The sequence below is a fragment of the Cyprinus carpio genome, chromosome A5 (assembly GCF_018340385.1).
Source record: "Cyprinus carpio isolate SPL01 chromosome A5, ASM1834038v1, whole genome shotgun sequence".
In the NCBI taxonomy this organism is placed as follows: Eukaryota; Metazoa; Chordata; class Actinopteri; order Cypriniformes; family Cyprinidae; genus Cyprinus; species Cyprinus carpio.
Window position 1 is genome coordinate 20,200,277 of NC_056576.1, and position 144,179 is coordinate 20,344,455.

The 144,179-nt window shown below is 36.7% G+C and overlaps 4 protein-coding genes across 12 annotated transcripts; 2 read left to right on the forward strand and 2 right to left on the reverse strand.

Annotated features, from left to right (window-relative positions):
• Positions 1–32,249: 32,249 nt before the first annotated feature.
• Positions 32,250–94,931, reverse strand: LOC109083801 (rho guanine nucleotide exchange factor 28-like). 4 transcript variants are annotated; one of them, XM_042756356.1, is made up of 35 exons: positions 94,742–94,931; positions 86,044–86,090; positions 73,871–74,021; positions 71,978–72,457; positions 69,179–69,362; positions 68,841–69,030; positions 67,616–67,667; positions 66,552–66,598; positions 66,259–66,325; positions 60,633–60,721; positions 59,297–59,586; positions 58,093–58,285; positions 57,824–57,938; positions 55,175–55,261; positions 54,556–54,598; positions 54,066–54,167; positions 53,425–53,548; positions 52,587–52,722; positions 52,291–52,346; positions 51,983–52,043; positions 51,704–51,836; positions 51,116–51,234; positions 50,834–50,974; positions 50,498–50,748; positions 49,654–49,779; positions 49,435–49,552; positions 49,086–49,337; positions 48,857–48,933; positions 47,489–47,667; positions 47,268–47,359; positions 46,637–46,810; positions 45,753–45,991; positions 41,916–41,963; positions 39,580–40,095; positions 32,250–32,728 (listed from the first exon to the last, which is right to left on the reverse strand). In XM_042756356.1, the coding sequence occupies exons 2-35, from the start codon at positions 86,074–86,076 to the stop codon at positions 32,318–32,320; spliced, it is 5,376 nt and encodes a 1,791-aa protein (XP_042612290.1). In that variant the 5' UTR covers positions 86,077–86,090; positions 94,742–94,931; the 3' UTR covers positions 32,250–32,317. The 4 variants fall into 4 exon arrangements, with proteins under 4 accessions (XP_042612290.1, XP_042612291.1, XP_042612292.1 ...); XM_042756357.1 differs by lacking the exon at positions 55,175–55,261; XM_042756358.1 differs by lacking the exon at positions 54,066–54,167.
• A 10,697-nt stretch (positions 94,932–105,628) lies between these two features.
• On the forward strand, positions 105,629–109,566 carry LOC109084814 (ankyrin repeat family A protein 2-like). 4 transcript variants are annotated; one of them, XM_042756362.1, is made up of 9 exons: positions 105,629–105,727; positions 106,510–106,776; positions 106,888–107,046; positions 107,140–107,205; positions 107,795–107,892; positions 108,172–108,297; positions 108,589–108,655; positions 108,765–108,845; positions 109,011–109,566. In XM_042756362.1, the coding sequence occupies exons 2-9, from the start codon at positions 106,524–106,526 to the stop codon at positions 109,091–109,093; spliced, it is 933 nt and encodes a 310-aa protein (XP_042612296.1). In that variant the 5' UTR covers positions 105,629–105,727; positions 106,510–106,523; the 3' UTR covers positions 109,094–109,566. The 4 variants fall into 4 exon arrangements, with proteins under 4 accessions (XP_042612296.1, XP_018955020.1, XP_018955023.1 ...); XM_019099475.2 differs by having other exon boundaries at positions 105,642–105,727; positions 106,401–106,776; XM_019099478.2 differs by having other exon boundaries at positions 105,643–105,727; positions 106,401–106,776; positions 109,003–109,566.
• A 214-nt stretch (positions 109,567–109,780) lies between these two features.
• btf3 (basic transcription factor 3) lies at positions 109,781–118,340 on the reverse strand. 3 transcript variants are annotated; one of them, XM_042756363.1, is made up of 6 exons: positions 118,322–118,340; positions 113,422–113,490; positions 113,188–113,301; positions 112,879–113,080; positions 111,146–111,202; positions 109,781–110,145 (listed from the first exon to the last, which is right to left on the reverse strand). In XM_042756363.1, the coding sequence occupies exons 1-6, from the start codon at positions 118,322–118,324 to the stop codon at positions 110,099–110,101; spliced, it is 492 nt and encodes a 163-aa protein (XP_042612297.1). In that variant the 5' UTR covers positions 118,325–118,340; the 3' UTR covers positions 109,781–110,098. The 3 variants fall into 3 exon arrangements, with proteins under 3 accessions (XP_042612297.1, XP_018955049.1, XP_018955057.1); XM_019099504.2 differs by lacking the exon at positions 118,322–118,340 and adding an exon at positions 114,271–114,420; XM_019099512.2 differs by lacking the exon at positions 118,322–118,340 and adding an exon at positions 114,208–114,343.
• Positions 118,341–118,608: 268 nt separating this feature from the next.
• LOC109084803 (forkhead box protein D1-like) lies at positions 118,609–120,641 on the forward strand. The gene has a single exon (XM_019099461.2). The coding sequence runs from the start codon at positions 118,860–118,862 to the stop codon at positions 119,901–119,903; it is 1,044 nt and encodes a 347-aa protein (XP_018955006.2). The 5' UTR covers positions 118,609–118,859; the 3' UTR covers positions 119,904–120,641.
• The last annotated feature ends 23,538 nt before the right edge of the window (positions 120,642–144,179 follow it).

A 144,179-nucleotide genomic window follows, 5' to 3' on the forward strand; every position in this document is an offset into this window, starting at 1 on the left:
TTAAATTGTCATTTGATTTATTGCCATAGATCCATCATTGCGTTAACATGTGTATGCGGAGATACTACATGTGTTATTCCAAATAATCGAATGGTGCGAGGAGTCTTACCGCTAGGTGACCTCACAAAAAATGACTGTGGAAAATACCATCCATCCAGAGGGTGCCTCTTGTTTTGTTCCAACACACACATATTCAGAACCACCCACCACAAGTTGGGTGTCAGAACAAACAGGGAAAAAGTAATGGCAATGAATTACAGTAAGAACATGAGAGTGAAAAACAGAGTTCAGGAGAGAGAAGAGTAATGGCAATGAATTACAGTAAGAACATGAGAGTGAAAAACAGAGTTCAGGAGAGAGAAGACAAAGTAATGGCAATGAATTACAGTAAGAACATGAGAGTGAAAAACAGAGTTCAGTTGATAGAATGATTTTCTTTCTTCTGTGGAAACACAAAAGAAGGTAAAAAAGAATAACCAAAACCAACATTCTTCAAAATCTTCTTTTGTTTACTACAGAAAGAAACAAACTCATACAGGTTTGAAACTTGAGAGTAAGTAAATGATGACACAATTTTCATTTTTGGGTTAACTATCAGTTTAATGGTTCAATTGGGTGCTCTTAATTTCTGGTGTGATTAGAGTTGTATCTTTGCAGTGGTTAAAACGATAAACAGCTGCATGCTTTTCTTGAAACGTGTTTAATTATTAATTGATAATTAAAAGATTCTGCAGTTTATCACAAAGTGCTTACTCTCCACTAGTGATCATTGATGGCTGTTCCTGTGAAAACCTTAAGGCTGGAATACACTACACAATTTTTGCCCCGATTTACAGTCTGGAGAAGTTGACGCTAGTTGCTGAAAGTCAGAGCCAGGCTGCAGATTTCAGTCAACAGATTTCATAGAAAATCGCATTGTGTATGATGGTCACAGACTCAGATTGTTTAGCTTCAGGAGATCAAACATATTTGATATTTTCAGCCAGTTTTAGAACACACATTATTTTCATTTGTCAAGCATCTCCTAGCATCAAGGCACATGTTTCTGTGTGAATTTGTTGTGATCGGAACAACTTGACATTCTGGTAGTTTATTATCCTCAGTCATTTAGTGTATGATGGCCAGTTTTTCCTCTGTGATTATTACAAAGTCAGTAAGTGTATGATGCCTAGCGTTTTAAAATATGTTCAGATTTTAAAAGTTGTTTAGTGTATTCAGGTCTTTACAAATTCTGATACCATTTTAAACAGTTTAGTTTGATTAGGCAACTAAGCCAATAAAGCCACATATAAAGCCTACAACTAAGCAAGCATGAAAGTTCTGTCTTCGCACCCTCATGTTGTTCCATACCTGTATGACAACTCTGACAATTTAAGTCTAGGGTGTCCAAAACAACATTTGACCCTTTTGACTTTCTTATATGAAAAAAAAAAAAAATCATTTTCTTTGTATCGCAGCTTTGTTATTAGCCAAGTTATTGTTTAATTGCATGAACTTTCAATGTCACTGAAATGCCTTTAAGCAATATAATATTATTTAAGCTACATAATTTTATTTATTATGTTATGTTTTCCCTCTGAGGGTACCATAAACCATAAATTACCCTCTCCAGAGACGGCAAAGAAGAATCGTATTACCGAGCAGCAGATTGGCTCATAAAAATGTAATCTCCATGGCGAGCAACACAAACACACAGACATTTTAAAGCTTTCTGTATGCTGCTTGATAACATCAAGGTTTTTCTTGCTGAGGTGACAAAAAAGCAGATGTCGAGGGCGTAAGTCGTACTACTAACTGATATGTGGGATGTATAAACCATATGTCAGTTGCTAAGCATACAAAATTTTATGAAGTGGAAGTAGTGTTTCTGATCACTTTTTGTGAATCTCTTCTTAAATGTTATAAATATATGTCTCCACTACTGGTTCAGAATTTAGCACATTTGTCATTTGAAAGGTGTTGAGGGATTAATGCCATTATGTTTTGGCCTGTTATCATGCACAGTCTGCGGTGAGAGAAGAAAATCTAACACATGGCACATGGCCCCAAATAACCATGCTGTAGCCATAGTGAGAGTTCAAACAAAAGCCTGAGTGGTATATTCTGCTCTGACCATAGCAATACATCACTGACCCACAGGATAGGGTTAATTTAGTCATGGGGATACGCCCCGGCTTTTTTACAGGGGAGTGAGAACGTCATAACTGTTCTTTGGAGATTTGTTTTTGTGTGCATGTGAGACATGTGTGTAATGATAGAGGCTGCATAGCATGAAGCGGCCTGTCATCAAAAACATGAATGTGTCATTATACATGTGGGTCTAAGAGTAAAGACAAACAAACATATGTATTATCTTATATTAGAGGGAGATTTCACACAAAAATGACAGTTTTAAGAATTAAACTGGAAGGACTGGTTTTGTCCATACAATGAAAGTCAGTGGACCTCTTTGACTTTGTGTTTTTTGACCTTGAGACATTTTTCAAATGATCTCTTGTGTTATGCAGAAGAAAGTCATACAGGTTTGGAATGACATGAGGATGGGTAAATGCAGAATTTTTGAGGAAAAAATTGTAGTCATTTTGTGGTGAGCTATCCCTTTAAGTGCCTGCTACATTTTCAAATGGACATGTGAAATTCAAAGTCTCAGTGCAGATTAATTTTTATTCTAGCCAGATTTAGCCTGGAAAATATGGTGGGTATGCGAGAAGTGTGTCGATGAGTGTTTCTGTCAAACCCTTTCCAAAAATCAGAGCCCTGAAGCTACATTTGTGTTTCTGTGCCAGCAAGACAAAACATATTGTAAGGAGTATAAGAAGATTTGTTGTATATTGATATTTCAGATGCTTTGAAAACATATGTAGCACTGCAGCAACAAATTCTGAAAATTAGATCCCATAACGACACTCACCAGAACAGGAGTCCATTATTAAAGTTGTTGGAGCATGTGAATGTCTTTTGCAGCTGCTGTATCCTCCGCAGCTATTATATGAGCTACTGAGTCACCTCTTCACAACCCCAGTGTTTAAAACTTTATGGAAAGAGTATCCAGATGTGCAGCTCACAATCAATATCAGCGCTCTAAATTGCCTCAAGTGATTCACAGATTATGTGTGTTTTGGAGAGTATGTTTACTCACATGTTTAGGTTGGTTGCTGGAGACGGTTTTAGACTTAAGCAAATGAGAGTGTGTAAAAGTGGGTGGATTATTTTAATGGATAGAGTTAACACCCTTTCATGATTTAAAGAGCCAAAGAAAAACAGCTCATAGACTCAAATTATGTTTGCGTTCTTGGAAAGAACAAGCTCACAGGAAAATAACTGAAATGCACAGCCACATACACAAACTTTTGTGCACATATGCACTAATATGACATTTTTCTTTATTATAATTATTATTTTATTTATTTATCAAACATGTCATAATTTTTTCCCAGTATTGCAAATATTTTTCCATTTTTAGATTTAATGATAGTCATTCTCTCAATATTTTGAACAGAATATTCATTCCGTCAGTCCTTCTTACAATTTTCTTGCTGGCTCCTAATAGTATCTTTTTAGATACTTATCTTTCACTTTCAAATGAGCTGCTATGTTACCCAAATAGACTGTAGAAAAAGAGCAGTCAATTCCATCACCAAAAATTATTATGTATTACTTATTATCTCCTGCCAATATTACAAAAGTTCTATAACATTTACTAACATATAGTTCAATCTTGCAGCAAAATGTAAGACATTTGAAGAATATGTGAGATATTTGACACAAATTTCATAGAGCCTGGGACAAAATTTTTATAGGTGGTCCTTCTCTCCCCTGAGGCCAATAAGTATGTCATATCATATAAACTTTTATATGGTATATAGTAGTACCATACTTTTATATGGTATATAGTATATTGTAGATGCACATAATTAATGTGCATCTCGTCAGTAAAGCCGGTTCTCTAATCAGCTGATACTACACGGAGTCGTTGTTAACTTACAAGCTGCGCAAATCCACGTTCATTATCAGCATGGATTTGCACAGCTTGTCAGTTAACAACGGCTCTGTGTAGTAACAGATGCTCTTTGTGAAATCAAGCACCTGATGGAATTTACCGCTGATTAGAGAACTGGCTTTACTGACGAGATGCGCATTAATTATCGGCCGATATTTATCGTGCACCCCTAGTATATAGGAGCTTAGTGGGTCCTGCTCAGGTTCCCAGTTGTACCCCCCCACCCCCACCCCCACTGACAACAGCTCTGTACACAGGTAGAGTAGAGCACATGTGCACACACTTACACACATTAAGAAGTGGATGACTGTTATGAATAGGCTGCTTTGCAAGGTGTTTGTGAAACCGATAACTGTTTAAACAGACCAGTTAGCTGCTTAAGGACAAAAAATGCTGTCTCAACTAAATATGTTGAACTATTATTGAACAGTTTTTCTTGTAAAAGGGCTCATGTTTAATAATTAATCCACAACAGATGTGAAACATATAAAACCACAAGGGCACATGCAGTGTGTGCATATGCATTTACCATGTGTGTTAATGAGGTGAAAAACAGCTTCAAAGCAGATCAGTGAACTCACACACACTGACCTATTGCAGCACACACACACACAAACACTTACCATAGACTTCTGTTGTTGTTTTTTAGGTAACACTTTACAATAAGGTTCGATTTATTAACAATTGTTGAACTAACTTTAACTATATTTCTACATGCACACTCTTTGAGTTGTGTAATGCAACATCCATGAACAAGCAAGAATGATCACTGAACAATAGTAAATTAATTATACTATTAATGAATGCTGTGGAAAAATTGTTACCATTGTTACTCAATGTCTTATCTAATGTTAACAAATTTAGCCTTATTAAAAGTGTTATTGTTTGTATTATTTATTAGTTATTTATTTTTGTTGTTATTTATTATTTATTTTGTTGTTTATTTTAGATTTATTCGTTTTTTCCAGGAAATCCCCAAATGTCTCCATTAACTAACATCTGGTGACAAATCTGACACTAAAGTATGACTAAGAAAAGTCAACAACAACACACACATGCTCATAAACACAAACAATGAAACTGTGTTCAGCTTATGCTAGAGGATGTGACTGTGAAGCAAGGAAAGCAAATATAGTTTTATGGTTATGGCACTTCTCATAATACATGTAGATTTGCAGTTAGTATCGAAGATTGTCTTTTCGTTTGGGTTTTCTTAAAGGCACATATTGCTATTCTATTCAAGCATCTCTGAGAGAGGAACAGATTGAAAAAGAGAGAGAAAGAGAGATGGCACTCTCTTATTTCCTTGAGCACTGTCACCTGGCCAGGTGTAATCCATCATGCTGTGAGGGGTCGCAAACACACACACACACACACACACACACACACACACACACACACACACACACACACACACACACACACACACACACCCATAAAGGCTCTGGTAACCTCATCTAACCCTGTGTGGCCTTGATTAAAATGGGACCAAGTTGAAATAAACAATATTTTAAATAAACATGACACCTGCAGGACTTCATGATTGCTTGAGGTGATTATTTGAAGAGAGTGAGGTCGGGGGGATTTTAATAGATGAGTGGTCATGAAAACAACATCAGGCTGTTGTTGAAGTTGTTATGAAGACGCTAGTTAGAGCTCACTGCTGGAAATTTTGACAGGTTTCCAGTTTAAAATCACAGAGAGAGAAAGAAGTAGTGAGAGAGGAAACACACTAAAGCTCAGTGGGGAATGTTAATTAGTCTAGATTGCAGAGTTATGACTATGATTGATGAATATTTAATTAGCTTTGATTACATTCAACTATTATTACAAATTCAGTTTGTTTCGACATTCCAAAGGGAACCGAAAGGTTCTGTTAAGCCCAGAAACAACAGCAAAGAGTGTGGAGCCAATAAACCATAAATCACTTAAAAATGAAACAAAATACAGCATTAAACATTTCTAACCATTTAACACAGGTAACGCTTTACAGTAAGGTTCTATACATTAACTACAGCTAATGCTAACATAAACTAACAATGAACGATATACTTCACAACATTTATTAATCTTGATTAAAGTTAATTTCTACATATATTAAAAGTTTTAGCATTTCATGTTAAAAATTAGCAGCATTCATATAAAAATTCGGTTAAAACAGTAATATTAAGAAATATTACAATTTAAATTTTCTAGAGCTTGGAGCAGGAGGAGCCCAGCAGGTAGGTGTGTGTGTGTGTGTGTGTGTGTGTGTGTAATAGTAATTTTTAGTGTTTTTAGCAGGAGGAGCCCAGCAGGTATGGCTTTTGTGAGCGCTATCTTTATTTTTCAAATTTTGACAGTGACTAACAAATCCATGACAGGCTGTAATAATAGAGGAATGACTTCAGCAAATATGCTTTATATTAAATGAAACTGCCATCAACTTGTTCTGACTGGCTTTAAACCAAAAAAAAATGCTGAAGATCAAGCTAGACATAAAAGATTTACAAGACAGCTGACAGCTCATGAATGAAAGAAAGGTGTTGATCTCAGTGGAATCCTCTTACCTATGGACTAGGAATTATGATTCAAACTAATCCTCTATGCTGCTGTCATGTCATGATATTTTTTGTGTTCTGGCTCAGTGTGAAAAGAATGTGTTTTCAATAAGCCGTCAAACAATCATTATATCTGTCTCATAGAGGTTAGTCCAAAATGCATAGAAAAATGAATAGTCTTCCAAAGGCATCTTCTGTACTTGTATGCCTTATGATACTAGAAATATGAAATATTTTTTGAGACTCTGTAATCTTTTCCATTTTTCTGTTATCTATCACAAGTTTTTAATCACGAGAAGACATTGTGTGTGACAGCAGAAATGCTGTAAGTGTGAAAGCAGTACACAAGCCTGCTGTTGCCATTATATGCTGCTTTGCTTACATACTGCTTACACAGTGCACTTAGTGTACCACCTCAAGATAACGAGAGAAACGTAAAGGATGTGCCTCTACAGTATACTGCCTGCATTCTTTCCTCTTGAGTGCAGAATACATTCGAGATAAAAGTTACTGTGCTATTTCCCAAAACCCATTACAGTGTGATGCCTTGTGCTGTGCTGTTCATTTAAGCAGTTTTTATGACTGTTGGTGGGAAATCAAATTTACAAGGTTAGGTAAACAAACACACAGAGGCAAGCTCATCTCAGTCCTTTTAATGAAGGAGAATGTCTGAATCCCTGTGAAGAGGAGCTTTTCTAGTTCAGGTATCATGTGTTGCTATAGCAACTTGAAACCTGGCAACACAAAATTGCTCTGCTCATGAAGCGCTTGACATTGAACAACAGATGACAAAATGTGCCTGAAATCACACTAAGGTAATATGTGCTTAATGTAAGTGGAGATGAACTGAGCACATAGATGATGAGAATGCTAGCCTAAGCATGAAATCATATCATAGCACATGCTGTGCTGAATAAAAGAGCATCATTAGGATCGATCAAACGGGGGTGATTTGCAAAGACAAAATCTTAGCTATCCTATACAAATTAGTAAACGAGACAGTGTTTCAGAGGACTGTTATCAACACATGCGCATATGATCTGTTAACCATTGCATTAGTAATTTTGGGAGGAAAGAAAAATTTTAAAAATAAAAACTGTGCGCACAGGGGTTCATTAATATTTCATATGGAGCCTGTGTGCATTTAGATCTTTGTGGAATAATACATCACACATTCTGTGTCTCGTTTCCCTGAGCTCAACTCCCACACATGCACCATATTGTTAAAACTTTGTTTAAAACAGTGCATTCGTGTGTGGGTGGTTTGAAATAAGGCCTGTCTCATTTGAATATACAGCAGCGTCTGTGCTCATAGAGTGGGGACCTTTTGTCTCTTTAACATTCAGCAGCATGGGTATTGGAGACAAACAGTATAAACCAGAGACCAAAGATATGAAACCATGGCAACAGCAGCTGGGGCAGTCTGACCAGTGTGTTTCACAAAATGTCATTAATGAAGAGATTCTACAGAATTCAGATGTACAAAAGCAATTCAGTTAAGTGGTCAAATAATTGTGAGAAGAAAAACAAATAGTAACACTTTTCAATAGCTATTTTCAGTTGGCTAATGCATTAGGTATCATGAACTTACAATAGACAATACTTAAAGCATTTATTTAGTTAATGATAACTTTTACATTCTATATATTTCAACATCATTAACATTATGTAAATTACACTATTACTAGTGAGTTTTAAAAAGTGGTCTAGACCACCAATAATTAATTCCATTGAGGGAATTACCTGGATTTTCTTTATCTTCTAAATCTTTGCCATACTTATGCTTTGTCTTCTGGCTGTACAGGGAATGATTCTAATGTAAAACGGGATAATATGTGTGTTTCATTGACTAAATTTCACTCTTTGCACCACCAAATTACATGTGAGGATTCTCTGAAAAGTTTAGTGAAACACATTGACAAAATATAATTAAAACACAAACTGTTATGAGTCTTCATCTCATGTGAGTATAAACCATTCAGATGCCTCATCACAAAAACATATTATTTCTAAAAGTTTAAAACTACAGTAGATTAGCACCAAACTACTGAATGCACCTTTAATGAATTATGAATTGACATAATTAAAATGATCACAATGGATTAAAAATTAATATAACTAAATAAATTAATTGACATAATTAAAATGAATGCATTGCAGTTCATACTCAGAATTTTGCATTTAACCCATCCGAATGCACACACAACAGAATCACATGATAATGGGCAGCTTGAAGTTATGCCTTGCTCAAGGGCACCAAATTGAACTGTAGAGTCCGACTCTCTAACCATTAGGCCACGACTTCCCACAAATTGAACCTTATTGTAAAACGTTACCCAAAAATTAATTTTATTTTTTATATATGTTTTTGTTTTTTTTTTTTTTTTTTTTTTTATTGTTTTTTTTGACTTGAAAGTGAACTTAGATAAATATGATGTTTGAGATATGATAACATTTTCCAGTTAAAAGAATGACAAACTTTAAAAATGGTTTTGTGTTCCCATGATGCAAGTGAAGATATGGCAGCAAAGAAAATCAATTGATGTCAGTTAGTGTTGATCTCTGATAAAAAGTAAAAAATAAGCACGGTTTCTTTTAAGTGTGGTGACAGGTCTTCTCATCCTGTCAGTAAATGGTTGTATAAATTATCATTATCAGAGCTGTCAAAACTAAAATAGTGTGAATAGCATCCCGCATAAGGCTTGGCATTCCTTAAAGTCAGGTTTCCTTTTATCTAATACTTGTCTGTTAACGGCTTCATAGCATGCATACTTTTAATGTTACAAACAAGGATAGCTCTTGAATGATTTAGTTACAGCTTGCTTGTAAATTCCAGTCCTGATAGCCTAAAGGGCAAATACTTCATCTGTTAGCTAACTTCCGGCAAGCCAGCACCAGCAGGTAATACAAGGACAAGGACAATAATGTGTTTTCTTTTGTGCTCTGTGCTTTGTTGTTGTGATTTCAGTGTAAGATACAAGCCTACACACAATTCCACAAAACCTCTATATTGTCTGCTCATTGCATTCTCTTTAAGGTGAATGAGAAAAACAAGAAAGGCCAGAAGCTCTGAAGTGCAGACATTTTCAACACCTCTGGCTTCTAATCTTCAGCGCTGGCCGGTAGATCTGTATAAAGCTCCTGATTCAGAGCAGGTCATTACTTATAGGAAACTCTAGAATGTTTTTACTGCACCACAAGGGCACTGTAGAAGAGCCCAAGACATTAAAGTTGTTGGGATTAGAGTGTGTGTCTGTGTTTTATGAGGCCATTTTGGATCTTATTAGAGCCTCGGTCTTGTGTTTCTTCCCATGAGAACAAAGTCTTTCCCTTAAACACTTATATGTTGCTGTGTAAACTGTGGTACTGTCAGTATAGATGAATGCTGAGCGTTCCCCTGCACTCTTTATTAAAACATGTTAGTGCCTTGAATTAGAGCTCACTGAACTCTCTGGAACTTTTGCTAATAATCTGGCTATCAGGATGCACACACAGGATGTTTCTTGACATTTACAGCTAACTTGGCTTCTCACCTTTCCTTTTATTGACTAAACCAGGTGTACATATCAAACCTGTGTGTGTGTGTGTGTGTGTGTGTGTGTGTGTGTGTGTGTGTGTGTGTGTGTGTGTTGGAGCTGTTGAAAAGGGTGGAGATCAAGAGCAGACAGAATGTGTGTTTGTTAATTAATGCACTATTATCTTGACCTTAAACCTCTTCTCGTTCAGTGTACCTGCTAATTAGGCTTTGTACAAGAACACAGATTAAAACACACAACACACTAATAGGAAGGCACACCTCCTGCCCAGGAACACAAGTGTAGGGGTGTGTGTGTGTGTGTGTGTGTGTGTGTGTGTGTGTGTGTGTGTGTGTGTGTGTGTGTGTGTGTGTGTGTGTGTGTGTATGTGTGGTGTGTGTGTGTGTGTGTGTGTGTGTGTGTGTGTGTGTGTGTGTGTGTGTAAGAGAGAGCTTAGATTGCTTTGGGCTAAACCAAAAATTCTTGTTCTACTGATTTAAGATTTGTGAAACCAAGTATGTATATTAAACTCTATTTTCTATTTTCTTGTAATAAAAATGAAATAAAAACTCATCGTTATTTGCTAATCCTTATATAATAAATATAAAATATTTTAGAATAACTTTAGTAATTAATACATCATATAAAACATTATCTGATGCAAACAAGCAAAAGTGTTACAGAAAACAATTTATGTAAAAACTGATTATTCCTAATTTGTTGTTGTTCTGTTATCAACACACATATATACAGAGGTGACTCGACTTAATTTGTGGCTATTACTCCTGTAATAATATCAGCAATGACAGATATGTGTAAGGTAGTGTTTGGCCTGTCAGTCTTTTTATTAATAATAGAAAATGTGCTGACAGGATGATCTCTGCAGTAACCAGTGCATTTGCAGGTGGTTTAATAAAGGCCAAGGCAGTGATTGACCTCAAACAGTATCACGTTTAGATCTTTAAACAGATTGAAATCATATAAAATACTCAATTTTTATTAATTTGTGTAGTTGTGTGCATCAAGCTCACAATAGTCCGAAGGGGGGGGGGGGGTGACATTGATTGTAGACATGATTTTTGCTTATTCGGTCTTGTTAGGTGTATATAAAGAATGTTCAGTGTTGAGAGGAAGTGAGTAGTGGTTTGTTTTCTGTAAACTTGAGGTTTCTTTATTTTTTAGAAGGGAAAATTGGCTTTACTTATCAGATTTGTCCCTCACTGATCTCATCAGAAGGTGTTTATTACGGGAAGAGTAATCTTTGCTTCCGTGTGACCTTTCACTGGAGTTTGTAATGCACTGCAGAGGTGCCAGCTTAAAAATAAATGACGGAGCAAAACTGGAGCGAATATATGTATGGATATGAATATGTATAGATATTCATACACACATACACATATGATGACAGAAATCATATAAGCAAAAAAAAAAAAAAAAAAAAAAAAAAAAAAAACTGGCACAGGTATTCACTTACCAGAATGGCAAGATCTTAAAATAGGACAAAACAAAAAATGGTGATAAGGTTCACACTAAGACACACATACATATGTAGCTGCTAAAAGTCAAGGTTGACAGAGAAACAGAAAGCTATCTGATTTTATGCTGATATGTCCTGTCTCTCGATACGGTTCTTCTGAAATGTGTGTAAAAGTGAGCATGTGGAGAGGTGCGATAACATTTAAATGAAAAGCAGAAACAGGCCCTGTGAATAAAACAGATTTATCTTGAAATCAGAGCCTCATATACCCCAGCTGACTCATCCTCTGAAAATGTTTCTCTGTCTCACATCACTCGTCCACACTCAAGCGCAAACAAACAAACACATTCACACTCATACACTCAAGAAGAATACTAAATGTCCTCAAATTCATGTAAAAATGATTCGACTTTGCAAAGACTTTGCAAACTGAGTTTCATAATACCTATATGTACCATGAAGAGACAAGACAGTGATACATTGTATTTAGGTGTGAGATGGATAGCAGCTGTGGCTATGTGATCTCATAAAGAGTGAATTTATGTTTTTGTTTTTTATGTGAATCTAATGTAAACACTTAACTGCTCATCTCATAAAACATTAAAATATATAGGCTCTTCAAAATAATACTTTCAATGAATGTTGATACATTATAAGCAATCAGGCAGATTTGCTTGCCAGTTGGTAAAAACAAAGACAGTCCCACTGCTTTTTGTATTCTCCCCACATTTGACTGCAGGCGAAACTTCCATTGAGAATCATCAAACAAAACCCCCAAATATGCAGCTTCATGTGATGCGGATGAGAATGCTGTTTGAAATAAGCTCAAACACAAAAGAGGAAGTAAGGAAACCTCAGAGGATAAGAGAGAGAGAGACAACACCCTCCCTGACTAATGGAACAGTCACTGGAGCATGAAGGTAAAGGAACAGCGCATATTGTATAAGACTGATAGAATTATCCTGCCACAACAAAACACAATGAAATGGAGATGGTCATGAAAATATACAAATGGGGGGATGAGACAGACAGATGTTAAAAATAAGAAAAGGTCAGGTTTTTCCCTGAGTGAGAATGAGACCGAGAGAATAAAAGCGGAGTGGAGTGTTATCACATGATGTTTCTCAGGGTCATGGTGGGCCTATATATCACTAATATTTCCTTCTACTACAAGAACATGAAATAAAAATATTGAATGCCTGATGCCTTTCACCTTTGACATCACAGTTTGTAATAGTTTCTATTGAAGGGTTTCAAAATCTAATTTTAATCTAGAAATAAACCAATGTTACAATTTCTGAGAAAAAAAGAAAAAGAAAAATTGGTAACACTTTAGTTTATGTACCATTCATATTATAGCATATTGGCTGTTAATTAGTGCTTACAAAGCCTTATTCTGCATGACCATATTTTAAATCCATTAATCCTACTCCATACCCCCAGACAAAAAACCTCACTGTGTGTATTTTAACTATACATGATCTTTTGAAAGAAATAAATACATTTATTCACCAAGAACACATTAGATTTATCAAGTGACAGACTGATCATAAGACATTTTGAATGTTACACAAGATTTCTTTTCTAAATGAATATTATGATGTTGCTAATAAAGGCTTTAAGGATGTTCTTGTGGTGCCATCATGCATTGTCATGATTTAATTTCCGTGCAGCGTCAGAGATTAGTCAGGTCTTTTACAGCTTGTTTTCAAAAAGTCATGAGCAAAGCCAAATCCTGTATTTCTGGTGGTTACTGAACCAGCATGCCACTTTTTATGAATCTCTTTGTGCTTTAAAAATTTCAACCCACTGAAATTGAAAACATAATTTTAATTGCTGCCTTAAATTTTCAAGTAAAATCACATTTTTATGTCCTGCAGTGAAAGTTCATTGCAGTTTTATGACCGTTTTGAATTTAATTGCCAATTAATAAAATTAAGTTGAAACTGAAAACTCCTGACAAGTTAAATCCTGCAAGCCTCAGACACTTGCAGAGTCTGTTAGAGCTAAAAGTCATTATTTATTAATTTTACATTTGAAATGTGTGTGTGTGTGTGTGTGTGTGTGTGTGTGTGTGTGTGTGTTTGTTTTTTTTTTTTTTTTTTTTTTTTTTTTTTTTGTGTGTTTTTATTTTCTCGAAAAAAAAACAAGTTTTTGTATGTGAAAATATTTCATAACAGCATGAATTGTCAGAAACTAACGTAGTGTCATGCTATCGGCTGATGTAAGTTGTTGTTCTTGCTGTTGAAAGAAGCCACAGCAGGAAGAGCTGCCAAACACACAGGGCAAATATTGCGTTCTAATTATAACGAACCCCATTGTCTGGCTGGGGTTTAGCTACACTAATCTCAGTTGTACATTTGCCATTGTAATCGACAAACACCAGTGTGTCCACCTAAATCCAACCTTCAGAGTCCTCACTTTGTGCTGGGACTCATAACTGTCCCCATCCCATTTGTGTGTGTATGTAGGTGAGTGATTGACAGTCCTCTGACTAAACGGCCCTGTGCCCCTCTGTGCTCCCCGAGGGCTGAGATTCGCTCATTAAGCGTTTTTTTTTTGAAGGGTTGCAGTTGTTTTATTGTCTGTGGTGTGTGGCCCATGGTGTCTGGAGATTTATAGAGTCATTAAAGGACCCTCAGCTCCCCCCGCTACCTGAGAGAGAAATGGAGGAGACAGAGAGAAACGGGATGTCAATGACAAGAAGTTTTAGAAAGGAAGTTAGAGAAACCTTAAAAAGGAACAAGTCAGTGTTCAAATGTATAGTTCATTTTCAAGTGCATATGATACATCAAGCTGACAGAGTACTGAACTCAAAACACCCTCGGAAAACAACACATGAGCACTCCTTCATTAGTGCTGTTGTGTGTGAGTGTGTGCAGTGGTGTAGGTGACCATCAGGCCCCTTCTTATTGCAGAGGACACTTTATCCTTCTCTCGTCTTTACTTCATGACAGCAAAGATCCGAATAGACAGGTGTGATGCTGCATGCAGTAACTGATGGACAAAGGAACATCATTATAGTGAGAGGGGAGGAGAGGTGATCAGAAATGCAAACCCGTCATGCTCTTTTCACCCATGAGCCATACTGATGAAAAGCTAAGGAAGTACAAGAGACAGAGAATAGTCGTTCTCACAATGCTACACTGGGTTTCGGCTGTCACCACTTAGTCAAATTGTTTTCACGTTCATTAGCCCATGGAATTACACCTGTGCTGGTTTACGGATCATTAACATCTAAGAGAGTCTGCAATAAAGGAAAAATCTTATAACATTTTTACAAGGTAAAAAGTATTTTCTAAAAACAATTTTAAAAGGAGTCAAGTTATATGACATTGATTTGGCGAGCAAAGTTTAAAAAAAAAAAAAAAATAAGTGGTAAAAATTTGTGAAAATTTATTTATTCAGGAATTAATAATGAAGGATCATGCCAAACTGTTTGTTTTTCTTTTCTTTTTTTCTTTTTTTTTTGGAGCTGATAGCCTTGTGATACGTGTATGTATTTAGTAGATACTTTTATCCAAAGCGAACTGCAAAAGAGGAACAATTCATCAAAGAGCCAACAATATTTGTAATACACAATGCCATGTTTATTAGACTACTATATTTGAAAGCAAGCAACAGGAGACGACACACACAGGATTTTTCTATTTATTTAATATTATAAGAAGTGTTTGTGTGTGTAAGTGCATTGGTTTTATGTGGTTAAAGGGGGGTCTAATGCTTTTCATGCATTCTGAGTTATTTACACTGTTAAAGAGTTGGATTCTCATGCTAATCATGGCCAAAGGTTAAAAAAACGATTTGGAAATATGACAGAGTATTTCTGTGCCAAATACTTTCCTTCTGGGTTCGAATGCTATGATGTATTGTGTGAGTTTAAATACATTTAAATACATTATAGTAGTAAATAAGTATTGTCTTTACCACCCAGCTAATATTTGTAAAATGTTGAGAGATTCAATAAAAGATTCAATAAAAAAGATTCAATAAAAAAGATGAAAAAGAAAAAAAGATTGCTAGTGGCTTCACTTGCAGAAGTGCAGTCTTACAGTGCATGTTTGTGTCTGCAGCTCCACCCACGGCACACCTCCAGGAGCTCAGCTGTTTTGTGACACAAGCTTAAAGCTGTATATTTCTTTTATAAATCTGATAAAACTAAATACTCTTCAGAAATGTGAAGGATGCAATACTACTCTATAGGTACTTAAGATTAACATGAGATTGGCAGAAACTGTGTGCTTTTTGAAAGATGTGATTGTCTCAGCAGTTCAGGTGGAGTTTGGCAACTCATTCCACCAGAGAGGAACAGAGAGGGTGAAGGTTTTGGAGAGTGACTTTTGCCCCATTGTGAAGGAACAACAACGCATCATTTATTCCATGACTTGAGCTGGCGAGAGGGAGTGTAAACTTCTAGGAGTGAATTGAAGAATGGGGAGGATCTTTCTCAGTGGCAGACCTAAAAAACCAGCATCAAAACCACAAATCTGATTCTGGCCACAACTAGGAGCCAGTGTAGTGAGATCAGAAGGGGTGTGACATGGGTTCTCTTTGGATGATTGAAGAGCAGACTTGCTGGCGCATTCTGGATCATCTGCAAAGGTTTAGTCGAGCTGGTTGGAAGGCCCACAAGTAGAGCATTGCAATAGTCCAGTCTTTAAATTACATGTAGCATGGTTGTGGTTCAGCCAACCTGAGTTTTTGAGTTCTGACTCGTTGTTCCTTCCCCTTCTGTCCATCTCTCCTTCCATTTCATTTCCTGTCAGGGTCAGATGCATCACCCTTTTAATTTTAGCAATGTATTTTTCAATAAACAAAAAGATTGAGGAAACAAATCATTGTCATTGACCTAACAAATATTACAAGGTTAGCAAAAATCAAGCATGGAATTGCAAACACAAAATGATTTAATTCTTAAACTGAAATACAAATATATTACATATACATATTAATAAATAGTATATAAAACAATATTAATAATACTAATATTATATATATATATATATATATATGCTACTAATATTATTTAAAAACTATCATTAAAAGGTTATTTATAATACTATTAAAGGGCTCATAAGATGTTGCTAAAAAGAACATTATTTTGTGCATTAGGTGTAATGAAATATGTTTATGCAGTTTAATTTAAAAAAAAACACACATTATTTTCCACATACTGTACATTATTGTTTCTCCTCTATGCCCCGCCTTCTGAAACGCGTCGATTTTCACAAGGCTCATCTCTCTGAAAAGCAAGGTGTGCTGTGATTGGCCGGCTATCCAGCACGTTTCGATTGGTCGAATGCCTCAAGTGTGTGACGGAAATGTTACGCCTCTTAGCATATTGTGATGCCTTGTCCGGCCGGAGCAACGAGACATAAACATAAAACCCATTATAAACGTGATATAAACATTATTTCTAGTGGTGTCGTCTTTTGGAAGGCAAAAACAAAGTAGTTTCACTTTCTCAACGAAATAGCGTCACACACCACGGCCTTGAGTGAGCGGAGGCTGGAGGCCTAGAGTGAGCCATGGCCGGCTTGAGTGAGCCAAGGCGGGCAGCTTGAGAATGGTGCGTTAGGCAGATTCTACAAAGGAGCGTACCTTGGTCTTGCAGGAACCACATGTGACGATCCTGGGCTGGACTCCACTTCATCCACGGTGAAAGCCGCTTCAGTGATCCACAGTGCAAAGTTGTTGTATTGCCTCAGCGACCAGCATTGATCAGTCCCAAGCATGACGAAGTGGATATCATCCTCTTTTGAAAGGCCAAACAAAGTAGTTTCGCTTTCACGACAAAACACACAGCATCTATACGACATGGCGGCGGCAACAACAATACTACAACAAGAATAAAAGGTATGCCTTCTTTCTTTGCGTGAACGTCTGGGCGGAGTTATGCAAATCTTCCCACATACTGACGTAGATATGTGGGGGCGTGTTAGAACGAGCCGTTTCAGGGGAGCATGGACGAGTTTCAACTTTCATAAAGAATATCTCTTTGGATTTGAGACTTTAGTCTTTGCAACTTCACAGATCTTCTTTGTTCACCAAGAGCTTGTAACACTCCAAAGAGAAAGGAAAATTTGAAATTGCATCATATGACCCCCTTAAGGTCCTACATAGCACTTTCAAAGAATGGTTCTTTATAAAACCTTATTAAAAAAGGGTTCTGCTATTGTTACAAGCTGAATAACCCTTTTATGTTATGGTTTAGTGCCATTTTTCTTAAGAGTGTACACATGGTTTATCATGATGTAAAATCAACAGCATTCATTGTCAGCATTTCCTACTAGAATTTTAATGATCAGTGACACCAGACGTATTTCCAAAGCATTCGGCACCATGCTGGTGGAAAACTCCCATAGTAGCCAAATGTGTAGTGGACCCTCAAGAACAAGGATAAAAAATGTCTGTACATAGCAGATAAAAGTGTGTGAGTGTTTTCCAAAGTTTCGCTCTTAAACTTTTTGTTTTGCAAGGAATGACTCATGCAATAAAGAAATGTTATTGAGCTTCCAACACCTCTGAGCTCTTTCCACAGTAAAACATGTGCACATACACGACAGATGGCAGACACTTGACAAAGACTTCTGTTTTGTGGCCACTTGCTTTAATTAATACTTGCACTAGACTCTATGGGTGTTGGCATTAGGGTTCAGAATGTGACGCTCAGTACCACTGCTTCAGACTATGAGCAACAAGAAGAGCAGGTATGAAAATAGACAAATGCACCAGACAATGGTTAACAAAGTGTCATTTCACATTTTTTATTTTATTTGTCCTCTGAAGGAGGTTGTTCATAATCTTCTCTGTTTCCAAAGATGAAAAACATCAAATTCATTTTTCTGTCCTCCCTCATTTTGTTCCTTAAACCGCTGTGATATTTCCATGTTAAAAATGGCCTTCAGCAGACCTGCAGACATGAATTCACTGACGTGACACAGCTCCTGACATGTGTGAGAAGTCCTGTCCTGTACTCCCTAGAGCCCACCAACAAAGTCTATTAAAAACTTTGTTCTAATAAAAAAAACATAGTTCTAATAAAAAATCTGTGAAAGCTATGACTGCATGCGTGACAAGTCAATTAATGTTTGGCTTGGGTGAGACTGAGTTATTAAAGGAATAGTTCATCCAAAAATTTAAATTTACTCACCCTCAGGCCATCCAAGATGTAGATGAGTTTGTTTCTTCATCAGAACAGAACTAGAGAGGTTTAGCATTAAATCATTTGCTCCTATATTACTATTCCTTCAATAAAAATATACTATTGTGACTAATGTGATGCTTATTACGTAACTTCAAACTTTCAGGTCTTTGTTTATTTAAAGTTTGCACTACTTACATTGACCAAATGTATTTGAATCAATGTGGCTGATGTCACTGTGTGAGTTAAAATATATAACGTATATAGTATAAACCTATTTTCTGATGCTTTTAGATGCATAAAGGTAGTTGTGAATGTTGTAATATTTATGTGGCTTTAAATTAAGCAGGGCACACTTTAAGCAGGGTGACATTAAAATATGATATTTATACATTTGAGGACAGGCCTTCATTTATGTAAAGCTTACAATACTTACATGTTGACCAGATGCTGTATTTGGATCACTGTGTTTATTTTCAGTTGATGTTGCACCAGTTCCGTCTATCATTCTTCCAGCTTTGTACGTTCTGGCTGTTTGTGATCACTCTGTGTAACTCCTCAGGGATGTATTAGAAGTAACTCACTTATCTCAGCAGTTTACCCAAATGTATAACTTCAGAATGCTAGCGGGGAAGCCCGAAGCTACACTTCTTTGTACTTTCTTTCTCTATATTGCATTAAAACATTGCTTAGGGAGAGATATGGCAAGAACCATGTATAACATTCAAAGCACCTCTCCATGTCTCGCTCTCTTTTATGTTCTAAATATATATGAATATAAATATACCAGCTTGTGTGCATGCATAATTTGTATATAATAATTTGTATAATTGATATCATTTTATAAAATAGCATATAGTAATATATAATGATTAGATAGATAGATAGATAGATAGATAGATAGATCTTGAGTGCATATGTTTGTAATGAAAAAAAAAAATCACACTCACCTACCTTTGTGTGTGGGAGAAAAAGATAAATGAGAAAAAGATGGAGTTCAGTAGATTTTGCTGTACTGGCTACTGACTTGACAATACAAATGTACCATCTCTAGCCCTGCCAATAACTCATGCTGAACATGAAAATAAGAGAAAGAGAAATGGATGTATAATATATTGATCTGCATGGCTGATTAATGGTACATCATGGGTTTTTCATTAGTCAAGGTTTGATGTGAATTAATGTGAATTATGTTACATGTCCTTCATGCATTGATTTGGTATTAATCTATTAGCCTTAGAACACAGATCATGTAATACAAACTGTGAGTGTGTATGTGTGCACTTGTATGTGCTCTTTTGTCATTTTAAAATTTAAATTTATGCCAAGACTTACTGCTTGCGAATCATTTCACTTTCCATTAAGAAGACTCCAGATTTGCTGTGCTCAGCATGATTTTGAAACAAGCCTGGCCTGCATATCTGTTCATGTTGAATTAGCTATCTAAAGTACACTAAACCACGTTGTGGTGGTTTGTCCAGGACTGTACCAGCCTTGACCAGCAGTGGGCTTGAATTTAGAGCACTGGAATAGTGTTTGAGTTGGCATGGGAAACACCAGAACTTATCCAATTTTAACAGATTCTGTTACGCCCTCATAACCACCAAAGGAGGAACAAAGGGTCTGTATTTGTTTTTGTTTTTTGCCCAGATTTTGCAGAGTGAAGGGCTATTCACAAAATGTTGGCACAAAAACATGCATAAGATTTAAAAAGTGAAAAAAGGGATCTCTAAAGTCTCACACTGAAAAGATTAGCCTTTTTTCATTTTACAAATGCCAAGACAATTGAGAATAGTCTTATTGTGAAAGAATTGTTTTCAGAGTATATTAAAATGTCTATGCTTCAAAATTATGCACCAACACACATACACTACATATTTTGCATATCAAAACACATCTAAGTGAATATTTAAGCAAAATCACAAAAACAAAAGTGCCACTGTTCCAAATAGCAAATGATATTTAGATGTTCATTGGTTGTTGCACAACAAGCAAAAGTTCAATACAAAAGACTATTTAGATACAATAGTTTTGTGTGTTACTTTGTTTGGAACCGTTTGGTGGTTGGTGGAGTAAAACAAATTAAAAGCAGAATCAAATACCTCCAAGCAACACACAGTAGTGATGAATAAATCAGTATTTCAGACTAAATCAGTTGACTGAATGATTTTCAGTAATGGCTCAGTAATTCAGTAATTTTGTTCCTAAAAGTATTATTTTAGTGAATGAATTAATACCTCACTCAAAATAACTTTTTTAATTCCTGAATGAATCAGTGGTTTAGAATATTTTAAATGAATGATTTAAAGACTCCCTTATAAAGATTTTCAGTTGTTGCCACCTACTGGTGTAACATTGTAGCCTGCAGAAAGAGTCACTGAAAGATAACTGTACCCACCAATAATGCACAGCCATCTGGAACAAACTCAGACAAGTGGAACGATTTAAATAGTCCTGTATATAAACACTCACTGTAACGATGTTCAGCCAATCAGACTGGAGGTTCGGAATTGTTGTACAAAATGGAATTATCCCAGTCAGACTGTGTTTTCTCATGCACTGCTGTACAAATAACACTGAACATTTGATTACTATTAAGATCTGTTTAAATGTATATAAAATTTCAAGTCACTGTCTGCAACAATTACCATGTCATCATTAAGTATTCTCATCATCTGGAGAATTTATTAACCACCAGCTGCTGATCCTGGATTACACGCTGCTGTGATGTGGTGTGTGGGTAAGCTGGGGAGCTGTAATGTTTTATTACAGCTGCAATCTTTGTGGATCGCTGAGTTCATGAGAGATATTAAGCATTTGCTTGAAGGTCACACACAGTGGGGCGTTAATGACTGACACTTAGTTTAAAAGCTGCTAGTCCTTCTGATTCATGATTATAATAACAGAATGTGTATATCTAAATACACTCAAATGTGATGAGTTCGTTTAGCTAAATTATACATAAGTTGCACTGTTTTGGTCTAGCTGTGGTCATCCTCTGATGAGCTATGAGGAATTAATGGTTCAAGAATTAAAACTGGCTACTTTTATGCAACAGAGATATTAAATGTTTCCTCTTTGTTAATGCTTAATGGTCTTTTGTGTTTTTTTCTGCTCTTCAGTTGCACACACTTGCAGATACACATCTGTCATAATGTCCACAATCCAATATAATCATAATAAATAAAATTAGTATTATACATATAGTATCATATTTATGTATAGTGTCATATGCAGGTTCTTACCAGGGAAAAAATAAAGTATAAATCATTCATACATTTTGAACAAATATTGTCTCATGCTTACCAAGACTGCAGTGATTTAATCAGAAATACCTGAATGGTTGTAAACTATATATTTGTGAAGACAAAAACTAAATCTATTTGTTTGTTTGCCATTGTATTACACTATATAAGCATGCTAGAGAGATTCAGACATACCTGGGAATATAAAAAGTTTCTTTTTTTTTTTTTTTTTTCTTTTTTTTGAAAAGTGTTTGAAATAACATTTCAAGGTTGAGCCACAAGAACACTTGTGTATACACTGCAGAGCAAGGACACGGTGGTAAAGTATGAAATGTGGCATCATTACTACTTTGGATGTTGGAGGATATTTTTATGAGGACACAGAGCCAAGAGGGGTGCAGGTCCTAATGAAGACAGATGGAGGTGTGTACTTTCTAATAAGCTGGGATGGGTTCTGATGACAGCCCAATCAGGACAGCTATTAGCTGCTGCCCTTGTGACTGCCTGAATAAAATAAGAACCTTTCATTATAAGACAAAGCACAAGTCACATGCACATTCTTTCTAGATACTCGTTCACAATAGACGTGATATAGGATGGGTGTCAACATGCAGACACACACAGTGGGGTAATTTCAGGGAACAAAGCCGCCTCCAGAAGATCACCGCTGAGGGAGCAGGTGGGTCGACGGGGATGGTAATAACTGTAGTCAGCTGAACTGCAGAATGAACCTTCTTCTATCATGCAGACTTCATAATACTGCCCTGCTGCTCCATGTACACACACACACACACACCGACATTATTAAAACATCCTTTCAGCTAGGCTCCCTCTAACACACATAAACACATTTATCTCTGACACAGCCTGACTTTGTGAAGGACCCACCACCCACACAGGCACACACACTCTCAACTCCACACTTTACTGAGACTTTACTGAGGTTACACTGCTCCTGTAGATTAACACATACACACACAAACACACTATCATACAGAGGCAATATAATACTCTGTGCTTTTATCTCCCTTGGAAACAGCTGAGTCAGTCTGGCTGTAGTGAGCCATTGAAAAGTGTCATTAGTGACACACACACACACACACACACACACACATAAAGTGATGGCAGGTGTGCATGTGTTTTTTATTGTTCAGAGTGGTGACATGTTGAAAGGTTGAATATGTGCGAGTGTATTCACCCGCACAAGCCGCAAAGGCCAGACGATATCAATTACAGACATTGTGTGTGTAGCAGGTTTTGTAAAGGGCAGAATTAAACACAGCCAGAACCACAGCTGCCGTATAACATCACAAACTATCAGTCTACCATCAGTCAGGCCATCTGTCTGCCTGTCTGTCTGGATGTTTTTAACTATGGGCATTGTGGCGTGGTGGAAATGACAAAGTCAAATTTATTTAGAAATTGACCAAAATAATTTTACACAAAAATGAAAATGGTTGTGATTATTTTTTTATTTGTTCCTAATTTTAAATGTAATAATTTATATTACTGATGGATTTCCACACTGTTGAGATTGAAAGTACTGAAAAATCTATAGAGGACAGTTGAAATGTAGAAAATATAAATTTGGAATGCATAGTAAAATGTTTCCAAATGTTTTAATGTGACCTTTATATATATATATATATATGTATATATATATATATATATGTATATATATATATATATGTATATATTATATATATATGTATATATATATATATATGTATATATATATATATATATATATATATATATATATATATATATATATATATGTATGTATATATGTATGTATGTATGTATATGTATATGTATATGTATGTATGTATATGTATATATGTATGTATATGTATATATGTATGTATATATATGTGTGTATATATATGTGTTTGTGTGTGTATATATATATATATATATATATGTTGTTCTGTTAGTACAGTATATATGGTTTAAAGTTTGAGATCAGTAAGAAATTAATACTTTTATTTAGCAAGTATACATTCAGTTGGTTAAAATTTGCCAGTAAAGGAATTTATAATGTTACAAAAGATTTTTGTTTAAAGGTGCCATAGAAAGCATTGATACAATATTTTAAATTGTTCTCTGACATCCCCAGAGTGTGTATGTGAAGTTTTATCTCAAAATACCCCACAGATCATTTTTATAGCTTGTTGAAATTGCAACTTTTAGGGTATGAGACAAAACGCGCTGTATATGTGTATGTCCCCTTTAAATGAAAATTAGCTGGTGTTCCCGCCTCCCTTTTCAGAAGAGTGCAGAGCTTCAAGAGCTCATGCTCGTGGGCAGACCGGTGTTACGGTTTAACTAGTGGTGACCGTGTTACTGACTTCACATGGCTTCCAAATGCAATTTTTAATTACCACATTCCTATTTACGATCAATCTGGCAGCACGTGAAGGCAGCATTAGTGAATACAGGCAGAGTCCAGACGCTTGCACATGAAACTTTGGTATCGATACCTCTTTCAGAAGCAATCTTTGCACAACTCCATCACTGAACTGAGACTTGTTTGTGAGGCAGTCCGGGATAAAATGTTAGCACAAACATATAGGACTTTTCCATATTTTTCCCGGGACATTTCCTTCAAAAATGTAATTTAACCACCATGTTCCTCAGCGGTCTATGGAGACTCCTATGTTCGTTGGTGCATTCCAACACTTTTAATGGCTCTTTGGCACTGACATTGTATCTCCAGCACCTACAGCAAGAAAACAGTAATGGCGGACCGCTGCTTCTCACTCAGGGCTGTGTACTGTATATGCTAATAACGCAGAGAGCGTCTTTCCCCGACTATGACATCATAGTAGTGAGAAATCTGGAACTGCTTGTGTGGAAAGACTCTTTATGATTTTTTTGGATTCTAAAACAATGAGTGGGTGGATTTTTACCATTATAGGCTGGTTGTTTTCATACACTGTGACTGTGTTCAAACACTGTATAAAAGTGATTTTTGCGTTCTGGCACCTTTAAAATGAATATTAAAAACACCAACATTGATAATAATAAGAAATGTCTCTTGAACACCAAATAAGCATATTAGAATGATTTCTGAAGGAAATTTCAGTCATCACAGGCATAAATGACATTTTTAAATATAGTGAAATGTTTATTTTAAATTGTAATAATATTTCACAATTTTTGATCAAATAAATGCAGCCTTGGTGAGGATAAGATATTTTTTTTTTTTTTTTTTAAACATTAAGTCTACCAACCCCAAACTTTTGAGTGGATCTTTCCACCCATCTCATGCACACTGGTACAGTGTAATCCCTTCCCTACTGACTGAAAAAATCCCATCACCTAGATTATGTTTTTCAATTATATTTATTGTTTCTGTACTTGTTTTCCATTTGAGTGGTAAATGTTCTGTTGATTTATTAAAGTAACATTTTGGGAGAATCCCTTTGTTAAACTGGCAGAGAAAGACTGTAATTCAGAGACACTTCAAAGTGCTGCACACACCCTGCAACACTAAAGACTCATATAAAAGTTCTTATCTGACAGGTACACAACCCCATTTCTCTTTCTTTCTCTCTTTCTAATCTCTCTCTGACATTCCCTGGTATTTCTTTGACTGACATCCCCTCAAAATTATATTAATACATGGAATGTTTTTGAAGAAAACTACATGCACTTCAGTTTGTGTGTGTATTTGTGCTGACAGCTCTAGAAAAGATGCTTCTCTTTGACTGAAGGCTGTGTGCATTTGTGGACTGTCACTGTTACACTTTTGACAGATACAGGCCTTCAAATTAATACAGTGAATAAGTGTTTTGTTGACTCAGAGGCTTTAGGGATTGGAGGATTTAACACGAATGACTCTTTTGAGATATCTACTTCAGCATGCCGCACTTCAGATAAAGATCTGCGTGTGTGTGTGTGTGTATTGCTCCACTGACCCGTGGTAAAACCCGCTCCCTAAGCACCTTTCACAGTGTCAATTTATTACTGTACAAAACACCATTCACACGCCACTACAAAGACATAATAGTGGGTTTTGACACCAGCAGCAGAATTACCGATACTTTTCATGTTTAACATGGGACAAAAAGACTTAAAAATGTTGCTCTATCAGCCACACACAGACTAAAGTTACTGGCCTTCAGTCAAACCTAAATCCTCTTAATTATCGGAGCTTATGAGGCGATAACATATGTGCTTGTGTGTGTGTTTGTTCGTGAGGGCTTAAAGAAGGACAAATTGGGAAGTACTTGTCTTATTCTGTCAGGTGATGAAAGACAGCATTGACACTCCCCGAGGAAGAGGGAATGGAGAAATGGAGGGATTAGTAAGAAATTAAAGAGTGTGAGAGCACTAAACACTTAATTGTGTGTGATGGCTGCAGGTCTCTGCTCGGAATCAAAGCTCAGTAATGTGAGTATGTAATTACTATGTGTTTAGTAAACAGGGATGCGGCTTTGCTTTGTAGCAGAAGCAAGCGGTGTGTGTGTAGATGTGTGTCAGTGTGTGATTCACTGATGCCCACGCAGGTTACCCAAAGTTACATGACAAAAAATGTATGCATATCTATTTCTCCAACCTTTTCTGAACCCAACACAAATATTTAATGAGAAAAAACATATCAGAAACGGACACCCACAAAGTATAATGTGATAAAAAAAAAAAAAAATTTTTAATTGAGCAATATCACGCAAGCAATATTGTTTGATTATCTGCGTACTGGTATTCACAGCCATAATGATTTTACTATTGTATAAATGCAATATCACACCTGCAGTCGTGATGCCTACACAGTTGCGAGTGTGATATTGCTTTTATACAACAGCTCAACAAGTTCATATTGAGTAACTTGCATTATTTTAGACACATTAATATTGCCAGTTAGTCAGGCATGTCAAGCTTTCAAGCCAGAAATAACATGGAAGTTTTTGGCTGAATTGCAACATGATATATGTCTCTGTATTTTCTACATTTTGCCTATTGTGCAAAAAAGGGTTAATCACATTACATTCAAAAAACAAATATAATGCTTCTTAAAGCAGAAGTTAAATTTATTAGACTATAGGCTAAAGAAAGAAAGGTTAATTGGATTACCTCATTACAACTTTAGTTAGCCTACTGCTATCATAAAAATATACAGCCTACATGTAGGTAAATGTATATTTTAGTCAGAATGATTGCGATCTTATTCTGATGTGCTCTGTCTGTTTGGTGCACATGCATATTAAACAGCGCACTGTAGCCTGTCTGTCAGAGCACCTGACGGGACAAACCGCTTTAAACTACGTTAACTGTATCTTACAAGTTATTTTAAAGCCCTTAATATAGAGTATTATTTTTAGTTTTTTTTTTTAGTACACTATTATTGGATAAAAATTTTTTTTGTGTATATAAGATAAAAATAAACAATTACAAAATAATGCTTTGGGGTCCATCAGTGTCTTGGTGGGCCCTTGTGCCCGTCATACTCTGCCCCCATTACGGCACCTCTGCTTGTAACATTTCTTTCTGCTTCCAGATCTAGACTTCCAAAATTGAAGACTTTTTTTTTTAATGGCCTAGTAGCCATGTTTTATATTGATTACTTTTGTGTCGTCTTGTATCTCAAGATTAACACACCTGTCAAAGTAATATACAGAATATACACAGGAAAGGGGTTTCTTCTTTAAAAGTGCCATAGGTGGGATACTAGTTAATGGCTGTTATTTATTTGCTGGAATGACAGGTTTACAGTGGAACTCCTCCTAAAGTCATTACGGTGCCATGGGGAGGTGTTTTGTACGGTTGGCTACTGTCACCACCCACAGATGCATTATTCAGCGGTGGTATATATTGACTTTGTTAGTTGCGAGTTGTGTGAACAAATAATCTTTAGAGGTCCCTAAATAATAGGGGGAAAGAAAAAAGAGAAACTGAGGTTTTGCTCCAATCACTCTGAATATGTAACAAATCAGAGATTCTAAAAATATCTGACGGTATGGTTTAACCAGAATAATTGTATGTAGTAGTATCTGCAGTGAGGCCTTTTCCCTATACAGACAATAGGTCAACTTTAAAAAGTGAGCCTGTAGGTGAGAATGTTCTAAATTCAAAGGTAAAAACAAACACATTTACATAGTTTTTTTTTTTTTTTTTTGATAAACGTGTTTAATCTTGTACTAACACTTTTACAGATTACTGAAAGACTGCACTGTATAGATTATTAATCAATTGGTTCTAAAGTTTTGAATTGGCAAAACAATCATACTATTCACATTACTTGTCCAGCTAAATGCCTTTGTTGCAAAAATGGAAAGAACATTTCTAAATAGTTTTGCATTTGCAATTACTCTGATATATTCAGTCTCAAGAAACCATATTCTGAGAATCAGGCTTTAGTGCCTTTACAATTCTGTAATTTATTTGCAACATTTGTATGACACAAGCTGTCACTGTGAAAAGCGCAACTTGACTAACACTAAATCTCCAGTTAAATTATCATAAAGTCAACATGAAATCAAAATTGCCGTAAATAGATCTGCATTCAAAAATGCATAGATAGAAATGTACTGACAATGAATTTTAAATATCTAGTTGGAGCTGTGGTCTAGCAGTTATGTACATAAACACGCCATTGTAAATATTAGATATCACAATCCTAATAAAATAGACGGAAATTGTTTCAAACAAGAAAAAACAAAAGTTGATGTATGAACATTTACTACATAAAACACCTGATTCACCCGTCTACATACAACAATTATACAAAACATGCTCTATGTACATAAAAATGACTCCTTAAAAATATGAACAATAAATAAGGTCTATGCATTGGAAGAAACAAAACACAAAGAATAGCAAGTGAAACATGTTTTTCAATAGAATAACCCATTAAAAAAGCAAATACACATTGAATTCTTGTCACTTTAACGCACAAACATATTAACAATTTCTTTTATAACAAATATGGCTTGAATTAGAATTTTTTTATTTACTTATTTTTTGTGACTGAAATGACAGCAAGCCTGAACTTATGCAAAAATATAGTCTATGTATGACTGAAAAGTGTTGATCCACACAAACAATGAATAATGTAACTGACAACATTCAAAATGTGTGAACAAAACCTTTAGACCAATACAGAAAAAATAACCTAAAGTATCAAGAAATATATCTGGATGCCAGTTTGTAATCTCAGTGCTGATGAGACTTTTTTTAGACGTTCATTACACATGTGACATTATAGGCAATGGTTCATGAGCACCAATGAATCTGAACTGTTTCAGAAGAGTAAAGCAGGACACATATGACACATTCTTCTCCATATGGATATTATGTGAAACCAGTTTCCAAATGTGAGAGATTGATTTTGAAGCGTGACAATCTGATTCCTTATTCTAACACGTACACATACATAACCCTGACTCATATAGCAAGTGGTGAATGCATTTACAAACCAAATCATCGTTCATCTACTGAAAAAAAGGGTCAGTATTTTTGCATCCTGATGTGAACTGGCATGGACAGTTGGAGAAAAATACATTGTGCAGCAATGTGTGTAGGGGACTTTTGTATGTGTGTGACTAAATGTGTGCTGAAACTGCCTAACCTGATTCTGTCATTGCAGGCTCCAGGCTATAAAGCAAAATACAGCCACTCAGACGAGCCCCATCTCACACAAGGACCAAAGTAAGTGCTATGAAGTCTGGAGAATGTCACAGAAGGCCAAAAGTTTGATTAAAGTTTAAAGAAAGAAGCCAAAAACAAGGAGTGGGATCAGATCCTGGCCCAAATCCCAAATTGAAAATCCAAGTGCAAATGTTTTGTTTCAACACCAACCAAAGCTTGTTTGTTCATTTCAGAGATACACAATATTCTCCTCTCCATCAGTATCTCTGTTCTCTGTCTCCATGGTAACAAAGGGCTGGTTGACGAGCAGGACGTCAGCTTGATGAAGCCCTGCCCCTGTTACTCCGGCTGACCAAGAGTCTTGGACATAACTGGGCTGGTTGACGAGCAGGACGTCAGCTTGATGAAGCCCTGCCCCTGTTACTCCGGCTGACCAAGAGTATTCATTTTCTGTCGTCATCAATTGTACACCATAGATTACATTATTCAATCATTTTCTTCATGATTTTTTTGAATTTAAGTCATTTTTCTGTCGTCAGTGAAAAAAAATTATTTGAGCAAACTATGTTCATTTTCATGTTACTACATTCATGTAAAAATCTAATCCACACCAGAGGTCCAGCTCAAATGCTATTAGATGTCATTTACATACATGTGATGTTGTGAATGAAACTGATGAATCCCTCTCATTTAATTACCTGCTTTTCAACTATGACCCAATTTCATTATCTCCATTCTGAATGTTTGTATATGTGAGGTAATGTTGTTAGTTTAGCACTGTTTGAACAGTGAAGGTCAAACAGTGACTATTGACCTCTGACTAAACCGTTAAACAAAGCAGTGCTTGTTGATTTAACCAGCAATTCAATTAAGGCCTTCATATAGAAGGCAGGTGACCAGGGTTTAAAGGCTGAACAAATGACTGACAGCCACAGTGGAGAAAAGTTGAATCACTGATGGCAGATGGATTAATCTGACGATGTCTTTCATACTTTTATGAACCTTGAAAGTGTAATTTACTTGGCAGTCAATGGGACAGTCACAAGCCTCCCGGTTTTCTTCCAAAATATTTTAAATTGTGTTCCAAAGACAAACGAAGCTTTTACAGATATGGAACGACATGGGGGTAAGAGATTAATCACAAAATTTAACCCTTTAAGCTATCGTATGGCTTCAGAAGTAACACAGAATAATACGCACAATCTCGGATATGGATCGGCCCTCTCTGACCGATACTCGATCTGACAAAAAATTTCAGTATCGGAGCCGATACTTGATATGAATATCGGATCGTCGCATCCCTATTATCAATGTTGGCAAAGGTTGTGCTGCTCAATGTTGATGAAACTGTAATACATTTCCTTTTCAGGATTCTTTGATCAGCAGAATGTTCAAAAGAACAACATTTATTTGAAATACAATTTTTTATAACATTATTAATGTCTTTGCTGTCACTTTTGAGTGTTAGGGTTAGGCTTGTTATATAACAAGATGTGCTATTTATTGTAATATCCACCTGTAAAAACTTGCATTTCATTTCAAGTACCTTAAGACATTACAGAGATGAAGTGTATGTGTGTGTTTGTATGTGTGAGAGAGACAATTCATAATGTTAAACAGACAACTCAAACAGCTCATGTGTAAAAAACAGATGAATAAGTTTCTGTCCCTCTCATCCCCCTCCCCTCCCTCGTAAGATGACAGGCCACTCTGTAATGAGTTTGGTAAAGATTTTTAGATCAATGTTCCAATCAGTCTCCCGTAGCTGGAGGCCCTTGATTCACACGCCACTGTCACCCCGACAGTCAATAGACAGAGGTGTAATTGATCGCTGAGACAGATGTGTATCTGTGTGTGATAGAGTGAGGATGAATCTTTGTTATTAAACACAGATTAACAACACAAAGAGAGCAAATCGACCTTCACTGCTGCAAAACAAGATTTAGTAACAATTCGCAAGCTGATGCGATGAAATCAAAGCTTTCTTTTGTTTCTATGGCATAGTTAAGGGCTGAAGATATACAAAAAAAAAAAAAGTCCAGCTTGACTTTCTGCTATGTTGTTAACTATGGGCAGCTATAAGATAGTAGAAATGTTCCAATCATTAGAGATTCTTTTATATCGCGGCATATCCGTGACATGATTTTAAATCAGAAAACTATAGCACATACTCCAAAGTGTGTTGCACTTTGAAAACTTCTTGCATGAAGAGTTTTGTTGATTATAATGGGAGCAATTTGTTTGGATGTGTCACCATGCGTCTGGTGCAGCTTATTGTAGATTGTTTACAGCTGCCTATTAATGTCACAACAGGTATTTCAACAGGTTCATTAAATTATTTTTGTCTTTTTTTTTTAAACTCAAGTCTTATGTAATGTGAGGCTATATTCACTTCATCAGTTTATATTCTTACACTTTGGTTTGAGTCATAGTATATTATGAAAATATAACTGAAAATATATTATGGTTTACGCGAAATTATTAAGCACCACAACTGTTTTCAACAGTCATAATAATAAGAAATGTTTCTTGAGCAGCAAATCAGCATATTAGAATGATTTCTAAAGGATCATGGGACACTGAAGACTACAGCAATGATGCTGAAATTTCAGCTTTGTCATCACAGAAATAAATTAAATTTTGAAATATATTCAAATAGAAAACAGTTATTTTAAATTGTTATAATATTTCACAATATTAAGTTTTTTTTTACTTTTTGATCAAATAAATGCATATAATTATTTTTAGGGGAGGGGAATGTGCAACAAAAATGAAAACAAACAAACAAACAAAAAAAAACTACTCACACTGTAACAAAAGACTTTTCATTCTGCCCACCTCTACTGTCAACACAGTAATCAGTGACTGCAGTAAAAACATTACCATTGTTTGGGATATCTGTTAGACTTCTCCGAGGGGTTGAGTACACTGTTCTTCCAGTCCAGCTCTCATGCCCTGCAGGACCATCGGATAATCCAGCAGAGCTCTGTCTGTGGTTGGATCGGGCCAGGAGTGAATTGAGACTGTTCTGAGCACTGGGAGAATCCGAGTATCCTATAGATCCTGAGTGCAGGTGAACAGTCTGATGATGACAGTGTGGATGATGTTGAAGGTGGATGTGCCTGTTGTTCAGAGAGGGAGACATAAACGCTGCCTCGTTCACAAAAATGGATCCGTGCTCATCCTGACCACCCAGGTGATGGTGACCAGCATCCTGAAAGACAGACATGCGCATCACTCACATATAACTACAATATACACAAATACAACTTATCTATAAACAATGCAATCATGGTACATACAGTTGCACCTCATTCAAATTATATAATAAAAGTAAACCCCAAATGGAAGAAAGGTGTGTTTAGCACCTTGTGTGTTTTCTGTGAAGCTTTGCAGCTTCAGATTATGTGTAAATGACACACAACTTTTAAAGTCATGATATAGAACATATAGAAGTAGTAAACTTACATAAGGTGTTTAATCCTGAGAGTTAGTTTGAAAAACAATAACAAATAAAATCAACAAAGAGAACATGTTGGGGGAAAAAATAGCAAAAGAATAGAAAATGGCCTCTTTTTTAATGTATCTAAAATTAAATTATAATGCAAGGAACAAGGAATGCCTTTTTAGTCAGATATGATATTAAATTAAGTTTAAATTTCCATCTTACCTCTATTAGCACCAACTGTATTATTTTTAATAACCTCCACATGGCATTATTTGGTAATTCAAAGGCCTTTCTTTTTTTTTCTTAAAGTTTTGTTTTGTGTGTACTTCATTTTATCATTTTTTGTGTAATTTGTTTTATATTATTTAATTAGACAGCAGAGCCTAAAGTATGATGCTGTTTTTCCATCAGACATCATATCCACCTCTTCACCTCTCTGCCTGTGCTTTTCCTCATTCATTAAGCTGGCTCCATGTGAATTAAAGGCCAGACTGAATCCTTTACCCACAAGCTCAAAATCACCATTCTGCGCTAATCAGCCCTCACAAACAATACAATGAATAAAACCTGGGCCTGAGGCGGATCTATTTTATGCAGTTCATGTGTGTGGGAGAGTCTTAAAGGCAGACACAGAAATATACTCCCCAAAAGTTCACAGCTTAGATGGTGGATACACACTCTCAAGCTATTTAAAGTCATGATTTCATGAATGCCATTCTGATGGGTAATTCATGCGATAGCGATAACAATAAGAGGTGATTTCCCACCAAAAATGGCTTGAATCAATGCTTGATCTTCGGTGAATAAGACTTTTCTCCTAAATGATTTCTTCACTTCTCATAGTCTGGATTTTATGTTCATCACTAAATCCTGGACCAAGGTTGGTAACTAATTTAACTCCTTTTTCCGAATTGGTTCCGGCTGACTTCACCTTTTTTAATTCTCCCTGCCCGAACAGGAAGGGGGGTGGACTAGTAACTATTTTAAAAGACTCTTTTCTTGAGGGTTGTTGGTCTGTTTCAGTGGATGTGTTTTCGAGTTTCGAAGTTCAGCTTCTCCATCTCGACTAGAATGGTCCTATTTACCGTCCCCCTCACTCAGCAAAGGACTTAATACAGCAATTTACTGAATTTATTGGCAATATTGCCATAAAGTATGACCGCTTTTTATTAGTGGGCGATTTTAATATCCATGTATGCTCTCAGTCAAACCCATTATCAAAGGAGTTTCTCAATCTCATTGACTCTTTTAGTTTGGTTCATATTTTAGATCTTGTACTCTCTCATGCCATTTCTGATATTGAGATATGTGATTCCCTGCTCTTTGACCATAAGCCCATTTTATTTTCTCTGTCTCTTCCTAATCTTTCTCATTTTACTATGAAAGCTGTAACGCTGTCTCGGTCCTATTCTTCTAAGTTTGGGTCAAATTTTAATCAGTGTTTTATGGAGTCTTGTTCTCATCTATCTCTGGATCTACAGCTACCTGACCTGGATGCTGACCAACATCTAAGTCTTCTTAATTCTGCATGGCTGGATGTTTTATTTCACTGCTCTGCTCAAGCCTTATAAGCACAAATCTAAATCTATTCTGTGGCCAAATTCTAATACTCGACTCTTACGAAAAGCTTGTAGAAAAGCCGAGCGCAAATGGAAAAAGGATAAATTACATATTTTATTTCAGTTGTTTAAAGACAGTTTATCAGCTAATCAGTCTGCTGCCAAGTCTGCTAAGGCTACTTATTTTTCTGATTTAAAAAAAAAAAAAAACATTCTACTCCTAAAGTTCTGTTTTCAGGTATTAATTATGTTGTTAATCCTTCTGTTAACACAGTGCCTGTTGCTCTATGTAAAAGCTTCTTGAGACACTTAATTGATAAAATCTCTAATTTCAGACCCAAAGTCTGTTCTCTCCATATTGAACCCCCTCCTTTTTGTCCTCATCCTGTTTCTTGGGATATTTTTGAACCCATTTCCTTGCAATCACCCAAAGACATCTTTGCTAATATTAAATCATCTTTTTGTCCTTATGACATTATACATCCTACATTTTTTTAATTAATTGCTGACTGTTGTGCCATGTTTGGTATCTTTTTTCAATAAGTGTCTTTTAACTGGCTCTGTTCCTGCTACTCTTGAAGTGGCTACTGTCAGTCTGCTTCTCAAGAAACCTTCACTAGATCCTTCTATTCTGAATAACTTCCGTTCCATTTTTGTTTTACCATTTATTTCACAGGTTTTAGAAAAAAAAAATGTATTTGACCAACTGCAGTTCTTTCTAAATCTTAATTGTATTACTGAAATTTTTCAATCTGGTTTTAAATCTGCTCATAGTACTGAAATTGCCCTTCTCTGTTGCTCCTATCACATGTGGCCTCCCTCAAGGCTCGATATTGGTGCCCTCCCCTTTTTCCCTGTACATGCTTCCTCTGGGTTCCATTCTAAGAAGGCATGGGGTGTCTTTTTATTTTTACGCTGACGATACTCAGATTTATTTACCTATTAAGAGAAATAATCCTTTAGCACTTAGTACCTTACTAAGGTGCTTAGATAAGGTCAAACTCTGGCTAGCTCAAACTTTTTTAACATTAAATGAAGATAAAACAGAGATGATTGTTTTCAGTCCTACTAATCATTCTCAGGCTACCAGCCTAGATCTGGGCGGCTTATCGGCCTTCAAATCTTCCTGTGTGTGAAATCTTGGTGTCCTTCTTGATGATTCATTAAAATTGGACAAACATATCTCTTCTGTAATTGGTTCCAGTTTTTACCAACTCCGCTTGCTGTCTAAAGTCAAACACTTTTTAAATGCTACGACGTTAGAGATGGCTGTACGCGCTTTTATTACTTCACGATTAGATTACTGCATACTGAGGGCCCTCTATTGGCTGCCTGTTCAATCTAGAATAGATTTTAAAGTTCTCTTACTGGTGTATAAATCTTTACATAACCAAGTCCCTAGTTATCTCTCAGAGCTGCTGCATTTGTATACTCCCACTAGAAGTCTAAGATCCTGTGACCAGAATCTCCTTTTAGTTCCTCAGTCCAGACAAAAATGTAGAGAGAATCAAGGTTTTTCTGTGGTTAAACCTCGGTTATGGAATAATCTGCCATTTGAGATTAGAGTGACACCTTCCCTATACATTTTTAAGTCTCTTTTAAAAACACACTTGATTGATCTGGCCTATTAATATCCCATTCTTATTACATTGTATTATGGTCTTGTTTATCTGTCATTCCTTTGGTTTTAAATTTAAATCCACTTCTGTATTTTTCATTATCATTAATAAACAATTAATAAAACTAAATAAAACAAGAAAACTGCATAACTTCTCATTTATATGCGTCAAACACTAAACAGACCAAATGTATTGTTTTGTAGACTTGATCAGACTTTATGTGTTGTGCAACACAATATTACAGCCATGTAGCACTCTGTTACACTGCTACTTGTTGAAAAAAATTAAATAAGAATAGCTTGCTACTGTAAAAACTACACTGTTTTGAAAACAGCTGAACTACTGTCACACCAGTGAACAATGTAGTTTAGTGAGCAACGTGGTTTTAGTTACTCCCCAATGCTGTGTTTTTGTATCTAGTGAAGACACTCCAGAACAGTGAGCCATCAGATGGACACTTCTGCCCTACATCTCGCCCTTGCACTAGTCCACTTTCTGATCATTTTGATCAAACTACATGAACAAATGAAACATCACTTCCCTGACCTGCAGAATGAAGCACACAGAGCCGTTTTTAATTATGTTGCCTTGGTAGGGGCTTTTCAATTATCATTAATCTTTAGATTGTTTATTAGCACACAGTATAGAGGCTGGAGCTAAGACTGCCTCACACGGCCTAAGACTGATGAGACATGAATTGCTCTCATTATCCCAGGTAATGAATCAGAGGCTTAGCTGTGTGTGAACAACAGACGTTTGACCGCATCTGAATCCTCCCTGTGTACAAGAGGTCGAAGGAAAGAAATGCTTTCTTCCTTAGTGGCCTGCCACAACTGATTTGACTCTGCCTCATAAAACAACACTGGCTTTGGACCTTAAAAATTCTGCTGAGTTTGGGTTTCTGCCGTAGTCTTATTTATTTGTAAAGGCATGTTTGGGAGGACTGGTAACTGAATTTAATCCAATAATCCAAAATACTTTTTACCTCAAAGAGAGAAATATGCATGCTAAGAAACAATAAGAGCAACCTGAAGAAATAGGGATGCTCATTACCACTCATTTTCATTTTTATATTTTATTTTATTTTTTTAAAGAAATTAATACTTTCATTCAGCAAGGATACATTAAATGGATCAAACATGACACAAAAAAAAAGTTTAGAAAAACATTTTCTAAAAATGCTTTCTACTCAAAGAATCCTGAAAAAAGTATTACCGTTTCCACTAAAATATTAAGCAGCACAACTATTTTCAGCATTGATAATAAGAAGAAATGACTCTTGAGCACCAAATCAGCATTTGAATAATTTCTGAAGGATCATGTGACACTGAAGACTGGCGTAATGATGCTGAAAATTCAGCTTTGTTAGCACAAAAAAATAAAAAAATAAAAAATAAAATAGAAAACAATTTAAATTCTAATTATATTTCACAATATTTGTAACTGTTTTACTGTATTTTTGATCAAATAAATGCAGCCTTGGTGAAAAAAAAAAAAAAAAAAAAAAAAAAAAAAAAAAAGCATTTAAAAAAATCTTACTGCCCCCTGATTTTTGAATAGTAGTGTAAATAATATTTTAATTTTCTCTGGGTGGACAGATCAATGCTTCAACAATAATCTGTCCATCTGTCTAAAAAGAGAGACAAAAGAGTGAGAAAAAGAGAAAGAGAAAGAAGTATACAACACAAAATGAGACAGAAGGGAATTACAAGACAAAAAAGCAAATGGGATCAAGAAAAACAGAAAATAAATAGCTTCTCTTTTTTGAATTCCTAACTGACAGTTTTGTTCCATCTTCAAAGTCAAATGAGAGCGGATTTGGGAGAGCTTTCCTCTGACATCACTATCTGGATGTTTTGGCAACAGAGTAAAGGAGGGATGAGGAAAGAGCAGAGGAGCAAAGAAATATTTCAGCGTTTAGAAGACAGCTGCGTCTCCAGACTCACGCTGTGCACGAAAGCTTTTATGACATACCCACAGCTCACAGCTATAGCTTTTAGGAATATATCAAATATACACAAACAGATACGGAGAACATGCATATACACGCATATGAACAAACAGGCAGAAACTACAAAGTCCCAAAAGCAAAACAAAAGCACCCTTGGTGCCACTAGTGGCAGTCCATCACAGGAGGCAAGACAGCCTCAGTTTCCTCACAAATTATTCTAAATAAACTGATTAAAACTACTTTTAATCAATCTCTTACTAAGGTGTATAACTCAAAGATATAAAGATGGATTTTTAAATAGATTCTTCTTCCATATGTGGTAGTCTAAGCAAGTTCAAATCATTGTACCAGAGCCAGAGAAGGCTGACAGCCAAAAGTCTTCTCTGATGTATAAACTGACCAATCAGAATATGAATGTGCAAATTACAACAAATTTCTTTAAATGCGGCTTAAAGGGCAGAAGGAGAACTAAAATGTGTCTCCTTACAGATAAGTGAGCAATCTTAACTAATGCATTCATTAGAGGTTACTTCTAAGAAACATAGACTGTACTGCATGATTTAATCCATTCATATGAAGTGGTTGGCTGGTGTTCAAAAAATGATCATTGTCAAAGTTATAGTACACAATAAAGAATCTTTGTTTCAGTTTTACTTGGAAATGAACAAAATACTATTATTCAGCCAAAATCACACTCTTGTCCTACCTCGAGTCATTACGGCCTACAAAAACGGTTGATATTCTGAGCTGTGGGGTTTATTTAATGGAAAATGTCAAGTTTATGTCATTCCACCTTCATTTTCACAGGTAAATACAAGTAAACCTCAAACCATTAGATTCATTTTCTCATAAGAGAAGTTCCAAAGGACAACTGACGTAAAAATGTTCCTTAGCAAGTAACATGAAAATTGTAAATGATTGGATTGTTGTTTTTTGCTAATGTGCTCAAGTCTGATATCACACACCTCCGTTTCCAGATTCAAAAGCTCTATAAGAACCTAAAAGCAAACAACAAACTGTTAATTTACACTCATGGTGTATATCATGATCCTAACATTTATCTTAGTAGTGAAATCTCAGTTGACCAGGTGTCAGAGCATTAAAAATCTTAGCTTAAATGTGTGCTATAAATAAACAGTGCTCGTTAACGGCTGTAGAGATTCTCAAATTAATTCTTAATTGAAACAAAGTTAAGTCTTGGACCCGCGAACAGAATTTGATATGTCATGATTTAACAAGCGGATTGCTTTGATTGTTTTGTGTGAGTGACAGGTTGCAGGAGGGGAGGGACTGAAATTTGTCTGGCCACTGGACAACATTTATTTTAATTTTTTTTCATAATGGTGTATGATGATGAATCATTTATAATAAACATGGCAATATTCCATAAAAAGCAAGAATTGGTAGTTTTAATATCATGGTGACTTACACATCAACACAGACCACCACTGAATCCCACACATTCCCATTCCAGCCCATGATCATCACCTGTGTCTGCTGTCCATCCAGTGGTATCACCATAGCTGGCAGGTTCTGCTGGTAGTCCTGCCTCAAACTCTCCAGGAGCCTCCGCTGAGCATCCAGCTTCTCCTTCTCTTTTTCCACACTTTTCTGGCCTTCTCGCAGCCTCTCCAGGCTTTGCTGGTACTCCTGCAACTGCTCTTGGAGCTCCTGCTGCTCACTCTGCAGTCTCCGCTCCTCTAGGTGGCACACCACCTCCCTCTGCTCCAGTGACGCCTCCAGCTCCGACTGATGAAGGTGCCGCACCTGACACTCCCGTTCCCACTGCTGCCGCTCTCGTACCAGGGCGCCCCGTAGACGGGCAACGTCCGCCAGCTCCTCTCGCCGGCGCTCCACCTCCCGCTGACGCTCCTGCTCCTGCAGGGTCTGGTTGCTGCGAGTGATGGGTGGTAGGCGAGAGTGTGGGTGAGGGGAGGGGCTTGCTAACAGGAAGAGGAGGAGCCTCTGGACTTCATAGCAACTGTCTTGGATGGTGACTGCGGCCTACTCACAAAAAAATTGCGGGTGTTTAAAGTAAAGGAGATCAACGGAAAGATATTTAGAGTTATAATAAGAATTGCTGTTAACAATGGCTCTAATTCACCGAAATAGCTAGCACATGTGCAGTGTCTTGACTAAACAATGACTAGGCAACTACCGTCATCTTCAATTCATATGACAATTCATCATCGGCCACACACATAGTACTGTTCAAAAGTTTGGGATCAGTAAGATTTTAATCATTTGATTCTGCAGTGTTGCATTAAATTAATCCAAAGTGACAGTAAACTGTTAAAAATATTTCTATTTCAAATAAATGCTGTTTATTGAAGAATCCTGAATAAAAATGATCATGACCATTTCTCTGAGAATATTAAGCAGAATATTAAGCAAACTGTTCACAACATTGATAATAAGAAGAAATGCTTCTTTAACACCATTTCAGCTTTGCATCACAGGAATGGATCATATTTTAAAAATATTAAAATAGAAAACAGTTATTTTAAATTGTCATAATATTTCACAATATTACTGTATTTTTGATCAAATAAATGTAGTATAAGAGACTTATTTTTAAAAACATGAAAATCAATCATACCAAGCCCAAACTTTAAACAGTAGTGTACAGTATATATATACCGTCTCTAGTGACTTGTTAAATGAAGCTGTTTTTAGCCCTAAAAACCTAAGGAAAATTTGCATTTTTCAGACATGGTTCCCTCTGGTATATCCAATGGGTTTTTAGCATAGCAGTTTTTTATTTTGAGTAAAATAAGTTCTGTGGTTAATATTAACTGAAGACCTTGAAGAAATCCTTTCACGTTTTGTTATATAACACTAATTGCAGTCGTAACTCAAATGCATGTTGCTAAAAATAGATGTTTCTAACAAACTGCTACATAAAGATTACAATGTTGTCTTGCATAGGTAAAAGATAATAACTAAATAATCTGTGAAAACTGAATAAGAAAAACTTCTTTTGAGTCTCTTAGACTATGATCTGTCCTGTGACAGATGGGTTTGGCTCAACTATGCTCAGGTTCAGATTCATGCTCAGAGAAAGCAGACTGTGAAAACATACATCATATAAACAAAAAAATTCACTTTTGATCAATTTAATTCATCTTTTATAAAACCTGAGCCCAAACATTTGAACAGTAGTGTACATTGTTGTAGTAGCTGCAGTCCTTGTGTAGCAATTGTTTATCAACTGTTTTTAAAGCACAAATAAAGGCAACAAATTCACATTTGATATAAATAGCACCTGTGTAAATTATGCTATAGAACAAAATGTCACAGTTTTATTTTACTCGTAAATCAAAAACAGCTATTCTAAAAACCCATTAGATATTCCAGAGGGAACCAGTGGCGAATTAGCCTTCCAGGTTGGCCTACAAATTGACATCATGACTGAACAGCTTTATTACTTGCTTCCCTACTCACAAACAAACAGTAAAAATACATCCAAATGTATCCCTTTAACAATGACATCTAAAGTAGCTTGGACATACCAATGTTTTTTTTTTATTTTTTTAAATAGTGATTCAAAAAGAAGACCAATCTCTATTAAGAGCCTAAGGTGTGTCACTTATTTCTACATCCCAGATCACCTGCATTACAATACCTCCTATTATACGTCCAAACCATAGCATGTTATATAAGAGAGTTTTGTAGTTGGTCAAACATGTTTAGTCAATGAAACTTAAGGATTGGACAGAGCTATTACAAGTGAGTCATGATGTGGATTTATGTGTGTCTGACGTAAGGCCTGTCCACTATAATTATTCTTTCAGTTGGTATGTGGTTGTGTGACATGAGCTCACCTGTAGACTATACAGCAGCTGAGTCAAGCTCTGCACACTCTGACTCACCTGCATTAAGACAACAAACAAACAATGAGCGACAAAGTGAAGAACTCTAAATCAACACTATGAGCCTACTCTGACTAATGTCTCTTCTTCCTGGAAAAAGAACAGTATAGCTGTGTACACTATAGCAGTATGTTCTGTTCTATTGCAAACAACAGTGCAATACATTTCATTTACATTTTTGGCAGACATCTGCTTCCTGTAGCACATTTTTCAAAACTGCAAGCGTTGTGTTTACTTTAGCAGGTTCCTAAGGATGATTTAAAAACTTCAGCATCTGTTGACTAAAACACCATTTGGTTCTTTATCTACAAAGTCAACAGACAGCACAGGAAACAGACGGCGGTGACCTGAGTTAAAGAAAACAGCCTTCTAGCCGAGCAGGTTTATAAATTAGCAAGGCAAAGTGTTCACTCACGGATGCATGAGTAATGTGGGAGGACACATTAAGACATCTGTTGATTACTTCCCAAAAAGTGAGAGGATGAAATAATGCCTGTTAATGGTTGTTATACCTCTACATTCACCTTATCTTGAGTTGGACAGTTTCCTTTGTTAATTAAACATTGTGTTGGATTAAATACTACTTTTGTATAAGAGAAAATCAATAATATTACTACACTTTAGTGCAATTTGGATTGTAGTGTAGAAGTAAAATTGGGAAGAGAGTACGAATACGAATTAAAATCAACACAAAACAGGTCTGCCCTCTTAAGGCAAGATTTATGTCCCGTCTATATCAATATTAAGTTTATATCACCACCTGGTGGACACACAACTATGTTTTCGTTGGATGCTTATATGCAAAAGGATCAATTAAACTAAACTGAATACAAATATAACTTAATATAAATGGTAATCTAAAGCTTAAATTCCAGAATAAATAAATGTAGAAAATAATAAAAAAAATAATAATTTTTTTAACATCCAGTAAAACAAAAATACTTTGTTCCATTTCAGTCGATCACTTTGACATTGTGTTGAAGTTCCAACACTAGGGGTCAATCTTCGCAGCCCAGACACCTCTGACATTGAGAAAAGGCCAAGGAAATTGGCAGTAAAATATGCATAGCTGGCCATACCCCAGATATCCTGGAATAAATAGAGCAGCATAGCATTTGCTCACTCCTTCTGTTTTTCTGAGCCGAATTCGCATATCTGTGAGAAGCGGCACTCATTCACCTCTCGATCTCCTCGTCGTTGGATCTAGGACACAGGCAGTGGTCACCTAAATATGGAGAGAGCAACTGTGGTGCATCTTTGCCCATAAAATGCTGCCACTTGGCAGGGCTGCCCGAGACTCCCGTCCAGGGCCTATAAGTATTCTTTGTCCCTTTTGGTGAAGGCTTATACGGTCCTATGGACAAGCCGTGTCTGCCCTGCATGCCATGCCCATCTTGCAGGTGTAACAGGCCAAGGCGTTGAAATAACTGCACAAGGGTGGTCCCAGCCCAGAGGTTTTGCATGAATCCTCCAGGCTATGAAGGTCATGGTGCAGGCTCTGAGCAGGGTGATTTCGCCCCCATTTCAATGCCCCCATTTCACAGATTGGTCTCTTCGGCGACACTGTTGAAGAAATTGTACAGCAGTTCTCCACAGTTAAGAAGCAGATGTAGGCTATTAAACACATCCTGCCTTGGTGTGGGTCAGGCCCTGGTCCTGCACCTCTGAAGCAGCAGACATCTCTGTTTGTCGCTGGGGATGGCGGCCTGCGAGGACTGCTGAGGCCTTGCAACAGCCCGGGCCAGCAGTCAAGCCTGAGCAAGGCTTCAAAGTGTACCTGAGACAGGCGAGCCAGGGAGGAGGGACTATTTGACCAGCCATGTTCCACTTCTGGTGTGGGGAAGGGGGGTGGATTCAGATGTCTGCCATTCGGTGGACAGCCACCACATGGTCAATAAAAGAGCAACTTCCTTCTTCCCTGGGTCACAATCACACATCTAGTGTTTCTGGCCTTTCCATCTGTTATGGCCAGATGCTGAGACCAGGCATCAGAGTCTGTTCGCACACAGACTCCTTGTCTCTTCATGTTCTGATGCAACAAGTCTGTCATCAAGTCAGCGTGACACATGTTGACGAACCCCTGTTCTCTCATTAGTCGGTGGCTCGTTTGACAGACCTGGCAAACATGGCGCTGTGCGCTTTGAAGGATGTTTTACCTCTTCCTAGTGCCTTTTGCTCCACTGAACCGCAGGAACCCTATCCTAGGTATGATGAACTAAGTTCCTTTGAGACCATTGACGAGGTGTCTAGAAGCTTGGTCAAGGCTCCCCAGCCTTTCCTGCTTGCTTCTCAGAACCATTTGTCTCAGCTATAAGATACAGTTCACCAGGCATCTGCCGAAGTTCAGTGGCATTCTGTTAACCTCAGTGTGAGGTAAGAATGCTGCTGTTTCACGTAGCTGAGTTTGACGGAGGGACTCACTATTATATTCCATTACGAGAAGGTATCCCCCAAAGTGAACCCCCCTAATGGGTTAGTGCCCCACATGTAGTGTCTCCCCTTAATGGCCCCATATATGTATTACTCCACTGACTTGTCCATTAGGATTTAGTGTTTCCCCTAGACAGACGGTCGGTTTGTCACTGATTTCTGTGCTTGGCATTTCTCCCTTTATGTGGAGCCCACAACAGAATCTTCCCTATGTGGTCCTTCCTTTGGTAAGTCCGTAGGTCAGTCTTCACCTTACCTCCCCTTCAGGTAGGATGTGATCTCCGTAGTGTCTCTTTCCCTTCTAGGAAAACAGACACTTTCCCAACGTTACCTACCAGGACTTTCAGCCATTACTTATTACTGTTTTTCTAATAAGATGAGAAAAAGGTTTAGGTTGAGGTGACCTCCTCCTTATTGATGGCTCTCCCGGATGTTGGGGAGTGAGGTCATAAGTCTTGGATGTTGGAAGGTTATGAGGAGAGGTGCATTTGGTTGTGACATGCCAGGCTTGTCAACATCTGTGCCCCAGGCTCTTGTGACGCAGTTCAGCAGCTGTGATGTTTAGTATATGGTCCCTGATGGAGGGAACGGAGACGTTGTGTCCCTTACGCCACAACTCTAAACTGCCTCTGAGTGGGTTGAGACGTTTCTCGACTCCTCAGAACAGAATGAGTGAGCAAATGCTACACTGGCCTATTTATATCCGGATGTCTGAGGTGTGGCCAGCTATGCAAATTTTGCTTGCCAATTTCACTGCCCTTTTCTCAATGATGTCAGAGGTGTCTGGGCTCCCAAGAGCGACCCCTAGTGTCGGAAATTGAACACAACATCTCTCTTTCCTCCATTAGAGAATGAGGGTTACCATATGTAACCAAGAGGTTTTGTAAAAATAAAATGTAAATACCTTTTAAATATTGATAATCTCTTTTCATGACTTTTGCTCATGTCAGCAGCACAAAAAAACCTTATCAGCATGATATGCTGTGCAGTGCACCGTAATACGCCATACCAAGCAGAAAAGAGATCCAAGAAAATGAAAGCCTAATTCTTCCCTTTTATTTTTAATGAAACGGGACCCTTGAGGCAGTGAAATGGACTCCTATTAGTTCAAGCTCATGAATACTTAGTAACATAAAGAATGAGATGTGATAGCTGAAGAAGAATGTGAATTATTCATGGAAGGTGACTGTAAACTCTCATGCTGAATATAGCCTTTTTGGTAAGGCTGCATTTCTTACCCATATTAGTATATTTCTATTAGTAATCATGCTGTGACATTATACTACCACAATTCATCTTCTAGTAGTAATCCTGTGTGCAAATAATGGCTGTTTAAGTGCTGTTTATAAGAACATTTACCTTTAGGTGAATATTGTGATCAGCGTCTGAGCTGTGATTAAAGGCCTGTGTTTCCAAGCCTTCCCCTCCTCTAAAATCTCCATCCTCTCTCTGGAGGGTGTCCATCAGTGGGATCTGGTGCTGAAGGGACAGAGGGGAGGAGGGAGAGCAAGGCTCGGGTTGGGTCTTTTCTTCTGGACAAGACAGAATGGCAGGAGTAGAAGCACAGTGAGAGGAGAGAGCTGCTTTCAGGTTCTCCACTAATAAGGAAAGAGAGAGACAGAAGGATATTAATATAAGTAAAGACTACTATGCATGCCGTTATGTGTATTGTGGTTCATAACATAAAAAAACTTAGTAGTATTGTTAAAAAGTACTGTAAAAAGTGCCTCTTGAAGCATATTGTGTCTATAAATATGTGAGTTTGAATATATCCATGAGCATTTTCACTACTGTTTAAAAGTCTGGGGTCGGTAAGGTATTTTTAATGTTTTTGAAAGGCTCTTAAGCTCACCAAGGCTGCATTTCTTTGATCAAAAATACAGTAAATTAATAGTGATCTATTATTACAATTTAAAATATCTTTTTTCTGGGTTAATATATTTTAAATGTAATTAATTCCTTTGATGACAAAGCTGAATTTTAAGCAGCATTACTCAAGTTTTCAGTGTCACATGATAGTTCAGAAATCATTCTAATATGCTGATTTAGTAATTAATAAACATTTATCATAATCAATGTTGAAAACAGTTGTGCTGCTTAATATTTTTGTGGAAACTGCAACATATATTATCTTTACTGCCACATTTGCCCAGTTTAATGAATCCTTGCTAAATAAAAAAACTGACTGCACTGTTTTGAACGGTAATGTATATATGGATGTGCTTCCCTCAGAGGACTCTCACCCTCTGTAAGAGCAGCGCTGAGCAGTACTCCGGCCTGAGGGATGTCTTCAGTGCTGGGCCGTACCAGCAGTCTGGGCTCTGGTCCTGTCTCACATCCTCCTGCCATCATAAGATAGATGTGTAGCTTCTCCTCCAGATTTGCACAGATGAGGTGATCGTGGCCACACAAAGACTCTGTGAAAGAAGAAGGTTGGTTGTCATGTTAAAAAAAACTATCATACTTTAGCTGACACAAATGTGCACAAATAGCTTAAGAAACCCCACCTCTCATTGACCACTTTCAAAAGAAACTGTGTATGCTGATGAAATAAATGCAACAAACAAATCTTATGTAATTTAATATATTATTAGATGTTTTGCCAGTAACAGATTATACTGTTGGCACATACATTGACAAGCCCATTTCAAAGTACTATAAGAGCTCTCCAAAAATAGGTGCCATCAGCCAATCACTTATCAGAATGTCATTTTCTTGTAAATCCACAGTAATGACCTGCACCACAGAGCAATTTGAGATGAAAGATGAACGGGGTTGCAAATCGATAGATATCTTCAGGTATTATGAATTATATATACATTTCAACTATTATAATTTATTATCCTTGTGTTCAGCATATCTGGTTGGTTGCACCTTGTAGCCTGTGGATCTTTTGGACCTTTGCTTCTGTGACCCTCCTTTCCTCTTCTGACTCACTTGTAGTTTCATCCTCCTCTTCAGGGCAATATCAAACAAATACAATTTATAATTAGTTCAATCAAACACACACCCACACAGATTTTTTTTTTCACTCTCAGCTGCCTTTGTAGATAAGAATCAAGTATGACATGTTCCATTTCCTCATCACTTCACACCTCTCCACAGCCTCTCTGATGAGTCTCATCCAGGCATTTCGTTCATCTTTAGAAGCAGCGTGCACCTCATACATCTCAGGCCCAGCTGAAGACGCGCTGATCAGAAACATGCCTCTCTCCTCATTGGCCACCTCACGCACAATCAGCTTCTGCAGAGAGATCACTGGAGGCTTCTGGTCCTGAGAAAGGCAACATAACTTATTATACACAGTTACATCTCATTCACACAAAAACAAACTATCATTCAAGCCACACTTATAAAAGACTAAATCAAATGTATTCCTTGCATACAGATGATTACACCACTACTCAAAAGTGTTGTGTCATTAAGTTAAGTTATAATGCCTTTAAAATCTTTGGAATCCTGAAAAAAAGTTTAATATTTTCTCAAAAATATTCTGCAGCACAACTGATTTCAACATTGATAATAAGAAAAAAATGACTCTAGAGTAAATCAGGAAATTATAAGGATTTCTGAAGGATCATGTGACACTGAAGACTAGAGTAATGACTGCAGGGACATGCAGAGACAGGGGCTCAAATGTAAAAAAAGGGAATTTATATACAGTGTAATACCAATTTAACAATTACTGTAGTAAAATTATATATATATATATATATATATATATATATATATATATATATATATATATATATATATATATTCACACACATAATTATAAAAATAAAGCCCTTCACGTGATCTTGAACTGCTTAAACTTCATGTACACTTGGGCTTCATTTAACCAACAATAATAGTTTAATTAAATGGTAAATGGTATATCAATATGCAGCACATAAATAGGAGTAAATTAAACACTAATTACAATAAACGTGACTTCTTCTACTTTGGCGATTTCAGGTTGGTTAAAAAAAAAAAATTAAAGGAGACAGTGGCTACACAGTTTTCAACCGATTTACGAATAAGAGCGGGAAGATACTGCTCCACTTGAAATTTGAGCTTGTTGAAGACATGCACAATCTATAGCAACGCAATGGCAACAACGTCTTAGACTGACATATTTAAGTAAACATAAACAGGTATTTTCAGAGTTTTGAGCCATTTGTTACTGTTTTGTACACATTGTCATAATAATTATAATTCAAATCAAAGCGAGGGGCAATTTTGGTTAATTTTAGAAAAAGGGCAAGAGTTTAAGCCCCCAAAGCACCCCCCTCTGCATGTGCCTGAATGGCTGCTGAAAAATCCTACATAAAATGTGAAAAAAATATTAAAATAGATCACCATTATTTTAAATCAAATAAATGCAGCCTTGATGAGTATATAAGACTTATTGACTTATTGACCCAAACTTTTGACCTGTAATGTATGCTTTATGAAAATGCATAGTAATCTCAAAAACCAACCACAGCAGCAAAGATGTATTTCTGATCTTTCTCCTGAAGGAACACCAATGAATCAGACAGCAAAAACGCCAGAACATCTGTGGATGACCAGAACAATCAAATAATATAGCCAGACCTTTCATCTACTGAGCCAGATAAGAATTAAGCACAAATGGTTGTTCATATGTCCTTTCTATTGACTAATGTGTGATGTATTGTGGCCTTTTTATTGGATAATTAATTTTCTCACCTTTCAGTCTTCCTGTGGCTGTCTTCCAGAGCAGCGGACCCTGGTGCAGCAGAGCTCTGCCACTGGTGATGTCCTGCTTGCGGAAGGTGTAACCACTCTTCAGTTTAGTCGAGCACTTGTTCTCCATGCGGCCTAGGACCTCACTCAGCTTCTGGTTCTGCTCGCACTGACTCACGCACTGGTCCACAGCAGAAAGCAGCTCTCGGATCAGGACTAGTGCACAAGAGAGGTCAGCATGCTCTTCTGTGCCCTCTGAAGCAAAGAACAAGAGAAACTGAGTGTAAACGAATGTGTATGCACAGTATATGTTCGGAATTGGTTGTGATGTACTGTGGGTGAGGAAAAATACCCTCTGTATATTGCAGGATTCTCTCCAGGAGGACGGGATACTTTGTAATTCGCTGCGTCACTAGCAAAATGCATTCTGGGATTTCTCGCCTCTTTACCAATGAGTTGCTACTCTGTTGCTGTGGGACCAAAAAGATCAGATTAACTGAAATTCAGTGCGACCAAAAGCATCCATAATACATCAAAATGCGACTGATACAGTCATTGATTTGGCTCTCACTTTGATGAAGAGCTGAAATCTCTTATTCTGCTGTTGAAGCTCTTTAAAGTAGCTGACCGCTTCTGTGTGATGGCTGCAAAACTCGCCATACACCTGCTTCATCTTCTCTGCATTCTCCTGGGAGAACTATGATGAACACAAACACACACCTATGATGTTTCTTACGATGTACTGTACTCTATATGTACTTGATACTGATACCAACACCAGGTGTGGCTGGAACTACAGCTCTCGAACTGTGGTTACAAGCATAGTTTCATGTTAGTGTGACTTGTGGACAGTCGTGACTAGCTAGTTAATTTCTCCAGCGATGCTTTGTACTCTGGTAGTTAAGCAGTCAGTTCTGTAGTTGTATTGTAAATGCCATCCAGATCTGTTTTGTGAACTGCTTCATCTGATTCAATGAAAACTATTTGATTCAAAAGAATGATTTGTTCATGAAATGGACATTGCAGGTTTTCTCTTGAATGTGCCAAATGGTGAAATACTTGGTCATGGTTATGACATAATAACTAATTAAATGGTAACACTTTACAACAAGGTTCCACTTGTTATCATTAGTTAACTACATTAGTTAAAATATGAACTAACAATGAAAAATAATTATAAAGCATTTTTTTAACCTTAATGTTAATTTTAGCACCTGAACTAATATGAACTAACATTAACAAAGACTAAAAAATATAGAAACAAATATATCGATTACTGTTAGTAAATGTTAACTCATTAACTAACATTAACTTATTCAACATTATTGTAAAGTGTTACGATTAAACTGATCAGGACATTGAATTTGAATTATGTACTCGTACTGAAATATATACGACTGCTATAATTAATGTACCTGCTGCAGAAAGATGTCACCCACATGGTGGATGAGGTAGTTCTTGCTACTGTTGGGCTGAACACAGCTTTGCCGGCGTTCCCTCATCGCTGAAAGGAAGTCACGGTGGAGGAGAAGCAGCTCATCTAAGCAAGGGAAAATCCGACCAATAGTGTCCGCATCCAGTCCCACTTCTTCCCGCATTCCCCGCCTGAAGACCTCCGCCATTATCATGAGCGTCTGTACGTGATGGAGCTCGGTCTGCATGAACTCTGAGTAAGACCAAGAGTACAAAACACTTTCAAATAATGTACAGAATTAAACTGAACAAAACATTTAAAGTGAGCTTCAGCTAACCGTAAATGACATCCTGTCTCTTGATGATGTGTTTTTCTTGCATCTTACAGAACTGGGGCTCCACCGCTAGGCTCCATGACTCTGCCTCTAAATCCACAGCATTCATTACCAGCTCATTCTGTAGGGGGGAATCTACAGAGTCTATGGAGAGGTGGGACACACAAAAGAGCACTTGTTTTAAAAAGTTCTACTTTCCTTTCAGTTGTTAAGGCAAAATTATTGTGTTCATTGTATGTTGAGTTGGGGTAGTAATTTCCTCCATCAAATGCCCAGCTATTTTACCTTCAATAAAGGAAGAATCAGTGGATGTTGAGGAATCCAGGGTTTGGAGGAGCTCCTCTTGTTGAATGTGGTTCCGCCACGGGGGGGCGTCACTATCTGCTTCTGGGCTACCACTAAGCCTGATGGAAAAAAAAATGTCATAAATGTTCATTACAACACAAAAGAATGCTAAACACTCTTTTTCATTTCAACAAATACAAACTCTGGGCACTTATGGTGTCTTGGCTTAATGTAACGCCCATCCAAATATTGAATATCCAAACAGTTAAGTCAAGTAGCAATTATTCATCATTTACCGAGGAAATAAAATGATAAAAGTTAGTCAGCTTGTGTTGAGACTACATACATTTCCATATTATGTCTGAAATTGTCAAACTGAAAATAAATAAGAATGTTGCAGTTATTTTCGTTCAAAAATGTAGCTTTTAACTTTTAATATTTTAATAATCAAACAAAAGAAATCCTCTTATTCGCAGAGTTGATTTGTAGTATATTGGTGATTGGGCACATCACAGCATATGGGTCATTAACATTTACAGTTATCTAGTTCGTTTTTGGATGAATATTGCAACACAAAGAGTTTCGGACCTTTCTGTGACTGCAGGCACACTTCTAGACAGAGGGCAAGGAAGAGGTGTAGAGTCTCGTGATGTCATCACAGGAAGAGAGGCAGAGGTGGGGATCTGAGAGGACGAGGAGGAACTTTCATGCACTGTAAAATCTAAATGTGACGGACAAAAAGGTGAGAGCAAAACCAAGACAAAAGTGTAACTGTCTAAAAAAACCTCTGTTAAGGAGTTCAATGAGATGATAGTGGGAGTTATATCGATTTTCCTTTACATATTTTATTAAGGTGGTAAAACTGACTCTGAGGGAGGGAGGCTGTCCTGCTTTTTACTGTCATAACTGAACATTTGTCTTGAGGTTTCTGTAAAAGAGAGCATTATAAGTATAATTTTTTTGTAAACTTAACATTACTTCCTCGTTTGATACACTGATTACCAGAATTCAGTATTGTAACAATAGGGCTCATTACAGAGCCTCTGTACTTTGTGTCTGACCAAACATGGGCAAACATGTCTCTAGGTTTAAAAATTAAACTTAGGCAATCTATCAGACTTAGATGTAGTTCAAGAGAAGTAAAAAAAAAACATGCAATCGCAAGCACAGTCCACCTTCAGGCATGGCGTAGATGAGTCCTTACAGCCCTTATGGACGCTCACTGCACAGTCTAAGAGTCAAGAGAAAAATAAACAAATCAGAAGAAATAACATCAAAATAAAATACAGAAAAACACCTAATAAATCAACTGGCAGACTTCCAAAACCTTCTAAATTTTCCAAATCATAAAAACAGATCAAATGAATTGACTCATTACATACCTCCTTGTTGCAAGAAACACTGTATATTTTTTAAGATTAAAAATATGAGTTTTATTATTTAAATTTTTTTTCCAATTAAACAAACTCACATGTGCAGTGGAGGACCTCTTTCCCAGAAGCTGGCTTGCCGCAGATCTCACAAAGTGTCGACCCCAGGACAGATCCTGTTGTGAACTGGTGTCCACTGACCTGCTTGTCTTTGGTCTCTCTCTCTTTTCCTTTCCCTTAAAGAACCAAGGGAAAGCCATCACATCACTGACAGTCCACATCACCATCTGCCATGACTGCACATTAAACTCAACATTTTCATCTCTTCATGTTTTCTGCTTGTTAACTTAGTCTAAGTCTGACATGCTTGTGTGGCAAAAAAAAAAGGCCATGGGAGGGTTTGCTGCTGGTAAAACAGTTACAGCCAGAAGAAGGTTTAATGATTGAAGAGACACCTCTGGTTGTTTTTGGGTCTAACAATCAGAACCCCCCTCCAATTCCTTTTTCATCCATCCTGAATGGCTATTAAAAGATATTGTGTGCAAAAACCAGGAAGAAATAGTTCAGTTTTCAAAAAAAAAAAAAAAAAAAACCTTGTATAAAGTAACTTGTGTAAGACTATAAACCAAAGTTTAAGATTTTAGCATATTGCTTATATGTAACATGGTAAAATATTATTACAATTTAAAATAAATGTTCTATTTTAATATTTTAAAATGTATTTTTTTTCTCTCCAAGTAACATTTCTTATTATCAATGTTGAAATCTGTTTTGCTTAATATATTTGTGGACACCGTGATACTTGTTTTATTTTAGGATTCTTTAATGAACTTTAATGAATGCAGTTTTTAATGCAGCCTTGCTGAAAGTATTATCTAACTGACCCCCAATGTTTTGAACAGCAGTGTATAAATATACAAAACATGTATGTATGTTTACCTTGTTCTTGTTGCGAGTGCTATACATTCGGCTCTTTATAAAGCTGAATGTGCGACCGACTTTGTATTTTTCTGACTCTGTTTTGGAAGGGCTGATATATTTGTCCCATTCCTCTTCCTCAATCCTGAAAGACAAAAGCCCGCTTAAGATCATTCACCTGGTGTGCACTATAATCACAAACACATGCCTGTCCAGTGAGTGTTTAATGATAACACAACACAGCTTTTACTTTCAGACCATGATGCAGTGGCTGGGTCATTTCAGACTAAGTCATGCATTATTTTCCTGGTGGCAGGAAAATTAATAATTAGTCATCACCCTCTGTGCCATAAATAATAAGGACATACCACCTGAGCAGTGTGGACATTCTCTGCATTTCACACATACCTGATTAGAAATCTTTGCTTAGAGGGAGGTGAGTTGTGAGACAAGGACCACAGTTAGGTTCACCAACAGTGTTATTACATATTTTAGTGTTGACAGAGTGAAGTTCAGCATCATTTGGAGTTTTACACAAACGTTAAGAAGCATTAGACATGATTTCTTGCCAGTGGGTGACAGTGCATTCTGGTTAGGTTATTAAGACGCTCATGCCATGTGTGTTAATGTTATGGGGCTTTTGGGGCTCTGTATTGACATACTCTTTGAGGAATTCGGAGAGCGTGAGGTGTTGGAGGGAGTTGGCCAGCTCTGCACTTGTCTCATCATCAGCAGACTGAGCACGCCTACGAAACCTTAACTCCCTATAGAGGTACAGTACAGCACTCTGAGTGTTTATACACACAGCTCATACACGCATTTACATTTTAATGTATCCACACACACAATTGTCTCTAGAGGGCGCTATTGTGCTTTGCGGTATGGAATTAAAACTGTATGGAATTAAAAAATAAACTTGAAAAAAAGGACATATGGACAAAGTGATCTTATCAAATAAATTGTAAGTCAGTCACCAACTACTAGGCTACATGCATATCTTTGTGTCCATTTACATTAATGTTTTTGCTCATTAAAAAAAGGTTGACCATGTTGTCAGGGACACTGAAGAATCCTTCTTAACAGTTTTATTCTCTGTTTAATATCCAATACCAGGATCAGTGGAGATGACAGGTTGTTAGAGGTCTGCATTACCTTTTCTCTTGAGGCTGCTCTGATGTGCTGCAGGCACGATGTTCTGTAAAAAAGAGAATATAGGTGCTGATATAAATATCATACTCTAAAATTGGGGTTTTATCATTTAGGTTGCTTCTGTCAAGGCCACTTTTTAATGGCTTTTTAAATACTCAAAGAAACATCTTTGAGAATTTACAACAGATTTCCTTATAGACTTGATAAACAAATTCATCTACAGATTGATGAAGCAATCCTTCCTTTCCAGCAACATCTTATCAAATAATGATGAAACCCCTTGAGGGTGAATGCAGACACACTGCAATTAGGCTCACAAGCAGCGAGCAAAGCCAAGCCATGGAGATTTGCATCCTCTCGCATACTGTACACACACCAGATCAGTGTTGTTACTGTTAACGAAAACTAAAACTATTAAAAATGTTTTTAGATAATTTAAACAAAACTGACATAAAATAAAATATAAATATTACATGAAAAATGTAAACATAAAAAAATCTTTCTCACACATAAACACACAGAGTGCTTTCAGCAGCAGAAGTGTTGTGCTATGTTGTTAGTAGCGTGCAGCGTAAGAGGTGAGCGAGCAGGCAAGCAGGCGAGCAGGCTTGGCCGTACTTACTAACAGGGTTGAGCAGAGACAGAGATTTAGACAGAGACAGTGCCTGTAGGAGAGACCTGCTGCCACTGCTGCTGGAGCGGGCGCCATCTACAGGACACAGCGGGCATGACACTCACTACAGCCCACACTACTCCACACATACATACTGTGTTATAGCAGAAAGAGCCAAAATCAGTTGATTTGATCCTCTATTCATGATGCCTGGATCATCAAACAGTAGCACATTTTGACTATCTCAAAACCATACATTCAAACATGCCTGTCCCTGCTAGAAAATCCAGCTTAAGCAGGCTGCTGTGCTGTGAAACATGGTAGATTTTATTCATCTGGTCTAAGCTGGTCATTAGCTGTTCATAAGCTTCAATGTTGGCTGGACTAAAAGCTTCAACGTTCCAAAAACCAGCTTAACCATTTGAAGCTGCTTCGATGATGTAGTAGACGGATTGCTGATCCATGATGATTTCCATCCTTAATTTTCGTTGATGTCGGATAGATGATAATTATGTCATTAATGACTCACCCTCATGTCGTTCCAAACCCGTGAGACCTCCGTTCATCTTCGGAACACAGTTTTAAGATATTTTAGATTTAGTCCGAGAGCTTTCTGTCCCTCCATTGAGAATGTATGTACTGTATACTGTCCACGTCCAGAAAGGTAATAAAAACATCTTCAAAGTAGTCCATGTGACATCAGAGGGTCCGTTAGAATTTTTTGAAGCATCGAAAATACATTTTTGGTCCTAGAATATCAAAAAAACTACGACTTTATTCAGCATTGACTTCTCTCCCGGGTCCTGTTATGAGCGCGTTCACCTCACATCCGGTTCGCGAACGAATAACTCGATGTAACCGGATTTTCTTGAACCAGTTCACCAAATCGAACTGAATCGTTTGAAACGGTTCGCGTCAACAATAAGCATTAATCCACAAATGACTTAAGCTGTTAACTTTTTTAACATGGCTGACACTCCCTCTGAGTTCAAATAAACCAATATCCCGGAGTAATTCATTTACTCAAACAGTACACTGACTGAACCGAGCCAGATAACGAACAAAACATTGACTCGTTCTCGAGTCAAGAACCGTTTCTGTCGGACGCGTCCGATTCGAGAACCGAGGAGCTGATGATACTGCGCATGCGTGATTCAGACTGACACACAGCGCGTCTGAACTGAACTGGTTCTTTTGGTGATTGATTCTGAACCGATTCTGTGCTAATGTTATGAGCGCGGGTAAACCGAAGGCTTCAATCAAGGGCAATCATCGCCAATGAAGTCATTACGTCGAGCGCAAAAGAACTGGTGAAGCGTTTTCGGCAACCGGTTTTATTGAATCAAACTGTCCGAAAGAACCGGTTCGCGGAGAAGAACAGAACTTCCCATCACTACCGGTGATCCGAAAACCGATGCAACCGGGTTCTTGACTGGAGAACGAGTCAATGTTTCGTTTGTTATTTGGCTCGGTCATCAGTTCAGTCAGTGTACTGTTTGAGTAAATGAATTACTCCGGGATATTGGTTTATTTGAACTCAGAGAGAGTGTCAGCCATGTTAAAAAAGTTAACAGCTAAAGTCATTTGTGGATTAATGCTTATTGTTGACGCGAAACCGTTTCAAACGATTCAGTTCGATTTGGTGAACTGGTTCAAGAAGATCCGGTTACATCGAGTGATTCGTTCGCGAACCGGATGTGAGGTGAACGCGCTCATAACAGACCCGGGAGAGAAGTCAAGGCTGAATAAAGTCGTAGTTTTTGATATTTGTGGACCAAAATGTATTTTCGATGCTTCAAAAAATTATAACGGACCCTCTGATGTCACATGGACTACTTTGAAGATGTTTTTATTACCCTTTTGGACGTGGGCAGTATACCGTACATACATTCTCAATGGAGGGTCAGAAAGCTCTCGGGACTAAATCTAAAATATCTTAAACTGTGTTCCGAAGATGAACGGAGGTCTCACGGGTTTGGAACAACATGAGGGTGATCATTAATGACATAATTTTGATTTTTGGGTGAACTATCCCTGATGATGTAGTAGACGGATTGCTGATCCATGATGATTTCCATCCACTATCTTAAATTGGTGTTTTCAGCAGGGATGATGCCCAAGAAAAGCTTACTTGGTTGTGAGTATATTTGTTAGTAGTGTGTCTGTTCACTACAGTTCTGTTAGTGACTATGAAACATGCTTCTAGCAACCTATGATCAAGTGTAAAGGCTATTATGTTCAGCTGTTATATTATATACGTTGGTGTCCAGAAATTATTTTACAGAATAATAACCAGAAAGGAATATCATCAGAAATTTCCTAGAAACATTAATAATTTTTAATTTATTTTAAATGAGTTACAAATCCTATCATCCTTTAAAAGCTCATCATGCTTAAAACAGACTAGACAGGAAATGCAAGAGATGTTATGACTATGCTCAGTCACTCTCAGCAATGAGAAGAACAGATGATGTTTTCAGTAAATTGATATTTGATATAAATATCTCAGAATAAAAGGACTTTTGTTTATGCCCTGTGATTCATGTTTGACTTGACTTCCTGTCACCTGACCCTGCAAAATGCCAACCTTGGCAAAAACACACATCATTTGGGACGAAATGCAAGTAAAGTGAGAGGTGAAAGGTGAAAGGATCTGACCCTGGTTGAGGTCGGTAGGTAGGGGTTGGGCATCCCTACTAAATCGTGGAGGCAACAGGCTGATTTTGGGAGAGGTGTAGGAATACGAACGGAGACGGATGCCATGCTCAATATCCTGAAAAAAAAAAAAAAAAACATTTTCACAGAGTTTCCATCTCACAGTGCTCACAAATGTAGTAATGAACATCATGTGCAGTAGCTATAGTCAGATATCTGTATCTGTGCATAGTTTGGCTTACTTTAGGGAACCAGGAAAATAGGTGTGGTACCTTTGTAGGGGTGGGGTTACAGGCAGAGGAGGCGGAGTGTGAACGTGTGCAGGAAAGATCAGGGGCGGGGCCAGATATAACCCGATCATCTATGCTGTTTCTGAGCTCAGGTTGTGGCTGGGGGAGGGGCTTCTTCATTAAAATGTCATCATCATCCTCCTCGCTGTCCATTTTCAAGGCCACCAGACTCGGGTAGAGAGAGGATTGGACTTCTCGAGCATCACTTACACTTTGTAAATAATTCATACATTTTGTGTTTGGCACAAACACTCCTCCAACTATGGTGAAATATCACAGCAAGGCAAATGTTTTAAATCATGGAAACATTTTTCAAACTGATTCTGGGCTTTTGCATAAAAACTGCATTCCTGCTTTATAAGGCAAATGCATCCAGCCGACAGAGCCAGGTAAAGCCTGGGTTTATTTTTTGTTTGTCTGTCTAGTTTACACACTGTCACAGTTCTTCTACCACCCAAGTTTTAAAAGGTCTTAACAAAATGTCCTTAAAATGTTTTCTGAACAGTGATGGGTTCATGCTCTCAGCAGCCAAGAAATCATTGTGCAAAACGCATGTGGTCAGCACAAACCATGTTTATTCTCGCTGTAAGTGGACCTGCATTTGATGTATGAATTGTTTTCCCATGTCATGCAACCTGTCCATGTTGGCATGTGCCTGATTTGGCTACTTCAAATCATAGTATAAATCGAGGACATAAACTCTACTATTTAAAAGTTTGGGGTTGGAAATTTTTGGGAAAGAAACTGATACTTTTATTCAGCGAGAATGCATTAACTTCATCAAAAGTGACATTAAAGACATTTACAATCCTACAAAAGATTTACATTTCAAATAAATGCTGTTCTTTCGAACTGTAAAAAAAAAAATCATGATTTCTATGTAAAGTGTAAAGTTTTCAATATTGATAATAATAAGAAATATTTAATGAGCACCAAATCAGTATATTAGAATGATTTCTGAATGATCATATGACACGTAAATATATTTTAAAGTGTCATTTTTTTACCTGTATATTTGATCATGCATGCAGCCTTTGTGAGCTTATTATACTTCTTTCAAAAACATAAATAAAAAAAAATCTTACCAACCCCAAACGGTAGTCTATAAAGTGTACAGTGTCAAATTTCAAACACCACCTGCAATCAACTGACTGTCACAACAAAACATCAATGTTAGCATGCTTACCTTAGGTCACATGGCTCTGTAGGTGAGCCGGAGTTGTTATATGTCAGTTCAGCAGGTCGTGTGGCACGCATGAGTCTATCCAGCATCAGTCCCGCTGGAGAGGTAGGAGAGAAAGAACAAGAAGCATGCTGCCGTCCTCTCTGACCTTCATCATCTTTAATAGCTGGAGGCAGGTCTATAGTCCCTGGTGACAAGACCCCCGTATCTGACATTCGCCACACACCACTATCTGTCCCAGAACTGTCCTTTGTGACACTTGTAACAGCGTACTTCATATTGAGGTCATTGTCCTACACCAGAAGAGAAAAGAAACAAATATTTAAAGCGTTAGATAAAATTAAAACAGTAGCCGAACTCATACGTCATCCACCTGGAACTGCTTCGTGTACAACATTGAGCGCAAGCTACATTAAAGTGATTATTACATTTTGAATATGGATATTTTTCTTACAATAACACATCAATTCACTACAGGAGGCCCTTGTTCACCCCCCGGAGCTGTGTGAGACACTTTTTTTTTTTTATGGATGGGCGCTTTTTATTTAACTTCTTTTGGACTGATGCAGGCAACAACCGCTGAGTGCCATGAAATAGCTTGAAAGATCAAAGACAATTTTTTAATATAACTCTTCATTTCGTCTGATTCATCTGAAAGAAGAAAGTCATATACACCTAGGATGACTTGAGGATGAGTAATTTATGGCCTAATTTTCATTTTTGGGTGAACTAACCCTTTAATGTACAAAGAAAACAACAAATGTAATGTAGTGATTTACTAGGGTTAGTTCACTTAAAAATGAAATATTTTTCTCACCCTTATGAAAAATTAAAACTGAAAAAACCTGTATTACTTACTTAGCTTTGAAAAGATTTGCAACCGTTTTTTTTTTTTCCATGTGGTGGTTGTTGATGTGATAAAAAATTATTGGTGGTTGCTGATGTTTTTTTTATGCAAAAAAACACAGAGACATTTTTCAAAATCATACAGGTTTGGCAGGACATGAGGGTGAGTAAGTGATGACAATTTTTTTTATGTTTTGGGTGAACTATCCATTACACAAAGCCTGGCGTCTCATAAACCACAGTGTCCTGATTCATGTCAAACTAAAGACTTTTGTGGCAGTAGAAGAGTTGTGGCTTAAGATTCAGGCTACAATGTGCCAAGATCAAATAAAGACTTTCCCCAAGACTTTCACAGAGATCAATCACAAGATAAAGGCAGTAAAGTGAAGGGAGGAGATGGGATTTGGATGAAAAATGTTACAGCTGAGTGTCTGTATATCTGGCATACTGAGTGAGCTGATCTGTAGGAGTAGCGATATGTGTGGCATCTGACCTTAGCGGAGCCTCTGAGCATGTCAGCAGCAGTGTCTGAGGAACGGAGGTGAAATGGAGTGCAGGAGCCAGGAGAGGAACACAGCTTCTCTGTCAAAACAAAGCACACTGTCAAATTGATGTGTGTGTCAATACAACTGAATTGAAATGCAGAGTCAGTGATATTTAAAAGTTAACTAATAAAAACAATAATGTGAATAACAGCTTTCACTTTACATGCTGCTGCCTTTGTTCTGTTCTCTGGAAAATGTTGTGTGCGTAAGTGTTTTAACCAATCTCTGAATGCCAAGATGGCAGAAGAAACCAGTAAAATAGAAAATAGCACAACAGCATGGTCTCTTTATGGCCGGTAAAGTTTTATTTTTAAGGAGGCTTTTGCTTTCCTCTATGTGTCTCTGTGCATTTATCCCAAAAAGGTCCAAAAAACTATTTTTGAAGATATAAAAGATTTTGTGCTGATAAAAGATTCTAGAAATGTTTCGTAAGCATATTAGAACGACATCTGAAGAAATGGCTGCTAAAAAATTCATTTCTAAAATAGAAAACTTTATATTGTAATAGTATTTCACAATATAATTGTTTTTACTGTATGTTTAATTCAAATAAATGCAGTCTTGGTGAGCATAAGAGAGCATAATTATTTCTCACATAGTATCATTTACATTTATAATTATTAATTTAGCAGACACTTTTATCCTTTTACTTTTACCACTTCTATTTATAATTTTAAAGTGACTTAGAAATGAGGAATACAACAAAGTGACCTACCTGTTAAGCAAATCTGCTATTATCTTAAATAAATATCTGAGAACTCCATTACTACACCATAAACTACGAAGAAGAAACCTCTGAATAATAAATTATCTTCTAGGCAAACGTACAAAATCTGTGGTCTCAATGCAGTCAAAGTGGCGCAGTGTGTAAAGAAAATAGAAGAAACAGACATTCAGCCTCTCACACACACATGCGTAATGACCTTTACAGCTATGTGTAGAAACACAAACTTACACATGTCCAACCCATTCACATGACAAAAACTTACACCGACATTGTCAAACAAACACAAACCCATCAAGATTAAATTTTCAAAGGAGAGGTATGTATATGTTGGCACAAGATCATCTGTGTGTGTGTCTTGGTAAAGATGAGTGTGTATGTTTAAGTGAAATTGAGATTCCGATAACTTGCAGGGGCATACCTTCATGATGGATGTATGTTAAAGACTTTCAACGACAATGGAAATACCAGATAGTGACGTCAACTCCACACACACACAAGCTGGATTATGCTGTTTTGCTTTCAAAAGATTAATCACTCACTTAATTTGACCTGTGACTGGTTTAGTTTTTCCTTTACCCTTGCGTGGATTGTACCTCTGACTCCAGCATTTTTGGTCAGGATGACTATAAACATTTTTGAGGTAAGAAATGAAAGACCAAAATAACCACTGGATCAAAAACATCTCACTGTAAGCCTGGCTCAAAATTCCCATTGTACAGAACCAGAATCAGCTATTTGAGCTCTGACTCATTGCTGAATTAAGACTGTAAAGCTGCCCTGCACCACAGACCAAAAACAATTGACAAAAACACACAAACTAAAGCCATGTGAGACAACCAAAGACTTTTAGTCTATGTATGTTTGCTTTCCTCAAGCATGATATGTGTGTCTTTGTTGCATGCATCATTCATACAGACCAGTTCTCTCACTCTCTCTTTCTCTCTCTCTCCATTACTCTCTAGTTACCTGCTTTTGATGTCCGTCTCCGGATTCTCATCTTTGGGAAGGATGGCCATGAGTAGTTAAACGGAGAGTCTGAATCAGAGTCCATGTTTTTAATTTTCCTCAGCTGCGCTGTTTTGTGAAACACATAACAGTAAAATCAACAGAAGTTACACAGGAGTTTGAGAACACCTTTCTAAAAAATGCAGATTCCTCAGATAAGCATTGAGGAGATGAGTCCGCGAGTGCTTGTGTGCATGTTGGAGAAGGTGGGCTCAGTCTTGACACGCATATACTCCCACTTTTTTGTTGCAGGCAGAGTCAGGACTCAAACTAGACCTGGGAGAGCACGACGGAGGGATTTTCAAACTAAGATGTCTGAAGGAATCTGAAAGGTCAGCCAAGGTTTAGGAATCATTAACCATAAACGCTAATAAAACCCCATGAGGTCCTGGGATGCAAAAGGACACACACCTCCTCTTGATCTTTATAAACAAATAATAAAGCAAACTGCAATTTCAATGTGGAACTAATCTCAATAATAATTTTTTCATTAATTCATGATGCAAAGCAACCTAATTTGTAATGCAAATTCTCACAGGCTGGAATGAGTCATGTATCGCCTCAAAAACAGTACAAGGGTGGGCCAAACTGACTTGCAACAAACATTAATTAATTTGAATAACATTCCCAAACCAATCCCAGAGTGGTGGCCCACAGTATAATCTAGAACATGATCTAAAATCTCTATTTAAAACATGACACAATCAACACTAGTCATGCTGAGCTGATAACTAATGATAACTAAAAATATATCGGTAATAATATTGTACCTGTATATAATATTATATTAATTTATATTAACATAACATTGAAATTAAACTGCAATCTGCAAAAAAAAAAACCTAAACCTAGAAAAAAAAAAACCTACACAGACACAAATTAACACCAAATCAACCTTAAATCCCATAAAGTCAATCTTACAAAGCCCAGCTACACAAAAAGTACCCTACTTAAACTCAACAGCACAACTGAATCTAACACAGACCCAATTCACAAAATCAAACCAACTGAAATACAACACACAGTAAGTCTACTAGTTAAAAAGCCAAGTCACCACCAGCCAGGAACTTTTAAAAAGCAGCATTACAGTCAGGTGTGTGTGTGTGTGTGTGTGTGTGTGTGTGTGCCTGAGACAAGATGAATTACTCTCTGCATGTGGAGGACATTCAGACTCTGTTAGCAAACCACTCAGTGTGTGTATGTATCCATCCTTCAGCGGAAACATGTGCTCCAGTAATCCAAACAGCAGACTCTTTCAGTTCACCAAAGGTCTCAAAAACCAACAAAAGACTTTTATTTCACAGGTTAGGATTTTTAAACGGTACCATAAGTCTGCTGCAACTCAATAATTATATATGTCTGTATAGAAAATCCTCCTTTATGAAGACAGATCTCCTGATAGGTGAAGGTGAGTAAACAAAAATGTCAGATTTAATTCCTTTTTTCTTATATCCTTTCATCCGTGTTCATATTCCTTTACTTCTACAACAGTGGAATTGTCCATTCAGTTTAAATAGAGACCTCCAAAAAAGTTTGCTTCCAGTCTGCCTGCTCTTTTCTGTGACTGTTTTAGTCTCTCATGAAACCTGGGCTCCAACCCCAGCTTTCTCCTCCCTCTGACTCCAGAGTTTTTAGTGGCTAACTGTCTGCGTGTGAGAGACTGTGTTTGTGTTTAAAAAGAGAAAAAAGGAAATGTTAGCTCAATATTGCTCAGATTATGGGTTGCATATGTGAGCGTGAATGAACAAATGAAATAAATATTCTTATAATCATTATCATGGGTAAGTACTACTTTTCAAATGTTTAGGGTCAAAACAAGATTATTTTAGGAAATTAATACAAAATGATGCTACACTTATTACAGAGAAGATCAGCTCAAGGTTGATCAACCCAAAGTCATTCAACAACACTCAAGGCATTTTCATCTTTTGTGTCATGTGATTTGATCATTTTAACATTTAATTTAATTTAATTTAAAATGTACTACTTTGCTACATTTTCTTTCCTAAAAAGAAGAAAAAAATCATGAGATCTATCACAATTATTAAAGTATTTTCTTTTTCTAGGTTTAACCAACTAAATCTATCCAAAGACCCCTAAAACTTACAGAAGTAACCCCTCAGGTAACATAGCCCTGTTTGGGAAGCATTTTGCTACATGAAAAAGGTAACTGGGAGAAATCAGTGAGAGCATGATTAGGATGAGGAACACGTTCTGTGGGATTTTAAAGCATCATCTTAAATGTCAGCTTTTGTGCAAGTTCAAAAATCTAAGCTTGTTAACATTCCTGCCTCGACTTTACAGTTGAAACTGTGAATGTGCATGTCTGTGTGAGAGGGTAGTTGGGTTGAAGGGCCCAAAGCGGTTTCAAAAGAAAAGAGTTGTCCTTCCTTGCCTATAAATCTTCCCATCTTCCTCAAAAAAAAAAAAAAAACTAAAAATGCACTTTTTGAACCAAGCAAGAGCAATGGCAGCGTCTGAAATCCAGAAGGCAACAATGACAAGAAACTAATCAGTGAACACTGAACAGAAAGTCTGCACAATTTCATTTAGATGGAAAATGAGTATGTTCCGTTGCCAGTGCCTGCTACTTTGTATTTGTAATACACTGAGAGAATAATTAAAAACACAAGATGTCTGGTTTGAATGAACATGATTTTGCTCTAACCTCAAATAATCCTCTTAAATTAAACACTTTTCTGTTCCTTCTTTCTGCTACTCCTTTGGCCAGACTGATGTAACTGCACTGAGGTAAATTAGGTTAACATCACTCCAATAAGACAATTCATGACTTTTCCATATTCAATAAGTCCTTCTCATGCATGCAAGTACATACATAAAGCATTAGCAGTCAACATCAAATTTGCTTGTTGCCATTTACATATGTGACCCTGGACCACAAAACCTTAAGTCTTAAGTCGCTGGGGTATATTTTTAGCAATAGCCAAAAATTATTAGGATATTAAGTAAAGATCATGTTCCATGAAGATATTTTGTAAATTTCCTACCGTAAATACATCAAAACTTAATTTTTGATTAGTAATATGCAGGACCATAATGGCCTCCAACAAGCTCAGTGAGAAATTAATTTCAAGATGGCACTATGAAAAAATGTTGATTATTAAAAAAATTAAATTAGTTATTTTACCCAATTTGTTTGCTATATATTTTTATCCTTATTAGAGTATCACAGTGTTAGCTTAGCAACATGTTAACATCACAGCCTATTGTACTCAACCTCCAGCGTAAAACACTATTTTAGCTGCTGCTACTGTAGAGTGCTCCAAACCGTTCACTTATAAGATTCCACGACCAAAAATGCTTATGAAAATTAAATGTGTGCAACTACTTTCAATGCAACTATGTTACAACTACATTACTGTTCAAAAGATTTTTTAATGCTTTTGAAAGAAGTCTCTTATGCTTACCAAAGCTGCAGTTATTTGATCACAAACACAGTAAAAACTGATCTTTATTAATATATTTTAAAAAGTAATTTATTTCTGTGATGGCAAAGCTGAATTTTCAGCAGCCATTTCTCCAGTCTTCAGTGTCACATGATCCTTCAGAAATCATTCTAATATGCTGATTTGGTGCTCGAACATTTTTTTTATTATTATTATTAGCAATATTTAAAACTGTAGTGTTGCTTAATATTTATGTGGAAACTGTGATGCATTCATTGTTTATGTTTATATATATATAAAAAAAAGTTCAAAAGAAAAGCATTTATCTGAAATATAAATCTTTTGTAACATTATAAAAGGTCTTCGCTGTCGCCTTTGTTTTTTTATTGCATTCTTGCTGGATAAAATCTATTCCTTGGACGTATGCATGTGTACCTGAGTTAAATGTGTTTAGATCTTCATCCTCTTCATCCAGACAGAGAACAAGCTGTTCTTCAAAGACCTGAAAAACAAGACGACAAAAACACACTTACACACCACAACTCAATCGTTTTCAAGAACGAAAACAGACCAAAACAAGAACGCAGGCACGAACATCAGCCCATTAGCAAACAGACAAACACTACGAGAGCACATATGGCAGGTCTGAAGAAGACTAAGTGATCCATTATTGTGTTTCTGATTCCAGGAATTGACTGAGACACACTCACACACAAAACTCCACTCACACTATCCACCAGGGTTTCATCCTCGATTCTCAGTTGGCTATTCAGATCTGAGGAGCAGAAACAACAAATACAACATGAAAATAGATTTCCACTCAATGCAATTGCAAACTTGAGCACAAACAAGCCTTTCTGCTGGAAAACCGAGACACCTATCATCATGGTGAGCAATGACAGGAAGTGTCTGAACGTGAAGTTCACAGGGTCACAGAGGCTAAACCCGCTGAGGCTCCTGCTGTCAACACAGCAAGCTGGCAATGTCTCTGTGTCTCTTAATAGCATTTACTTCATGGCATTTTTTCTTGATCATTCGAACTGTAGACAGATTATTTCTCTCATTTTGTCCTCTCTTACCCCTCCCAAACATATAGTGTCTCTGTCTCTCGGCCCACCCAGGGGGAATGCTTCTCCTCATACTGGACATGTTTGGGAAACCAGCCGGAGGTCCCTCACAAAGACTGCTCTGTGTATGTGTGTGTGTATTAGTGTATGTGTACTCCTCATACCACATTCTACCACAATATCCCCCTGACTGAGCCAAATTCACCCAATGCGCTCTAACAACCCTGCCAGACCTAACTCACAGTGACACAGAGAGAGAGAGAGAGAGAGAGAGAGTTGGTGTGGAGAGAGCTGGGGTAATGAAGAGGGAAAGGAGAGTGAGAAATAGAGAAAAAGAAAAAGTGGAATAACAGAAGGAAGACTGAGGGTAAGTGAGAGCCACAAGAGAAGAAAATTGATCACAGTTGCAGGATGAAAAGTGATAAGACCTTAGCGAGAGCAAAATATAGAAACTAGTCATAAAATAAACCCAAGATAGGAGGAATAAAATAAAGTGAAAAATAATAAAATTTACATTATGGCCAGGACTGATCTTGTGGAGTTTAAACTCTCACCACACGGCTTATATCTAATTTCCAGAAACCCACAAATATTAGTTGAAATCCCAGATTGCAGCTGAACATTTTAGTTTAACAGTTCATTATTGCTAACATGGGCAAAAGAAAAAAAGACAGATATTTTAGTCTGTGTATTGATGTAAAACATTGAAGTGAGCTCTGGTTTACCTGCATCACATACATCAGATCTGCGTATGCTTCCCTCACTCAGTCGCCGCACCTGTAACGTGTTTTACACTGTCAGGTCTGATAAAGAATCACATGTTTTTGTGTTTGACATCATTTGAAAAATCTCATTTTGATGAACTCTTTTAACTTTTTTTTTTATTCAGCAAGGATGCAATAAATCAAAAGTGACAGGAATAAATTACATTTTAAAATACAACGGTATTAACTGTTTAAAAAAAAATCACAATAGTGCTTTTTTTACTGTATTTTTGATCAAATAAATGCAGTCTTGATAAGCATAAGAGACGTCTTTCAAAAACATAAAAAAACAACTTTTAAATGGTACTGTATATTTACTATATATGATTACATATGAAAACAGTTTTGAGAAACCTCACAGGTACATGATTTACAGCACTTGTAATCTTGTTCTGTATGCCAACAGTTGTTATATGAGAAATACCAGTCTGCTGCTCAAAGCAGTATCTGTAAACAATACTGTAAATTGCAAAACATTTCTTCAAAGTTATGACTTTAGTCATTTATAGACTTGTAAAAATGAAAGTTAGAGAGAGGGGTGGACAACTGAAAGGTGTATTTCAAACTGGAGATTATTTCACATGGAGTTTTATAATACTTTCTTTTCCGTAACATATGGTAAGCACATCAAATATTTATTCCAACTAATTTTGAGTTCTTTTGAATAACTGCCAATAGATTTTGGGGTGCAGATGGTGTAGTTACAGCATGTACCAGCAGAGGCTAACAAGTCTATGCTAACCAGCTGAACCCTGACCCTTTGAACTCAATCACCAGCAAATTGGAGGAGTGTTTGAAATTTGTATTCAGAAGCCGTTTAAAAAACAATCATGTTCTGTAATGGTGTAAAAATTATACAGTTTACTTTGAACTGGCAAAACTTTATAAGAGCAAAAAGCAGAAAATAATCAGAAAAGCTTACTGTTAAGATTAGTCAAAAATCGATGTAATTTTCTTTTCCTTATACACCGCTTTTTTAGGCAGGGATTAAACAGTCACAAATATTTGACCTCAAAAATTTGAACCCAGACTGTTAAGACTCATCTTAGTAGTTACTTTCTTCTGTCTTTATTGGTATAAATAGCCCCCAAATTTGTTGTCTGCCCTTTCTGAGTCCTTCCTTTTACAAACAATAACCATGAGATTTCCACATTCTTAAGAAACCTGTATGCAAATGCAGACTCACCCTTGCAAGTGTATCCGAAGCTCTGCTCTTCTCTCTGTACAGCTCGATGCTGTGCGGTGCATCTATCCGCGTACCGTTTTTTACAGTCAGACTAATAGATTCGGTGACAGGGCAGATACGGAGCTGATGAGAGCCGTCAGTCCATATCTGACACATCCACACTGGCCTCCATGCACTGCTACTTGAGGGACTGATCATAACACAGCCATAAGACACATGAAATTCAGCCTTACTGTATGCTAGATCAATGACTGAGGTAACACATCAGTGATTAATGGATCTTTTTCAGATGTAATCTAATTATAGTGCATTGTGTTGGGCTGGATGGAGTGACTCACACTGTAACAGCGCTGATATGCATGGGGTCTCTGTGCTTCTGAGCCAGTGTAACAGGACTTTGTCCTTCCTTGGCAACGATGGGACTCATCCTCTGACCTTCAGACTCCTGAAGGAGGAAGTGACTGAGGTGGGGGAACCCCAAAATTATGGCCACATGTACAGGCATTTTCCTGAAAAGGAGACCTAAAAGAGACAGAGAAAGATAAGTGATGATGAGCTATTTATAAGGTGTACAAGTATAAAAGGAGTTGTAGTATGTGTGGAAATGAGTTTGGCATGCTTTTCAGTGATGCACAACAAAGTTCTCTTTTGTTCCACCCACAGCTTTAGTCCACTGTGTATTATTTATTTTTCAATATACTAGGGCATGACTGCATTCAAAATCCTGTAGACCACTTGTTCTCAATCTTTTTGGCTTGAAGGCTGCACAATATATACCATACACAATATTTGAAGGTCCTCTACAGTATATAATATAAGCAGAACTACTATATATAATATATATAAATTGAAAATCTTTTTTCACCTCAACAAATATTGTTTTTATTGAAGAATACACACAGTATATTAAATCACACACAAATTTAGTTTATTTTGAATATATAAAACTACTTTAATTAGCACTAAAAGAAAGCATTTTGCGTGCTCAATAGGGAGATTCTGTCAAATTTAAAAATCAAAAAAATCCTTCTAAAGTTCTAAAATACACACAAGATGTTGTTTTGTTATTTGCATGTGAGCCCATCTGTGCTTTGTGCTTTATGCAAACAAGCAGTAGTCTGATAACAGGTATAACACTGTCGAAAGAAAAATGGACCATAATAACCTTGTGGACATCCGCATCGATGGTTTAGAGTTCAAACAGACAGCTAATCTCTGTGTGGTACACATCTGGTCATAAACATGCGGCAGGGAGACAAACACTTATGGCAAGCACTTTGTGCATGATGTCTGAGGTGTATTATGAAGGTGTGTCAAAGACAGAACCCAAGGGTTGAATATGGTCCATGGAGGAGTCCAGTCAGCCTTTTGGATGATTTGAGGAAAAAATATTGAAACCAATCCGGCCTTCAAACTACAAAAACCCTTTCTGTTTTCCTCTTTATTGTTTTAGTGTTTCCCATAAGTATGCGTGAGCCACCGACATTTAAGTGTAATATGTGTAGAACTAAGTCCTAATCTGCTCATCAGGTTATCACGATGCTCAAACTCACACAGCAAATGCAAATTCAATTCAGTCAAGTGGACTCAACATAAACAATGAGCTCATCTTCATATGAATGAAATTCAGGAGGCTCAGGATATACGTAATCAAGTTGATAAAACCTTGTATAAGTGTGGGATTATTTTTCTTTGCCCTGGTTCAGTGGAACTGAGGACAAGTTACTGGGTCTTGACAAACAAACTAAAGAGGGGACTCTAAACCGTACTGGTGTGTTTGTAAAACACAGCACACAACACACACACACACACACACACACACACACACACACACACACACAGTAGATGACTGAACAGATATCTATGACTCTTTGCTCATATTGATAGTGGTAGTCACACTGCTCTTGGTTTACAATTTCTGCAACCATGACACATATATTTTGCAAGAAGCTGCAGCAAACAAAGCAGTTTGTTTGAGAGATAAAGGATTGCTGTTGCTTGATTTGTTTTGTGCAGCGTGCTAAAGCTGTTTAACTCCGCAAACTGCCAACAATAGTTCTCAGGGGAATGATGCAACAAATTTAAAGGATTAGATAAACATATTTGCATCCAATACGTGAATGTCCAGGTTGTTTTGATACACTCAAAATAAGCAGTAACACTTGTGAGATAAATTGCTGTTACTCTCCCTGAGACTAGCAAGAATGTTGCTAAAGAGTGCTGTCATTAATTAAAGCTGACACGCCGTTCTTCAGACAAAGCAACGAAATGAACACTAATTCAGCTGTGCAAATTACTGCAAACAATTGCTAGTGTTATGTAAGGGGCGCTGTGTGCACTAGAGACATTCTTTAAATCTCTTTCTCTACTCACTGTTCAAGAAATTAGTTAATGTTCCATAAAGGAATGGGCACAGTATCCATTCTCACTTAGACCGAGCTCCTGACCATAACAACTACTACACTGCACTGTATTTCTCTCTCTCACACACACACACACACACACACACACACAAACACACACACACACAAATATTGTTATATTCAAGATAATAACATGTATGGCATTATTATTTTCATTTCAGAATATTCTGCATTATATTATATTATTATGCATAGATTCATTGGCCCAGGAACACAAAACCATTCACCTTGATGAGTCTAGCTTCTAAGTGAACACAAAACACTATTACTTGAAGTTACTCAGTTGTAACTAAAGTGCTGTTGAATTTAATCCTGTGTTCCAATAACGAGCCATAACAAACATGGTGCAGAGCTCCATATACATCTGGCCTACAAAAGTTTGTTAAACACCCATATGGATAATGCAATCAGAATCTAATTCATACAGTTCATTCAAGCAGTATCTTAAATGGCAATGGCACCTCTGTAAAGATCACAAGAGGTTTTAAATGTTTCAGAAAGGTGATTTGTGTTGCCAAAACATAAATCACATGAATAAAATGGCAGTCTGGGTTATGGTGCTTTGAAGCGAACTTTTTTCTGAGAACCAATTTGTTTAAAGACTTTGGCAAATCTATTTGTACATAACGGTCAGTATCTGGTGTAGAATACAGGAAGAAAATGAGGGCTAGCAGTACTTGAAGTGATAAGAATGGCAGAGTGAAAATGACTGACCTTGCTTCTCCTGTCCAGCTTGGCTGTCCCATCCCAGAAAGTGCATGTTAGCCAGGGCCTGTGTGATTTTTTCATCAACTGCACTGTGTTGCCCAACTGTGCATCTGTGCTCTGGATGAAACTCTGATGTTCCTGGGGCTTCTCTTTGGCTGAAATCCCCCTGTTCACAAACACTGAGCCCCTGTTCTGCTAGGCTTTCCAATCGAAATAATTCCTTTGGATCACAAATCCCATCTGTCCCATGCTGGCCAGTCTGGTTTAAACGGTTAGTCTCAGATGAAAACATTTTCTCTGGGCAGAACTTCCTTAGGATATCCTGATAGCTGCTGGATGTCAAGTTCATCAGCTGCTCTGCCACCTCTTGTGCCTCATCGCACATATACTCCAGAGAGAGCTGTCCTGAATTGCAGAGGGGGCTGATGGGACTTCTGCTGCCCCTCAAGTAGATCTCCACAGATACTTTCTCTGGAACATTGTGGCCTATGGAGAAAAGGTGAGAAAAGTTCAGTGAGGCAGCTCATCAAATATGTTAAATGATACTTCTTCTATCTGCTCATGATGGACCACATCATTTTGATCTTGTTCATCTTGTTGTCTAACCACACTATATTTGCTTTATTTTGTTCGTTTCCCACAGTGTTTTCAGACAGATGCTCAATCTAGTTTTTTATATTTGGTCATTTGTGATTTTGTTTAGCTTTTTGTTTTACAGCATCTTAAACTAAAGGCTGCTGAAAAAAAGGACAAGTCCTTCAATATGTCCCCTTATACCCCTTTTCCACAGCATGAACCGGGAGATAGTTCAGAGCCAATGCTATTGCTGGTTCGAGTTTTTCAACTGGCGACCCTTCTAAGAACCGGTTTGCCGTTCCACTGGCTAGAGAGCCACCACAGAGCCAGGTCTCACGTCATATTTCCCCTAGCAATGGTAGCGTGGCAGCGCCAAACACAACGGGCTTGTTCTGGATGCATCGGATGATCCAAAAGCATAAAGAGCTGTCTGCCTTTCAGTCGCTTCCGCGGTGTACCAGTGCCACGCACCAACCGGTCCGGCCGCCGGCATTGCGAACAAGCCTAAACACCATCAACAATGGTGGACGTTGCGTTGCTATTGATGTTCATGGCTTTAAGAACCTACACCAGCATCTAAATGCAGAAAATTCAACGTGTTCGTGTTTAGCTGTTATTTCAAATATGGCGGTTAAAAGTATTTTGTTGGTCACGGTAACCCCGCCCCCAGCCCCTGACAAAGACAAAGAACCAATTTAAAACTAGGCTCTAGCTCCGAACCAGCACCCAAACTGCGTTGGTGGAAAAGGGGTATTAAAGCCATCAGGTAACAACTCTATTTCATTATGTTTCAAGACTGAACTAGTTCTTTCAGGTATTTGTTGCCTTCTAACTATTTGTTTCCATAGAAACACTTATTTTTCTCTCCTCACCATCCAGCACTGTATTGGTTTCCATGTCAACAGGAGATTCCCTTACAGTCTAGTTCACACCAACGACGATAACCATAAAGATAACTATAACTTCAAAGTTTTAATACTCATTCTAACTCTATGAAAATAGGTAAGACTACCCCACAACTATAGAAATAATGCCAACAATATCTTTGGAACCATTTTCAGGGTTTTTTTTTTTTTTTTTTCAGATGATGGATGATAAAAGCATTGACCGCCAATCAGAATGCACCTGACAAGAGTGCTCAAGCATTTGAAGCGGCAGATGAAAAAAACTACAGCAAGTTTCAAATAAACAATGTTAACATGCATTGACGTGGATGCCAATATAGTTATTGTTATAGTAATAGGTGTGTGCTGGCCTTTACACAATCAAAGAAAATCGGCCTATATACATCTATTAGACAGTGTGATTTATTCAGTGTCTTACCGGGCACAGTGAATCTAATTGAACCATGATCCTCTGTCCTGTGAGCTGTAGTTACATGGTGAAGGGATGAGCCTACAAGGACCACATAGTAGTCAGCTTCTTCCTGAACACACGGTGACACCTGCAGCTTCACAAAGACCTCCACCTGACCCTGAGAGAAAGACATTTACATCCACATTATGGTTTGTGTTATACACAGCAAGTCATAATGGATTCATCAAAAATGTATTTTTAAAGCCAAGACAAATCTTTGGAAATGGATCTTATTATTCAGGTGTTAACATGTGATAACATTTTATTGTTATCAAATTCTGTTTTAGCGTGTCTAATGATTTGAATGCATTTGTAATTTAATCAAACTTATCCTTAAAATAACATATGAAATGTTTTTCCCCCCTCAGAAATTCAGTTGTGTATTTAAATGTATTTAACATGGATTTAAATGTAATTTTAAATGTATCAAATGAAGGAATATAACATGAATTTATCATTTATCTTTTAATTATTGGAAATTAAGCAACCTTTATTTTTTGGCCAACAAAGTGGATTTACAATTCAAATTAAAACATGGAAGAAAGGTTGTGTGATTATACCCTAAAAATTATGTTTGTTTCATTCTAGTCTATGTACAAATTGTAGGCTACATAGACTACTACTACTATTAGAGAATGAAACAAAAATTATTTTTGTACCAGAAATATAGTAGATTGTACTGTACAATCTACTGAACAATAGTAATATATTTCTGGTACAAATGTCTTCAAATTAATCCAGACTTTTATTTTGGCGGGTTGCCATGAATACCTTTTTCAGTTCTGTGTGTATATTATATGGTATGATGCCAGTTTTACTCAAATTAAACGGCAAAATGCTCGTGAAGTGACTCTCAGAACAGTTCTGGAGATGTTGTTCATGTATTTATGTCCTCATTTAGTGAGACTGCAGACGCTGAAATCACTGCGAGCGTCACGCGCTTCAGTATGTGTGTAAAGTTAGTAAGTGAAACTGCACGTCTGCGCCATTCACACACAGATAGACACACAGAACATGCAGGATTCATATTTAAATAGTCTTTTTGCGGCTTAATATTTACAGATACTGGTCCATTTAGCGGTTTGAATTAAGTGTAATGACCTACTTTTGATTAATTCATTCAAAATTCGACAAATTCTGTGATATTCCGCGTTATTCAGTAAATTACGTTTTTATGACTGGATTCCGTGAATCGATTCCTTATTATAGGGCACTAATTTAGTTGGGTTTCTGGTGGGTCTGCCAGCTCAAAAAAGTTGAAAAGAAAACACACAGCCAGTTTGTTATGGGCTATCTGAGTCTGAAACTGTGTCATCCAGCGAGTTGTTTCAATATGCAGACGGTTTCTACGTAGATAGCTAGCTATTTGAATAAGACCACGTCCGAGCCATATACGGATATATTCATGTGTCTTGTGTTAACATCCCAAGGAAGACAGGTGTGGGGTGAGCAATAACTCATTATCATTTACAGAGACATGCACCGAAGTGGGTCACTGTGAACAGAGCTGTATTTGGTAAAAAGGGTGTTGTTTTACACGACCACTGAAGAATTTTAACCAAAGTATGTTACAGACATTTCATAAAGAACCTAAAAAAAATTATACCAACTTGTGGAAAATGGGCATCTGATGTCCCCTTTAATATTAGCTTGTTAAAGGGATAGTTCATCCAAAAATGAAAATTTGATGTTTATCGGCTTCCCCCAGGGCATCCAAGATGTAGGTGACTTTGTTTCTTCAGTAGAACACAAACTGAGATTTTTAACTCAAACCATTGTAGTCTGTCAGCCTTATAATGGATGTGAATGGGAATCACGGCTAAAACATACAATAAAAAAAAAAAACATACACAAACAAAACCAAATTAAACCCTGTTGCTTGTGACGATACATTGATGTGTTAAGACACAAAACAATCGTTCTGTGCAAGAAACTGAACTGTATTTTTATCTTTTTTTTTTTTTTTTTTTTACCTCTGATGCGCTGCAATGCATCTTCAGAAGAAGAAGCCATCTTCTTCTTCTTCTTGCTTTACAGTGGATTGCAGACTTGTAAATGCATTACAACCACCTATCTCTCAAATGGACTACTGACACTCTATTTACAATCTCAATTGGGAGTGTCAATGGTCCGTGCCCTGGGGGTAAGCAGATAAACATCAAATTTTTTTTTATTTTTGGGTGAACTATCCCTTTAATGCTACTATCTAGTCTGGTGCTGTAGTGGTGAAGTACACTGCAGATTGAGACCATATGAGAGTTGGGCAATCTGGAGCTTCAACGTCTTTGATTCAGCAGCATTAGGTGAAAGAGGATATGAAATGTTTTCCATTATCTCCAGCCATTTTGATTTGTTCACTGAACATTGGGCTCCTGCTGTATAGACTTGTTTGGCATAGAAATTTGGTTATACCACAGCAAAGGACATAGCTAAATCATGATGTAAATAAAAAAAAGAAAAAAAAGAAACACACACACACACACACACACCCTTAAATCAGCCCCGTTCCAAAGGCCTTAGACTGAACTATGTTTGTAACAGAGAGAAAAAAATAACATCTTTTTGCACATTTTTGCACACTTTCTGTCCTAAACCCTCAAAGTATTGTAGATAGTGTTATTGCATATAATGTTATTGGATGGACACATTTATTTATTTACTCTGTATTATTTATAACTAAGCATTTTATGAAAAGGTACACCTACTTAATGTTATATTGGGGAGAGATTTGTACCCAGAAGTGAGCTAAATCTAACAAATCTCCCAAAACGGTCCTCTTCTAAAATTTTTATAAAAATAAAGTGATTTTATTGTAAAAATGCAGTGAGATTTCTGTTTAGGTTATAGGGTATAGTATTTATTAGCGGTACCTAAAAACAAAAATGTCTATGCAATGCCCTCAATTAGACAGCTAATTAAATGTACACGAGTGTGTGTGTGTGTGTGTGTGTGTGTGTGTGTGTGTGTGAGAGAGAGAGAGAGAGAGAGAGAGAGCGAGAGAGGGGGGGGGGGGCTAATTCTTTATTTAAAGTGTATGTGAAGTCTACGCCAAGGCTGTATGTTTATGTAAACAGGTCTTTCTGGTCTCAGATCCAGCTGTTGCAGGTAAACAGTACTGTCAGAACTGACTCTGTGACAGACAAATGAAAATGAACTGATTGTGCTGGTGTTGAACCTGATTATGAAGCAATTGCTTTACTCCGAATTAAGATTCTAAAGAAAGTGTAAACTAAGTCTGCCTGGTGGAACAAACTGGTCTTGGTTTTTAGTTAAAGTACCAGTGAAGTTCAAATATGGGAAATGTAGCCGTTCATGAGGCTCTGAATAAAATTTTGTTTGTTTAATTTATATTGGGAGTCTTAATTGCTGATTATTAGATTTTTTAAACAAAGTAATTAGGATGATTAATCAGAGGCTGGACTCATTATCAAAAGCATGAGATCTTGATTAGTACTATGCTCAGCTCTATTGTTTCACTGAATATCAACCATGAGTAGTTTTTTTTTCTTTCTCCTCCAGTCAAAATATACAACATTTTTGACTCTGATTTCATGGAGGAAAAACAGATAAATTATTTTAACTTTCATTAGTCACTAACAAACATTATAGGCCTCGTGTTTAACAGATCAATGGTTTACACACATTTAAATAAGTTTAAAAATACTGTATATGACTTTTTGAATATACATGATATAATACGTTAATGCTATTATATGAACTGTATAGTGAAGTATTACCATCTTAACATTTATGTGCAATACTGTACCATACAACAGAACGGTATGAGCACTACAATAAATAAAAAGCAAGTTTGCTAAATACACGAGAAATGAAGAGCCACAAAATCTCAAACAAGAAAATAACCAGAAGCATGGAAAGTTATCCTAAAAGAACACAGAGCCACTATGTATATCAACACATGCACACAAAAAATAACAAATCCGTAAGCACAATCATTCATCATCAATGGAGGCATTCACATACACTTATCAACACACTCACACAGCACATGAACATTTACCCATAATTCCACACTCTGATTTCATTAAACAGACCCTGGATCAAAGAAACACCCTGTAAAAAAGGGAGGTGAACAGTAAATTCAGTCTCGCCGGAGGCATGTGTGTGACAAGTAACTTTTCTCTTTCTCCCTCCAATCAACATAAAGCCCCCGTTTGATTGTTTGCCTTCCTTCACCAGATGTCTCCCTCACTTCCTGTCATTTAACTTAAGAGGCCCTGCAGAAATAGTGATGGAGGGAGAAAGAAGGGATACAGAGCAGGTTTGGTGTGGGAATGACGGAAAGGTGAGGTCTCTCCTAATTTCTCAGGCTCTGTATACGTTGCATAGGGATGAATGATGAGCATGTGATTCTTTCTGCTCCTCTTCTTTTCTTTCCTCACTCTGCCTCTCAGTTATGCAGATTCACAGTGTTCCTCTCTCTTCACACACAATCTTGCTGTCGTTTAGCAGTAAATAGCAGTAAAACTCTCATATCCTTAATCTAACAGACCCAGTTTTAGTTCTACTTGCAAATATTATGGGTTTTGAGGACAAAATCTTGCATCACAATATGAATCATGTTTAAAAATGGTTTCTATTTTAAACATCGTGTGATACTTCCCTTTTCTTGACTATCCAGTAAACTAAATATTAAAAAAAGTTTTTTTTATTTTTTATTTTTTACAATAACCAAAAGACACGTTTGAAAAGATAAGTATGGCATCAGTGGAAAAACATATATATATATATATTAAATTTAAGTGTTACATTTGTGAAGCAACTGTTTTTCCACTGATGCCATACTTATCTTATGTATATATATGTATATATGTGTGTGTATATATATATATATATATATATATATATATATATATATATATATATATATATATATATATATATATATTAATTTAAAAAATCTAAATACATCTGTGTGTGTGTGTGTGTGTGTGTGTGTGTGTGTGTGTGTGTGTGTGTGTGTGTGTATACATGCATGTATTTAGATTTTCTTGAGTCAAGAAAACACAAAAACATTTGTTTTAAGGATGATATTTTTTGGAAAACAAGCCAAAAATACTGATTTAGAAAACAATCAAAGTCACATCAACAATATTTATTGAACCTCATGATTATATTTCAAAATCTGTATGCAACAGATGGAGCAGAGCAGTTAGCAACTGTATATTTTGTCCTATGTTTAGTCTTATTGTCATGCTGGCTTATAAATGAAGAAAAGAGCAGAAGCTAATTTACTTCAGTTACTCCACAGATCGATGAGAGGGTGTTATTGTCTCCGGCACCTGTTTACAGACTAGTTCCTGGAAGAAAAACAGCTCACTAATACACTGGTCCCTATGGATGGCATGTGTGTGTTCCCTTACCAGTGACATAACTACTGCCACCTGAGAAGGGTGTGTATGGGTTCTCATGTTCAAACAGGATTCATGTCCAAATGCATGTTTAAGTTAGAATTGCTATTCAGTAGTGATTTTATCTTTCTACCATCTTTTCAGACATCTGTGCATCTCACAGTTTGCATCATCTAATCTGGTACACAACATTTACATTTTAAAACAAAATAATGCAAATTTTAAACAGAATAAAAACCACTTTAGTCAAGGCTTTAAGAAATAGGAGCAACACTAAGTGATAAAAGTCTGAGCAATTTTGTTGGATTATTCCTATTTATAACCAGTAGAGTTAGTTTTTAGAACAATGTGCCAAAGCTTTAAAACCATAAACATATTAATTGTCACTTATTTACTGGAGGTTCGGTCCATTACATGACTCATCAAGGATGGGTGATACCATTATTATACATCATAATAAACTTATCATTAAACATTATATTCTACAGTCATAAATTTAGCATTTAAGTCTAAAACGGCAAATTATAAAATGTTTTGTTGATTTATTAAAAGGATTTTCAGAACATGGTCAATGTCTTAAAACCTTTAAATATAAATTTACATGAAAAAACATGCATTAATACGCTTTAGACAAACTCATTAAAATAATTCATAATTCTTTTTTCATTATTTAATGTGAAACAACTCCTCTGTCATGCTATTTGTGACTGACTTTTTGTGTGTTCCAGCATTTCTGTGTGTGTTAAGAATTGCAGATAAGGAAATAGTTCCTCTCCCACAGTCCCACTTTACTATTTTCTACTGCAGTTTGTTTTTTTACTCTAAAAACTTAAACCATTAATATTCAGATAATTAAATAATATATCAAATACAGATTTAATTGACATCAACCATCAAATATAAATAGATGCTGTAGTTGATTTTCAAAAGACAAGCAGCCAAACAGCTCAAGATTTACTGAATAGCTATGAAATATGAAGCCTGTGCAAGGCATAATCTTCTTAGTAAGCTGAAACAGTATTTCTAGAAATGTCTTCTTTATTAGAGATAATCACCTGTTGGATTTGTTTGATCATGGTGTTCCTGTCACAACAAAACAGGGAAGGAATGTCAAAGAATATAATATTTTAGAACATCTCTGTGGGAGTGGGATATGACTAATGGCTCCAAATGAGGGTAAAAATAGTATTTATAATAAAAGGTTAAAAATGTTCACCAATTTAATCAAATGAAATTACATCATCTAATAAGGTAAACCCAAAGAATGCTGGAAAAATGTTTGATATGCTTTAAAGTAATAAACAGGATAAATAAAGATAATTTTTTTTGAATAAACAAGCTTCCAAGACAAAGTGTAACTCTTGAGTCTTATTGGACATCACATTCAAAATATTTAGTCAAATATAAGGTAAAGCTCGGCACTAGGATAAAGAGCTGATCGATAAAGAGTCATTTAATCAGCTTGCAACAGTTGGATACTGATAATATCCCAATTAACATCTCAGCACCTGGTAATAAGGAATATAAATGGATATTATGTCTGATTATATATTGTTAAAAATAGTCAGGTTTTTTTGTCAACATCTGCACAATATAATTTTCCTTTAACCTGATATGTTCTGCTCAATCCATCTGCATGATGTTTAAGTCAGTGGCTAAATTTCGCAGCCACGGTTTGTAGGTAAGTGTTTAACCAGAACAGAGTATCATGTGTTCATTGAGGAAATGCCTTCCATGCGATTCCAACTGATATCCAAAGCAGTACACAGGAAGAGGAAGAACACAGCGCACAGGAATCTTTCTAAGCTCATAGTGCCATATGAGAAAATTGTCCAAATAGTCCCCTATGGATTCAACATGACTCTAACATGAGATTCCAGCTTTGCTAAGACGTCCAAGATAGACTTGTGCCGGTATTCGGTAATGCGAATTCGGAATTAGTATGCACGATATTGTTATCGTGGGCACTTCAGTCATACCGTGACATTATATATTACAAAATTATTCCAGAAGGCTGAATGCGTTTTAAGAATATTTTTTCCATCAAGCTCAAAAAGCACATTTTTCCGCTGTATGCTGCTTGAAATTTTCGTGTGCATTTGACCAGTAAACGTAGCACGTAAGAAAGCCACCATTCTTCATGTTTTTGAAAGAAGCGCTGATTGAAACCACACACATTTATTTTGATCAGCAGATGGCGCTAAAATGCAGCCCTTAGCCTGTAAAACATAAATAAAATACTGCTACTTTCTCATTTTTGAACATAATTTTAAAAAGCCATTCAGATTCCTGTGATTGCAAAGCTTGTTTTTCAGAGCCAAATACTTACCCCAGTGTCACTTAACACACTACACATTTTCAAACTTTATTTTTTACACACATACACACACACACACACACACACACACACACACAAAAGTGTAATATGCTGATTTGTTTCTTAATTTTCCCCATCCTAATGCACAAAATGTAATAAGTTCTTGCTGAATAAAAGTACTAATTTAACTATTTTGAACAGTAGTGTATATTTCAGGAAGGGGGTCCATTGCTGATCATTATATTTGGGGGTCCTTGACATCAAAAAGTTTGAAAACCCCAACACTAAACTCACTATTTTATCAGTCTCAGCACTCTGTGGTTCCCTAGAGTTTCCATTTAGTGTGATCGGGAAAAAATACTTGACAGACAACAAGATACCCTATTTCCTCAGTGCTGTGTATTTTATGTTATTTCAGGTCTCAAATAACTTCTGTAATAAATTATGGAAGGAGCCATACTTTACCCATCTCTGTAAATGTTCTTTTGGCAAACAAAACATGTCAAACATGTCTCCATGACTCTGCTGTTTAGCTTTCTTCTTTCATCAAACTAGTCAAGTCTTTGAATTACTATTGTATTGACATCTGTATATATTAAAACTTGCCTTCTGGATAATTGCATAAAGAGTGTTCAATGTACATTACAGATCTAGTAATGTAATTTACAGTCTCGATAAGTTACAAGGGCTCTAATATGGTAGGAAAAATTTTTTGTTTTTTTTTTTTAAACATTCTCCTATTTATCATAGTTGTTGTGCTCCATGCATATGTGCAGATCAATGTTTATAAGTGAATAAAAGCCTAAAGTAAATCTTGTTCATCTGTAAAAGCAACCATATCTTTTGAGAAGACTTGGATTTAAACTGCTTGATTCAATTTAGAGTTTCTTTTACAATATCTTTATGAACTTTTTGACATTTTTAGGTATATGAACTTTCAATGGAGAGACAGATGTCACAGGTATTATTAAAAATATGTTAATTTGTGTTTTAAAAATGAATAAAAGTTTTATGGGTTTGGAATGACACGAGGGTGAGTAAACATAAGACTGGCAGAATCCACATTTTTGACGTGAACACAACTCTATCATGGACATTACAGTTCTAGTTACGTCATTTAAACTCAATGAAAGTCTCAAACAGTTGCAGTAAATGCTATAAAATTCTAAGAGTTTTGTTTCAAAGGCCTTAGCACATTTGATTTGAAACTTGCTCTCCTTGACTGTGAAAAACATTATTAAAATTCCTCATGGCTTCTGCACACCACAAAGACGTCGGGTATGGGCCAATATATGGCCAAGCTAGGAATTTCGAGCATGCTAACACAGGTCACTCACACACACACACACAAACACACACCCACTCACAGATGTACGGACAAGAGCATATATAGTGATTTGCTTCAGTTAATTGTCCCCAATCCTACTGCGTTTATTGTAATAAGTCTTGCTGCATAAAAGTATAACTCAGCTATTTGAACCACAGGACTATATGTTTTCCTGAATTCCTCAAGCGTACACTCACATCATATGCTTGGGGGTCCTTGACATCAAAAAGTTTGAAAACCCCAACACTAAACTCACTATTTTATCAGTCTCAGCACTCTGTGGTTCCCTAGAGTTTCATTTTGTGTGATCGAGGAAAAAATACTTGACAGACAAACACAGATGCCTTTTCCTCAGTGCTGTTATTTCCAGTCAAAAAACAGCTCTCCTCACTTCAGGAAGAAACCATACACAGAGCCAATCTTTACCATCTCTGTAATGATGTTTGGCAAACAAAACATGTCAAACATGTCTCCATATCTCTGCTGTGCACAGCTTGAGTATTTCTTATCATTCATAACTAGTCAAGAAGTAATGTTTATTTAACCTCTGTGTTCTAACAGTCTGGATAAACTAAAGAGTGTTCAATGTACATTACAGATCTAGTAATGTAATTTACAGTCTCGATAAGTTACAAGGGCTCTAATATGGTAGGAAAAACATTCTTGGTTTGTTTTCTTAACAACATTCTCCTATTTATCATAGTTGTTGTGCTCCATGCATATGTGCAGATCAATGTTTATAAGTGAATAAAAGCCTAAAGTAAATCTTGTTCATCATAAAAAGAAATCATCTCTCTTGAGAAGACTTGGATTAAACTGCTTGATTCATTTAGATTTCTTTTACAATATCTTTATGAACTTTTTGACATTTTTAGGTATATGAACTTTCAATGGAGAGACAGATGTCACAGGTATTATTAAAAATATGTTAATTTGTGTTTTAAAAATGAATAAAAGTTTTATGGGTTTGGAATGACACGAGGGTGAGTAAATGAAGACAGTGGCAGAATTTACATTTTTGAGTGAACTAACTCTATCATGGACATTACAGTTCTAGTTACGTCATTTAAACTCAATGAAAGTCTCAATGAAAAGTTGCTAATGCTCTAAAATTTTGGGTAGTTTTCTAAGTGACATTAAAGGCTTTACCAGTTGATTTGAAACTTGCTCTCCTTGACTGTGACTCATTAAACATTCCTCATGGCTCTGCACACCAGGTGAGACTCGGGTCTGGCCAACAATATCCAGACACACCCTGGCATACAGAGCCATGGCTAACACACACACACACACACACACACAAACTGAACCCACTCTCAGATGTACTGAAGGAGCATATATAGTCATGATGGCTGCAGTTAATAATGTCCACACTCACTCGTTTTATTTAAAATGTCACAGCAACAGCGAAGCAACTACAGCAGCTGAACCACACGGACTATAATGTTTGTCTGATTCCTCAAGCGTAAACTCACATCCAAATTGCTTGTGCCATGAACCCATGGCATTCTTTTCCAGGTTTTAAAATTACAGACTTTGACTTTAACTTTATATTCATCAAAGAGTCCTGAAAAATGCATCACTGTTTCCACAAAAAATTAAATAGAACAACTGTTTTAGACAAAATTATTTCCTGAAAGTTCTTGCTTAAATTCAGCTTTCCCTACACAGGAAAAAAATTACAATTTAAAATTTACATTTATCTCAGTTAAATTGTAATATTTCACAATATTACTTTTTTTTACAGTGTTTTTTTTTTTATTTTGATCAAATGAAACACATTGGGGAACATATTAGACTAAAAAAATAAAGAAATAAAATCTTCTAAAACATATATAACCCTTTTATTTGGACTACTGATCAAGCAGCACATATTTGAAAGTAAAAAAACACTTCCTCAAACACACTAGGTACCACATATGGGGCCAGGAACACCTGAAAGCATTTAACACACACACTAATTGCTTTTAGCTCTGAGTGAATGAGACTGTTTGTCTGCAGTGCTGTACAGGGAGTTGGGAGTTGACACTATGCAAGTCTGCTTTAAACTCTCAACATATCCCCTTACAATAACACATTATCCCCATCATAGTCACACACACCTTAAAAAGCTTACACAACTAGCACATAGTGCCCCTCTTTTATAATGAGGTCACAGAGAAGGATTGTGTGTTATTATACAGCTGAGCCAGCATACGATGAAGAGAGCTTCAGATTCACAATGGCCTCCTGTCCAGGGATCAACACCTCTCAAACATCTACTCCTGTAGCCTAGGGTTTAAAGATTTGGGCTACTAATAAAAAGGTTGAAGGTTTGAACCTTGCAAGGAGTGACCGAGGTTACTCCAGCAGAATTGCTTCTGTCAGTTTGTACAAATGTAATGGGTAAATGATTCAGTAAATTACTATAGTTTAAAGTACTAAAGTTTTCTTAGTAATAATCTAAGGGAAGTTAATGAAGGTAATAAACTTTAACAGCCATTTAATCACAAATCTTAGGGATTAGAGAAAGTGTATTCTTTTGGGTTCTATTAGCATTAGCATAGCATTCTGAAATTATTTATGCAAGGGGTAAGAGGATGTAAATGACATTTTGAATACTGTTTTAGTGTCTTTTGTTTTGCCCTTTTTTCCACAATGAATGACAGTGGAGTCCAGTGTTGTTTTGAACCCCACTGATTTTGACTGTGAACAACAGTTGAAACTTTTTTCAAAATATCAAAGTTATTCAGGTTTGTTTCTCTTTAAGACACAATACTTCCAGAGAGGCAATTTCACAAGACTAAGGTAATAAACAACTGAAAACACAAACTGTACCACACTATTTGAATGCAAGTTAGACTTAAACTTTCTGTTCCTGTTATCTATAATTTTATAAACAGAATGTAAACATGGTTATGAGAGACGCTGTCCATAAAATGCAGAAGTTTGGACAACCAGAACAGTTTCTAGAGGAGTTTTCACTCATGCACAAGTAAAGCCTTTAATAAATGAGTTTTGTCCTTTGGCAGCCTGAGAGAATTGAAAGGACAGATCCTGAACGTACAATGAAAGAATAGAACTTCATAAGTTAAACCGAGAGTGACAGGACATCAGAAAAAAAAAATCGCTCTGTCAGACTCACATAAAGTGGCACCTCTCCCCTGCTGAGCTCCATTACAGCAACAGCACCTAAAAGGAGAAAACACACATATATAAAACACAGTAAAGACACACACCCACAGATAAAACACCTTAAACCAAACATCTAGAAAAAAGTACATATGAGCAGAACAGACCCTCACATGTGAGTGCTGCACAATATATCAAGACCAGTTGCAAAACTCAGAGAACACATGTCTATTCACCACAAAAACAAAACATGACATTTAACAGAACGCTGGCACAAAGAGAGAAAGAAAATATCATACACAAGCAACAAAAAAAGCCACGAGAAAGACTATTTGACATCGCTGACAGTGTCCATTATAGCCAGTCATAAACAAATGTGTGTGAAGGGAATGGCATTGAAATGTAAAATTTATTTTTTTTTTTTATTTCATTTTATTTGGCTGTCTACTGACTTCTCTTTTAATTAGGCCAAATCATCAGAGAGGGATGAGAACAAAAACCTCGCTTTTAATTGGGACATGTTCACGTGGCTGTTAATCTTTTGATCCTCCAAATGTCAGAACACAGCGTTCATAAAAACGCAGCCCTGTCTCACTTTCTATGGCCTAAGCAACACAGCCATGTTCTCTCTTGCAATCAACAGGTAAACCAGAACTATGATTGGTGAAACTGTGCTTTTATTCCTTGAGTAAACTGTGAACATGTTAAAAGATATTTTGATAAGTGTCTTTTCCCATTCAATGAAAATCAATGGGGTCCAAAAAGGGGTCCAAAAGGTCATCTTTTGTTGTCCACTGGAGGAAGAAGTCAATAAGTTTGGAATGACTTGAAGGCGAGTAAATGTCCCTTAATTATAAGGTCTTCAGATGAGCATTTGATGAGTGCTGGAGGCATGATGTAATTTTGTGGGATAAAGCTAAAGTTAAAGTCAAAGTCAAACTACATGATGCTTGCATGACCTCAACATCACCATGACTAAGTTTCCAACAACTCATTCAATCTTTTCTTAAAATCTACCAGTTGGAAAGTTTGAGTTAGAAGAGGGTATATAAAGTATAGACGCAAAAAGGTTGTAAAAGCATATATAGACTAAAACACGAAACATTTGAGCAAGAACCCGTTCAAAAACACCAAAGACCTTGGGACAGTGGAACCAAAAGTTCCAAAAAGCTGACTCATTTTATCCAGGTTCTTGCAGCAGTTTATAGGGTTTTCATACACATTTGTTTTTTTAAAGAACTACAAAAGAAAAAAACTTGTTTGTGGAATTGGTTCTCTAATGGCATCAGTCTTTAAAACTATTCTAGGTTCTAGCTGCAGTCATACTTTTTAGAGATTAATATGGTAGTGTGTTTGGTCAAGGTCCCCATGTTATGTGTTTCAGACAGTTTTTTCGACACAATAAGTCGGACAGGTGAGAATCACAAAAGAAAGTGAAAAAATGTGAGACAATTAAAAAGAGTCCCGTTTATTGTTTTCACACAAATGCAAGCGTAGTGGGTGACTTTTCATGACTTTTCGAAGACATCACCTGTAACTCAATACAGCCTATAGATCCAATAACGCAAACACACTGTGAAACAGAACCCACGAATACTGCCAACACCCCTGGTGAACATATCCCAAATATATGTTGTATATAAATGTATATTTGTGCAAGAACGAATGAGTAAATAATGAAAATATGAGGCCAAGAGAGAAACAGTGATGGCTGTCCAAAGGTTTCACCTGGAGTTCACAGACTCATCGGCTCTGATCAACCTTAAGATAGAAACTGAGCCACTGTTACACAATCTCAACCAGCCAGGCCAAAAAACTGGGAATGAATATCTTCTCTCCATCTAACCCATCACAATATACTAGCAGGTTCTCTGGAGTCCAAAAATGATGGAAAAATTATACTTTATGAGGAATATGAGTCTTTCCAGTTAATCATATGCAGGCTTCTGTGTTTTATTATTATTATTAATGGGAAGAGCAATAACGGCGTATTATCATGATCTCTCTTTCTCTCTCCCTCTCTCTCGCACACACTAGCAAATTCAGTTTTACCTGGAAGGCATTAAAAGGATTTGGAATGTTATCAGGGCTTTTATGGTGTAATTGCCACACCCTGCCATTTAAAAAACAAATAAGTATGACTTACTCTATGATACCAACTAAACTGACAGCTTCCTAAAACAAACACACACACACATACACAAGAAAAGATTTCACAAAACAATTTTGAAAAAAAGACACAGGCAAACCATATGAACAGGATGGAGCAGGACACAGCAGAAAGACAAAACACAAACAGAGTTGGGGAGGGGGATCCATCACAATAACAACCTTTAACAGATCAGAACGGTAGCAAAGAAAATATGAGCTCTGGTGATGGGGTTAAACATACACAAAACAAAAAGTTATAAAAGTTTGATTCCCAGCATCACTGAATGACTCATTTTGGGTCTGACTTTTCACTAACAAGTAGTGTCATTACCTTTAACAATTATTATTATTATTTTTTTTTTTTTTTTTTATGAAATAAAGCTGAAATAAAATATAAATATTAGATATATAAATATTTATTATTATTTTTTTTTTTTATGAAATAAAGCTGAAATATTTTATTAATATTAGATATGTTATTATTAACTTAAATATATGACTGAATATACATAATACTAAAATAACACTGGTTCAGGATGACAATGCTCTATTGCATGTTCTTGAAAATGTTCTAAAATAACACACACACACACACACACACATATATCACATATAACATATATAATAAAATACTGTATTATATCAATGTAATATTCCATGGTCGGTACTAGTTCAGCTTGTACTTTACAAAAAAAAAAAATGGCAAATCTGATTTACAATGAGGCATGTACAATGGAAATGAATTGGGCCAATAATATTAGGCAACAGATGTGTACTAACATTATTTTAGCATGGAAAAAAAGTGACTTACTAAACTGATGCTATGAAAACCAGCAACATAAACCTTAAAACCCTTTAAAAATTTATATTTAAACAGTTTTACAGCTTTTAAGAGAGTTTAAGCTTTAAAAAGAATTAATTAAGCACGACTAGAAGTGCTTTTACAATAAGCTTCACATTTCTGCTTTTAAATTTTCAAGTTCCATTGTTAGTAGCCCATCATAATAACAAAATGGTGGAAGAAAGTATTCATGGTAATCAATATTAGGCCACAAACACTGTTTGAGCGTAACCTCTACTGAACCTGGAAAATTCATGCAAAACAGCATTTTTTTGTTAGACAGCCTAAAATGTGACTAGACTAAAGGCCCCGATATACTTCAAACGAAATCGAAGAATGAACTGATATGACGAAATTTCGAACAAAATCAGGCCGAAACAAAGTTCGTTTTGAGTTTGTTTCGGCAGTTCGAAACAGCTGAACAAAGCAAACTTTCTGGGGGAGTTTGTTTTGGCTACTAAACACCTTCGAGCTTCCATTGGTCCGTGGCGGTTACGCAATCGGGTGTGTTCTGAAACTCCACCTTCTTTGACGTGCGATTTTTTTTTCCTGGTTCGTTACTCATTCCACAGAGGTCCGACAGGAGAACAACATCTCCTAGTCACTAGCAACATGAATACACTGGAGTGTCGAATAACTGAGCTGGCACAAATATATCCGCACAATATGATCGCCCGCAGAGAGATTTAAAGATTCAGAGAAAGCATTTAATTCCTAGAAAGAAATTGTAACGAAGCTTGGTGCTGACGACCCGGAGTTATGCAAAAAGCAACGTAGAGAAACATCTGAGACAAGTTTTCCAAAGCCATGAAAAGAATGAAAGGAAAGAGTAAAGATATAAGGTAGCAAGTACCAAATACATCCATTTCAAATAAATATTACACCATGCTACTGCTGCTGTTTTCTTTCAATAAGCCAATGGGGTATACAATAAATGAAACGCCAAACGAACATACAATAATAAACCTTTGTTTTTATCAGAAGTAAATCATGACACCACATAAAATATAAACAGGTGTAACAATTTATCCAGTTTAATAAAATAAATAAACACTAATAAAATAAAGTTACAAACTGAATCCAATATTTTTTTCCACATCATGCTAAAGTTTTCAGACTATGAGCCATTCACACTTCCCATAAAGATGATATGGTTCTTTTGTATTGCAACCATGATACTTGACTCTGAACTGCTGCTAATCATTATTCTTTTGTAAATAATAATATGCTGACCATTGGTGCCCGTCTCACACCTAGATTGCCTACACTTCTTCATTCCATCGTTGTTTTGTTTAGGGGAAATGCGCATTAATCTACACCCCGCCTCCAGCAGCGCGGGGGTGTCGGAAAGTTCAGAAACGATATACCGCCGATCAGCCTTTTCTAACTTCTTTTTGCCCCCAAACGAAGAACGAAAACGAACTTAGTTTGAAGTAAATTCGGGGACTTAACATTAGTCCTGTGGGATATTCGCTAGCTACCCAGTAGCCATGTGAAGCATTCTTTTGTTGCTTCTGTTTGCTCAGTATTCAACAGAGCAAAGAAGAGAGACAAAGACTGATGAGAAGCGCACTTCAAAGTGCCTTTCATGCCAGACCCTCCTATTTCTCTTTCTCTGGCATGAAAGTGAGGGCTGGGACTCTCTCAGGCATATGCCATTTATGCAGGATACAACAGGGGAAGGAGGAAGTCAAAATCCCTCCTGATTACCAGGAAACAATGCCCTCACCCCCTCTTCTCTCGGCGTCCTCAAGTTTGGCTCTGACACATCCACTGGCCTCAAGTGTGTATCTAGATTTCTGCAAACATAATCATGGCTGCAACCTCAACATTGTACAATCAAGTGCTTAAAACACTTCCGATGACAGCTCTGCTAGCTTCATGGCCACAATAATAATAAAGTTTCAGTTAAATGAACACAACTAACTTGAGTCTGTTTAGTGAGGAGTAATATGGAGCTGTCTCAGTGTTATACCACCATAAACTGCAAACTCAGGGTCGAAATATTCACACAGGTTAAAGGGGTCATATTATGCGACTTCAGGGTTTCCTTTCTCTTTGGAGTGTTACTAGCTGTTTGTGAATAGATAAGATCTCTAAAGTTGCAAAGACTAAAATCTCAAACCCAAAGAGATATTCTTTATAAAAGTTAAGACTCGTCCATGCCCTCCTAAAATGCCTTGTTTAAACACGCCCCCACATGTCTATGTCACGATGTGGGAAGATCTGCAAAAAGCCGCCAAATGTTCACACAAAGAAAGAAGGCGTAACTTTGATTCTCGCTGTAGTATTGTTGCTGCCACCATGTTGTGCAGACGCTGTGTGTTTCGTTGTGAAAGCAGTACTTTGTTTGGTCTTTCAAAAGAAGACACAACTAGAAATCAGTGGTTAAGTTGTATTTACAACACTGTTCCAGAACAGTTCAACCCAAATATTCAGATGTGTGCAACGCATTTTATGGAGGACTGTTTCCTGATCCTGGGAGAGTACGTTAGACTACAATGCCGGCTGTTCTGACTCACAGTCTGTAAGTACGTTTATATATGTAAAGGATTTGCCATTGATGATTCAAATGCGAGTTTTCAGCAGTGTAGAGTAGTGCTTGTTGTTTATCGTTTCTCCGATCACAAATGCAGACATGGTTTTATGTTTACGCGTTGCATTGCATCGTGCCGTGTAAACATAAAATGTCTTATTAAAATGTATTAAATTTAAATTAAATTAAATTTATGCATTTAGCAGACGCTTTTATCCAAAGCGACTTACAGTGCATTCGGGCTATCAATTTTTACCTATCATGTGTTCCCGGGGAATCGAACCCCCAACCTTGCGCCTTGTAACGCAATGCTCTACCACTTGAGCTACAGGAGCACTTTGTCTGCATTAGGATTGTTCCGATAGACGATAGTATTGTGTATTGATGATAGTCAGAGATATCGGCGATAGCAGATGTCTTTGTCAATAGTCAAGACGATATTAGGGTCATTCTCGTATTATGTATTAAATTATAATAATAATAATTAATATTTTTATTTGGCGGCCTATTATAATTCGGCTATCAAATTGCCTCGCTATTTCACTTCAGCACCGCATTTCACACACACGTGCGCAAATGAGGATTAGAGCCTGTAGCCAGTGAAGAAGTCTCCATCCACAAACAGATCATCTGCAGATATAAGGTATTTCATTGCACATTAACAAGTAATCTGAATGGCCTATATATGTACAATATTTTAAACAAGCCATCACTAACTGAGTTTAATGCCACAGTTATGTTAGAATGCACCTCATTCTTGTTTCTGTGGCTGTCCGGAGCACTATATGACTGATGTATCCATTCAATTTAACTTTATTCCAAATATATGAACTTACCTGTTATAAATGCTTTATATTTAAAGTGTTCGTTTATGTCCATTATTTAGTGTAAAACTGTTGGTCTTTAAATAAAATCTACTATTGATTTTCACCGTTGAAGGATTTTGCAGAACAGTTAGAGTGATAACTTCCGTGCACAGATGTGGCAAATTTGTCACAGGACGGGCGGTATGACAGTTGTGTCCGACTATATATGAACTAGCTGTTTTAAATAGTATTAGTATTTTTTATAATAGTATTTTATAATAGTATTTTTATAATAGTATTTTTATATTTAACGTTAGTTTATCAGTATGTTTGGAAGTATATTTTTTTTGATTATTGGTGATTCCATAGGCTCACTCTCGCACATCTGCGTGGTTTAAAACACCAAATAGTTATGCTATGACAAGAAAAAAGAGTCTCTCTCTTGCTCCACCCATGCACGATAATATTGTGTATCATCAATCTCATGGCTGACGAGATAACGGTTTGAAAAATTACCATATCGCCCAACACTAGTCTGCATTTGGTTAAAAAGACAGTATAAGTCATTATAATCCGTAATTATGTCCTCACTGGATGCAACAAATGGCTCGTTTGTCATGGGTTTTATTTTTTTCTGATTGGGACACGGCATGACAGTATCACTGTATGGCAAGGGGTGTAACATTTCCGTCACAGGCTTGAGGTATTTGGCCAATCACAATGCACTGGATAGCTGGCCAATCAGCGTACACCTCGCTTTTCAGACCGATGAGCTTTGTAAAAAAAGATGCGTTTCAGAAGGCGGGGCATAAACGAGAACCAATAATGTACAGTATGTGGAAAATAATGTGTTTTTTTAACCGTCAGCAGTTTTTGTATTTTTGACAGCATAAACACATTTCATTACACCAAATTTTTAGCAAGGTTAATGTTATCCCATTAGGGTTTTTGGTTTGGGTTCAGTGTTTGGGTTAGGTTAAATGTATGAGAGCATTATTGCATGTCTTTACATAATGGGTGCATATATACTGTATGTGAATATTGGATGGTAATAAGGGTTACCATTTATGAGTCACTGCAGGGCTCCATAAGACTGTTTAAAAAACATTATTATTTTATATTGTTATTATTTTCTTCTTTTGTTTTTAATTTTTTTTGTTTTTTTTGTTTTTAAAAATGTTTGATTTAGAAAATTTGAGAGTATTATAAACTTTGAGTCTTCCATACAGAAAACACTTTAATTTTTCTCAGATACACATTTAATTTAGAATCATTTTTCAATGATTTCGAAATATTCGTTTTTCTGAGCTTAAGCTCTGTAAACACATCACTTCCATAAGCGTACTCTGCTCTGATTGGTCAGCTGGCCAAGTCTTTTGTGATTGGTCTTTCCATATAAAATGTGTGTTGGAAACGAAACGCCCATTACCATAATAATTTTTTTTGCTCCGGAGGGTTACTTGTAAACAAAGATACTATAAGCTTATAAAAATGGCATTGATATTACCTTATCAATTCAAGCAATTCGATCAATTTATCAATTCGAGTCCGAGGATGATACTGATACAGTCACTCAACCGGAAACTCCCATCGCAAGCATTACTTGATCAGGACATTCAGTGGAAAGTTTAAACTTTGAATGTGGTACTTTAAGTGATGTGACAGCAGTTTTATTGCTTTCATTATTATTATTTACTTGTTTGAGTTGCAGGTGTGGGAACTGTGTTAGAATGCCCAGTGAGGCTAAAAACACAGCGTCTTCTCGACATGATGTAAACACACAAACTAGCGGAAGTGTTTGTGGGCACATCAGAGTGTTTGTATTTTGCGTGCAGGTGTCGATTATGCAAATGTGTTACCTTGTGATGTATATAGGTAACAGGTAGAAAATTCTAAAATATAATGACTCATTCAGGCAGTTCAGAGTCGACTCTTTCTTTTAAGAGACAATATCTTTATCATGCACTTGTTTGATTATCAACTTTGCAGACTGTTTACATTGAAGGATAGCTACGTCACAAATGGGAAAAAAATATATTTTTTGAAAATCCATATGACTTGCCCATTCACAAAGAATATCTTTATCATGCACTTGTTTTGGTTAGTTTATTTTGATAATTTGACAAACCAGTTGTCGATTTCATTTTTACAGAATGTGCGCTCGGTATCCCATAAGTATTTACATGACGTTTCAATAGACTGTCAACTGACTACTTGCTATTAAATGAGTTTTCAATGCAGCTTCATTTTTCCCGGCAAAACTTCACTGCAATTCCAAAACGTTTACAACATTATTCGAAGACGAAAAGATGATTCCGTTTCAGAAACCAGGGGGGCGTCCGCACCTGTACAAGACGTTTCACAACAGAACTCTTACCTCACTCCATATGAGTGTAATCTCTTCAGCTTCACAAAGATTGCTTGCAAAAAGTATCCAGACTGACTCACGGCCGGTATATCCGTGTGCGTGACTTGCACTTGTACAATGCCGACTGTTTTGAATGGACACGGGAGTTGTGGATGCGCCACCGGTGCTCACTCTCTTCAGTGCCGTGAGTGATGAGGGCCCTCCCCCAACGCGCGCATTATCCAATCCTAACACGGTGAAGGTTTGGCTTATGAATATTAAGCAGGCTACTTGACTTGACACCGCAAGGTAACCAAGGAACGTCAGTATGATTGAATTAATATTCAGTATTAGGCTATTAGGTTCTATTCTATAACATGCTATTTTAGGATCATGCCAGTGATAGAGATGAGACCACAGCTGAAAGTAAATCTGTTTAAGCTAGATATGATCCATGTTAAAGAATAAAAATTACGTTAATATGCTTGTGAAACAGGATATACAACCATATCCCTTTTAAATCCTGAATCGTCCAACACCTACTGTGACTGGTCGGTACAGATAAAAAGACATGTCAAGAAGTGTCACTCCTAGTCACACAGGATCGGTTTACCGAAAGTGCCCCGGCAATTGAACAGGAAATGGAGAGGAAGTCAATCAGTGTGCCCACCCTTCCTGTCTGTTCTCCAACAGGCTGGACTGAGTCCAAGGATCACAGAATTTTACCAGAAAACCCACCAGAGGATAAGAGTCTTTGCTTCAACTGTATACAAATAGAGTACCACCTAGAGGCTGATCTGTTTAATGAGCCTGAAAAATATTGTGTATGAAAGTCATGCCATTCATTATTCTTGTGAATCCTTAGCATAGCTGAGATTTTAAATAGAAAGCATAATTCTAGTGGTTAACAATATTATTTTGTGTCAAAACATGAATAAATGAAACTGTGTTGCCCCCGTAATGTTTATAATGAATGAATGAATGAAGATTTTTTGGAAGGACAATTGTGTAAATGTGTCTGTCTGAATTTTGTTAATTTTTCTGCTGCTCTGTGAATCTCTGGTTGATTTCTCTGTCTAATCTAACCTGAAAAGTAAAAAAATATATATATAATGTGTGATTTAATACTCACTCAATGCTGTGATTCTTTCAAAGCAAACAAAAAGACAGAATGAAATAACAAAAAATTTAAAAAGCCTAGCCAGAAAGTTTGAAGTAGTTTTAAAAGATTAAAGTATGAGGGTTTTCTGTTTAAATCATTTGAAGTAGTTTTTAAGTATAAAGTTTTGAAGGCAATACAATCTATCAGAAAAATAGATAGATAAATAGACAGACAGATAAACAGATAGATAAGAAATAGTACATTATATTAGAAATGTTACATGTAGATTAAAGGGGTACTCCACCCCAAAATGAAAATTTTGTTATTAATCACTTACAACCATGTCGTTTCAAACCCCTAAAAGCTTTGTTCGTCTTCGGGACACAATTTAAGATATTTTGGATGAAAACCGGGAGGCTTGTGACTGTCCCATAGAATGCCAAGTAAATTGCACTGTCAAGGTCCAGAAAAGTATGAAAGACATCGTCAGAATAGTCCATCTGCCATCAGTGGTTCAACTATATTGTTATGAAGCGACAAGAATATTTTTTTGTATGCGAAGAAAACAAAAATAGCGACTTTATTCAACAATTTGCCAAGGCACAAGGATACATTTTCTACAAGCCACAGCACAAGGATACATTTTCTACATGCATTTAAGCTTTGATTTGAACGGAAAAAGCGCATCTGTTCAGTGCGGCTGACACAGAAGAGCGCACGCTGCTTGCGTTCAGTGGATACTCTCCATAATGGCACTACGGTGATGTGGAGAGACACAGAGGAGACAAAATGATGAATAAAGTTGTTGTTTTTGTTTTCTTTGTGTACAAAAAGTATTGCCTTCTCTTCATAACGTAACGGTTAGTTTCATACTTTTCTGGACCTTGACAGTGTCATTTACTTGGCAGTCAATGGGTGATTGAAGGTGGTCTATTTTTTCGTTGTATTTATTTATTTTTGTTTTCCGAAGATGAAAGTAGCTTTTACGGGTTTGGAACAACATGGGGGTAAGTGATTAATAACAAAATTAAAATTTTGGGGTGGAGTATCCCTTTAATGGATTCTATGATGTTTCTATATGGCTGCTAAGATGTTGCTATGTGGCTGCTAGGGTATACAGGGTGATTGTTAGGCTATTGCGCTGCGGTTGGAAGGTACCTGGGGTGGTTGCTAGGGTATTGCTATGAGGTTGATAGTGTACCCAGTGTGGTTGCTAGGATGCTGCTATGCGGGTGCTAAGGTATTTTGGATGGTTGCTAGGGTGTTACTATGTGGTTGCAAAGGTACCCAAGCTGTTGCTAGGGTGTTGCTATGCAATTGCTATGTAATCAAGGTGGTTTGTTAAGGTGTTACTATGCAGTTGCTAGGGTACCTGGGTTGGTTGCTAAGGTGTGGCTATGTGGTTGCTAGGGTACCCAGAGGGGTTGCTAGGGTGTTGCTAGGGTACTCAGGGTGGTTGCTAGGGTGTTACTAGCATGCTGTAAGCATGGTTAGTAAGTTACCAGCATGTTGTTAGCATGTTTCTAACATGATTAGCAAGTTACTAGCATGTTGTTAACATGATTAGCATGCTTCTAGCATGATGCTAGCATGTTTAGCATGTTTCTAGCATGATGCTAGCATGTTTAGCATTGTTTCTAGCATGTTTCTAGCATGATGCTAGCATGTTTCTAGCATGTTTATCAAGTTGCTAACATGTTTAAGATGTTACTAGCGTGTTTCTAGCATGTTTAGCAAAATGCTAGGATGTTTCTAGCATGATTAACAAGTTGCTAGGGTGTTGCTATGTGGTTGCTAGGGTACTCAGGGTGGTTGCTAGGGTGTTACTAGCATGTTGTAAGCATGATTAGTAAGTTACCAGCATGTTGTTAGCATGTTTCTATCATGATTAGCAAGTTACTAGCATTTTGCTAGCATGATTCTAGCATGATTAGCATGTTACTAGCATGATGTTAACATGATTGGCAAGTTACTAACATTTTGTTAGCATGTTTCTAGCATTATTAGCAAGTTACTAGCACGTTGTTAATATGATTAGCAAGTTACTAACATGTTGCTAGCATTATTCTAGCATGATCAGCATGTTACTAGCATGTTTAGCATGTTACTAGCATGATGCTAGCCTGTTTCTAGCATGTTTATCAAGTTGCTAGCATGTATCTAGCATGATTTGCACATTACTAGCATGGTGTTACCATTTTGTTAACATGATTAGCAAGTTACTAGCATGTTTCTAGCATGATTAGCATGTTTTGTTAGTGTTGTTAGCATTTTTTTCTATTTTTTTTATAATGTTTCTAGCATGATTAGCAAATTACTAGTATGTTGTTAGCACGTTTCTATGCTAATCCAGCTAAAACCAGCTAAAAACCAGTTGATTCAGTTACAAATAAATAAATAAATAGCTAAAACTCAGCCAAGACCAGTCTGACCTGCTAAAAAAAAGTGGCTAAAACCACTTTAAAACCAGCTTGTTTTCTCTTTTCTTTTTTTTCAGTAGGGAGTTGTAAAGCTTTGCTATAAAAATAGACAGCTTAAATACATCATAAGTCTTACTGTATAAAAGTTTTCAGTTTTATGGGATTTTAGGTGCTTTTGATAGTATGGTTTACGAAAACCGTAAGCGGGATCAGTTAGAAAAGATATAGCAACCAGAGTTTGGTGGTTGTAGCTTTAAAAGTCTAGGAGGAGATGCACTTTAAAATTTGGCTCAGAAGAAGAAGACGGTCACAGTTTTTGTTTTATCCAGATGTATTAACTCAGTGCAACTTATAACATCCAAGTGAAAGATACAACACCAACATGTCAGAAAAATAAATAAATAAATAAAAAACAGAATCACTGAGATGGAAAAATTTCACTCCCTTCCTAAAAATGACTTGTAAACTCAGTCAGGTGTAGCTAGTCACCTTCTCAATGGCACACAAAGCCATTTGGCTTTCAGCTGTGATCATTTTGATTAGCTCAGCATGAAAAGAGTTTTTCCTGGAGCATTTCAGGCCTTGGTTGTGCAACTGAAGCAAATAATTAACTATGTGTAGCAAGGCACTGTCAAAAGATCTCCAGGATAAAGTTGTCAACATACACATGTCAGGAGATGGATATTAAAAAAAAAAGAAAGAAAAGAAAAGAAAAAAGAAAAAATTCATATGCTTTGATAATGCCTAGAAGCACAGTAAAGTCCATTATTAGGAAGGTATTTGATACAACACAGACCCTCGCTGGATCAGTACGTCGCTCCAAACTGAATGAAAGAGCCAGGAGGAAACTGGTCAGAGAAGTGACCAAGAGGCCTACAGCAACTATGAAGCAGTTGCAGGAATTTATGACAAAGAGTGGTCATTGTGTGCATGTGACAAAAATATCACAAATTCTCAACAAATGTGGCTTGTATGGGAGGGATGCAAGAAAAAAGCCACTCCTCAAGAAAGGCCACATGCAGTCACGACTGAGCTTTGCCAAAACACAGCTTGAAGATTCTGAGGCAGATGAGAATAAAATGTAATTATTTGGCCTCAACACTAAATGAAATGTCTGGCAGAAAATCAAATACATTTCACCATCCAAATAACGGAGGTGGTGATATCCTGTTATGAGGGTGTTTCTCTGCAGCAGGGACTGGAGCACTTGTCAGGATAGAAGGAAAAATGGAGGGGGCAAAATACCATCAAATTATTGATGAAAATCTGCTGGCCTCTGCCAGAAAGTTGTCAATGGGAAGAAGGTTTAACTTCCAACATGACAATGACCCAAAGCACACAGCAAAACTGAGCACACAGTGGTTGAAGGAGAAAAAGGTGAATGTCCTTGCATGGCCTAGTCAGAGCCCAGACTTAAACCCCAGTGAAAAAATCTGTGGAATGACTTGAAGACTGCAGTCCACAAACACTCACCATCAAATTTAACTGAACTCGAGCAGTTCTGCAAAAAAGAGTGGAAAAATATGGCAAAGTCTAGATGTGCAAAGTTAGTAGAGACATATGCCAACAGACTAAAGGCTGTAATTAAAGCAAAAGATTGTTCAACAAAATACTGACACAAGGGGGGTGATCCTTCTTCCAACTCAACCTTTTTTTTTTTTTACACATGTTGGTGTTATATCTTTCACCTGGATGTTATTAGTTGCACAAATTGTAAATACAGATGGATAAAACAAAAACTGTGTCTGTCTTCATTTCAGGCTGCAAATCAACAAAATTAGATTATTTTAAAGGGAGGGTGATTCTTTTCTATACCCACTGTATATTGTGAGTTTCAGTAATATGAGTTTACAATGCCATCTTCTGGACATCACTCTACACTGCATCCGTGGCACCAAGTTTTTACCATTTCTTTTTAAAGCAGAAATAATACGAGTAATATGCTGTTCTGAATTAGTCAGTAGTTAACTTTGGCCCATAACGGGTTCAAAGAGTATAATCATAATATTTTTTTTTTTTATTATTAAATACTCAAGAAGCACAAACAAATTTGTGCGACAGAAGATGTAAATAGAAGTAAATATATAAAGGCAGTAAGGGGAACTTTTACCCTACAACCCTACAAATGTCCCATTCTTAAATTAATTCACTCAGACAACTTTCTTTGGGACTCTAATAGGATTCTACTACTTTAATCCAGACAAACATCTCATGAATCTTAGTTTACTAAGCATAGATAATTAACTGTAGTCAGTAAGACGTTAGGTGGTGACATATAATGTGACTTTTAAAGTAATCACAAATAAGAAGAGTGAACGTATGAACAGTTAAGTGAATGTATGGGTAGTTTGATACATAAAATGAAATTAAGCCATGTTTTGATTGGTGATACAATTTTGGCCTCACTTGAAAATTGATAGTCAACATTAATGTAACCAGACAGTCACTGCATGAGTTGGAAGGAAAGAAATCTCCCACCGAGCAAACCACCATCCTTCCTGTGGACTGGAGCTGGGCTGTGACCCAAAAAGTGCCTTTATCCCCCTGGTCTCTCTCATGAGCAAATGCACAAAAAAACACCAACAAACAAACAAAAAACAACAACAACAGTCCCCCTTCCTCCATCAAAATATCTGTCTGACTCCCTCAATCTATGAAAGAGGTGGGATCACGTCATGGCCCACGTCCTTGCTGTGAAGAACAGCAGGGGAACCGAGAAAAGACTGGCCACAAAAGCCCCAGCACGACTTCTGAATAAAGGAGAAATCCTATTGACCGGAAGAACATGCAAGGCTGTTCAGTAGGGTCTCACGCTATCGGCCTACATACAGCAGGCAACTCTCTCACTGCTGCCCCCTTTGGTTCCTGATTTAGTCACACCACCAGCCCCGAATGACAGATCCCCAATCTCCCATCAGCCTTCGACATGTTCTCACATCCCAGAACACACAGAGATGACTAAAGGAAGGGAGTTGGCAAAAAAATTAAAAATGTACAGCATGAAAGTCAGTCAGTTCTTAAAAAAACACTTTTATCTATTTATTTATGAGTGATAATACAAGACAAAATGACAGTTTACCATGGTAAAATACATCAAAATAATACTAATACGCAGGCCAGACTGGCAAGTGCACAGCCAACATTACACTGTATGAAAGAATAAAAGTCTTTATACTGCTGTGGTGTGTATTCTTTGGGAGTTGTTTATTGTAAATGTGTATCTGAAAGTGTTCTGTATGTGTTTAAATCCAAGTTTAGACTGTTTTTTTTCCAAGTTTAGGCCTAAGTCCAAATTTGACCCAAGTGTCCAAAAACATGATCTCTGGGAGTCCTCTCTTTCCGTGTAACCACAACTCCACTCGCTCTGGTTGGTCTGAGCCCTCCACTGGCACAGCAGTGAGCACATTTACCAAGCTACATTTCACAGCACTTCCTTGAAACTTTTCAACTACCAAACTCAATCAGAAGTCACTGAACTGGAGAACTAAAAAGAAGAAATCTCTGGATCGGTGAAAATAGGAGATGATTTTCCAACGTAACACATAAATATCAGATTTTAATTAAACATTTTGTTTCCTGCTTTTGCTTGTTGAAAATGTAACACTTTCAAGTCACACATTTGCTAATGATATTTCTTTTTAAATATTATTTTGTTAATTTTTAAAGTGATGTCCAAATATGATGCCACTTTTGTTGTCCCAAATGTTAAAAAAAGCATGACATAAAAAAAATCAAAAATCAAACTTTGTTTAGGATGTGAGAACATCTATTCACATTTAAGTGTTACATTTGAACCTTTTACTTTTGTGATCTTTTATTTCTGTTATATATATGTTTCTGTCATCAAGATGTGACGTGCTGGGAAAGCCAATCTGTCTTTTACCAGTTCACAATTACATCACACTCAGTGGCTTTAAATCATACGTTTTAATGTCATAATGTTGAGTTAAAATTATAACATTGTATCTCATAATTATGACTTTTTATGCCATGATCTGGACTTTTTTCTCATAATTGACTTGCAGTCTCATAATTTTGACATTTTCCTCACAATTCTAACCTTTTATCTCACAATTATACCTGTCAAAACTGCAATTTACCAAACCATTTTTTTTTCTTTTGTGGTGAAATTGGGCTTTCATATGGCCTAATTATGTAATTACATTAAAACACAGATTTAGAAATAAAAAAAATTTAATGAAATAAAAAATAACAACCAAAATCCACATGCAGTGCATAAGGATGCGATCATAGGGGAAACAAATTATGAAGAAAATAAGAAAGACACCAGAAACATCAAAAGCTGAGCATGTCACAGTCAAGGCCTTTTTATATATAATTTTGGATACAAAAATCATGTCAGTCAAACTAGGAAAATAAAGTGTCATTTTACATTTCTGAGTACAATTTTTGACCCTCATCATGAAACTCATAACCTTAATAATGGTTTATACTAAGCAGCTCACCTACAAAAATGCTGCATATTTTCAAACCACCCTCCATCTATTTTGTCAGTGCCTGTATAGGCTAACTTTTAAACTATTAATCTCCTCTAAGGTTCAGCAAAAGTTTTCAACAAATACTGCATTATATGTGTTTGTCTTGGAACAGATTATAAAAGTGTTTTCATTTTTTACTTGGATTAATCAAATTCTTCAAAACCCTTCTAATCGCATCTGGCATACAACACAGTTTGATTATTCTGTTAAGTGCTGTAACTCAAACAATGCAAATTCACCCTTTCGTATTTGTCCAAGATCATTAATACCTAAGATTTTGTAATCCACTGGCTCAATCAGCATCGTTATTTTGTTCTTGGAAAATTACAGAAACAGGTCAAATGTGTATAATTATGCTCTGGAATTCTTCTGTTCAAGCTGTTATATAGACAGTACAGCCTTGGCATATAGGGCAAGTGCATCCTCTTTTGAGTTTTGATCTTCTGCACATGCAGTAAAACAAACAAACAAACAAACAAACAAACTGATTGTTATTATGATCTTCATTCACAACATTTTTATCTTTTAAATATCCTGAAAATTCATACAAATATGGGTAAAAGGGTGTTTAGTTATGCTGCTTCATTTGATTGGAACCAGCTAAAAGATCAATTTTGCCTCAAAGAGTTGGTCTCTTTCAATTCATTTAAGTGTATTTTAAATGATTTTGTCTTGCATTTACTCTATGTGAATATTTTTGTTTATTTGAATTGATGCATGTTGTTTTGTTCAAATGTTTTTACGTTCAACTATGCATGCTGCCTGTCTTGGCCAGGACCCTTTTGTAAAAGATATTTTATATCTCAAGAGTTTTATTTCCTGGTTAAATAAAGGTTAAATAATAATAAATAAATACATTTAAAAAAGGTACGCTCCATGCAATAAATGACCTTTATGAATATCATGGGTAATATCAAAACTAGAATATGGTTAGGGATTGGGATGAAATTTCCAGTGCCAGAAAAGAAAAAAAAAGATTAGTGGAACATAAGCTTGCTAAGTTCTAAACAAGAGCTTAAAATGCTGCTTCATCCTGCAAAGTCCTTAATCACTGAGTTAAGAAATCACCACTTTGGAGCTTTAGAGGCATGTGTGTGTGAATTAGTCTCACAGTCAACTCAAAACAATCAAAGAGTTAAAGCCATGAAACACGAGGGGTCAGAGTCAAGCAAAAACAGCAAGCAGCTGAATTAGATCCTTCTGATCAGCTTCTCTCAGAAAAGCTCTCTGCACATAGTTCAAGCAGGGCTGTTGACATTGTTTATATTTACTTATTTATCTTAAATGTTTAATTGTCTTTAAGCATCCACTAAGAAAAGAAGAAGAAAAAAAACCAGTCCATTACAATGTACAAACAAATCGGCCTGACAATAACAAACATGTTCTTCAGCAGTTTTACAGTCATTTTTAATGAAAATAAGATATGGTTGTAACCATGCTATACTATCGTGCTTGCTGCTCTCTCATATGTGACCCAAAGTTTTCTGTGAAGCCTTTCAATTCAATTCTCCAACAAAGAAACAGTAAACTTTACATCCAGGATGATAAATGACAGAGAACAGAAAAGGAATTTTATATGTTTTTCTTTTAAACTTGATATAATTGACTTTGATTTAGAACATAGTGATTAATTTACCTCAAAACATTTCCATTTGTTGTGTGTATTTAAATGTTGGGGTTGAAGGCTGGTAATAGTGTCCGTTTCAATCACTGCCCTAAATTCCATCATTTACACAGGGGTCTGTACAAGAGAGCTACTGTGAACACAAAAGTGAATGGGGCTTAGAGGCTGCTAAAGCAGACCTTTGACAGGTTATGTAGAAATATTAATTATATCCCATATAATCCGATTAGCATTGTGCAACCAGAGGGAAAATCTAGCAGTATAAATGCATGATCGCAGAGCCACTCAATAGCGGAATAGAAAATCACATAGTGGTCATGATGTATGAAAAACACCAGTAACTTCAAAAGTACAGGCTTTCTGGATAGTCAGAAAAAACAATGAAGTTGAGCTGCTTTCTTAAAGCAAGGATACACTAGGAAGTAATAATTACACATTTGCATTCATGGAGAAAAAAAAAGTTTTCCAAATATAATTTTCATGTTGTCTTCATCAAGCATCCCTTACATACCACAGTGAGAAATGCAGCTGTCTGATCAAATTGCACTGAACAGTTCAGCTGTACCCAAGCAAAGAATGGAAATGTTTTTCCAGTGGTTTGCAGTGGGCCAGACTCTAGTCTGCTTTGTTTCCTTTTCAGTTGTTTGGACCAGGTTTTACCTAAATATTTATGCATTGCTCCACTCGGTTCTGAGTATGGCTTTGATAGAGGATATCCAGTGACCACTAATTCCAAAATTACACAAATATTTCGTAATAATAAACAAATGACAAGAACTCATGAGCACACATACTCAAAAAAATCACTAAATATGTCATGCAAGATTTGCTTTAGACTCCAAACAAACACATCACTCATGTTAGAGCTCGTGTAATAAAAAATAAAATAACAAACAAACAAAATAAATAAATAAAGCCGCACATGCAGAGTGGCTAGGTGCAAAAACACAAGGCAGGCGTTTTGTCTTTGAATTTACAAACCATTAATGTGAATTCAGGTAAAGTGGGACACTTGTTGCCAAAAAAAATGGTTACAGTAACTGCAGCAGTGTATTTTTTACTTTTTATATGAATGTCACGTTGGAAATTTTTAATCCCCTTTCATGATTTAATTTAGCTTATTTTAAATGCCTTTTATCTTTAGATTATGTGTGGGGAAAAAAATATTGCCGTTTTTATAGCGGGAGTTGAAGAAATAGCAGTGACACATTACATCTTACCATTGATACAATGTACAGCATGCATTTACAAATCCAACTGTAGATAAATGAACACACTTGACTCCACCCACTCTGCGTTCGAACAAACTTTATTTACACTCAACCTCAAGAACAACCCGTCATTTCAAAACAAACGATATTAATAAACTCGGTAGGTATATATTATTGCAAGTATTTAAAATAGACGATGGTTTACATTTGTAGTAAAATGTTCAATAGTATATGTTCAACAATATATATATATATTTTACAAAAATGCTGAAATAAGATAATAGCCTCAGCCCGTTAATCCTGTATTAGAACTCAAGCTCTGCCGCAGAATGAACTAACGTTAACATAACCCGGTACTCTCGTATTCTGTCTGTGTTTTAACTGAAGGAATGCACATGCTGGAATTAAGAAGTATTTTTAGAGCAGCGTTTCACTTCATTTTTATTGACAAAATACAGTCGGTGTAACCTATACCGGTCGTTAGCTGGCTGGCTAACCTTGTTTTGGTCACGCTCACATCAAGCGCGTTCATTTGTCGGGCATCTGGCATGTGTTGTTTACCAGGATTAGGGCTTTTTCAAACGTGCATGGTTTAATTTCCAGCATGAAATCTGCTATAATACAGTAATGATATTCATGAAATCGTCAGCTGGGGGTTTATAGTATTGTTGTTAGTGATGGTTGTGAGGTTATAGTATCAAACAGGGGCACAAAAGTCACAGCCTTTCAAATGATTAACAAATAAGACACGAGTTACAGTTGTTTATATGAGCTGTAGTGTGTCAAATCAGATTGTTCACATATTTAAACTAATGTATTTTTTTTTTCCCCAGGCACAAAAGATCCATTCTGCAGGAGAGCTAAACAATCATCCACTTACTATAAGGGTTTAATTTCTATTTAAGAAAAAAGGCTATAGTAGCTTCTTTTGGAATATCACAGATTCTGAGTGGCCAATGGCTTCAGAGGAGATGGAAGGTTTGTGCCCATTACCAGAGGTGACGGGGATCAAGGTGGAGCCATCCGTCAGCGTTGGATCAGCAGACGACAGCAACTCACAGAACGCCATGGGCATTAAGTTTATATTACCCAATCGCTTTGACATGAACGTGTGTTCGCGCTTTGTGAAGTCACTGAATGAGGAAGATAGTAAAAATATCCAGGACCAGGTGAACTCGGATCTGGAGGTGGCCTCTGTGTTATTTAAAGGTAAAGCTAATAAATGGAGCAAAGTTACCTTTTCTCACTGAATATAATTGTCAGAAAAGTATTTAAAATATCCTGTTTTCTTTCTCTCTCTCTCGCTCTCTCTCTCTACAGCGGAGTGTAATATTCAAACATCTCCCTCACCTGGGATTCAGGTTAGGCATGTGTACACGCCATCAACCACCAAACACTTCTCTCCGATAAAGCAATCCACCACGCTCACCAACAAACACCGTGGAAATGAGGTCTCATCCACACCTTTGCTCGTTCACTGTAAGTCTTCTCATTTCATTTGGCAAGACTGGCCTCTGATATTTGTTAACCTACTCTTTAAAACAATAACCATTTTTTTTTTCTCGTTTCTAGCACTGTCTATACATCAGTTGGCAGCACAAGGAGAGATGGTGTTCTTAGCCAGTCGAATAGAACAAGGCTAGTTTGTTTGTAAAATTCATGTGACGCAATTTGGTCTTACTACATATTGTTCAAAGTTTGGGGTTGAAAATGTTTTTAACGTTTCTTATGCTCACCAATGCTGCAGTTATTTGATCAAAAATACAATAAAACAATAATACTGTGAAATATGATAAGAATTTAAAATGTTTCAATATATTTTAAAAGTATTAATAGAAAAGCTGAATTTTCTGCAGCCATTACACCAGTCTTCAGTGTGACATGATCCTTCAGAAATCATTTTAATATGCTGATTAGGTGCTGAAGAAATATGTTAATTCATTATCAATGTTGAAAATTAGTTCTGCATCTAAATATTTTGATGGAAACTGTGATTTTTTTTTTTTTAGATTAAGTTTATTGTAGCATTACAAATGTTTTTATTGTCACTTTTGACCAAGTTGATTTTTTTGCTGAATAAAAGTATTTATTTTAGAAACAAAACAGAAGCATTTGACTGACCTCTAAACAGTAGTGTAGTTTTAACTGTATATCTAGTTCTATATAATGTCTAAAATTATGATAAATGAGGAGTTGACCCTTACCTTCCTGTTTCTCTTTGAATTAGAGTCTGTAATAAACCTGCAGGATGAAGAGGGATTCACCCCACTGATGTGGGCAGCAGCTCATGGACAGATCGCTGTAGTGGAGTTCTTGTTACAGAGTGTGAGTGCATCATACACACTCACTACATTTTTCCTTCAGTGTTGTCTGTTTAACTGTAGTCCAAAACTACCTGCACAAAGCTATCAGTTAGCATTCATTTTTGTGTCAGTGATCAGTTGCTGCCATCTGTTTCACTGGATTTTTTAAATTCTTTATTCTGTCAGCTCTTTCATTCTTTCGAAATTTTATCTAAAAGACTTGAAAGAATCACATGACACACAAAGCAGAAGTAAAATTCTATAGCTGAATCTCCAGGTACTCCCAACTCTTTCCTTTCAGGGTGCAGATCCTCATCTCTTGGCCAAGGGAAGAGAGAGTGCACTGTCACTGGCCTGCAGTAAAGGGTACACGGATATTATCAGAATGCTTATCGACTGTGGAGTTGATGTCAACGAGTATGATTGGGTAAGCAGTCACAACACTGATTCCTGAATCTAAATCTATGACCTGGGAATGACAATCTTGTGTCAGTGACTAGGGACCTATGCCAAATTAAGCTGGTAGTTTTAGAGCAATGCAAATGGATGTGAAAGGTTTATTGAGTAGGAGTAATTTTATTTTCTGTTATTGTTATATGGCGTGAATATATTTCTCACTATGACTTGAACCTTGCACTCTGAGGTGTAGTAGCCAGAATCAATGTTTGTTTAAGCAAAAAACTGATTTGCACTTAAGGCAGTGTTTATTTATTTCCAGAATGGTGGCGCTCCGTTACTCTATGCAGTGCATGGTAATCATGTTCGCTGTGTGGAAATCCTCTTAGGTAAGAGGCTTACTTTTAATTTATTTCATTTCACTGCAATGCAATCCAGCATGTAGGTATTCTTCATAGGTTTGGTTAACTGTTAATATTACTTCTGATCACTGGACAGAGAGTGGAGCTGACCCAACCATGGAGTCTGACTCTGGGTTCAATGCGATGGACATGGCTGTGGCAATGGGACACCGAAATGGTAAATATAACATGATTACCAAAAGTGTTAAATAAATACTGTCATCAAACTTAGCTTTCTTAAGACATGAGTGTTTAATTAAGTGTAAATAATATTAAGACTATTATACCTGTTTTGTGTTGGTCTTATTATTGTGATTCTTCATATTGTTTTCTAGTCCAACAGGTCTTGGAGGCTCATCTTCTGAAGCTTCTACAAGGTATCAAAGAATAACCGTAGCAACTACAAGAATTATAGTGAATATTTAAGTGTTATCAGTGTTCAGTGTGATGACGTGGACAATACCATTTGACGTTTGCAGAACACACTTTATATGAAGTTAATTGTGTTGAAAATGCAAATGCGCAGATCAAAAACACATGGCACATGATGACATCAGAACTTCACCATTTTGAATCTACTGATATATATGTGGTTTTTATTCAGTGTGATGTGTTTTAGGTCATCTTTACCTACTTTCAATGTGTACTTGAAAAGATATTTATTTTGCCATTTAATGCAAAAATAAGCTGCTTTACTTCACATTAAACACTTGTATTATGAATGGTTCATAAAACAAAGTAAATCTAAATATGGGCACTTTAGAATCAGTCAAGTGGAAAAGAACATGGTGAAAACAAGGTTTACAGTAACAATTTACAGATTTTTTGACTTTGGTTTGCCCTCTTTTAATGTAAGTTTTGTGCTTAAACACTGTAAATAAACCTTAATTTATACTGAAGGATGTGCCTGACTTATGTCTGGAAAAACAACTCATTTAAAAACTGCCTTAGAAGTAGAAATCCACTGCATTTCTAATATGAGTGTTCAAGTTATGTACTAATCCCTTAGGAATTATCTTAATTGTGGTTGAAAATGACTTGCTTCAAGTCAACAGCATGGAGTGACCTCAACCCCAATTAAAACAAAAAGACAAAAAAAGTATTTAGTAAGCCTTTTGTCAATAACAAATGTTTATTTCCAGATGTTGATTCAGACAGGCTCCAAATGAGTGAGCCCCAGTAACAGGGAAGGTGGAGGCAACGATGGCTTCGTGGACATCACAAGCAAACACACACACTCGTAAAACTGTGCGTGAACTTGTGTGGTACAATCAATCTCACACTCTCAGCTTGGACACATGAGGGTCACATCAGTGCACGAAATAGATAAAGGAGATTCAGGGATGCAATATATTTATAAAAGAAAAAAAAAAAAGTCCCACAAGTCTCCGCTGAGACCAGAGATTTCAAACGTCTTTCCTTCCCATGACGTTAATTTGCCTCATTCTTTGAAGCCTCATCAAAATTCTCCACAAGGTCTGCAAAGAGAGAAAACAAGGATTCGATAATTCAAAACCAGCTCTACCTGTAGTCAATGACAATTCAAAGGGTCTTAAACTGGAAACGGATTTATGAAGAAACACTGGACATCTAATAAATGTGAGAGTGACAAACTAAATCTCATCTTTATGAAACAATCTGTGAATGTTTATAGAAACATGATCTGAAAAGGCAATTTCTGTGCTTCTCTCTCACTTGTGTGCCCATGTGTGTAAGTAATTTCCATAGAGAACATAAACGAGCACTGGGGGACTGAAAAGTCCACAGCTGTAAAAATTAAACCAAGAGGATCAAAAGCAGGTTGCCTTTTAGGAGATGAAATCTAAAAAAAAGTAACATCAACTTTTCTGCCTCGGGGCATCAGAATGGAAATCACTAACAGAAGGCTGGAGTTTGTTTTCAGAGGGGACAGAAAAGGTTGAATCTCAGTAATAGGCACAATGGCACAAGCTGTTAACCCTTTTTGTCATCAAACGGGTGAGCTAATTTTGCAGTGTTGGAGGTGTAATCATACTGTACATGTGCGAGACTTGGGTTACTAACTGGAGTTTGCTCAGGCAGGAGAACTGGGGAATTGTAATGGCAACCGCATGTGTCTGAACCCCTCTCTTTCAAAAGAAAAGCAAACCGAGCTTTCAGTGCTCATAAACAATAGAGGAGATTTTAAACACTTGTACATGATGACAATGCAAAAGCCAAGACAACCTGCTGAAACCTTCCTTTTTTGGACATTTCCACACCACAAGATGAGATCCTGCCCTAGCGTAAGCAAGCGTGCTTTGCTTACATTACCACATGCACAGAAACCCATATGGTAATAATTGTGGAGCTCAAGCTAGGAGGCATATAAAATGCAGGAATAATAGAAAATGTAAGCAAATAATCTTATGGTACATGTTGTGACTTAAAATATGAGAGCTGATTGTTTAAAAATAAAAAGGAAATAGGGACAAAAAAAGATCAGAGCAACATACTGACCTGGAACTTCGTCATCATCTTCCTCTCCACCAGCTACCGGTGGCTTTCCATCACCAGCTGAAACAAATTGGAGAAAATCTTATAATAATGTATAAACATTCACCTTTTTAAACAATACATTGTTAGTTGGAGATTCAGAGCATTTACACTCATCAATTACAATGATAACACTAACTACAAGAGAGACTACAAAATATAATTTCCATAATGACAGGGCTAAACATGCATATGTTATGGGAACCATTGGCTCAGATTAATAATAAGCCCTAGAAGAGCAAGAAATATCACTCAGGATTAAAAGCCTTCAAAAACATTAGCCAAAATAAGAAGAAAAAAAAACAAAAAACAGGTCAAACAAGAAATAATTCTCTTTATATTAGAGTAGATTCTGCATGTAAAATAATTAGTCTTGCTTTGGTCCAAGGTTTCCCAAACTAGGGTTAGTGAGTTAATAAAAACTAAGTTAAAAATAAAAACAATATTTCCCAAACTGCGTTTTGCAAGCATTGACTAAATCAATGTAAGATTTAAATATTAAATATACAAACACACACGCTTACAAAAAAAAAAAAAAATTGTTTACATGTGATTTGACCATTAACCAACCTCAAAAATACGACAACATGTGAATGTGGTGTTATATTTTTGCAATCCTAACTTATTCTCAGGGAGTACTTAGGGCTGCACGATTAATCGAAATGAGCCATCACGCCTATCATGCTTCTCTGACAAGCCGCTTCTTCGGCTTTTGTCGTGGTACTGCAGGTTACACCAGCAACATGCCTGTGGACACTGCAGACTAGTGGTTTGCATGTGTTCTGCATGTCTACGCGGACAGCGACGCAGAAGTATAAATGAAAACTGACGCATAGCCATACGGCGTAAGTCCAACACAGAAGTATAAAATCAGCCTTTATTATAATAAAGTATATAATAATGCAATGCTAATCGACATAGCTTTTATAACTGCTTAGAATACGATGAAATGTTGCATGCCTTACTCTGTGTGAGAAGCCACATCATCTCACAGAAGGATTTATTTCAAACACTCGACTGACGTTATGAAGTGAGTTGAGTAAAAACATGTTATTAAATGTGGTATTTTCACATGCTTACAGATGGAGCAGCATTTACAACACAGAGCCGTAGTTCACTGACAAGCTACACAAACAGCTTTCATAATCGCAGAATGATTTCTTCGATTTCATAATCTCACGATTAAATCGTCTGCGATTATGAACACGATTTTGCATAGCTTGTCAGTGAACTACGGCTCTGTGTAGTAAATGCTACTTCATCTGAGAGCACGTGCTGGAGATTTACTACTAATCACAGAACCAGGTTTACTGACAAGATGTGCATGACAATCACATTCAATTAATCGTGCAGCCCTAGGAGTACTTTAGAAAAATATTTCAGGTCAAAGAGGTTCGGCTGACAAAAAAAAAGCTTATGAATTCTTCCTTTGCACTCTCAGTCTAGGCTTAAATGACCAGCTAAAAGTCTATTTTAAAGCATACTCTCTAGGAACAGACCAGCAGCAAAGAAACACCCCTCCCCCAAAACATGCTTACACCTGTTAGCAACACACAAGGGACTGTCACTTCATGAGGTTAGTTAGTTCACTAGCTGCTTGCTGCATAAAATCAACACAAATCAATAAAATGTGACACACTGTCTCTGAATAATTCTGTCCATGTGCAATCTGACCCATTTTCAAGAACTGAACACACCTTGTTTGGGCAGGGCCTCTGCAAGTCTGCGCAGACTGGTCAGGCTGTCAGCACCCAACTGGTTGAGGATAGAGGGCAGCATCTCTGTCAGCTGCTTGGTCTCGGCGTGGCCTGTGATGGTGAAGGTATTGGCTGCCAGTGAGGCCTGCACTTTGGGATTATTGAAGTGGATTACCGTGCCCTGGTTTGTGAACATGTTCACCTGCAAAGCAATAGTGACAGTTGAAAGACCAAAGTGTACATGGAAAGAGATTATTTTAGACATTTGTAAATACAGAATGTGTGTATTCAGCCGAAACCAAACCTTACCTCCTCAATGCCAGAGATGTTATTTACTCCCAATTTCTTCAGGGAGAACTGAAGCTTTTTGTCATCGGCAGTGGCCGTTCTGTGGACCACCTTCTTCTTTCTGCGGGCTGTACCCTATCAAAACAAAATACCATTAATGTGTCTGTGGGGAACTACACTTACTTGACCAAACAGTTATGAGGTAAATGCACATTAACCAAATTACATTGGGGTTTTTGCTTTATAAGCCCTTACCTTTCCACCGATGCGGACTTGTGCCTGCAACTTGGCTAATTTCTCCTGGTTCATTATCGTTTCTTTCATCTGTAAGACACACAGAAGGATGTTAATGAAAGTGTGAATTTAAAGCACGAATGAGTTGCAGGGGTGCGGTCTGAATGACACATTCAGAGAACCAACTTCTTATTAGTCCACAAGAAAACTTAAACACACGCATGCACAGCCATCAGTAAATCGCCCAGCTCACGCTCTTGCTCATTTTCAAACGCACAGAACATATCAGAAACGACTTTTATTTGCGGTGAAGCGGCTAATTAAAGGAGCTGGTTGTCAGGCCTGTTGAGCAAGAGCGACCGATTGACTCAAGCCAAGTCGGGTAACATTAGTTTTTACACCCGCAACGTAACGCTTCCAGGCTGACACTATTATGCAGCCATTTAACGTTTTAAATACAAAACAATGCGACGGGATTTCTCTCTGAATAAACAGATGCTCTTGGTCCACAAAGAAAACCGTTAGCCAATTTATGACTCTAAACGCTGACGGAAAAGTCGTAACAAATGAAAACTACATTAGCATTCGGTTTATAAGTATAAATTTAAAAACATCATATAAACGGATCGCGTGTGGAGGCTCGTGGAGTTTGTTTGCAGTGAGCTAGCAGGAGTGCTAATCTCACGCGCTCTCAGGTCTGGGTCTCTCCCAGCAGGGCCGAGTCTCACCCGAACCTATTTAGGCATCTTTCCGCGGGTGATTCCTACAAAACACCAGCCGCGATGGGTAAATAATGTACTTATTTACCTTGAGCCTCGGAACCAGGAGTGGTTGTGCAGGAAATAGAGTATTTTAGAGCTCCTCACTGACCTGCACGCTAGCAGCAACCACACGCGGAGAGCAAGATGGACGCGAGAGAGGATGACGGAAGTGACGACAGGGCTGAAATGCGACGCGGTGGGCTGGATCCAGAAACCATTCCTGCCCACCCTGCACTAGTCTGGGCAAGAACAGTGCTCAACCAGCGCAGTCGGGTCTCTTTTGTGCGACATTTGTGTAAGGATGTAAGGCAAGTTTAACTTATATTAAACACAACACAATATTGACCATAAATAATGTCGTTCCGATACGTTGTTTGTGTGAAAACTTGATATTGAAACCCTGGCCTCTGATGTAGTTTAATAACTCTGTTGAGATATGTTGACGCCTCAGGTCAATATGCAATCTCAAAGCAATATGCTTTTTATAAGCGTTAATAACATCTGTTAGTAGTCTTATTTGATGGTAGATTTTATTGCTTTGTGGAAAATTAATTAAATCAATTAAAGTGTAGTATTTATAGCTGTGGAACAATATTTACACACTTTGTTCCGTTATAAATGCTGACGGGCATTATTCTTGGTCCCATATAGGACCCATATAAGTCTTCAAGATAAGACTATCAATTATTTTACTAATAGTAGGCTTAATAGCTACAATATTATATATAAACAACCAGGCATATCTTTCAGGGATATATACGTGAACTTTTAGAGGCAGCGTGATTTGGGATAGGTTACTGGAAAACGAGATAAGTGTATTCTGCATCGATAATAACAACCACAGTTCAGCTGTTGGTGTTACATATTTAGATATGAATAAATAAATGTATCAATAATCTTATATCAGAATATATGTTCACACTTTGTGAAATTGCAGATGTCAGAACACCTCAGAGAATTATACGAGGTAGAATCGGCGAGCTTTTTCCATGTGGATGCAAATCTAGAAATAATTTACGTCTGTGTCTAACTAAACGTTCGGTGGGGCAGCGGAATATTTTGGAATAAATGATTTTTCCACTTACTCGAAATATAAGAACACGCAACCTAACTGAAACATATTTTAAAAGCCTACTGGTATAGTTATTAGGCTATGTCACATTTAAAACATTACTTCTAGTTGGAGAGCAGTAGGATTTTTCAAGCACTTTCGAAACGAACACATAGGTCTACCCATTATAACTTTAAACAGGTTTCATTTCGTGCATATGAAATTAATTGTAGAGCACGTGCGAATCCCTGCAGCTTTTATACAGTTGTCACCAAGAGCAGCCGTGGCAGGGAAGTGCTTTCATGGTACCCCGTGGCACGGAAAGCGCCTGCTCACCCCTCAATGACTAGAAACACTTTAGATGTGGTTAAACCACAAATACAAGCCCTGACCCGGCTCACTGCGCCCGGCTCTCGTTCACTCTCACACGCAGAATAATTAAGCCTGCACAGCCAACAGGAACATCACTGCCTGTTATTGTGACGTCCTGATCTGGATTTCGCGTACTGTCCTCCTCAATCAATAAGCTATAGGCCTACAATCCAACACCGAGTCGACAAAATATTTTAACTACTGATTATATTTTACAAACTTTTTCTTTTTTTTTATAAAATGTAATGCATTTAAACAATTTGTTCTGTTTAATTGAGCTCATTTATATGCATTGCTTGTTCAGGGTTAATATTATAATGTCCTGACCTGCTGAAAGTTTTTGCTGTTACTGTTGGATAAGCTGAAACGATACAGTAACTGCATTTGTCTTTAATGTAGCTAAATATTTTTGTATAAAGATTTAAAATAGTCTCTGCTAACATATCGTTTTGCTTTCGCTAAAATAGGCATGATTGCCTTTTGACTGAACCCACATAGCCTATAGTAGCCTATACATAGCTAGGCCACGCTTTTTATTAATCCTGCATCGCCATTTACAACTTTTGATATTTGAGTTAAACCTATGATTTTGGAATAACAATGTTACACAATATCAAGACTTTTTTTTTTTCTTTTCTACATCCACAAGGCAAATACTGCAAAAATACATAGAAAAAAATGAACCGGCCACATTAATTAAAGATTGATTAAAGAACTGTTTTGTTGCAGAAGCTTTGATTATGGAAATGTTTTTAATATTAGGCTATGTATATAAATGTGATTATAAATATTATTGAGTTGTCAGTCAGATTATTCCTAAATCAACCACAATAAATTACATCAACCCAGACTTGCAAGACAACTGAATGTTTAAAACATTTGTATAGCTAGAATTTACATGAACATGGTAAACAGATTTAAAGTGGCGTCAGTATCATCTAAACTGCCGCGAGATGGCACTCTCACAGCCCTTAATAAATGCTGGATGAAGTAAATATATGTTAAATACACAAGCCTGACCACATGAGTTACCATAAAACGGCCATCAAACCGGACCAGATGTTTTTGCAATCATACAAAAATACCCACTGCATCCTCCAGAACCAACATGGAACTGTAATAAAAAAAGAGGAAAAGATAATTCATTTTGAGAAGTTCGGAAAGACCTTTATTTTATGTCGGGTAGCTACACGAGTTCCTGGGTCAGCGTTGTGTGTCTTTTGGACAAGATCATTTTCATCACTCCTACCACAAGTTGTTTTAGCATCCAACTTTATATGCAATTTCTCTTATGTTTTTGTTTTTCTTTTAATTGGCAGAGCGAGTCGACTCTAACTGGCAGATTGAGCTTTTTGACTGATACTGTTTTTTAGTTTAGGGCCACAAAATTATTAGTAAACTAAAGCTTTTATTATTATTATTATTATTACAGTCAATAATAATAATAATGAAGTGAAGATATTATGGCATTAATAACTATTATTATATTTAATAATTGTTTATTCTCAACGCAGCTTTATTTATAGCACCAATAAAAACAACGACTGTTGACAAAGGTGCAGTACAATTAATCAAATATCAACAACATTAACACTCAGAACAACATAAACTACAGCACAGAGCAGGGCTAACACTGCACAATTAACTACAGTTAAAAGCCAGAGAAAAAAGATGGGTTTTGAGATTGGCTGTAAACTCATTCAGTGTTAGAGGCAGCTCTAATAGAAACCGGTATCTGTTCCAGAGTTAAAACAAATAATACATTAATGAAAACAGCACAAACCAATAGGCCTTTTAAGTCTTTAATGCAATGTTTGTAAGTGCGTTGTTAATCTCAACAATTAGGTTTCACACTTGATACCCTTTCTATTCAATACTATTTAGGCTCACTTTGTAAAAACAAACGTGGGGAAGCAAACAAAAAGAAAAAAGACAGACACTAAAAACAATTTAAACAAACACTGTACAATTTAGTATTTTTATACAAACAAACAAATAAATATATAAAAAACAAATAAATAAATAAAAACTTCTATTTTAATACTGTTTTAATCCTGTTTATAGGTATTTAATTATGATGAGATTCTATTTTAGTTGTGTTTTTTATTGCAGCATTAACATTTTCATGAACCTTTTAATGCTTTAATTTAGTGCTTTAATTATTGTCATATATTTGGTCCCTTTGTTTTAATTGAGCCCTGTTTGCACGTTGGATGCTTATCATTTTGAAGCCTCATGTGTCAGTTCACTGTTACACCCATTTTTTCTTAATGTGTAAAATCATGACAGTTCAGAAACGTCCAATATTTCAGATATGCTACTTATTTAACATTATAATAAAATAAAAAGGACCAGATACCAATTGCGAATATTAATTATCAATATTAATATGACAATGTTGGCCTCTCGGAATAGGGCACGCGCGCCTGTGCCCTGCTTTTTCGCAAGCTAGAATGCGCTTTCGTGATCCGCGTGACTGATACGAGTCAACAGCTGCCTCTTTTTTTCCATTACTAATGGCTCGCGGATGATCTAGTGCACTCCCGTGTCACGCAAACTGCGATGCGTACTGAGGCAGACATGGAACGAATGTTTTTGAAGCATTTCTGCGATCATCAAAATCTGTTATGTCCACATTAAACGTCATGCAGCTGAACGGACACTACACAGTGTTAAAAAAAATATTATGGGTTTCATTCTAAAAGGAGAAATATAACAATAGCAGGGAGGATCCTACCATAACGACGTGCTTAATTCGCTGAGCTTCTTACATCTTTGAGTCAGTAGGCTTTTAAAGAAGACAGCAGCATTTCACCCAGGAGAGGAAAATTCCCACTAAACCATTGGAATAAGCGGCGGTGACCGGTAAAGATGCAGATGAACCTCACAGGTCTTTAGATTATTTTACAAAGACTGATATTTTTTTTTATCTCTTCAATAGCAGCGGTGACGCTTGGTTGTCATGTGATCAGCGAGCTGGTATAAAGCGCATGGAAAGGTCCGCCCTCTTTGGAATCCTGGTCTGGCCTTTAGGAGGGTCTCCCCAGATAGAATAAGCGTGTGTATGTTGGGATTTGGCCGATCTCTTGACTCCGTGCCGACAGTAATCCATTAAAATCCTATGGCACTGGTGACACACTGGCACGTCCTCTCCGCCTCTCCCAGCTCTGCTCGGCGCGTCTTATGAGTTCCCTCGAATCGAGAGCGCAGGTAACACGCAGGCTCAGCACACGCAGCGCTTTTCCGCCGTAGTCCATCAGGGACCCGAGAGAGCCATGACTTTGAGCTCCGAGATGTCGGATGCGTCTGTGCTCTCGGAGGAGACCGACATCGACGTGGTTGGAGAGGGAGATGATGGTGACGGCCACACGCGCTCCTACGTGGACGAGGTGGCTCAGATGCACGACGAGATCCTGCTCAGTGGTTCGCCGTCTTGTGTAGATGCCTCCGCCGCACGGGACCCCTACAAGCCAGCAAGTAAAAACACCCTGGTGAAGCCCCCATACTCCTACATCGCACTCATCACCATGGCAATCCTCCAGAGTCCCAAGAAGCGACTGACACTCAGCGAGATCTGTGACTTTATCAGTAACAGATTTCCGTACTACCGGGAAAAGTTCCCAGCTTGGCAGAACTCTATCCGGCACAACCTGTCGTTAAACGACTGCTTCGTCAAGATACCACGGGAGCCCGGGAACCCCGGTAAAGGCAACTACTGGACACTGGACCCAGAGTCCGCCGACATGTTTGATAACGGGAGCTTTCTACGCCGCCGGAAACGCTTTAAGCGCCAGCAGGCGCCTGAACTTCTCCGCGAGCACGGAGGCTTTCTCCCCGCGGCAGCAGCGTATGGTTACGGACCTTATGGTTGTGGATATGGTCTGCAGCTTCAGTCTTATCATGCGCATTCTGCACTCCTCGCCTTTCAGCAGCAGCAGCAGCATCCGCCGCCGCCCCCCTCGTCCCGCCATCCTCACACCGGAACTCTCATCCCCGCGCCTTCCCTCATGCCAACCACTACGGACCTCACCCGTTCCCGCTTCTATCCTCCTTTAAGTCCCGGGCTTTCTTCCCCCATACAGACTGCGGCTAAGTCCCCGGTTCACCGTTCACCCTTCTCCATAGACAGCATTATCGGGAGCTCTTTAAGCCCCACGCACTCGCATTGTGCCTCACGGACTTCCCCGGTGGTCCCGGTGCTTCCGCCGTCCCTCGCATCTCAACACTCCTCAAACCCACTACCGGGAGTATTGCACGGACCGACGTCTTTACACGAAACCTACGCAAACCGGATTGTCAGTGGCACTAGCCGCTGTTAATTTTTTTTTTTTTTTTTTAATTAAACATCACATTTTAAAGCGATACTCCTGTGTTTAAGGTAGGATTATTTTTGTATTGTTTTGTTACACACAGCTGAATGGTGGACATTAACACGTTCGTGCCTATATTCAAGCTGTGAAATATAAAATATATCTAGGCCTATATATATTTATGCTAACATTTAAGTTCTAACTAATTTCCGCTCCCACGAACTTTTTGCTGTCGATGTGATTGTGGTAATCACTGCATAGGGCGTCTCAGGACAACATTTTTTTTAAACGGACTATAAAATAAATTGTCAAATATCTACAATGATAAACAAATGTTTTCTAGTTTGGCAAACTGATTTTCTTATTTGTACTTTGTAATGAACATTCACAAGAGTGAAAATCGAGCATTTTTTATACAACGTGTAGCCTACTTCTCAGTAGCCTAAAAAATGTACATTCGTTGATGTTGTATAGCTACTCGGAGTGTGATATTTTTTACACGGTCTGTTTTTCATTAATAATAAATATTGTTTTGCAAAATAAGATGGAGTGGAAATTACCTCATTGATAGTCTCAATAGCTTTAAATGCTAATAAAATAATATTACTCTACTATCTGCCTCTGAAATCAGGTGATCACTTTGTCTTGGTCCTCTTGTATCCTGAAAACAAACACAACTAGCACAGGATTAAAATGCATAAATGTAGCCACTAACTATATACTGCAACTGTTACCTTCGGGAGTCATTTAAGACATTAAAAAAAACAACAAGAAGACCAACGAGGACAAAATTCACAGCACAATATATATATATATATATATATATATATATATATATATACATATATATATATATATATATATGCTGTGAATTTTGTATATCTTGTTGTTTTATTAATGTCAAATAAAACAACAAGAAGACCAACGAGGATATATATATATATATATATATATATACAACATATATACACACACACACACACACACACACACACACACACAAACACACAAGAGGTTGTGCAGTTCAGTTCGTGGGTCAGTGATTGCAGTTATTGCTGTTGTAGCATCTGATGGCGTCATGCACTGCTTGAGGAAGAATCGACTGTGAGAGACAGACACACACACAGATATTACATTTTACACCAGCAAAAGAATAAAAAGAAGTCACTATGACACACAAACACACACACACAGAGAGGGAGCTAGTGGAGGACCAGTTGAACCCTAATGTAAAAGTTATTATGGGAGCTGTGTTGAATTGACAAGCAGCACCAAGAGTATTTAGTCTCAGCTTAATGACTAGATAAATATGCTTAGTATAAGACTTTTACTCCAGGATTATTGCGTTTGTGAAAAGATAGTAGCCTATACGCCTATGGCTGTCCAGTTTAACTGAGGCCTGTGACAGAACGACTTTGGTCATCTTATTTTAGAAGAAAATCTGAAAGGTTTTGGTGCTCCGACACTCTTACGTATTTATCAATGAAATTACAATGTTTAGAACACTGTAAGAGAGTTAGGCTATGTGCTTGATTAAACGATGGCACGTTTATTTTCCTAAGCTTGAGCACAGTAATTTTGAATTCATATTTTGAGGAAATATATAATTTATAAAAAATGAAAAACCTCATAACGTGATTCTAAAATGACACTAAAATACTATAGATTATTTCGCCTATTCTGTAATTTATCTTACACTTTAAGTGATGCTCTTATATATTCTTAAATATTCTTCTTAATTTTTTTAAATTAAATAATCTGCATATTTCGCTCGATCAGTGTGATACATCGAAAGGCAGGCATATGTTTTTTTAAGAGGATAATGTGATTTTTCTTAGCCCGTAATTACATTATTGTTTTATTCACTTCTCACTAACAGACAACAGAAACTGCGATGTTGATTCCTCATCATGGCCTACATATCTCTATTTTGTTTCCCACATTTATCTCCATAATTACTCAGCGACAGCTCAGTGTCACTGGGGTGTTTCCCTGCCCAGGTCGGTGATAATCGGCGTGATTTGATCCAGCTGGCCCTGTCCATGGGAATAGCTATACTGCTCTAACTATTTTTCTTGTTGTCTTCTGCTGTCATTTGTGTGACCAGGATTCAACAGACTAGATATATTAAAAGAAATCGGTCAGTTTCACAGAGGGCGTGCATGTGTGTGGAGATGCCGAGGCCAGTTTGCTGAACTTCAGCAAATGCCACAGCCATCATAATCAACTGCTGTTGAGATGCTTATACGGGATAATGGTCTGTAATTATAGATAAACTTCTTAAAAGGGACGACAATTAAGACCACAATAGAAAATGTTTGAGACCAACCCAGATGAAAAATATTTAGGCAATCAAAGTGCACCACGGATGCGGTTTATAACTTGATGAAAAATAAAACCAGATTACCTATTTTTCTAAAGTTGTATTTGTCTGTGATTTTTGTGATCCTATATTGGAAATCTGGAGTAGCCTGTATCTGGATTGTACGCAGAGGAAATGTACAGTAGATACATAGTTCAGTAGGCCAATGGAGCAGGAAACGCTCGCACGCTTACTTGCACACAAATAGTGTAGTGCCACTATGATGTAACCATTGGCTGGAGATAAATGTGATGGGGTGAATACTCGCTTTTTCCCTCCAAACATTCATTCATTCATTCATTCAGACAACTTGTGACAACTCATAGATTAAATGCATGAAAAGGAACATTCTCCTAAAACAATTTGTATTAAATATTCCAAGGTAAAATTATTAGATAAAAACAAAAGTGCATGCATAAACAGATACAGTTTTATGAAATGAACGCACATGTAGCATCACTTATAATTCCTCCACTTTATTTTTAGACTGCTTCAGTGAGGTCCAGAGTTTATTTTGCGCATCCATTCAGACATCCTGGCTAGCTCGTGCAAATTCAAGGGCTGTTCGCGTGCTAAGGTCTACTATAGTGTTTTCATCTTGTCAGGTTCATAAATTATAGATGGTTACTATGCGAGCGTGCATGGGTTAGAATGCAAGCGGACAAGTTAAAGAGGACGAGTAAAATTCAACCCCCCATTTAAAGACTTCAAGACGCCCATTTAAAATAGCATAATTAATACCAAACGTTGGCAGCTATTGAATCATATATATTTTAAATAATAATAATCTCCGCGAGGACCCTATTGCACGCACACACACACCACCCGACATGAGCGTCAGAGGAGGGCAAGACGGAGAGAGGCACCCCATCTCTTAATTCCACCTGTCCTTATTTCTCCATGACGCTAGAGAGGCATCAACACACACTTGTATATAACATACAAACAAATTCACAAAAAACTAAAGCTGTTATTGTGCTTTTTAAATATATTTATTATTATTTTTATTTATTTGTTTGTTTGTTTGTTTTTTGACCACCAAGATCAATGCTCCAACCCCGATCTCATGAAAGTAGCCTACGTTTCAAAAACACGATTATCTATTTGGCGTACTATTTATAGCAGAAATTGACTTTGGGGCGCATATGATGCAGCGGTTAGGCTTAGGGGTGTTAGGTAGGTGACTATTATATGTACGCCAAACTGTGTTTCATATAAGAAACAGAAAATCGTGCAATTGATGCGTATTTTCATGAGACTGGGCTCACATAAAAATGTAATCAAGTTAAAACACAGATCATCACACAACATTTTTCGTGCATAACAGTGCTTTGCTCATAATTACCCTGTGATTCATGTTTTCATTACGATTAACAATGTTACAATAATAGGCTAATCTAATGGTGCCTGAAGCTTATCTTATAAAATTCAAGTAGGCTACCATTATGGTCGTAATTTAATAATTGCATTGATTTCATCACACAGGCCTTTTTAATACGAAAACCACAGCATTTTCTGTGCAATTTAACAAATCAGTAGGCTATCTGGTCTCAGACGCGTGTGCTTTATAAAAAAATTATAAAATAGGAAATCAATTCTGCAGTGTTTAAATAAAATATTATTGACCTATATATATTTACACAAATGACAGTACAATAACAATTCTAACAAATACTGCTACTTAAAATAACCATAATTACATTAGTAGCAATATTGCAGTTGCTTAAGAAATTGTGTGTTCTAAACTAATAGAATAATAGCTTCAGCAAATTTCGGACCACGAAAAAGACGCTGGTATGGGGAACGAAATTGCTGTGTACAACTGCAATAAGCATGAAAATAAAGGATTTAAAATGTTTCCAAATAGATTACTTTAATATCAGTATAGCCAGTATACCAGTATTATTTTAATTCGAAGTCATCATCATCAATAATAATAATAATGATAATAATAATGTGGATAAGAAATTTCATAATCAGGAGTTTTAAATTATTTTTTTTATCCTGTAAATTTCATCAGCAAAAATTCTACTTCATTTATGTTCTTTACATGCAAAAAAAAACAAAAACAAAAAAAAAAAAGCAGGAAGTTGAAGATTGAGTGGACTACACAATGAGTGAATGTCTTTGTGGCCAGCATCAGACCAAAGAACAATACCCAAACATTGGTGAACATAATTGATGTTGTTACATCCATAATTCTAAACCAATTTAAATATAAAGAACAGAAAATTGGATGAGTAAGACCATAAACCACACCAAGAGACTGGAGTTTACAAAAGTTAAACAAACTGCAGTTTACAAAACTGCAAAAGAAGTCCTGGAAATGTTCTTCTTTGTTTTCAAGTGTTTAGGATCGCGTGGCATTGCTGAGTTTGACCCAAGATCCCCAGTTAGAAGTTTATCAAGTGAGGTTTAAAGGTCATAGAGATCAGGGCTGAAACTATAAAGTGGCTGAAAGCTAACTGTCACACACGGTAAAGCACACTCCACAAAGACATTACAGCCTGCTGATCATAATATCTGCAGTGTAAGTAAACTGATTGTGGTACAGTAACAGCACTTGTAGACAATTTAATACAATATCAGTTCATGATTCAAAATAAGACTGATTAATTAAGGTTTTTATAATTTGCACAGTTACTTTAAGGAGATATTTCCATCTGATTTCACCCTCAAAAAAAATGACTTTTGGTGAAACAAACTGCAGTCATTTAGATTTGGTAATATTTTTAATTTAGATGTTACTATATGAAGCACATTTAGGTTTTCTGAAAAAGTTTTTACAATGAGATCTGTTTTTGTTTAGAAGCACATTGTAAACCATGTAAACAATAAAATGGTTGGAACACTTCATTTTTTTCTGGAATTTCACATTAAAATACTACAAAATCAACCAAAAAAAAAATAAAATAAGAAAAGACAAATAAACTTTGCAAATATGTTTCACAAAACTCACCTGACACACACACATACTTGCATTTGTGGTTTACGGGAACTCTCCATAGGCGTAATGGTTTTTATACTGTACAAACTGAATTTTCTAACACACTACATCAGCCCTACACCTAAACCTATCCCTTAAAGAAAACTACTGGCAATTTTTGAATTTTATAAAACACCATTTTGTATGTTTTTAAGCCTTTTGTTTTAGGGGGACACAGGAAGTGTCCTCATAAACCATGTTTACGTTGTAGTACCCATGTCATTATACACATTTGTGTCCTCATAAACCATACATACCAGTACACACACAAAATAAAATGGATTCTAAAAAGTAACATTAGTAGAGGATGTAATCAAAGTGTGTGTGTGTGTGTGTGTGTGTGTGTGTGTGTGTGTGTGTGTGTGTGTGTGTGTGTGTGTGTGTGTGTGTGTGTGTGTGTGTGTGTGTGTGTGTGTGAATAAGCAAGAGAGGTATTACGAGGAGAGATGTAATAAGGCAGTGAATGCCCTCCATGGGAGGTGTTGAATCCCTTTCTGATCTATTCACATTGTAGCCCAGCAACACTTATCCTCTGTAGCTGTATAGAGCCGAACAGTGTGTTTGTGTGTATGTGTGTGTGAGTTTTACGCTCCATTAGCAAGTTTGAGAACTAAAGGCAGGTCTGAATACAGCTCCAATTAGAGAGAGTTAGAGAGCCCACTAACCCACTAGTCTCTCTGCCACCCAACTTCAGTCAATTACTTCTCTCTTCCTTTCATGCTTTCTCTTTTCTTCTTTTCTTTTTTTCTGCCTTTTGTTAATTCTGCTTTATCTCTTTATCCCTTTTCTGCTTCTATTTCTGTTTCACTGATGTCTCCTTTCTCTCTTTTCAGTACTTGCTTTAAAATGCTGTCCATTGCTATATTTTGACCATCCCATCATTCTATCTGCCCTTCTGCCTGTGTTGTCATTGCACTGAAGTGATTCCTGTGGAGAGGTTATGAAAATAAATCCAGTAGTTTTGCGTAACACTGTTTTTTTTATTATTTTTTTTAATTATTGATAATGCTTAAAAATAGAATTTACATAATATCAAATCACTAGACTCTGCACAGTAGCCTTTCATTTGAAATATACATCTTATTTCAAGTGTACCGCAACTTCCACAGCCATTATGACAGACACAGCAGATAATTGGAATTTCAGCACATGTACTGCCGGGAAATACCTGCTTCTGTTAGAGATGATAGGTTTAAAGCACCTGGAAGAAAGTCTGTTATGACGTGCATGATTTAGCTGGAAAAGCAAAACTGTATAATATTGCATAAACACATCTATTAAGTCATCAGCATTGATTTGGCACACATAATTAGTGCTTATTTCCTTTAAATGAGTAAATAATTATTGAAATAAATTACAATTGCAATATTGTTTGAAAGAATTATGTTGAGAAGTCTTCTGCAAACCCGCATTTTTAAATGATTATGTATATGGCATAAAAAGTGCAATAAAATATTCTCACTAAACAGTGGGCCAAATCTTGTTGGCTACTTTCTGTGTTTTTATATGTACATGCTACTATTTTTTCTGTTCAAATATGGCTTATACAGACACACTTCCCAACCTTTCATGTCTGCTATAATGACTGACTCAATCGTATTTCCCCAAACAGCCTGATTGTGGACGCCAGTTACATGCAATAACACCACTGAAGCATAAACATTTTAGCACACTACGCTGGGCCATTCATCACAGTGACACCAGTAGGTAATCTACACCACGCACTGCACTGGACATTAACCAGAGGCTCACGACTACTCTCTCTCTCTCTCTCTCTGGCTAAAGGCTTTGCCCTTTAATAGCCTTTAAATAACACTGAGTCATATTTCTATGACAAAGTCACTGTAAAAACTGAATAAGGGCAACTGTTAGCTTAAGTAGCTAATTCTGCCTGATTTGTCTCTTAAAAGTGATTTTTGTTGGTGTAACTTAATGTATTTTTATTTATTTATTTTTTTTTTACTTGCACTATATTTTTAGGTTAACTGGCCAAACATTTTCACAATTTTTGTTAGCCAAGCTAAAGTTATCCAGTATCTGTTTCACAGGCTATCCATCATTTTAACTTTTTTAAGAAGAAAGAAATCCAACAATCGTAGACAGTGTTGGCAAAATACGTAAATGGTAAATGTGTACGTGTGAGAGAAAGTGCACATGTATATGTTTGGCCACTGAAAGCAGACATTTACTGAGTTCTTGTCTATACTTGCTCTCTGAACTTCACATTTGCATGACACCCTTGTCAGTCATTGAACTAAACCAAAGACAACAGAGGGAACTACCCATGAAGACTTGCTCTTTCAGTCTGCCTCTTACTCTGTTTCCCAATATGTTCCCTTCCTTCTCCATTTCCTTCTTCTGGATCGAGCATGATACAATAATTTTATCAGTCATTGACGGTTTTCTCCAGGCTGTGTGTAACACAAGGCTCACCCTAACAGAGGAGTACATACGAACTCTTCCTCTGCTCACACCATTGTTATCCGACACTGCAGCAACTTTGTTCCACTCAGCTATTAAGAAGGGAACCCCCTCTGGACAGCAGTGTAACATCCCAACAAGCCCTGAAACAGATTTGAGGTATATTGGGCTTTGATAATGTGCAAGATAGTGATCAAAAACTACACAGTGAGTAAAGGCATCACAATTATGATGGGGGATGAGATAGGAGTCTTCTTGAAGCATTTCCAAGGTTATATGATCTACTGAAACATGTTCAGCATTAGCTAAACACCAAAGCAAACAGTCGTACTGCTGTCCTTGATGGTAAGCGAATTGCATTATTTAGCATACATCATGACATGGTCCTTTGAATTTGCTGTGTTTGATAAATTCAAATAAAAATTCTGTTTTATTAACTTACCCTTTATGTCATTCTAAACCTGTATGACTTATTTCCTTCTGTGAAACTTTTTTGTGAAAAATGTCATAAGTGTTTTCTTTTGTTCATACAATGAAAAAGAAGAAATTTGGAAGAATTTGCAATGAAAGACAATGAGGTCCAAAAACAGTTCTTTTGCATTCTGCAGAAGAAAAGCAGTCATGCAGGTTGGAAATGACATACAAATCTTGTACATTCACAAAAAAAAAAAAAAAAAAATATTTTTTTTCAACGGACTGGAAAACAGAAGTGGATTCCTGCAAGAGCGGTTCAAAGTAGTAAATCTTTGTGGAAAAACAGCGGTATTATATGCTGCATTTCCTCGTGGCTAACAAATTCTGCCTGCCTTCCCTGGCTTGTGACTTTGTTGTCCCAAGTCTGCTGAAACTATGTTCCTTCAGATTCCAGTCTGTGTCTGTAGATAAATTACTTTATATGAAAAAAAAAGGTTTGTGCTAAATGTCAACTTTTCTCTCACAGTGACTGCAGCCCCTCTATGTCCCTTAGGTAAAAAGTGAGCCTGTGCAATAACATTATGTTTCTCGATGTGGGCCAGATGAATGCAGGCTTTTGTTTTTGCTTATCCCCTCTTCAAAAGGGCCCATTTTAAACGTCTGCGTAAAGCACCTCTGACTGGAGCGGAATCTCCTCCTAAAGTAGAAAAAGATGCCGTTTGATTTGATACTTCCTCCCAAGGCAGCACATGCTTCCTATGTCCTGTCACAACATGGCTGGAACTGAGCCGGTATTTGGGGTCTCCAAGACGAATGAAGGTTGACGCTTTGGGGTGGTCGGAGTGTGCGTGTGTGTTTTTGGATGTGTGTGTGAGGAGTGTAGATTTTGAATGGATCGCAGGAGGAGGCTGGAGTGGAGTCTGTGTGTGAGTGTGTGTGTGGGGGGGGGGGGTGACTGGCAATATATGTGAGATGCAGTGTGGGTGAAAGCCTGTAGATCTCTCTCAGTGTCCTGTAAATCTATTTCTCTTCCCATACAAATCAGCTGCCAGATTATATCCTGGCTATAGAAGACCCCTCTTTCTCTCTTTCTCTCTCTGTCCTTCTCACTGATGCATTAATTTAGTCATCACTCTTCCTCTAGATTTGCATGTTACATTATCACACACTGAAACACATAACTTGTATACAAACTACCAATTAGCATTTTTTTAAATAATATTAAATTAATAGTTTTATTTAGCAAGGATGCATTAAATCGATCAAAAGTGACAGTAAAGACTTCTACATTGTTACAAAAAATTTATGTTGCACATAAAAGCTGTTCTTTTAAACTTTCTATTGATAAAAAAAATGCATCATGCACAAAACTGTTTTCAACATGTTTCTTGAGAACCAAATCAGTATAATATAATGATTTCTAATGGATCATGTGAAACTAAAAACTGGAGTAGTGCTGAAAATTCAGCTTTGACATCACAGGAATAAATTACATTTGAAAATATTGCAATTAAAATAGAAAACAGCTTTTTTAAATGAGAATAATATTTCACAATTTTCTAAATTACTATGTATTTAATCAAATAAATGCAGCCTTGGTAAGCATAAGAGACTTCTTCATATATGTATACATAGTATACAAATGTATTAAATTCACAATACAGTTTTATTAAATTAAATGTAACTATTAAATTAAATGGTAACTTTGTCTACAGAACAATATTTCTCCATTAAACACTAGTATTAAGCACACAAACACCACACATATGTGTATATGAGTCTTTTATATAAGAAAATAAAATTTTATTGAAAAAGTGTCATGATTTTTGACTCCACTTTAAAAGTGAGAATGCATTTGGGGGGGGGGGGTACACACTTATATAAGTTGCACACAGAGACACACGGTTGTGATTTAGTCCACTCTCAGCAGCTTTTTGGTTGGAGGGCTCTATATGGGTGGGTGGTAAGCATTAATTTCACAGGCTGCCCAGTGTAATGCACTGCTCTTTAACCCACAGCTCTCTTTGAAGCCTCTACACTCACATTTTCATTCCATTTTTATTCCTCCCCTCTGTCTCCTCATCCATGAAACATCCAGAGAAAGACAACTGGAATCAATAACATCTGTAACATTATTTGTTTTAATGGCAAATATTTATTTGGTCAAATTTTTATCAAAGTCTGCATATTTCTTAAATAAAGCCATCATACAGGGTTTTAAAGACCATCTGTTTAAATAAAATCATGAACTCTAAAAAAATAAATAAAGCTAAAATCTATATCAACTTTTTTTTTTTGACACTAATTTAATCTACACTAAAAGTTTAGGGTCAGACCAGGAAGAAATAGCGCATTAAAGTAACAGTTGGTCACTTTTTACAGTGTGTGAAAAGAGTTCATTACTACACAGACTGCACATAAAAACACAATGTCTATGCACACTCTAACTACCTGGATAAACTTACACACCCCAATAAAATAAGTGTTTATTGGTTATATATTGGGCTGTAGATGAGGTCAACCTGGTTTAACATTTCATTTAACTTTAATAGGACAAGTTGTATGTTACTGGACAGTATAATATGGTGTATAATTATGATGAAAAAATTTCAGCAAAATGTCAGCTTGCCAATGGAAAAATCTCCAAAAAAAAAAATTTTTTTTTTTTTTTTAATAGTTAAATGAACATCCTTTTTCTATATGCTTCTGTTTGTTTCTTGGCTACCGATTAAAATAATGTGTCTTTCCCTGAACTTTTTCGACAGTTGTTTGCATGCAGATTATATCCACTATCCTGTGTTTGTTTTTGATAATTCATCTATAATTCTTTATTAGGAGGTCCAGACCTCTGTTATTTGCCAGTGCACATGCCTCTATTCATCTTCGCATTGAAATAATATTTGCACAGCATTTCTGACAGATTCTACAAAACATATGCTTGTCCTTCACTAATAGTTCAGTACACCAGAGCCTAAGACAACATTCTCAGCTTTGTTTGACCAGAGTGTTTTTTTTGTTTTATCCAAGAAATCATCTAAGCTGAGAAAGCGCAAGAAAATCCTTCACTAAGCATGACATGAGCTGTACACGCAGACACACATGTACACAGTACATATGCATACACACAAACACACTCTCACACTTAATCTCAGCAGTTGTGCCAAAGGAAACATAGTGAACATGCAGTTTTTGTAGCCATTAAATTGCAGTTTGGGAGAATTCCACTTATATTTCTTTGTTATTGATATATGAATGATCTATTTATGCTGGATAAATTACCTAAAACAAAATGTGCACACAAGCACGTAACACAAGCACAAAAGCATTTCTAACACACACACACACTTCCAAAATGGATGACATTCTCTACCGTGAAACACAAAAGAAGATATTTCGAAGAACGTCTCAGTGTGCAATAAAAGTTAATGTCTAATGTTTAAATTTTTGAATGAACTGTCCCTTTAACCTCTGTGTCTGTGTACGACACATAAACATAACAACTTGCTGACATTTCTGGTGTATGCGGTCACATATTAAAATGTATATTTACAAAGTGTAAAGTTGCATGATTGTTTGAGAGACTTTCATTGCAGTCATTTGACTTACTGGAAGAGAAACTCTAAAACTGTGAGGACAAAAAAAAAAAAATAAATAAAAAACTTATAACATGCAATCATGCAATTATGAGAGATGGTCAATGAAAAATCATAAAACTGCATCTGATTTACCAACCACAATGTGTGATTCTCCTGATCCATGATATGTGACTCACACTCCCACAGTATGGTGATATCATTGTATTATCTTTCCGTATGGCATCCTATCAAGTTTTGTGTCAGTTATTTCAATAAAACCTGTTGTTTTTCTTTTTAACATACTGAAAGTTTTATTAGCTGAACGTCAAATAGTTTTCAGTGTCTATACTGATTTTATGATATACTGCCAATATGACTTAACAGACTATCAGTGTCTGGCAGAAGAACACACACATTCCTGACTCAAATCAATGTGAGACATTCATACTTTGTTTTTCCAAGGCATTCTCTACTGGGACGAATTAAAACCCACCACAGCTTTATGGACCAGCAGCAAGAAGGAATAGTGAGAAAGGGAGTGTGTAAGAGAGAGAGACCGTGTCTGACTGATTTCCACAGTGGCAGATTACATGCACATTCTCCACAGTCATGAGCAGATCATTCACTTTCTGTGACCCTCAAAGTCTTCCATCTTCTCCTCTGAAAGAAAAAGAACTGCGCCAGGTCGTGACCCGTTTACACTCTCCCTCGCACACGGTCATAAAACTTTAGAGAGGACGCAGTGAAACTGAGTTCAGAGAGAATAACTCTGCACAACCGCAGTTTGTCTGAAAAGATTCAAAGTAAACGGCCACATGTATAATAAACTCACACTGTGAAACGGAGGGTTTTGCCTAAACAAAGAGCAAGGCTCTTTTGTTTCCGTTGCAATGTGTCAGTTTTTCCAAAGGTGCTGCTGTGCGTCCTGTGACATTTAACCTGTTGAGCCTAAAGGATGTATGACTTCCTTAAATGTGCTCCAACTTCCACAAACATCTGGATGAGTTACACCTCTGATATCCCCCAAGGTCTTACACACACACAAATGGAGGAAGAAAAAAGCCCAGCACTTTTCACCTCACCCACAAATTTTCTGCAGTAAGACCTGGAAACAAGCAGAGATGGTTTGTGCCGTTTTTAATAAAATGCTGCAGGAGAAAGAGGTAAACACTTTCTGCTAATAACTCTCTGCTCCACACAGATGTTGGTTTGAAGGTTTGCCTACAGTGAATAACATGCAAAGCTTGCACTATTTTCCCCCAAGATTGGAAACAAAATACTGGGGTTGGATGACTCAACAACTCAGAGCTCAGTCAACAGCAGACGCTATCCTGAAGTCAAAAAGGAAATTAGATTTCTATTGACAAGAGCTTCATATGTTGAATTTACATACCTCACTGAAATCTTGCAGACATGAATCAATTAAGTCATATTTTTCTATGACTGAACTGGAGGATTTTAACTGATGGGTTATTATTGTGTGTGTGTGTGTGTGTGTGTGTGTGTGTGTGTGTGTGTGTGTGTGTGTGTGTGTGTGTGTGTGTGTGTGTGTGTGTGTTTCCACATAGTGGGTGTACAAGCAGCTCAATATCTGACTACCCTCCTTCTTACAGAAACTTGTATGTGTACGCGTGCAGTATGCATTTTTCATCTCTGAAGCTATCACCACACAAGAATGAACACTCTGTGTTTTATGGGGGCTTTCCATAGACTTTTATTATGTAAAAACTGTATATTCTGTCCCTTCACCTCATCCCTATCTAACCCTCACAGAAAACCTTCTGCGTTAAAAAATAGTTTTTACTATCCTTGTGGACATGCACACATATAGATCATATAGATATGCATTTGGACACTTAAGCAACCATTAAAATCAGTAAATATCTTTGCATTATATAACAAAATATCAAATATTGCATTTATTTTCAAACAGGATAGTATAAAGCACAATTCTCTAACATAAAATTTCACATTTCAAAATAGTTTCAAGTTTAGCAATAGACGTTTTTTCAAAATTATTGTGGAACATGTTTATTATCAATATGATAAACAACAATGGCAGTCATTCTCATAAGACAGCTGTGTGAACTTTCATACATCCATGAATTTAGTTCTGAGAAAATTCAGACATTTTAAGTGTCAAATAGTATGCAAATACTTTTTAGGCCCACCACAAATATTTGTCAATGAAGGAAAACATTGGAATATTTCAAAATGCTTGCTTTACAAGAACGTATACCTACCCAAACTCACACTGTTAGCAGTGTTGAAAAGCAGGAGTGAGTTTGCCGTTAGAATTTCTGCCAGCCGGCAATGAGATCATATCCAAAATCAGCATTTCTTGGGGTCAAGCCCAGATAAGCATTGTGACTGAACGCAGTACACACACACACACACACACACACAAAGTGCAGGCTGAGGTGCAAAAGCACATATTAATACACACACATACTCTTGAGAGCTTGCGTGACTATAACTGTGATCCAGGGCCACACTGGAAAGAGTGCTGTCCTGTGCAACCTTGCCATTCACAAGCGTTAGATATTATTAGACTGTACTTGCCAAATCAGTCAAGGTCAAACAGACAACTGGAAAAGGGTACTTGTAAACAGACTTAAAGACAGACTACAGGACACTTTGCAAATCTCCTTATTTTCCTCAGAAGAAAAGCACATACTCATACAGGCTCATAATGTTCAGGCGAGGGTTTATTGGAGCGAGAGAAATACCACCTCTTTCCCTGTAGGATTCCCTTGACAAGAAAACTCCAGTGGCGGTTTTTAGAGGATCTCTCTCTTTGCTTTCTCTCTTTTATTGATGGAATATGAAAGCAGATTTCAAAGCATTGTAAATCACAACCCCTTTTGCAATGCTAACAGTTATAAAATCTGAAAGCATAAACAAACTAAAGAAAACACCAATCATTCAAATAGCCAACTAATCAGAATCGGGAGAAATCTATCAATTTTTAATTAATTAATGCATCTAAAGACTTTGATAATGACTGAGAATAAATAAATATATAAATAAAGATAAATAAAGAACCCAAGGAACAAACAGCTCTGCCTATTAGGTTTTGAATCTGGAATTTAGAGTCTGGGTTAGTACCATTGTAAGCGATGATCTACAATCATCTTGTCATCTTCCATTTATGAGCGTTTGTGTTTGGGGGTGTGTATAGGTATGTGTCCCTATAATTGGAAAAAGGAACTACCTGAAACCATTTGTGAAACATTCAAAATGTCAAAAAAAAAAAAAAAATGTTTACAAGCTGATTTGAAAAAGACGTGCAGGCATTATTTGAAGCTATTTAATAAAATAAAGCAAAACAAAACCTCCATTTGTAAACATCCACCAAAACTGATGGTCACCAGGCTTCAGTCACAGCAGACAGACTACAGAAGGCCTGAAGACAGACTCAGTGTGAACTGTCTCTTTAATGATGGATTCACAAGGGAGGGTGGATGGATGAGGTGGACTGGGTGGAAAGATGGATGGATGGATGGGTTGATAATTGGCCAAAAATAAAAGAGAAAGCCAGAGAGAGAGAATGCATGAGTGAGAGAAAGTGAGAGAGGCAGAAAAAGAGAAAAAAAGACCTCGATAGGCTGAGTAGATAGAGATGAAAATGAATAGGACACCATAGAGAGATCAGAGAGTGGGAAAGAGAGAGTGAGCTGCTGAAGTGATGGACTGAAAGAAAAGCCCTTGTGGGGATTGTGTGCTCCCCTTCTTTGAAAGTTTGCGTGAGGCAGTCCGGGGCCGTTTTTCCACTTGACCGCTTTCAGTCTGAACTGTAAAAACGAGACGACATTCCCTCATTAGTCCCATCGCCCTGCCAACCACATGGCCATTTAGTGTACCCAGAATCCCATTGTTTGAATTGTAGAGGTTATGTCAAAGGTTGCCCAAAATATTGATGAACTTGTCCATGGAGCACTAAGACTGTGAGTGGCAGGGGTATGGGTTGGGGGCGACAACACAGCTGTATATGGAGAAACACTTTTTTTTTATTTTCTTCCAAATTCCATTTTTTTCTGGTTAAATTTTTCTGGTTTACCTATTTTTCCATTTTCATTTCATTTTAATGGTTTTAATAAATTAAATTTATATTAATCAAAAAGCATGACTAATTAATTGAAATCATGCAAATTACACAATTTAACAGCAATTTATTAAAAGTTTAACAAATTACATTTTTAGGGCCCTATGAAATAAGTATTTCTGCCCACTACCGAAACACAGTAATAATAACTTAATTAGAAGGGTTAAATTGGCCTATTAAGATTTTGCTTACATCTAGATTGTATTTATTTATTTTTTGCCATTTTATTATTTTTTTTTTCAGAGGTAAATCAATATTAATACAATTTTTAACAATATTTCAAGTGTAATTTATGAGATTTGTTGTATTTTGAATTCAATTTTTCTTTGTAAAAGGCAAAAAGTTGATCATACTGATTTCAAAGTTAAGGATTCAGTTTTGGTCGTGACTGTTTCGGTAGTGACAATTTAATGGAATAACACCCAAAAAAAAAGATGTAACTACCGAAACTCCACAAAATGTTTCGGTAGTGACTGTATCGGTAGTGACATTTTAGATACTTTTGAACCTACCTAAAAGATGCTATTCAGCACATGGTTAGCTAGCACAGTTTTGAACAGTTGTACACACATAAAAATTAAATGATATGGAATAACTCCCAAAAAAGTGTGCTTAATTGCAGAAAAAAAATTTGTTCGGTAATGACGTTCCTTAGTGTTACACACAGATTTTTCAGACTTTAGAACACATTTGCCACAAAATGTTGGGGCCTACTCACCCTGTAGCTATAAGAGAGAGAGAGACATAAGACTTTAGAACACATTTTAAATGTAGTGTTGTGGTTTAATTACTCTGTAGATGTAAGTGAGAGATGTTTTGGTAGTGACATGAAAATGCAGGACATTTTTTTATCATTTACAAAGAAAATTTTTTCATTTTTTTATATTTTTTAAAAGATATTTTTTAAAAACTATAATGGGAAAAAATACAAAAATTATTTCAATATCATTTTCATAAGTTGAAATTTAGGGCTTAGGGTTCGGGACAGCCACCTCCCAATTGAAAGTATCCAATAAATGAAGATTTTATATATATTAAGCTAACTAATATTTTAAATGTTATTGGGTTTCAATAGATAATAGAAGGATCTTAGTAAACATCTATGACTTAAATGCTTTTTAAATGTGTTTTTGGTTGTGGGACAGCGGTTTGGTCCATTTCTGTAGAATGGCCCGTTTTTTCCTCAAATGAAATGGTTAAATGCTCATGAAGTGCAGAGGCTGAAAATACTGGAAGCGTCACAGTACGAAACACAGATTCATTCACACAGAGACATGCAGAACATGTAGGATTCATATTTAAATAGTCTTTTGAGGTTTAACAGACACTACTTTTGATTTATCCATTCAAAACTTAGAGTAAATTCCATTTTTATGATTAGATTCCACAAAGGCTCATTTCACTTTTCATCACTCATAATAATACTCTCTCTGCCTTCAAACACACACACACACACACACACACACACACACACACACGGGTCTGTTAATTTAAAGTTTAGGCCCAGTTTCCTATGGGTGATTGACTTGGACAGAGATTGCGCTTAAAAAGCAGACTCTCTTGCAAAAGATCTGCTCATGTGTGCACATCGAAGCTGGCGTGAGTCACACAACATTACTAATACACATCTGACCACCAGCCTCTTGGAAGACTCACAGCTCAGCAAAGAAAGGTGAGTGGATGTTCTAATGCAAAAACACGAGAAAACCTAATGCTGCATTCATTAACTGAATGGCTGGCAGTGTTAGCAGCTAACCTCAGGCAAATTGTTTCAATAGCACGATGGCAGCACAGCCTGGCACACATTTATCCTAAATCTTAACAGCTGTTTTTTTTTTTTTTAAATCACAATTAAGCCCTAAGATTTAGTCACAGAGGACCACGATAATACTGCTTGGAGTACTTTCTCACATTTCAGGCATGTTTGCTTGTTATTGGTAGCAACTTACACCTTTTTACTACTTTTCCAGATTTTACCTTTGCCATATTTATTTTGGCAAGTTATTTGCATTTAACCTAAAATGTAGTTAAGGAAAAAACATGCTGAAGATGAGATTGTTGAGAAATCAAACATCTGTCCTTCATAAAATGATCTGAAAAATAATTTATATATGATTTTTTTTTTTTAAATGTATAGAGAAGATATTAAATTATAGAGGGGTTTAACACAGATATTTAAAGTGATTGTTAAAAATGAGTGTGAACAAGGTAATTTTTTTATACTTCTGCCCAAATAATACAAGTAAATTGTGATTTTGTCTTAATTGTTTTCCATACACTATTAATAATAAAACTTCTTTGCTGGACCCTCTCCTCATGTCAAAAAATATGTTCTTGGGTTGTTGATGTTACATATTACATTAAAGTTTCTTCATATCAATATTGGTTTCTTGGTTCTAAAGCACCAGTTCATGGAAGAAAATCAACAATAAAATTTATTTGAATAACCCACAAAAATCTATCTTAAGACATAAGAGTGAAACTACTGGTTTTAAATTACCCTTTTTTTAAAGAATGTAAAACAGGTTATCATAACAAAAGGATGCTTTATGTGGGTGAGGAGTGGATAATTTTAAAATATGATATATTTTAACTGATGTGAGGATCTCAAAAGACATGAGCCTTTCATCAGTCTTCCCTGATGGCAAAAAGTGAAAATTGTATTCTCAGTATTCACGCACGTGCTCCAGCCACTGGCCTGGAATAACTGCATTTCTCAAATGTTTTTCTTTCTTGTGCTAAACAGATGCACCACAGTTCCCTTACTGCCACTCGTTAAATTACTGTAATGAAGGGTGAGAGAAATTTGAGGATATTACTAGTTGTATTACCATTCTGACGTCCCATCTGGTTAATCCTGAACTTTCTCACAGATTCACAGCCAAGCAACCAAGATTGGGCTACGTAAGTAGATATATAAATGCACACAAACAAACTTAAATAACAATTAAAGTCAAAATAAATAAACTGTGACATGGCGTTAAATTGCCAGGAATGTTTCCAGATGTTCTAATATGTGTTTCAAATTGTGCTCAAATTTACAAGCTCAAAGTCCAGAGTAATGAGCTGGAGATAAGGTCAGGGAACAGCCAGTTACCATTTTTTTTTTTTTTTTTTTTTTTTTTGCATTGGCCTGAAATAAAAACTACTTTCACATTCCATTATTATTAACAAATCAGGTATCTTTGTTAGGCATTGCTTTATGGACTATGTCATGTATAAATTCATTTCTCAACAGCTCAGTCTGGTGAACCTGTTAAAAAACATCCGATGAACATTCAAACCCTATCTTGTGGCCGCTTTTATGGGAAACTAGAACTTCTGCAAGACGCTTTCAAAAAAAAAAAAAAAAAAAGACTTTTGCCCCGGGAACTTTTCTGTGACATTTTGCAGCGTGGAGAGCTATTTCCTCCACAATGCAAAGCAAAATGTCCCTAATTGGTCTGGAAGTCTGCAGCAGTTTGGGAAAATGTTTGTGATATACCATGCGCACTTCTTCTATTGATGCTGGCGCACTGGCTAGCCGAGTGTTTACAGTCCGGCAGGGAAAATTAGTTTATTTGGGCAGGAATTGCAACGTGACACCAAAGTATTCCCTTGAACTATTGCGCTCCATTGAAAAAGCTTTGTGCACTGTAATGGCTATTCATTATAGGTGTCACGATAAGTTTATGATGTCATTAAAACAGATTGTACACAGAAGCAAACATTTCATCAACGGGGTCTTATCTGTTGTCAAAGCGTAAAGATACACCATTACTGAACTTCATCTGATATCGGGACTAGCATCTGTGTTAGTTAAAGCAGCATAATGGACTTATTTTGACGATTACAATCTAGAGAATTTTCTCTTTTGTATACGAAAGGCCAATTAGGTTACTCTTAGAGCTCACCCGATGGTCTCCCTGAGGACCGGTCTGGAATTTCCTCTCAGTTTATCAAGCCTCGCTGTGGGTTTGTCAAGGACGCGTGCAATACATCCAATACAGAAGCGGGAACTCCGTTTAAAGACGCGCTCAGATGTTTCACACCAGGTGCGCTCGATTTTGAATAGAATATTGCTTAAGCATCGGTACAAAATACACTAACAAAATAATAATAATAAGAATAATAAAAATACATAAATAATAGTTGTGAAATATATATAATAAATATAGGTATAGACTACAGTGATATGATGCAGTGATAATAAATAGTTGTAATTAAGACAGACAGACAGACAGACAGACAGACAGACAGACAGATAGATAGATAGATAGATAGATAGATAGATAGATAGATAGATAGATAGATAGATAGATAGATAGATAGATAGATAGATAGATAGATAGATAGATAGATAAACTGGTGGACGTGTGAAAAGAGCGCGAATGGGGTGACTGGAACTATCGCATCCGTTGGGAAGAGAACCTGGAGGGTCGAAGGAAGCAAGGGAAAATTGTTCGCGCAAGGAGACGGATTAAGAAGCTAGCATGTGGCACTCAGATGTTTTTGACAGGTAGCCTGGGGAGATAGAGAGAAAGAGAGAGGGAGCAAAGACATCACGGTAAGCCATGGTAAAAGTTCCTGTAATTCACCCAGAGGAATATCCATGTGTCCAGACGGGGCTGCCGCCTACCTACTCCCCCGAAGAAATGAGTAAATACACAATTAACCATCTCAGTTTGCATTATAGGGCCGCTGAATGGCGGTAAATCAATTACTTGGTCTTCACATCTGGTCGCGATTAAATGGATGGGGGTGCGCTTTTGGTTCTTTTGAGGTATGCGTGTATTCCGTAAACTATGATTTGGAGTATATGGTGTGTAATTATCAACAAAGATATCTTAATTCCGAGCACTGTGCAACAAATCAGTTAATGTTGGTCCGAAGATATACGCATAGCTTTTTCACATTGATTCTTCAGTAAAGTTTTCCACTGAGTTCTTTGGAATTTATTCTTGAAGCGTGTTATTAGACTGGGAAGTGCAGTTGTACCGCTAAAATAAAATAGGACGTAGTTGACACCAAACCATTTAAATGACTATAACTGTCATATAGAGCAAAAATCTCGGTCCGAGCTTACAAGAAGAGACGAGCTTTATTACTGGGAAGTTGTGGATTTGCAGAGCAAATTTTGCCTGCAGCACAAGGAAAATCTTTCTGTTTTCTCCCAGCCCTCAACACTCAAGCGTGAATGAGATGTCTGTAGTGTTTGCCATTTCAGAATAACGCCGCTCACACACTTTGGGCCATCAGAGTCAGGATTATTACGCGCTCACAGTTTTTACAGCGTGGACACGTAGGCTACAATAGCCCTCCAGATAGACACATCTGTATTTAACTTTTTAGAAACAAGTGACAAGCAACAAATGACCATCTCCCTTTAGACCGAGGAAGATTCTAATAAAAGATGTTAAATGAAAATATTTATTTTGATCTAATATTGATCTGGTGACCAGATTACGCCTTAAAAACGTGTATGCTAATTGTTTTAATAATATTCGATCCACTATACCTAGGTAACATTTTATAATAAATTAAATAACATGAGCAAGCTTTATATATTGCTTATATAGCTTATATTGTATGATATTGTTCATATTCTAATAATTAGAAATGCCGTACTGTCATATTTTGTTTTCATAGCCTATTTGAATATTCGTTTAATTTCATTGGTCTGAGCACCGAAATATTTCATGCCTTTTGTAACATGTCTGCAAGGACCGGTCAAAGCGAGTATAGCCTTGTGACAAGACTTAGGATTATAGAGTCCTGACCAACCTAACCAGACACTTGTGAAAAGGAGTTCAGGAGAGATCTTTAACTCCACAACTTTCACACAACCATAGACGCGTCATGGCACTGAGAGAGACACACGGACAACAATAACCCCCACCCCACACGCACAAACACTGTGCATGTGTGCTCAGTAACCGTTTCGCATCTCTCGCAGACCCGGCTTTAATTATAACACTTAGAGTCTGTGACTGTGAGGTTGAGATCATAATCGATATCATACTAAGCTTCTTCTCCGAGCTGAAATATGAGAAGAATGTCCGTGTCACAAACTTCCTTCCAATCATTCGAACTTGGAGCATCAAAAAGAGACATGATTTAACATCTGGTTTCGAGCTCACACTTTCCGAGACATGCTGCAAACATGACAGCAAATTCGAGCCGAATGCAGGGAGAAATGATATAGCCTATGTAATAGGAAAAGAGGAATTTCACTATTCATACATAAGGTCATACTTCTGCCAACTGACGATTTTTTCGCACTTTAGAGTTAACGTGGAATTTTAGCAGACCTTCCAACAAGTGGAACAACAAGACGGATGCCTCTCATCATTCTTGTATAAAGCCTATGTAATTTATTTTATATTAAATTATATAAAACAATGCAGGCCATTTTATATTTGCGGGACAATGTTAAATGTTTGCAGAATTTAGACTTAGAATTAATTTTTTTATTAATTTGTGTTTTACTTTTTATATTTTCTAAATTTGTCTAGTCCATATTGAGCTCAATTTTCCTTTAAACTTTTAGCAGTTTCAGTGGAGTATTGGTTATGATTAAACAGCTGTGTTCACATTTTAAACGTAACAATTTCCGTAAGCTAAAACAATTGTCTTAAATGGATTAAACAAACTTTTAAGAAAAAAAATATATGTTTCATTCAAATAGCTAGATCAGTTAACTGAACAAATAGTTAACTGCAATATTGCTCAAAACACACGAGCTCGCTGATGTGGTTTAAATGACTTTAAGAAATACATTAAAATAAGACAAAATGTTTTAGAAGCTAACCAAAATATGTTTAGCTACAAATAGTTTTTATAAGAACATTTAAACCCCACAATAGCTAAAAGGGTGGTAAAATGAGCTGCTAAAATGAATAAATGAATTGTATTGAAGAACATCGCAGATTTTGGTGGCAAAAAAGTGCAGGGAAATTCGCACAAATAACATATTGCCCAAATAATATATAGGCTAGCACCTGTTGTCCTAAAATCAACAATGCATGTCGTGATTTAAAATAAAGACTAAATAATAAATTAATAATATATATATATATGATAAGACTTAAGACTTAAGACTTACCTAATGATTTTACACAAAGTATATATGGTGTAATATATATATATATATATCTATATATTATTATATATATACCTATATGTTAATATATATATATATATATATATATATTACACCATATGTACTTTGTGTAAAATCATTAGGTAAGTCTTATCATTGCTGCAAATGAAAACTGATCACAATGAACGTAGCCATACCATTCAAAAACTTCAGTGTGTGTCTGTGTGTGGGCGTGTGATTCAACATTTGTGTATAAATTTGTGTATATTTAAATGAAACTGGTCAGTGAGTGATCTCCTTACGTTATTAAGGGAATCCACCTGTCGCTAATCTCTCAAAGGTTGAATGAAAAAAAAAAAGAAAAAAAAAAATCTGGATCACCGAAGCCATGCTGCACAGTCTAAATATACAGAAAAATTGGCAAACATCCCCAACAACATGAAAGACGCGAGTGATTTAGCTATTACGCCTCAGAGGCCCACCAGAACGCCATAAAAGCAGCGGATGCCTATAACATCGGAACCAGCCCCAAAACCTTACATCACTTCCAGCGCCTCTCATTAACAATAAGCTAAAACTTAACTCCCGTTTTCAATTCCACAAAGCTTTTTTTTCTGTTATAATTAGCTCACTCTATCATCCAAGTGAAATTGCAAGCCTGAAAAGTTTGATTAACCCTTCCTTTTCATTTTTCACTTTTTGCTCAGCAGATGTTTCGGTACAAATGTGATCTGCACATGGCAAGTTCCTGAAACCAATTATATCCGATGACATAAATAACTCCCATAAAATCTCAGGTCGTCTAATTGTAGTTGTAAACTGTAACTCGATAATGTTAATAGCAGATGCCAACATACCATATATCACCTATATTTCACAGCGCGTATTCACTGAAACTTTCGGCGAGGAAAACCGAACAATGATCCCAAATGATAGGCCACGACTACATTGGCTGCGAGACCGCCGTGCAACCGAAATCTGGGGAAATGAAACGGGAAAAGTTCTTTTTAAAATGCGTGTGGTCGAAAGATTTATTCTGACTGTAACTGTACTGATTCAAATTTGAGAAGAGTTTTAAAAAGAGGAAAAGAGATGGCATTGGCAGGTCTGTGACATATACATTGCAGGCAATTGTTAACTTGAATTCAGGTTGATCCAGTCATATTAAATCATATTTTGACGAATAAAACTACTTTACAGATGTTACACATATGTTTTATAATTTTAGATTACCTGACATTTATTTACAGTGCAGACTTGCAAAAGATAATATAATATAATATAATATATAATTTATATCCACAAAAAATATAGAAACAAGGAATATATATATATATATAT

What these genes read in the sequence shown, in the direction of transcription:
- LOC109083801 (XM_042756356.1), bottom strand. Translation starts at nt 86,076, where the DNA reads ATGGAGCTCAGCAGGGGAGAGGTGCCACTTTAT. An exon ending in ATGAAACCCTGGTGGATAGT is followed by an intron (nt 66,326 to 66,551) that starts GTGAGTGGAGTT and finishes CTTGTTTTTCAG; the next exon opens with GTCTTTGAAGAACAGCTTGT. An exon ending in TGGATGGACAGCAGACACAG is followed by an intron (nt 32,729 to 39,579) that starts GTGATGATCATG and finishes TCTGTCTTTCAG; the next exon opens with GATGCTGGTCACCATCACCT.
- LOC109084814 (XM_042756362.1), top strand. Translation starts at nt 106,524, where the DNA reads ATGGCTTCAGAGGAGATGGAAGGTTTGTGCCCATTACCAGAGGTGACG. An exon ending in GGCCTCTGTGTTATTTAAAG is followed by an intron (nt 106,777 to 106,887) that starts GTAAAGCTAATA and finishes CTCTCTCTACAG; the next exon opens with CGGAGTGTAATATTCAAACA. An exon ending in TGGAGTTCTTGTTACAGAGT is followed by an intron (nt 107,893 to 108,171) that starts GTGAGTGCATCA and finishes CTTTCCTTTCAG; the next exon opens with GGTGCAGATCCTCATCTCTT.
- btf3 (XM_042756363.1), bottom strand. An exon ending in AGAGGCCCTGCCCAAACAAG is followed by an intron (nt 111,203 to 112,878) that starts GTGTGTTCAGTT and finishes AATTTGTTTCAG; the next exon opens with CTGGTGATGGAAAGCCACCG. An exon ending in AGATGATGACGAAGTTCCAG is followed by an intron (nt 110,146 to 111,145) that starts GTCAGTATGTTG and finishes CTCTCTTTGCAG; the next exon opens with ACCTTGTGGAGAATTTTGAT.
- LOC109084803 (XM_019099461.2), top strand. Translation starts at nt 118,860, where the DNA reads ATGACTTTGAGCTCCGAGATGTCGGATGCGTCTGTGCTCTCGGAGGAG.